General features: G+C 41.9%; 3 protein-coding genes across 6 annotated transcripts; 2 read left to right on the forward strand and 1 right to left on the reverse strand.

Annotated features, from left to right (window-relative positions):
- The first annotated feature begins 24,534 nt into the window (after nt 1–24,534).
- Nucleotides 24,535–98,415, forward strand: si:dkey-237h12.3 (teneurin-3). Its single transcript, XM_064955851.1, has 26 exons — nt 24,535–24,658; nt 26,156–26,370; nt 29,338–29,548; nt 32,403–32,504; nt 34,089–34,283; nt 37,674–37,874; nt 39,950–40,135; nt 42,136–42,156; nt 43,877–43,900; nt 44,735–44,881; nt 45,047–45,266; nt 48,624–48,743; nt 50,220–50,481; nt 52,268–52,535; nt 53,175–53,318; nt 65,184–65,433; nt 73,640–73,660; nt 74,874–75,106; nt 76,814–76,968; nt 80,167–81,041; nt 82,991–83,166; nt 83,551–83,786; nt 84,906–85,202; nt 90,688–92,299; nt 92,557–92,687; nt 96,776–98,415. Exons 1-26 carry the CDS (start codon nt 24,535–24,537, stop codon nt 97,526–97,528), a joined length of 7,179 nt encoding a protein of 2,392 aa, XP_064811923.1. The 3' UTR covers nt 97,529–98,415.
- A 19,490-nt stretch (nt 98,416–117,905) lies between these two features.
- tdo2a (tryptophan 2,3-dioxygenase a) lies at nt 117,906–121,548 on the forward strand. 2 transcript variants are annotated; one of them, XM_064954909.1, is made up of 12 exons: nt 117,906–118,051; nt 118,213–118,318; nt 118,507–118,597; nt 118,837–118,907; nt 119,246–119,373; nt 119,494–119,680; nt 119,788–119,895; nt 120,013–120,124; nt 120,242–120,299; nt 120,392–120,471; nt 120,630–120,720; nt 120,844–121,548. In XM_064954909.1, exons 1-12 carry the CDS (start codon nt 118,014–118,016, stop codon nt 120,995–120,997), a joined length of 1,224 nt encoding a protein of 407 aa, XP_064810981.1. In that variant the 5' UTR covers nt 117,906–118,013; the 3' UTR covers nt 120,998–121,548. The 2 variants fall into 2 exon arrangements, with proteins under 2 accessions (XP_064810981.1, XP_064810982.1); XM_064954910.1 differs by having other exon boundaries at nt 117,959–118,091.
- Nucleotides 121,472–128,577, reverse strand: ctso (cathepsin O). 3 transcript variants are annotated; one of them, XM_064954913.1, is made up of 8 exons: nt 128,246–128,575; nt 127,870–127,975; nt 127,553–127,677; nt 126,874–127,041; nt 126,564–126,685; nt 125,026–125,189; nt 124,670–124,762; nt 121,472–121,707 (listed from the first exon to the last, which is right to left on the reverse strand). In XM_064954913.1, exons 1-8 carry the CDS (start codon nt 128,456–128,458, stop codon nt 121,673–121,675), a joined length of 1,026 nt encoding a protein of 341 aa, XP_064810985.1. In that variant the 5' UTR covers nt 128,459–128,575; the 3' UTR covers nt 121,472–121,672. The 3 variants fall into 3 exon arrangements, with proteins under 3 accessions (XP_064810985.1, XP_064810984.1, XP_064810983.1); XM_064954912.1 differs by lacking the exon at nt 121,472–121,707 and adding an exon at nt 122,206–123,367 and having other exon boundaries at nt 127,553–127,632; nt 128,246–128,577; XM_064954911.1 differs by lacking the exon at nt 121,472–121,707 and adding an exon at nt 122,206–123,367 and having other exon boundaries at nt 128,246–128,576.
- Nucleotides 128,578–144,179: the final 15,602 nt, after the last annotated feature.

A 144,179-nucleotide genomic window follows, 5' to 3' on the forward strand; every position in this document is an offset into this window, starting at 1 on the left:
GCATATGGGACGGCCTTAGCTACACGTATAACTATGCTTGTCCAGTAAACTACTAGGTTGTTCAATGCAAACAAGAGCACCAGATAACATATATTAGGCATTCAGCATGCTGGTTTTGGTTCTGTTAACTGGCGAAGAGATGCCTACAGAAATCATATCACGTATTTTCTCTGTTCAACTCATGGTGATAACTAATGCAATGGGACAAACAAGGGTCAGGGGTTTTATCATTTGCATGCATTTAGAACCTGCCTCCTTCTACCCATTGTGTACTATAACTTTAGTATGGCTTCAAGTATAGAACAACCACAATGACTGACCACATTAGCTAATGTTATGATTCATTAGAATCAATGAATCATACTACAGCCCTCATTAAAGCGGCAATCAGTGGTTGAAACAATAACTAAGTGTTTCCCTGCCCCGTTTCGGTAAAAAGCTGAGGGATGGTGCTGGAGAAATGTAACCGCTCTCAAATTCATAGACAGAGCTGTGGATGCATGGACTGACCATCATGATATCACAATTATAGTTTTTAACCATGTTTTGAGGCTTTACAGTGTTAGCGTACATTTACTTTTTTTTACAAACATTGGCGTAAACACGCTAATATTTGGGGTTCGGATGGGGTACGACAGTTGAACTACGCTCATGAGGAGATTAATGGTCATTCCAGGGTTTTTCTTTATTTTTGATATTTTCTACATTATAGAAAAAAAGACATCAAAACTATGAAATAACACATATAGAATCATGTAGTAACCAAAAGAGTGTTAAACAAATCAAAATAAATGTAATATTCTTTAAAGTAAACCCTTTGCCTTGATGACAGCTTTGCACAGATTTGGCATTCTCTCAACCAGCTTCACTTGGAATGCTTTTCCAACATTCTTGAAGGGGTTCCCACATATGCTGAGCACTTGTTGGTTTCTTTTCCTTCACTCTGCAGACCAACTCATTCCAAACCATTTCAATTGGGTTGAGGGCAGGTGATTGTGGAGGCCAGGTCATCCGATGCAGCACTACATCACACTCCTTCTTGGTCAAATAGCCCTTACACATCCTGAAGATCTGTTGGGTCATTGTCCTGTTGAAAAACACAATGATATTCCCAATAAGCGCAAACCAGATGGGATGGTGTATACTGTGGTAACCATGCTGGTTAAGTGTACCTTGAATTCTAAATAAATCACCAACAGTGTCACCAGCAAAGCACCCCCACACCGTCACACCTCTTCCTACACGCTTCATGGTGGGAACCACACATTAGGTGATCATCTGTTCACCTACTGTGCTTCTCACGAAGACACTGTGGTTGGAACCAAAAATCTCAAATTCTGACTAATCAAACCAAAGGACAGATTTCCACCGGTCTAATGTCCATTGCTCATGTTGCTCATGGCCCAAGCAATTCTCTTCTTCTTATTGGTGTCCTTTAGTAGTGGTTTCTTTGCAGAAATTCGATGATAATAAAGGTGAAATTTAAAAAAATAAAAATGAAGGCCTGATTCACGCAGTCTCCTCTGAACAGTTGATGTTGAGATGTGTCTGTTACTTGAACTCTGTGAAGCATTTATTTGGGCTGCAATCTGAGGTGCAGTTAACTCTAATGAACTTATCCTCTGCAGCAGAGGTAACTCTGTGTGTTCCTTTCCTGTGGTGGACCTCATGAGAGCCAGTTTCCCGTAGCTCTTGGTGGTTTTTGCGACTGCACTTGAAGATAATTTCAAAGTTTCATACTTTCAATGTTCCGCATTGACTGACCTTCATGTCTCAAAGTAATGATGGACTGTCATTTCTCTTTGCTTATTTGAGCTGTTCTTGCCATAATATGGACTTGGTCTTTTACCAAATAGGGCTATCTTGTCTATACCGCCCCTGCCTTGTCACAACACAACTGGTTGTCCGAAACGCATTAAGAGGGAATACAATTACACAATTTAACTTTGAACAAGGCACACCTGTTCATTGAAATGCATTCCAGTTGACCACCCCATGAAGCTGGTTGAGAGAATGCCAAATCTGTGCAAAGATGTCATCAAGGCAAAGGGTGGCTACTTTGAAAAATCTCTAATATATTTTTATTTATGTATTTACACAGTGTTTTTTTTACTACATGATTCCATATGTGTTATTTCATAGTTTGATGTCTTCACTATTATTCTACAATGTAGAAAATAGTTTTAAAAAATAAAGAAAAACCCTGGAATGAGTAGATGTTTCCAAACTTTTGACTGGTACTGTAAGTCCAAGAATGGATGTAGCAACTGCAGATTGCCCCTTTACAAATGTGGTCTTCAAAGCATTTGCATTCTAATTTGGCCGCTGTCAGGATTTGGCCAGGGTTGTTCCGGGTTTTTGTCAGTAGATGTCCCCATTGTGCTTTTTGTCCCTGTGTTTTTCCCTTGATCCCCATTATTGTTTGCACCTGTGTCTCGTTTCCCCTGATTGTATTTAAACCCTTTGTTTCCCTCAGTTCTGTGCTCTGTGTTTGTATGTTAGCACCCTGCCCTAGTGTTCTGTGTGCTCTTGTCGATTCCGGGTGAAGTTCTTGTGGTATTCTTTTTTTTGTTTTTGTTTATTTTTTGGTGAGTTTCTTTTGAGGTCTTTTTGTGTTTTTCCTACCACCTTTTGGATTTGCCATTTTTTGGATTTTTTGGATTTTTTCTTTATTAAATACACCGTCTTAAGTACTGCTGTGTCTGCCTCATCTTCTGGGTTCTGCTGACTATTCGTGGCTCAGTTGGTTAAGTGACTGTTTCTCACTCCGGAGACCCAGGTTCGAAACCGGGTCCTGACAGAAACACAGAGCCAAAAATGAACCCAGAGGCAGCCAGTTCCCAGGACCTTTTTGCCACTCTGTCCCACCACCAGGAGACTGTCCAACGCCACGAAGCCGCCCTGGTTCAGCAAGAGGCCTTAATGGCTAGACATTCTCATCTTCTGTCGGAGATGCTGACTTCCATAAAGCAGATATCTGATCGACTTACCCCGGCAACGGTTCCCGTCCCAGTACCTCAGGTTCACGTACCCATGGCAGTTAACCCCCTGGCTGAACCTCGTCTTCCACCTCCCCAACGGTTCTCAGGTGATCCAAGTGCTTGTAAAGGCTTTCTCACTCAATGTTCTCTCTCCTTTGAGCTGCAACCTTCGTCGTTTCCCACCGACCGGTCTAAGATCGCATATATCATTACCCTGCTGTCGGAAAAAGCCCTGGCCTGGGCTACTGCTGTGTGGGATGCCCATAGTTCCTGCTGTGCCAGCTACTCTGCCTTTGCTGAGGAATTCAAACGAGTGTTTCAAGGCCCAAGCAGTGGTTCTGACTCAGCCAAACAGCTCCTGACTCTCCATCAAGGTTGGCGCAGCGTGACGGACTATGCCATCCAGTTCCGCACGGTGGCAGCAGCGAGTGGCTGGAACAACGAGGCGCTCACGGTGTGCTTTCTGAAAGGCCTTTCCGACACTATCCAAGATGAACTGGCCACTCGGGAACCACCGGACAATCTCGAGTCCCTGATCAAGTTGGCCTCACGCATTGACCAGCGTCTGAGAGAGAGAGAACTCAACCGTAGACCTCTAGCCCCTATCAGTCCCAGCTCCGAGTCCCCACCTTTATCATCGCTGGCTCCACCGGAACCCATGCAGATTGGACGCATCTCCCAGGCTGAGAGAGACCGCCGGATGAGGGAGCGACGCTGTCTATATTGCGGCAAACCGGGCCATTTCCGTTCCACGTGTCCCGGGCTCCAGGGAAACGCTCTGTCCCGTACAGACCGGGGGAACTGTAACGGGAAACATAACCTCCTCCCATCCGTCCAACTCCCGTCTGCTCATTCCAGTCACCCTCTCCTGGGACAACCACAAGCTTCACCTTCAAGCCTTGGTAGACTCTGGAGCCGCAGGTAACTTCATGGATGGTGTCTGGGCGAAGGAGAATGGCGTTCCCTCTGAACCTCTAAGTGACCCCATGAGGGTTACTACATTGGATGGAAGCCCTTTGGGATCTGGACTTGTCACTCATGTCACTACCTCCTTGAGACTTTCAGTTTCACAACACCAGGAATTGATGAACTTTCATTTGATCTCCTGTTCCGAGTTCCCTCTCGTCCTTGGATACCCCTGGCTTCACAGCCATAACCCTCACATCGACTGGTCTGTGGGCACTATCAAGCAGTGGGGTCCTACGTGCCAAGCTACTTGTATTTTCCAGAATTCCCGAGTTCTACTCCCGAGTCTTTAGAATCCATCGACCTGACCCGAGTTCCCGAGTGTTACCATGACCTCAAACTGGTGTTTAGCAAACAGAGGGCCACCATGCTACCACCCCATAGATCTTACGATTGCCCCATCGACCTGTTTCCGGGCACTTGCCCCCCAGGGGTCGGATCTTTTCCCTATCTCCACCCGAACGAGCTGCTATGGATACCTACATCAAGGACTCTCTGGAAGCAGGCCTCATGCGTCCATCAACCTCCCCGGCGGGAGCAGGGTTTTTCTTTGTGGCCAAGAAAGATGGTGGATTACGTCCTTGCATCGACTACCGGGGACTCAATGACATAACCGTCCGTAACCGTTACCCGCTACCCCTTATGGCCACAGCCTTCGAGCTGCTCCAGGAAGCAGTTGTTTTCACTAAGCTTGACCTGCGGAACGCATACCATCTTGTGCGGATCAGACCTGGTGACGAGTGGAAGACCGCTTTCAACACGCCTACTGGTCACTATGAATACTTGGTGATGCCCTTCGGCCTGACCAACGCCCCAGCGGTGTTCCAAGCGCTCATAAACGATGTGCTTAGGGATATGCTTAACATATTTGTGTTCGTTTACTTGGATGACATCCTCATCTTTTCGAGCTCCCTTCAAGAACACACTAAGCATGTCAGACAAGTACTCAAACGCCTCCTGGACAGCCATCTGTACGTTAAGCCGGAAAAATGTGAATTCCATTCATCCCGAGTACAATTCCTGGGATTTGTAGTGGAACCCGGTCGAGTCCAAATGGACCCTAGGAAGGTAGGGGCGGTAGCGGATTGGCCCACCCCCAAATCCGTTAAGGATGTTCAGCGTTTCCTGGGCTTCACAAACTTTTACCGCAAGTTCATCAAGAACTTCAGTTTGGTGGCAGCTCCTCTCTCAGCTTTAACCAAAGGTGGCAATGCAAGGTTTGTGTGGGGAAGAGAAGCTGAGACGGCCTTCCAAGGACTCAAGCAGCGCGTCCTCTCTGCTCCCATCCTGATACTACCGACTACGGATGAACCATTTGTGGTGGAGGTAGACGCATCAGAGGTTGGTGTTGGAGCTGTCCTGTCTCAGAGGGGTGAAGACAAGAAGCTTCATCCGTGCGCTTTCTTCTCACACTGGCTTACCCCGACTGAGAGGAACTACGATGTGGGGGATCGTGAACTCCTAGCGGTTAAGATGGCATTGAAGGAATGGAGACACTGGCTCGAGGGGGCTTCTCACCCGTTTCAAGTGCTTACGGACCACAAAAATCTGGAGTATATCCAGCAGGCGAAGCGATTGAACTCTAGACAAGCTAGATGGTCTCTTTTCTTCAATCGATTCCAGTTTATCCTCACCTATCGGCCCGGGTCGAAGAATCTCAAACCGGATGCCCTGTCCCGAGTCTACGCTCCTGCCATTCGAGATGACACGGACATGCCTGTCCTTCCTGCTGCTAAGATTGTGGCTCCGATCTCGTGGCAAGTTGAGGATACCGTGAGACGTGCTCAAGCTAGCGAACCGGACCCTAAAGGAGGCCCTGCCAATCGGTTGTTTGTTCCCAAGGCAGTGAGGACTCAGGTCCTTCTGTGGGGGCACTCCTCTCGCCTCACCTGTCATCCGGGCGTAGGTCGCACCTTGGAGTTCATCCAGCGTAAGTTCTGGTGGCCTACCATAAGAGAAGACGTTGCCACTTTCGTCAATGCCTGCCCCGTGTGCTGCCAGGGCAAATCTTCTCACCTCCGCCCTCAAGGACTCCTTCACCCTTTACCTGTTCCCCACAGACCCTGGTCCCATATCTCATTGGACTTTATTACTGGACTTCCTCCATCCCATGGCAATACTACTATCCTAGTCATAATCGACAGGTTTTCAAAGGCGGCCAGGTTCGTCCCTCTGACTAAGTTACCTTCTGCCAAGGAAACGGCTGAGTTGGTAATTAATCATGTGTTCCGAGTCTTCGGCATTCCTCAAGATGTGGTTTCTGACAGAGGTCCCCAGTTCGCCTCAAGGTTTTGGAAGGCCTTCTGCCAACTCATGGGGGCTTCTGCCAGTCTATCTTCAGGGTACCATCCGGAGTCCAACGGCCAAACAGAGAGGATGAATCAAGAGCTGGAAACCACCCTCCGATGTATGACTCGTGACAACCCGTCCACATGGTCATCCTTTATTGTTTGGGCCGAATACGCGCACAACACCTTGCGCTCCTCCTCCACTGGTATGTCCCCACACGAGTGTCAGTTTGGCTATGCTCCTCCATTGTTCCCGGACCAGGAGGCAGAAGTCAGAGTGCCTTCAGCCTTGAGGTTCGTCAGACGCTGTCGGCTTATGTGGAGGAAGACCCGTCTTAATCTGATGCGTTCCTCACAGAGGTATCAACAACAAGCCAACAGACGTCGCCGTCCCGGGCCTACCCTGCGCCCCGGCCAGAGAGTCTGGCTCTCCACAAGAGACTTACCTCTACGGGTGGAGTCTCGCAAGCTGTCCCAAAAATACATCGGTCCCTTCAAGGTTGCCAGGAGAGTTAACCCAGTTTCTTATCGCCTACACTTACCCAGATCCCTTAAGATTAATCCCACATTTCATGTGTCATTGTTAAAACCTGTTGTTTTTCTCCCCTTGTCCCGGCAGACAGACCTCCCCCTCCGCCTCGTGTCATTGGAGGCCAGCCGGCTTATACCGTCCACCGGATACTGGATTCCCGCCGGGTGCAGCGGTCCTGGCAGTATCTGGTGGACTGGGAAGGCTACGGTCCTGAGGAGCGCTCCTGGGTTCCTGCCAAAGACATCCTGGACCCTGACCTCATTCGTCAGTTCAGGGTCCTCCACCCTGAGAGAGCTGGTAGGAACGTCAGGAGCCGTTCCTAGGGGGGATTCTGTCAGGATTTGGCCAGGGTTGTTCCGGGTTTTTGTCAGTAGATGTCCCCATTGTGCTTTTTGTCCCTGTGTTTTTCCCTTGATCCCCATTATTGTTTGCACCTGTGTCTCGTTTCCCCTGATTGTATTTAAACCCTTTGTTTCCCTCAGTTCTGTGCTCTGTGTTTGTATGTTAGCACCCTGCCCTAGTGTTCTGTGTGCTCTTGTCGATTCCGGGTGAAGTTCTTGTGGTATTCTTTTTTTTGTTTTTGTTTATTTTTTGGTGAGTTTCTTTTTAGGTCTTTTTGTGTTTTTCCTACCACCTTTTGGATTTGCCATTTTTTGTATTTTTTGGATTTTTTCTTTATTAAATACACCGTCTTAAGTACTGCTGTGTCTGCCTCATCTTCTGGGTTCTGCTGACTATTCGTGGCTCAGTTGGTTAAGTGACTGTTTCTCACTCCGGAGACCCAGGTTCGAAACCGGGTCCTGACAGCCGCGTTCCTTCTTACATTCAAAACGAAGAGTTATTTTAACTTATTGAAAAGCTGCATCCAATTACTAATGTGTTTATCCAAGAGGAAATGTATGGGCCCCATTATGTATTTTAATTAGACTCCCATTTCACAAGTCTCTCTCTATATAGATATTCTCAATGCAGTGTACAATGGAGTGTACAGTCATTAGGGTTCATTTAGAGCTGTTTGTCTGTGTTGTCAAAAGGTAATAGACTGACTATCATTTCCTGAAATGCCTAATGTACTGGTCACTTCTGTGCATTTATTTTTGTCATGTTCAAATATTGAGTGCACAAAGCAGACATGCATAACTATTCAAAACAGCTGATGTTATATGATATCAGCTGTCACCTGCTTCCTTATTTTTTTTACACCTCCATGTTATATTCAGTATCCCTGCTTTGTATTCAATTTGTTGATCTTTTAAGGGATTCAACAACCTCAGTCCATAACAGGGAGTGAAATATTCTGACTCTCAAGCAAAAATACCCAACTTAAAACAATTTCCAAATTAATTGACTTGACATAAAACTAGCAAAATCTGGAAGGGTTTTATGCTTTTAGCCGCCCTTTGAATGAAATCTAATTACTACTTTCAAAGTGAGAAATGAAGGTTTCCTAACCGAATAGATATTCTTCAGAAATGATTACACTCAAGCTTTTGTTCCAATCCATGCTGAGAACACTCCAGCTCTTCGATATAAAGTGCTCAATTAGTTGCCAATATAACCCTGTTATTACCTCTGTTCTGTTCCGGACTGTTCTCTACCACTATGGGTACATTCACTTCTCATAAGTGTGTGGAGGGCTTTCAATCAACCACTCAGGTTCCACTTTTTAACACTCGCCTCTATAGAAATACAGATATTTTCAATTAGTGTTATACAAAGGTGCCACTGAATCCCATTTATGTGTGAATTGCTATTGGCCTCGAGAGGAAAGTCGCCCAGGTCATTATCCTTTAAATGTGGTGCACTCCCAGATTAGTTTTAAAAATGAACCAAATGTGTAAAATTGGTTTATAATACATTTATACCAGATATACTATAAGTACTGTTCTCAATACGGTGCAGTTAGGCTGTCTCGTGCGTCCTGTGGAATCCAGTTAAACTCTCTGTCACACATATTCAATAAAGATCATTTGAAACGGCTATTATGACACAGCTTCAACGTTTGTGGTTCCACACGCTGCTGTTATAAATGGTCTGTCGGCCCTCATCAGATTCACCTGTCAGGGGAGTCTGCTCGTAAAATGAAATTATGTCTGGAGTCTAAAATCATGCAACGATAGAATGTCAGGATGGGTGCCTTACTCCTGAAAGAATAGAGAGTAGGTCTCTGTCTTCTATGGGAAATTCTTCCAGATATTTTTTTTTAAACCTATGAAAATAATTTGTGTACTGTACATGGACTGCATTAGTAAATACTTAATTAGATTGTGGTGTTTTTAAATGATTATCATTAAAAATCAACAACAGATCATCCATCTCTCATGTTGTGACCGTGATGCACACATCCCCCAAGTACTCAAAATGTCTTAAAGCGAATCAAACAACATTACTTGGTTATGTGCAGCAGCCCGGGCGCAGTGGGGAAGCATCTCAAAATGGCGCCACTCTGATCTCTGCACCATGGCCCAGAAACACCAGGGGGCTGCCCCCTGAAATACTGTCACACAGATGTGTGCTGCTACACTAGGTTAGCACCTGCTACCAGTTCCCCTGCTGAGAGGGCAGGTGGTTCCATAGGATAGCGGGAGGTGTGTGTGTGTGTGTGGGGGGGGGTGAAACAGAGATAGGGAGAGCTAAAAAAGAAGAAGGGAGCAAGAGTCCGAAAGAGGGAGAAAAAATAGAGAGAGAGGAAGGGAGAGATACTGGTAGGACGAGAGAGAAAAATAGTGGGAGGGACAGTGAGAGAGAAAGGGAGAGAGAGATGGACTTAGGTGCCTGCCACATCGGTAGGCTGTCTTGGTCATGGATTAAAGAGCCGCATTATTCCATCATTTTACCTTGAAATGCTAATGCTAACAATACGATGGCTAATAGGCAGATTACATAGTCAAAGGGTGTTTGTGCTCATTGTTTCTGATGTGCAGAAGGGTTTAGCCCAGGTCCAAATCTACCCACTGTATGTTTTGTCTTTTGTCCTCCTCAAGTGTTTCAAATGTCAAACTGATGACGAGGAAGTGAGTTGAGCAATGGAACCCGGCTCTTGCTATTACTTTTGTGCGATGGCCATTTCAAAGAGACGTACACGCTCATGCACACATGCACACACACACATCAATAGAGCTGCCAGGATTAGCATAGTAATGTGCTTCATTTCGTCACACTCCTTCTAATTGATTACAGACGATCATCCTGTGTGTATAGCCGCAGACGTTTATCACGCCACTGTGTTTGGTAATCATTTCCAAAAGCATTTCATTTTACCCACCACTGTTAGCAGGCAGTCTGTTAGCCAAGTTAATATTCAGAACACAATACTGCAATACTGCTTTTCAACATTTTGCCATTTTATTCAACAGAAAATGTGTGCCAAAAGGCAGCTTTGTGTTACAGTGGATTTTAGTGATCTAACGCATAATTTTCACAGTAAAGTTCCCCTTTAAAAAAATTCAGGATTAAGGGCAGAGAAAACCATTGGTTTACTAAGAAACTTACTAAAATCATAAGGGATCAAAATGCTATGTGGGCTAAAGCAAGACGGACTGGTTCGGTAGATGATTTGATGGCTTTTAAACGTCTTCGAAATATGGGGTGGCTATGATCCGTAAATTGAAAGCAGACCACTACCTGAAATCTACTTCGGATAATTTAAAAAATCCATCCAAATTTTGGCAAGTAGTCATAAGTTTGGAGTGCAACAAATACACCGCTTCCCAAACAATTGTTGGTAGACACACTGATTGTAACTGAGAGAACCTCCATTCTGAAAGCCTTGAATCAACATTTTTTAGATGGAGGCAGTTTATTTGAAAAGGTATAATTAAGCCCCCTATGAAATTACCTGACACCCCTGTGCACTCCTTCACCAGAATCTCCTTTTCATCCTTCCCTGTTTCAGAAGTGTGTAAAGCCTTGAAAGAAATTGATGGACAAAAATCCCCTGGCCCTGATGAACTACACCCCTGCTTCTTACACCTAGCTGCAGACATCATTGCTCCACCTTAACATGTATTTTTAACCTCACGCTTGATGTTAAGGAAATCCCCAAGTTATGGAAATCTGTTTTTGTACTGCCTCTCCTGAAACGTGGAGATCCTTCGCTACTTGACAACTATCGACACATATCAAAATTGTCTGTACTGTCAAAGGTACTGGAGTCCTTAGTGGGCAGCTAAAGGCCTTCTTCCAAGAAAACAACATCTTAAATGGAATGCAATCAGTTGTAGGTCTAGCCACAGCACTGTTTCAGCAACATTGAAGGTTTTAAATGACATCCACTGTGCTCTTGACAAGAAGTTACATTGTGTGTCTGTCTTTATTGATTTGTCGAAGGCATTTGACACCGTGGACCATGCTGTGTTGATGCAACGGTTAAAATGTTGTGGAATTACTGGTCATGCTCTAGATTGTTTTATAAATTACCTATCAAATCGTACACAATGTGTAGTGGAGTCCATAGAGGTGTGCTCAGGTGTTCCACAAGGTTCTATTTCGGGCCCACTATTGTTCATTTGGATATCAACAACATTGGGAATCTTATTGAAACAGCAGATGTTAATTTTTATGTATATGATACTGTTCTATATTCAAGTGGTAGTAGTTTATCTTTAGCTTTTGAAAATGCCCAAAGAGCAGTTAACATCATACAAAACAAGTCAGTATGATTTAAAGCTGGTTCTAAATTCGGGTAAAACAAAATGCATGGTATTTTCAAATGCCAGGCACGTTACTTATCATGTCATTGCTACGTTGGCTGGACATACTATAGAGCAAGTTAAAGTGTACAAATATTTGGGTGTGTGGGTTGATGATAAGCTGAGCTTCACTGTGCATGTAGAGAACTTGATAGGAAGCTCGTGCTGAGAATAGGTTTTTATTACCGACATAAGGCCTGTTTTTCTTAGGAGGCCAGGAAGGAGCTGGTATGATGTACATTACTGGCGGTTTTAGATTTTAGTTATGTTATATATCTGCAGGCCTCAACCACTGCCCTGAGAGCATTGTGATCTCCACAGCACTGTTGGCTGGTTGTCATTGACCTTGCGTAGGCTTAAATACTGGTATACACTGATTTATAAGGCCATATTGTGCCATTTTATCTATGTTCTTTTTTAATCAGGTCCATAAATAAATATCAAGTCCTACTCTAAATTTGCTTCTAACAGTACCAAAAATTAGAACAAGTCATGGTAGAAATAGTTTTAGTTACTCCGTGATCTAGTTTCATTGGTTGAGTTTAAACACTTGATCGACGTATATATCATAGAAGAGTGTAATTGTCTTTTGGACAGCTGTTTTTTAGTCAAGACTTTTGTGTTTTTTTAACGTAATATGTAATTGTTGTATTGTATGTGTGTTTAAAGTTTTGTTTAATGTTGTGTTAGTCTATGTAAGTTGTTTTATCTGAAACATTGTCCCCCCTGCAGCTATTGGACCAGGTCTCTCTTGGAAAAGAGATGTAATCTCAATGAGAAAAACCTGTATAAATAAAGGGTAAATTAATAAAAAAAATATATATAAAATGCTTAATCTTCTGTAGATGAGTAGTGGGACTTGATATTCAATAATTCAGATTGTGAACTAACATTTTGGCCATTTTATTCAATATCAACTATGTGTGAAATGAAATCATTTGGTGCATCCTCTCTCGTAAATAGACCCCTATAACCACCGTATGCTCATTCTCATAGACAAGCAGCTCATAAATAGGCCCATATAACCACCGTATGCTCATTCTCATAGACAAGCAGCTCATAAATAGGCCCATATAACCACCGTATGCTCATTCTCATAGACAAGCAGCTCATAAATAGGCCCATATAACCACCGTATGCTCATTCTCATAGACAAGCAGCTCATAAATAGGCCCATATAACCACCGTATGCTCATTCTCATAGACAAGCAGCTCGTAAATAGACCCCTATAACCACCGTATGCTCATTCTCATAGACAAGCAGCTCATAAATAGGCCCCTATAACCACCGTATGCTCATTCTCATAGACAAGCAGCTCGTAAATAGACCCCTATAACCACCGTATGATCATTCTCATAGACAAGCAGCTCATAAATAGACCCCTATAACCACCGTATGCTCATTCTTATAGACAAGCAGCTCGTAAATAGACCCCTATAACCACCGTATGCTCATTCTCATAGACAAGCAGCTCGTAAATAGGCCCCAGTTATTCACTGTATGCTCAAATCAATATCACTGCACAAATCCTTACTGAACTACCTCAGAAATAGGTGTACCGCCAACCCCTTTCTCTGACCAAACAGTGAGATGAATCCGTCAATCATCAACCTCGGAGAAAAGAAAAACAGACATATTACAGATCACTAAGCTCATAACACACTTGACCTCCAACTTTTCACACAAGCTGCTGAATACACCATACATCCTGCCAGATCCGTGAACACCCCTGTTCAGATACCACACTCTTCATTCTCAGTGACATGCTGTACTCTTTCACAGAGAGAGACGTATACTATCCATGACTATGCTTGTCAATTGGGGCTTAGAAATGCCATACAACCCATATTAGATATTTGTGCTATTAGAAAACCATTGATCAGATCCATTAACAAAACAACATGGCTGTTGCAAGGCTGTGGCAATTTAAGTGTTGGCATGGAAAGTGACAGTTAACTAGCTTAATAAATAATTTAGCACATGCTTTCATCAAAAGGAACTTACAATGTGACAGTGACACGTTGTAATGTGGAGGTAAGGAGGGAGAAGTAGAATGATGGCTTTATAAACTCATGGTTATATTTATGTATCAAACCCCAAATGGCACCAATAGGCTTGTGAGACAGCAGAAAGATTCTTACCAACAGTTAGTGGAGGGCTAATCCCATAGCCTGGCACACACTTCATGCCCACAGGTGCCGGATCAACCCCCCCCAACCTCACAGGTACAACGGTTAGTGAAATAATGCAACATAAAGAACAGAAATTGCAATTACTCACAGTTCCCTAGCACACTTGCTACAATATTGAGAGAATTGAACCCTCAACGCTGGTGTTGTCAGCATCATGCTCTAACCCACTGAGACAGTTGAACCCTTGTTATTTCTACTGTTAGCAGTATTGACAAGAAGGGGCTGTAAAAGTTTAATTACACAGAGAACACTTCAAATGGTAAGTCTGTCACATTTTACTAGGTCCAACCTGCACACATTTAGCCATTCATCCGTAAGTGATAGCAAAAGAGGCATCAAGGCTTAATTTATCTACTTCAGAGGTTTCCAGGCGGGTTTAAAAAGTTAAGTGGCAAAGCCAGAGTAGTGCTTGTGATTAAATCTCCTTAATTACCCCAGGTATAATGGCCTATTAGTCGGTCCCTGTAGTTAAAGAGCAAGTGGGAGATGATTGTTTTTATGAGGTACTTTTAGCTTCACCTTTTACAATGTCAGGGTTAGTACTGAGGCCTATCGTATTGAATATACAATTCACATTGGAGAATAATATGTCCATGGTTTCCCTTGCAAAAATATGTTGTTTCAATGATTATCCTGAATAAAAAAAGGTTTAATAGGAATATACAGTACACCCAAATAAATGTGTATTTGTTTCTGTATTCATTATCTAATATGAATTTGTATTTTTCTGGTTTGTTTCCCAAGACACTTCCTCTTTAAGACTGGCACAGGAACAACCCCTTTCTTCGGCACGGCAACCCCAGGTTACACCATGGCAACTGGGGCGGTGTACTCCACCCCAGCTCGTCCACTACCCAGAAACACCCTCTCCAGAGGGGCTTTCAAGTTCAAGAAGTCGCCCAAGCACTGCTCTTGGAGATGCACCGCCCTGAGCGCAGTGGGCATGGCTGTCCTGCTTTCAATCATGCTCTGCTACTGTATAGGTAACTATGGCCCCGCTTTGTGACTATCGCCCCTTTTGTGACAATGGTCCCTCCTTGTTGCTACGGCATCTCTTTGTAACTATTGTCCCTCCTTGTAACTACTATGGCTCCTCCTTGTGACTATGGCCCTTCCTTGTGAATATGGCCTCTCCTTGTGACTACGGGCCCTCCTTGTAACTATGGCCCCTCCTTGTAATTATGGCCCCTCCTTTTAACTATGCCCCCTCCTTTTAACTATGCCCCCCCTTGTGACTATGGCCCCTCCTTGTAACTATGGCCCCTCCTTTTAACAATGCCCCCTCCTTTAAACTATGCCCCCCCTTGTGACTATGGCCCCTCTTTGTAACTACTATGGCTCTTCCCTGTGACTATGGCCCATCCTTGTGACTATGGCCCTTCCTTGTGACTATGCCCCCCCTTGTGACTATGGCTCCTCCTTGTGATTATGGCTCCTCCTTGTGACTATGGCCCATCCTTGTGACTATGGCCCCTCCTTGTGACTATGGCCCCTCCTTGTAAGTATGGCCCCTCCTTTTAACTATGCTCTCCCCCTTGAGACTATGGCCCCCCCTTGTGACTATGGCCCCTCTTTGTAACTACTATGGCTCCTCCCTGTGACTATGGCCCATCCTTGTGACTATGGCCCTTCCTTGTGACTATGCCCCTCCCTTGTGACTATGGTTCCTCCTTGTGACTATGGCCCCTCCTTGTGACTATGGCCCTTCCTTGTGACTATGCCCCCCCTTGTAACTATGGCCCCTCCTTTTAACAATGCCCCCTCCTTTACACTATGCCCACCCTTGTGACTATGGCCCCTCTTTGTAACTACTATGGCTCCTCCCTGTGACTATGGCCCATCCTTGGGACTATGGCCCTTCCTTGTAACTATGCCCCCCCCTTGTGACTATGGATCCTCCTTGTGACTATGGCCCCTCCTTGTGACTATGGCCCTTCCTTGTGACTATGCCCCCTTGTAACTATGGCCCCTCCTTTTAACAATGCCCCCTCCTTTACACTATGCCCCCCCTTGTGACTATGGCCCCTCTTTGTAACTACTATGGCTCCTCCCTGTGACTATGGCCCATCCTTGGGACTATGGCCCTTCCTTGTAACTATGCCCCCCCTTGTGACTATGGATCCTACTTGTGACTATGGACCCTCCTTGTGACTATGGCCCTTCCTTGTGACTATGCCCCCCCTTGTGACTATGGCCCCTCTTTGTAACTACTATGGCTCCTCCCTGTGACTATGACCCATCCTTGTGACTATGGCCCTTCCTTGTGACTATGCCCCCCCTTGTGACTATGGCTCCTCCTTGTGACTATGGCCCATCCTTGTGACTATGGCCCTTCCTTGTGACTATGCCCCCGCTTGTGACTATGGCTCCTCCTTGTGACTATGGCCCATCCTTGTGACTATGGCCCCTCCTTGTGACTATGGCCCCTCCTTGTAACTATGGCCCCTCCTTGTAAGTATGGCCCCTCCTTTTAACTATGCTCCCCCCCTTGAGACTATGGCCCCTCCGGGTCCTGTGTGGCTCAGTCGGTAGAGCATGGCACTTGCAACGCCAAGCGTCGTGGGTTCGATTCCCGCTGGGGCCACCCATATGTAAAAGTAGTGGCCCCAGCCGACTTGTAAGTCGCTTTGGATAAAAGCGTCTGCTAAATGGGATATATATTATATTATTCCTTGTGACTATTGCCCCTCTTTGTGACTATGGCCCTTAATTGTAACTATGGCCCCTTCTTGTGACTATAGCTCCCCCTTTTAACTATGGTCCCTCCTTGTGACTATGGCCCTTCCTTGTGATTATGGCAATTCCTTCTAACTATGGCCCCTCATTGTAACTATGGCCCCTCCTTGTGACTATGGCCCCTTCTTGTGACTCGGTGCCCCCTTGTGACTATGCCCCCTCCTTGTGACTATGGCCACCTCTTTGTAACTATGGCCCCTCCTTGTGACTATGGCCCCTCCTTGTGACTATGGCCCCTCCTTGTAACTATGGCCCCTCCTTGTAACTATGGCCCCTCCTTGTAAGTATGGCCCCTCCTTTTAACTATGCTCTCCCCCTTGAGACTATGGCCCCCCCTTGTGACTATGGCCCCTCTTTGTAACTACTATGGCTCCTCCCTGTGACTATGGCCCATCCTTGTGACTATGGCCCTTCCTTGTGACTATGCCCCTCCCTTGTGACTATGGCCCCTCCTTGTGACTATGGCCCTTCCTTGTGACTATGCCCCCCTTGTAACTATGGCCCCTCCTTTTAACAATGCCCCCTCCTTTACACTATGCCCCCCCTTGTGACTATGGCCCCTCTTTGTAACTACTATGGCTCCTCCCTGTGACTATGGCCCATCCTTGGGACTATGGCCCTTCCTTGTAACTATGCCCCCCCTTGTGACTATGGATCCTACTTGTGACTATGGACCCTCCTTGTGACTATGGCCCTTCCTTGTGACTATGCCCCCCCTTGTGACTATGGCCCCTCTTTGTAACTACTATGGCTCCTCCCTGTGACTATGACCCATCCTTGTGACTATGGCCCTTCCTTGTGACTATGCCCCCCCTTGTGACTATGGCTCCTCCTTGTGACTATGGCCCCTCCTTGTGACTATGGCCCTTCCTTGTGACTATGCCCCCGCTTGTGACTATGGCTCCTCCTTGTGACTATGGCCCATCCTTGTGACTATGGCCCCTCCTTGTGACTATGGCCCCTCCTTGTAACTATGGCCCCTCCTTGTAAGTATGGCCCCTCCTTTTAACTATGCTCCCCCCCTTGAGACTATGGCCCCTCCGGGTCCTGTGTGGCTCAGTCGGTAGAGCATGGCGCTTGCAACGCCAAGCGTCGTGGGTTCGATTCCCGCTGGGGCCACCCATATGTAAAAGTAGTGGCCCCAGCCGACTTGTAAGTCGCTTTGGATAAAAGCGTCTGCTAAATGGGATATATATTATATTATTCCTTGTGACTATTGCCCCTCTTTGTGACTATGGCCCTTAATTGTAACTATGGCCCCTTCTTGTGACTATAGCTCCCCCTTTTAACTATGGTCCCTCCTTGTGACTATGGCCCTTCCTTGTGATTATGGCAATTCCTTCTAACTATGGCCCCTCATTGTAACTATGGCCCCTCCTTGTGACTATGGCCCCTTCTTGTGACTCGGTGCCCCCTTGTGACTATGCCCCCTCCTTGTGACTATGGCCACCTCTTTGTAACTATGGCCCTTCATTGTGACTATAACCCCCCCCCCCCATTTAACTCTGCCCGCCTTTGTGACTATGGCCTTTCCTTGTGGCTATGGCTCCTCCTTGTAACTATGGCCCCTCCTTGTGACTATGGCCACACCTTGTGACTGTGGCCCCTCCTTGTCACTATTGCCCCTCCTTGTAACTACGGCCCTCCTTGTGACTATGACCCCTCCATGTGACTATGCCCCCCCAATGTGACTATGGCCCCCCTTGTGACTATGGCCTTTCCTTGTGACTATGGCCCCTCGATGTGACTATGACCCCTCCTTGTAACTATGGCCCCTCCTTGTTACTATGGCCCCTCCTTGTGATTATGGCCTCTCTATCTAACTATGGCCCCTCGTTGTGACTATGACATCCCCTTGTGAGTATGGCCCGTCTATGTGACTGTGGCCCATCCTTGTGACTATGGCAGCCCTTTGTGACTATGGCCCGTCATTTTAACTATGCCCTCCCTTGTGACTATGGCCCCTCCTGTGACTATGGCCACTCCTTGTGACTATGGCAGCCTTTTGTGACTATGGCCCCTCTTTGTAACTACTATGGCTCCTCCCTGTGACTATGACCCATCCTTGTGACTATGGCCCTTCCTTGTGACTATGCCCCCCCTTGTGACTATGGCCCCTCCTTGTGACTATGGCCCTTCCTTGTGACTATGCCCCCCCTTGTGACTATGGCCCCTCTTTGTAACTACTATGGCTCCTCCCTGTGACTATGACCCATCCTTGTGACTATGGCCCTTCCTTGTGACTATGCCCCCCTTGTGACTATGGCTCCTCCTTGTGATTATGGCTCCTCCTTGTGACTATGGCCCATCCTTGTGACTATGGCCCCTCCTTGTGACTATGGCCCCTCCTTGTAACTATGGCCCCTCCTTGTAAGTATGGCCCCTCCTTTTAAGTATGCTCTCCCCCTTGAGACTATGGCCCCTCCTTGTGACTATTGCCCCTCTTTGTGACTATGGCCCTTCCTTGTAACTATGGCCCCTTCTTGTGACTATGGCTCCTCCTTGTGATTATGGCTCCTCCTTGTGACTATGGCCCATCCTTGTGACTATGGCCCCTCCTTGTGACTATGGCCCCTCCTTGTAACTATGGCCCCTCCTTGTAAGTATGGCCCCTCCTTTTAAGTATGCTCTCCCCCTTGAGACTATGGCCCCTCCCTGTGACTATGACCCATCCTTGTGACTATGGCCCTTCCTTGTGACTATGCCCCCCCTTGTGACTATGGCTCCTCCTTGTGATTATGGCTCCTCCTTGTGACTATGGCCCATCCTTGTGACTATGGCCCATCCTTGTGACTATGGCCCCTCCTTGTAACTATGGCCCCGCCTTGTAAGTATGGCCCCTCCTTTTAAGTATGCTCTCCCCCTTGAGACTATGGCCCCTCCTTGTGACTATTGCCCCTCTTTGTGACTATGGCCCTTCCTTGTAACTATGGCCCCTTCTTGTGACTATAGCTCCCCCTTTTAACTATGGTCCCTCCTTGTGACTATGGCCCTTCCTTGTGATTATGGCCCTTCCTTCTAACTATGGCCCCTCATTGTAACTATGGCCCCTCCTTGTGACTATGGCCCCTTCTTGTGACTCGTTGCCCCCTTGTGACTATGCCCCCTCCTTGTGACTATGGCCACCTCTTTGTAACTATGGCCCTTCATTGTGACTATAGCCCCCCCCCCATTTAACTCTGCCCGCCCTTGTGACTATGGCCTTTCCTTGTGGCTATGGCTCCTCCTTGTAACTATGGCCCCTCCTTGTGACTATGGCCACACCTTGTGAGTGTGGACCCTCCTTGTCACTATTGCCCCTCCTTGTAACTATGGCCCTCCTTGTGACTATGACCCCTCCATGTGACTATGCCCCCCCAATGTGACCATGGCCCCTCGTTGTGACTATGACATCCCCTTGTGAGTATGGCCCGTCTATGTGACTGTGGCCCATCCTTGTGACTATGGCAGCCCTTTGTGACTATGGCCCGTCATTTTAACTATGCCCTCCCTTGTGACTATGGCCCCTCCTGTGACTATGGCCACTCCTTGTGACTATGGCAGCCTTTTGTGACTATGGCCCATCCTTGTGATTATGGCCCCTCCTACTAACTATGCCCCCTCCTTTTAGTATGGCCCCTTTTTGTGACTATGGCCGCTCCTTGTGACTATGGCCCCTCCTTGTGATTATGGCCCCTCCTAACTATGGCCCCTCCTTGTGACTATGGCCCCTCCATGTGACTATGGCCACCCTTTGTAACTATGTCCCCTCCTTGTAACTATGGCCCCTCCTTCTGACTATGCCCCCCCATTTTACCTATGCCCCCCTTGTGACTATGGCCCCTCCTTGTGATTATTGCCCCTCTTTGTGACTATGGCTTCTTCTTGTGACTATGGCTCCCCTTTGTGACTATGGCCCCCCTTGTGACTATGGCCCCTCCTTGTGACTATGGCCCATCCATGTGATTATGGTCCCTCCTTCTAACTATGGCCGCTCCTTATAGTATGGCCCCTCCTTGTGACTATGGCCCCTCCTTGTGACTATGGCTCTTCCTTGTGACAATGGCCCCTCCTTGTAACTATGGCCCCCCCTTGTGACTATGGCCCCTCCTTGTGACTATGGCCCATCCATGTGATTATGGTCCCTCCTTCTAACTATGGCCGCTCCTTGTAGTATGGCCCCTCCTTGTGACTATGGCCCCTCCTTGTGACTATGGCTCCTCCTTGTGACAATGGCCCCTCCTTGTAACTATGGCCCCTCCTTGTGACTATGGCCCCTCCTTGTGACTATGGCCCATCCATGTGATTATGGTCCCTCCTTCTAACTATGGCCGCTCCTTGTAGTATGGCCCCTCCTTGTGACTATGGCCCATCCATGTGATTATGGTCCCTCCTTCTAACTATGGCCGCTCCTTGTATTATGGCTCCTCCTTGTGACTATGGCCCCTCCTTGTGACTATGGCTCCTCCTTGTGACAATGGCCCCTCCTTGTAACTACGGCCCCTCCTTGTGACTATGACCCCTCCATGTGACTATGGCCCCACTTTGTAACTAAGGCCCCTCCTTGTAACTATAGCCCCTCCTTCTGACTATGGCCCCCCATTTTTCTTATGCCCCCCTTGTGACTATGGCCCCTCTTTGGGACCATGCGCTTCTTCTTGTGACTATGGCAGCCTTGTAGTATGTTCCCTCCTTGTGACTATGGCCCATCCTTGTGATTATGGCCCTCCTTCTAACTTTGGCCCCTCCTTGTGACTATGTTCCCTCCTTGTGACTATGGCCAATCCTTGTGATTATGGCCCTCCTTCTAACTTTGGCCCCTCCTTGTGACTATGGGCCCTCCTTGTTTATATTGTTGTATTAGTGCGTAGTTCACCATGACCCTCCCTCATTGCTCTGCTTATGCTCTATATACTGTGGTATAAACAGACGACTAAGCAAGCCTCGAGCATTGCTCAGGTGTTGTAGAGGAGGCTCAACACTCTTAACACCCACTCTCCAAAGATGAAGCTGTGGATAGAAAAAGCATAAGAACTAGCTGGACAACTTCTGTACTACAACTTGGCCTTTCATATATACTATCCTTGGAAATATAAATGGCTTTCCATTCAATGTAAGTGAGCCTTCAGTTCTCAGGAGAGACTTCATGACAGCACCCAACACACTAAAGTTACAACACTGGACATCTGTTGCACTTCCCAGTCAATTAAACTAAACTATCTAATAGACAAGTTGACTGGACTTTATGGCTTTGAGTCAGCTGAATCAGTGTTGACTGACCTGATGGCTTTATAAACTGTGCTAAAAGTGTATTGCTCTTTCAGCATGATCTTGCTGAGCAGATAGCAGACCATAGAATATCATTCCGTCTGCCGTGATCATATGTCAGTCAGATACAGAGACAATTCATCCTACGGATCCCCTATGATACAGTTTGAATCTGTGTCAGATTATCGCAGTTCCAATGGCAAGGGCTCTGCATCATCCTGCTAACCTGATAGGAGGCCCACTGTGCAGCATAATTGACATGAGCCAGCCCCACAGAGCAGAATCACTGACATGAGCCAGCCCCACAGAGCAGAATCACTGACATGAGCCAGCCCCACAGAGCAGAATCACTGGCATGACCCAGCCCCATAGAGCAGTATGATTGACATGACATATCCCCACAGAGTGACATCACTGACATGATCCAGCCCCACAGAGTGACATCACTGACATGACCCAGCCCCACAGAGTGACATCACTGACCTGACCTAGCCCCACAGAGCAGCATCACTGACATGACCCAGCTCCACAGGGCAGCATCATTGACATGACCCAGCTCCACAGAGCAGCATCATTGACTAGACCCAGCCCCATAGATTGACATCACTGACATGACCCACCCCACAGAGTGACATCACTGACATATCCCAGCTCCACATGAGACCTGAAAGACAGACACAGTTGAAATCCCCCTCGACACCCTACAATGACACTGTCAGAAGGAACAAAATGCCAGCACCCCAGTCACATTAGGTTATCACAAGGTTATCACTTGTCATGACTGACCTGTCATGTGTTGATGGGGCATAACCCCCCCAAAAAGGGAACTATCCTAAGAAGTTGAAAGTCTTCTTCACCAAAAGCATTTTGAGAAGGGGCGATGAGAGAGGATGTGAGGAATCGAGAGCTATAAAGATTTTCTGGTGCAACAAAATCTCTTCCAGGAAGTGCTTTCATCTCGACCAGGAAGCTAGGAACACAGGCTTTAGTTTAACGCATCAACCTCACCCATAGGACAAAATTCCCCTTCAGAAGGGGCTTTGTCTGGTTTTTACACCAACCTTTAGCAGCTTGACCACAGCGATAAAATGTGTGGAGATTTATCTGTCCTTTCTGTCCTCCTGAGTCATACACTCTCTTAATCTTGGGCTGTGTGACTTTCCCCTGAACTGCCGTAGCATTCTCATGGTGCTGAAGGGAGGACAGGATAACATGCTCGTATCGAGAGAAATATGTCTGGAGAAATGAGGCAATGGAGAAAAAGTATGGAGAGTGCTCTCCATAGCAGAGGGCCATTACAGTGCTATATTAATATCCATGAATGTTATCTCTATCATCTGGACCCGCCATGTTTTTTTGTTTCATGATATCGTGCTCTGTCATTGGTTGCATTGGTTGCATGTGATTTTGCTGTGCATGTTTGGTGGGTTGGCTTGTTTCTGGATTCCGCGTGGGGCGGCAGGGTAGCCTAGTGGTTTGAGTGTTGGACTAGTAACCGGAAGGTTGCAAGTTCAAACCCCCAAGCTGACAAGGTACAAATCTGTCGTTCTGCCCCTGAACAGGCAGTTAACCCACTGTTCCCAGGCCGTCATTGAAAATAAGAATTTGTTCTTAACTGACTTGCCTGGTTAAATAAAGTTAAAATAAAAAAATAAAAAATAATTGCGCCAATGGCTTTAAGGTGTGTGTGTGTGGTCTCGTGAGTGCATGAGTGTGTTTCCTGTGTGGGAGTTCTTTTGATTGTGAGTGTGTGAGTTAAACAGATACAGGCCTTCTTTGCCAGTTGCCTCAGGTTGAGTTTTTCACCTTCCTCTCTTTCATCTGCAGCCAAAACACCTGCCAGGTGCGATGTCTTAAATAGCTTATGTATGCACTAGCACACTCCGCCTCTGCCAGCCCACAGATAAGAACACAGTCCGATACATAGGTACAAGCACACATCATTCTGCCTTGGTCTCTCTCTCTGTCTCTCTCCCTCTCCAATTCCGTATTCTCTATGATTCTGCTTCATTCCTTGTGAGTTAGCTATGTTTTTTAAGCAGTCAATACCCCATACCCTCCCCTGCCCGTTTGAAAAAAGTTCCACCTCAGATCAAAACACTGGGAACTCAGAGTTTTGCCTCCTCAGCACGACTCCCCGGCTGGCGATCTTTGAAGGAGCCTCGCCCTCTCACTGTGTTCATAGAAGACCCAGTTTCCCCAAACAACAAGACATGCAGCTTAATAGCAATCTATTCAGAGACAGAGGTTGGAGGAAGAACATGGCGGTTTGGTTGGTTACGCAAGCCTCTTTGACCTTCTTTCTGACGCACACAAATACATACACTTGGGGTTTCCAGATGCTTTGATTTGGGCTGTCATTATGTTGCTGCACGTTGTCCACCTCCTCCTGTCTGTTTGGTGACAATATTCTAGTTTTTAAATAGAACGTCCCGCTGCGCTCTTTGATGCAGTGCTGTTTGTGTTAATGAACAGCGCTCTCCAAAGAGACACAACAGTGTTCCTCGTCTCCTCAGTATTGATTGAGCTTGCTGTGTTTGGCCCCTGTTGGGTTTTACAGTAGAGCACTTAGCCTACATGTGGCGCACCCATAGTAAGGTAACCTAGTACAAAATAATTCCTACTCTTTAGTATTTTTCAGGCATGTTTCTTGAAGATACAGGGAAGTATAGGAAGGAAATAGTGAAGGAAGGAAGGAGAGAGGGAGGGAACTGAGTCATGACCACTTTCATGTGCTGAGTGCAGGGGTGCTAACTGCCAGGCCACCACAGGGCACAAAATGATGTATTGTCTGATCTATTTTTCCTAGAAATGCTGTCCAGCACGTATTTAGTTTTGTAATGATTTGATTGATTGCCCTAACCCTAGCATATTCTACTGTTTTTGTTCACTTTACAGCAATGCACTTTTTCGGCCTCAACTGGCAACTTCAAGAAACGGAAAACAAACCAGTGGTTGAGAACGGAGGGGGGAAGGCTTTGCCAACTCAACCAAGCATAGTGACAGTACTCTCAGTTGACTATGGTAAGGACCTGAGCCCTTTACCTACTTCTTTACCTACTTGTTATATCTGTAGATTACATTTGGGGAAGGAACACATATTTTTGATTATGTTTCTAGCCTTTAATTGCACTGGATGCGTGTTTGTTTGTCCATTTTGCTTTGTGAATGTTATGTGTATGGCTCAGCACAAAAACGGTCCCAGACTGGAGCTTATCCTATACTGTAGGTACCTTCTGAATTGTAATCGACAGAGTCCAAACAGCTTTAACACATTCAGCCTTTACCAGTAGGTGTCTGTCATTTTGTATGCAATGTCTGCCACATGCATGCCACCTTTCTTCACCTTTACAAAAAGAGGCCACTGATTTCATTTAAATCTCTTAAGGATTGGACCATTAAAAAAAAAGTTTGGCCTAAAATGACATACCCAAATCAAACTGCCTGTAGCTCAGGATATGAATATTCTTGATACCATTTGAAAGGAAACACTTTGAAGTTTGTGGAAATGTGTAACACATAATATAACACATTAGATCTGGTAAAAGATAATACAAACAAAATGCATGCGTTTTCAAATATTATTTTTTTAATTATCTTTGAAATGCAAGAGAAAGGCCATAATATAATATTGCAGTTTTGGAACAATTTAGATTTTGGCCACAAGATGGCAGCAGTGTGTGTGCAAAGTCCCAAATTGATCCAGTGATGCATTGCAATACTGCACAGTATTTTGTAATAATGTGTCTTTATTTCAACCAAACAAAAACTCTGGAGGTCCATTGTAAGAAAGATATTTATCCGAAGTGGTTTTTGAAATAAATATCAGGCAAAAATGCTTTAAATGCGTTTCATGTGAGAATGACTCATGCTCAAGTGTTTTTTTGTTTTGCTCGCTAACCTTTTAAAAGCATCACTTCCTTGTCCTGTTGTTTTGTTACTGTACCAGGTAATGAATCAGCTAGTACATTTAGATCCTAGACATTTAGCAGTGAATCACAAGTACCATACAAAAGATAGGGAAATCAATGTCGAAGAACAAGAAGGCCCGCACACTCATTAAGCTCCCAATTCACCGCTTTATTGACTACGGTTCGATCTGAAACTGATCTTCGTCAGGTCAAAACAATATATAGTAATCAATGGTGAAACAATCTGTTCCAGTCTCATAATGGAGCAATCAGCTGAGGTCTATTTGAGTGGGAATAAAGAAGTTTCTATCATCAACTGTGCCAGGAAATAGAAATACCTGGAACTACTGAAGCTGTCTGGTATTTCCATGTTTGACTGACCTAATGAGCAAGACTCATATCTATGAGGGCCCGGGATACACACTGGGCCAGGGATATAGACTGGGAGTCGTGTCTGCATAATTTTATTTAAATTAAGGTAACACTGAGAAATATTATTTTGTTGAAAATGGAATCAATGCAGATAAAAACTGTATACAACTGTGGTGAGCTTGACCTCACAAAATGTCCATCTAGCTTTATCTCAGTGTTCTCTCTTTCTCCCCTCCAGGCAGGACTGGTGCGGTCCATCAGGAGAACAACTCCATTGACACCGGGCAAGTGGAAGTGGGCCGAAGGGTAGGTCAGGGAATACCGCCTGGGGTGTTCTGGCGCTCTCGGCTGGCTATGGAGCAGCCACGCTTCCTGAAGTTCAACATCTCTGTTCAGAAGAATGCACTGGTTGGGGCCTACGGGAGGAAGGGTCTCCCACCATCTCACACACAGGTAAATGGTACATTAGTTGGGTAGGGTGTATGGCAACTGCTCGGCTTCCAGCCTCGGACCGCAAGGCACTACAGAGTGTAGTGCATACGGCCCAGTAAATCATTGGGGCCAAGCTTCCTGCCATCCGGGACCTCTATACCAGGCGGTGTCAGAGGATGGCCCCAAAAATGGTCAAAGACTCCAGCCACCCTAGTCATACACTGTTCTCTCTGTTACAGCAGCGCAAGCGGTACCAGAGAGCCAAGTCTAAGTCTAAAAGGCTCAACAGCTTCTACCCCCAAGCCCTAACACTCCTGAACAGCTAATCAAAGGGCTAATCCAGACCCCTCTTTTATGCTATGCATAGTCACTTTAACTCTACCTACATGTACATATTACCTCAATTACTTTGACTAACCTGTGCCCCCGCACATTGACTCTTTACCGGTATCCCCTGTATATAGGCTCACTACTGTTATTTTACTGCTACTGTTTCATTTTTCAACTTATTTTTCTTAAAACTTATTTTTCTTAAAACTTCTTAAATCATTGTTGGTTAAGGGCTTGTAAGTAAGCATTTCACTGTAAAATCTACAACTGTTGTTTTCGGCCCAAGTGACAAATACATTTTGATTTGATTTGTAAAAATCTGACTGGATGGTTTTTGCCATGCTCATAATATTCCTCTTGTCAGTCTGTCAGTCTTATTTTTACAAAGTTTTTACAATGGAACGACTGGATTCTGGTACGTGGTTAGAGCATTGGGCCATTAACCAAAAGGTTGCTGGATCAAATCCCCGAGCTCAGAAGGTAAACATATTTTGCTCTGAACAAGGCAGTTAACCTGACATTCCCTGGTAGGCTGTCATTGTAAATAAGAATTTGTTCTTAACTGACTTAAATTAAAAAAAGAATAAAGGGGTCGTGGCTGGGTAGCAGACTGGTGCCTTTTGAGAAGAAAAAACCCCATTGATTTAACTTAATTGTAACATTATGTCATATAGAGCACATGTTCAACTTAATAAACAACATAAGTCCCTAATTAAGTGCCAAATAAAGTAACAGGGTTGACCGTAACAGGTTTGACAATTTCATCTTAAATCAGCCATAAATTGAGACAGGTGGAATGGAAGCTTGTTGTGTGCAACACAGTGTCAATTGAATGCAAGCTTCACCAAACAAATGTCACTGTTAAAACATTTCTAGCCATGTTATGCATGACCCGCTCAGTTTTCCACCACAAAACGCCATAAAATGGCCAAAAAGAGTAGAACCACCTGCTTTTACACCATGATTTGACTATTAGATAGATGTTAAATCTGTCTTTTGAATAAACAAAATGTTTAAGGGAATAGTTTTACCAGATTAATATGAGAGTTCAGTTCACGTAACTGGGTTGACCTTAAAATGAGACAGATGTAAATCAATCACTAATCACGCACAAAAAAAAAAGAATCTTCAGAAATTACTTTTAAATAATAACTAGGTCAATGATGGTGAAAACTTTGGTGGTAGGTGGGTTAACATCTTCCTAGAAGTGACAGGGGGACATGTCAAAATGCTGAATTTTGGCACTTCAGCAAGCCTTAAAAAATATTGATTGAATTTTCCATGTGGTCTATATTGAAGGGCACTTCATTTAATATTACAGGCTTTTAAAATTCAATATTGGTGCACATTTTATATCTAAAATATCAAAGGGACACAAAAGGCACTATTTTTGTGGAATGACCTGGCTATTTTCCACTTCACCCAAGAGAAAAATCTTTCAACTTCACCTACTTGACATTCTCTGACTTGAGTTGAAGAAGAGCCTCTTTCGCGTGCCGGAAATTGGGCCACTATCGAATGAAAAAAAAGTTAAATACAAATGACAACAGGAAAGAAGGGATTACTCTTCCCATGGTAAAAGAAAAAATGAACCAAACTAAATCAAATCCAACAAACAGAGAAGCCTCCTTTTATGTCCAAGGCAATTGCTGCGCAGGCCGCTCAAGACTGTCAATGCCTAGACACGAAGTCAACCGCCACTGCCTTAGAAACGGTCCGTTAATTTGCAAGGGCGATAAATCGATGCGTTTACTTAACTTAGCATGAAAGACCCCAATGAGAGATATTGACCGTTGGTTATATTCACAGCTTGAGGAGAGGAACAACTTTAAAGTGCGCCACCAATCGCTCAAAAGAAAATAATACAACTAAATTTGTTCGTAAGTGTCTTACTGCATGATTCATCAATTGTCTTAAACTAGGTTTTGTGAAGAAATGATCAACACTCGTTTGAATTCCCAGGTATAGCTAATAATTATTTGTGGTTCACCGGCTGGCCTGGCTCGGCTTGGTCTCTTGTTCATTATTATTTGCTCCTATTGTTAGATTGAGATAAGCCCTTGCCAAGCAATCAAGATGTACACACTGGCCTGGGAGTAAAGGAATGGTTGGGTTCTGGACTTTTATTACTTGGCCCCCTGGCCACCAACACATAAAAAACTGCCTACATCCACAGGTCAATATCTCTTCTCTGCTCCTCTCAAAAGGGTTTAAACCACTGAGTGTTGACTTCTCTCACCCTAACTTTAATGCTTTATTTCCTATCCATACTGAGTCAGTTGGAGGGATGCTTGGTGTCGTGTCCCCTGTAGGTCCTATTTCCGATACTAATTCCTTTTTTAATGTGCCCTTTTCTACTTTCAACTCCCTGTGTTGTGTTCGTTTGTGTGAATTAAACACCGTTAGCATGCAGAATGAAAAGGATCAGTCTCCTGGAAAACTCAAATTTACTTTGACTCAATTAAATTGTGGCTAGCTCCTTTAATGTCAAATTAGGACATTTTTTAAACAGAGATTTTCCCTCTATTCACCTGGAACTACAGAATGTCACCGTTATTGTAAATGTTTATACATTTACATAAATGTATATGTCGCACATCATGTCATGAAGTGACCCATTACTTAGTCCTAACTGACCTCTGCTTGACCTTTCTTTAGTATGACTTTGTGGAGCTGCTGGATGGCAGCAGGCTCATCGCCAAAGAGAGGTGGGCTCCCACGGCACAGGAGACCAGGGGGCGGATGGAGCGCCAGGTCAGCCTCCACCAAGCTGGCTTCATCCAGTATCTGGACTCTGGGGTGTGGCATCTGGCTTTCTACAATGATGGGAAAAGCCTGGAGACAGTATCATACAACACCATCATCCTGGGTAAGCATAACATGGAAATAATGTAGAAAATTGATGTAGAAATGGATGAGGTGAATATTTTCAATTATATTGAATTGCTGGAAAAGGCACTTGGAGAACGTTTTCCACAACTAAGAGAATAACTGGGTAGTTGACAGGCCAGATCAACATATACATTAATCAATAGTTTAAACTGGATCTACAGACTATATAATGCAAGCAAAATGTGTTGTTGGGCTTTTGGCTTAATGAATTGTGTTATGCACATTTTATGTCTCTACATTGCAGGAATATCGCTATCCCTTAGGCTTTTCATTGTTGTGCGTGCTCAGGAATTGTACTGTGGGAAAACTGAAAACATGCTAAGTTAATGTTTTGCATTAGGGAATTCCATCGATACATTTCTAAAGATATGAAGTTATCGAAATCCAAGGTCAAAGTTGCCCGGATGTGTTGAAACTGACAGCCCAGTAGTGTACATCCAATGCAAGTCTTCAAAAGCAATAAAAACGAAAAAGTTTGCCCACTTAACACAACCGAAAGGAGCTCCCAGCCTTGGGGGAGTGCCCATTATGAGCGCTGGTCTGTTGAACGAACACAAGACGTGTCAGTGGGATATGTCAGATTAACTTCAACTCAGAGAGAGGATTTACAAAGATTGATCCCGTTGCTTGTGTGGGCATGATCAGTCATGAGATTTTCATGCGGAGAAAGAAATGTCAAAGAACTAGAAATGCACTGTGAAATGTAAAATGTTCGTGATGGGTTGCATTCGTGATGGGCAAGACGGCATGGGAGTTGTCAGGCTACAGCAGATGAGAGGTACACACATACCAACATAGAGTACACTGTACATTCATGCAATAAGCCAGTGTTTCCCAACCGTGGTCCTCCAGTACCCCCAACAGTACACATTTTATTGTAACCCTGGACAAGCACACCTGATTCAACTTCTCTACTAATCATCAAGCCTCAATGAGGTGTGTTTGTCCAGGGCAACAACAAAAATGTTTACTGTTGGGGGTACTCGAGGACCAGGGTTGGGAAACACTGCAATAAGAGAATGTGGCTGTGTGGAAATGTAAGATGGAATAGTATGTGACATCATAGTAGTGATATGAAATCCAATCAAATGTGTTGGATATTGTGTTGATATTTATCATGTGTTGATATTGATAATGTGTTGATATTGCTATTGTGTTAATATTGATAATGTGTTGATATTGATAACGTGTTGATATTGATAATGGGTTGATATTGATAATGTGTTGATATTGATAATGTGTTGATATTGCTATTGTGTTAATATTGATAATGTGTTGATATTGATAATGGGTTGATATTGCTATTGTGTTGATATTGATAATGTGTTGATATTGATATTGTGGGGATATTGATATTGATAATGTGTTCATATGGATAATGTATTGATATTGATACTGATCATGTGTTGAAATTAATCTCTGTGTCGATATTGATCATGTGTTGACATTGATATTGTGTTGATATCAATATTTTGTTGATGTTGATATTGATATTGGTAATGTGTTGATATTGGATGATGTAATGAAATGATATATGCAGCGATGAAAATATTTTTTTATTTACATTTTTTTATTTGTATTTTCAATATTGAACAGAACTGGAATTGGTCAAACTCTCAGTTTAAAAACATTAAAAACAAAATGATCCTCTTTCCCTAAAAGCTTGATGGTCATGACTTTTTTTTTACATGAAATGGGAGGTGAACTTGGCCCCAGACAATCAATCTGAGATTGATTTAAGTTTCAGTCATGGGATTTTTGCTTGAACCCTGTATGTGTGGTTGGCCCATTTTAGAGGTGTGATATCTCAATCTTGTGCAAGAACATCTGACTGAAAAAATGATGAACTCGTATGCCATGCCAGTTACCAGGTTTCTATCCAACCATTTCATACGGATGAATTACCTGACGCTGCTAAAAACAGGAAATGTCAGTACAATTTCTTAAATGTCCACAGACAATTTGTTCGCTAGAAATGGTGGGATCTTTTTGTGTCTGTAAAATTAATTATGTGAAAGAACTGGTGGTGGAAACGCATTTATGTGCAAATAGAGGTATGATTGGAAAGGGAAATGAAGGGGGGGATACCTAGTATGAATGCATTCAACTGCAATGTGTATTTCGCATTTAACACAACCCCTCTGAATCAGAGAGGTGCGAGGGGTTGTCGTCATCAGTGCCCGGTTAACCATCATATCGCAGTATATTTGGAGTTACGCAATTATATGTTGGGTGGTCCTCCCACTACGACTCGGGAGACCATGCTGTATATTAGGCTACAAATTAAATCAGTTCTGATGAACTTCACAGGGTAGAGAAAGTGCACAGTGATGAGCGTGATGCTACTTTCCAATAAATATCGAGAGTCTTATTCTGGTGACATGATGATCGATGCCATTTGACAAATAAAATAATCCATAATAATCTCACCATGTAGACTAGACTACCCGCACTGTATCTGCAAGCTGTAGGCTCGAGAGCACATGCCAAGACCAGAGTGGGTGCAATTGCTACAACATGCAAAAAAATGTGTGACGAAACCATCAGTAGAGTTGAAAATGCGATGGAAACCCATTTAACTTGTATTTTTTATCTGGTACATGGGAATTTAGCTGCAAAAGTCATTTTTATGTGCACTACGTTATCACGTATAGACTTTTATCCGCAACAAGTCAGTTTGATAGGAACATATCTCTGGTGGGAAAATGTGCGTATTTTTATGTGGGTTTTAGAATATTCGCATGAAAATCTGTCACCAATTGGATGGAAACCTAGCTTGTGTCACCATAGCTGGTGTAATCCTAGAAAACATTTTTTTTTTGTCCCAACAGAGTCGGTTATGGAGTGCTCACACAACTGTTATGGGAATGGAGAGTGTGTGTCCAGCTCCTGCCATTGTTTCCCAGGGTTCATTGGGCCGTACTGTTCAAGAGGTATCTTTTTCCCAACTCCTGATCTATCTATTGATATCGCAATCTATACATGAGCAAGCTTCAATGGACAAATTTTGGCTATATTTTCAGAATTAATTACCATGTGCATGTGATATTTGTTCTTAGTTTAGGGTTAGGTTTAAGCTAAATGTCAGGGTTAGGTTTAGGCTAAGGGTTAGGTTTAGACTAATGGTCAGGGTTAGCACTAATCGTTCAAATCAAATATTTGGAGAGGAAGTGTTGTACTCCAGTCCTTTGTACTGTAGCATGGAAAGATAGTGATTGGTTGATTTAAGGTTGTATCAACACTGCAGCTATACAATGGACTATCACTCAAATGTATTTATGGAGCCCTTCTTACATCAGCTGATGTCACAAAGTGCTGTACAGAAACCCAGCCTAAAACCCCAAACAGCAAGCAATGCATGTGTAGAAGCACAGTGGCAAGGAAAAACTCCCTAGAAAGGCCAGAACCTAGGAAGAAACCTAGAGAGGAACCAGGCTATGAGGGGTGGCCAGTCCTCTTCTGGCTGTGCAGGGTGTAGATTATAACATGGCCAAGATGTTCAAATGTTCATAGATGACCAGCAGGGTCAAATAATAATAATCACAGTAGTTGTCGAGGGTGCAACAGGTCAGCACCTCAGGAGTAAATGTCAGTTGGCTTTTCATAGCCGGTCATTCAGAGTATCTCTACTGCTCCTGCTGTCTCTAAAGACCCGGACAGGAAGACCACGTCAGTGACTCAACCCACTCAAGTGACGCACCCCTCCTAGGGACGGCATGGAAGAGCACCAGTAAGCCAGTGACTCAGCCGCTGTAATAGGGTTAGAGGCAGAGAATCCCAGTGGAGAGAGGGGAACCGGCCAGGCAGAGACAGCAAGGGCGGTTTGTTGCTCCAGTGCCTTTCCGTTCACCTTCACACTCCTAGGCCAGACTACACTCAATCATAGGACCTTCTGAAGAGATGAGCCTTCAATAAAGACTTAAAGGTTGAGACTGAGTCTGCGTCTCTCACATGGGTAGGCAGATCATTTCATAAAAATTGAGCTCTATAGGAGAAAGTCCTGCCTCCAGCTGTTTGCTTAGAAATTCTAGGGACAGTAAGGAGGCCTGCATCTTGTGATCGTAGCGTATGTGTAGGTATGTACGGCAGGACCAAATCGGAAAGATAGGTAGGAGCAAGCCCATGTAATGCTTTGTAGGTTAGCAGTAAAACCTTGAAATCAGCCCTTGCCTTAACAGGAAGCCAGTGTAGAGAGTCTTAGTAATATGATCAAATTTTTTGGTTATAGTCAAGATTCTAGCAGCAGTGTTTAGCACTAACTGAAGTTTATTTAGTGCTTTATCTGGGTAGCCGGAAAGTAAAGCTTTGTAGTAGTCTAACCTAGAAGTGTCAAAAGCATGGATTAATTTTTCTGCAACATTTTTGGAGAGAAAGTTTCTGATTTTTGCAATGTTACGTAGATGGAAAAAAGCTGTCCTTGAAACAGTCTTGATATGTTCGTCAAAAGAGAGATCAGGGTTCAGAGTAACTAATATGCTTTATATGCTATTGAGTAACATTGTCTCTTCCCACAACAGCTGCCTGTCCTGTCCTATGCAGTGGCAATGGCCAGTACACCAGGGGGCGCTGTCAGTGCTACAGTGGATGGAAGGGCACAGAGTGTGACGTGCCTACTACCCAGTGTGTAGACCCCCAATGCGGAGGCCATGGGATTTGTGTGACGGGCAACTGTGTGTGTAATGCCGGCCACAAGGGAAGCAACTGTCACCAAGGTACACCACAACAATATGTAGTGTCAACGTTCGATTTCCCAGCCTGTCGGTGATGTATACAGTACTTATACAATTTAAACAATAGCTCTTTTCAAGCAAATAATTCCTTTTGTTCCTCTATCGATACTCTGCATGCATTAACTCCCTCCAACCATTTAGCCACCACAGGTATGGATTGGAATTGATTCTGAATTGTCCATCCAATGTGATTGCTTCAGTGCGCTCCCGAACAAGAACCCTGTGAGATTCAATATCTCTCAGTCTGGGTCTATTTCTCATTGTATCGATAAATACTTCTCGCTATCCCCTCTACGTCTTCTCTCCCTGTTCAGTCAGTTTAACTTCATTGATACCAATTCAGACAGAGGCAATTCACTTGTCAGATTTACATCTGCAGATCAGTGACCCAATGTGTAAAATCTTATTGAGTCGAGGGAGTAATTAAATAAAAATGTTGCGCTCATTGTGAAGTGAATTAAGAGAGAAAGTACATAAGTGCTATTGTGGAATTATGCAGGAACGGTTGGACAATGTTGTCAGTGGACTCAAACTGGACATTTGGTTCTGGTTTGATGATAGTACAAGGTATTGCCTTATACAGTCCCTTCAGAAAATATTCACACCCCTTGTGTTGTGATACAGCCTGAATTTAAAAGTTATTACATTTAGATGTCCTTTGTCACTGGCTTACACACAATACCCCATATTGTCAAAGTGGAATTATAATTTTTAGAAATATTTACAAATTAATAAAAAATGTAAGGCTGAAATGTCTTGAGTCAATAAGTATTCAACCCCTTTGTTATGGCAAGCCTAAATAAGTTCAAGAGTAAACAACAACCTAATCTCTATACCCCACATATACAATTATATGTAAGGTCCCTCAGTCAAGCAAGTGAATTTCAAACACAGATTCAACCACAAAGACAAGGGATGTTTTCCAGTACCTCACAAAGAAGAGGACCTATTAGTAGATTGCTAAAAATAAAATACAAAGCAGACATTGAATATCCCTTTGAGCATGGTGAAGTTATTAATTACACTTTGGATGGTATATCAATACACCCAGTCACCAAAAGGATAGAGGTGTCCCTCCTAACTCAGTTGCCGGAGAGGAAGGAAACCGCTCAGGGATGGTAACTTTAAAACAGTTACAGTTTAATGGCTGTGATAGGAGAAAACTGAGGATGGATCAACAACATTGTACAGTAGTTACTCCACAATACAAACCTAAATAACAGAGTGAAAAGAAAGAAGCCTGTACAGAACACAAACATTTCAAAACATGCATCCGGTTTGAAATATGGCACTAAAGTAAAACTTCAAACAAATTGGAAAATAAATTAACTTTATGTTCTGAGTAGAACGCGTTATGTTTGGGGCAAATTGAACCCATTACTGAGTTCTATTCTTCATATTTTCAAGCATAGTGGTGGCTGTATCATGTTATGGGTATGCTTGTCATCAACAACAACTAGGGAGTTTTTTTGGGATAAAAAAACAGTATACAGCTAAGCACAGGCAAAATCCTCGAGGGAAACCTGGTTCAGTCTGCTTTCAAATAAAAGAGAGCCGCACACTCTAGGAGCTCAGATGCAAAAATGTAATACCAACGTTTTGACAGCCAAGCTGTCTTCATCAGGGTATAAGCTTGGCTGTCGAAACGTTGGTATTACATTTTTGCATCTGAGCTCCTAGAGTGTGCGGCTCTCTTTTATTTTCAAGTTTCTATTCCGCTAGCCAGCACCTCGTCTTAATAGGTGTGCGTTTCTTTTTCTTCTAGATCAGTCTGCTTTCAAACAGACACTGAGAGACAAATTCACCTTTCAGCATATAATACCCTAAAACACAAGGCTATATCTACCCTTGAGTTGCTTGTCAAGATGACACTGTGAATGTTCCTGAGTGGCCGAGTTACAGTTTTGACTGAGAGCGGCTTGAAAATCTATGGCAAGACTTGAATGTGGCTGTCTAGCAATGATCAACAACCAACTTGACAGACCATGAATAATTAAAAAAATAATAATGTGAAAATACGTTTCAATCCAGGTGTGCAAAACTTGTACATGCTGACCAAACGTGCCATTGTGCGTATGTTGATTTTGTTCCCCACACCAGAAGTGATCAGGACAGGCAGGTTGAAATATCAAAACAAACTCTGAACCAATTATATTAATTTGGGGACAGGTCAAAAAGCATTAAACATTTATGGCAATTTAGTTAGCTAGCTTGCTTTTGCTAGCTAATTTGTCCTGGTATATAAACATTGGGTTGTTGTTTTACCTGAAATGCACAAGGTCCTCAACTCTGACAATTAATCCACAGATAAAACGGTAAACTGAATTCGTTTCTCATCATCTCTCCTCCTTCTTTCTCTTCTTTGGACTTTAAATGACGGTTGGCAACCAACTTTACAGTGCATTGCTACAACCGACTGGAGTGTGGATGTCAGTTCATCTTTCCCACATGGGTATATGCTCCTAAAAACAAATGAGGAGATTTGAGAGGCAGGATTTGCAGCGTGTTGAGTGTCACAAATTGAACCAACTTCTATTTTAGCGCCTGGCCACGCAGACCCTTACCGTGGCGCGCGAGCAGTGTGGGTGCAATGATTGAATAACATGTATTTTTTTAATTTTTTAATTTTACCTTTATTTAACCAGGCAAGTCAGTTAAGAACACATTCTTATTTTCAATGATGGCCTGGGAACAATGGGTTAACTGCCTGTTCAGTGGCAGAACGACAGATTTGTACCTTGTCAGCTCGGGGGTTTTGAACTAGTCCAACGCTCTAACCACTAGGCTACCCTGCCGTATGTGGACATTTATTTTGCGACACGAGAGGTGTGGTCAGCATGGGGCGGCAGGGTAGCCTAGCGTTGGACTAGTAACTGGAAGGTTGCCCCTGAACAGGCAGTTAACCCACTGTTCCTAGGCCTTCATTGAAAATAAGAATTTGTTCTTAACTGACTTGCCTAGTTAAATAAAGGTAAAATAAAAATAAAAATGTTAGAGACTCACAGCTGTCATCGCTGCCAAAGGTGCTTCTACAAAGTATTGACTCAGAGGTGTGAATACTAATGTAAATTAGATATTTCTGCATTTAAGTTTCAATAAATGTGCTTACATTTAAAAAAAAATGTTTTTTCACTTTGTCATTATGGGGTATTGTGTGTAGATAGGTGGACATTATTTTGGGGCTGTAACACAACTACAGGTGGAATAAGCCAATGGGTATGAATACTTTCTGAAGGCACTATGATTAGAACCAAATTATTCTCAATGAGTCGCTGAGATCAATATACTTGTATGTGTTTGCTAAAAGGCTGTACTAGTAATAAGCTGGCTATGGAGCATGTTCATATGTTTAGTTGTTTATTTCATGATTAGCGGACTGTCTGGATCCAACCTGCTCGGGCCACGGAGCCTGCCACCACAGTGAATGCCACTGTAACCCGGGCTGGGGCGGAATCGGCTGTGAGATCCTGAAGAGCACGTGTCCTGAACAGTGCTCCAGCCACGGAACCTTCCACACCGAGAAAGGCACCTGTGTCTGTGAGGCTAACTGGACAGGCTCCGACTGCTCTTTAGGTCAGACAACACTCTCTAACTTTTTATTTCGGGTTTAGCTGTCTGGCTTTGTGTTGTGTGTGAGGAGACTCCTCCAGTGAGGAAAAGGATGATGGTCCTCATTAATATGAGGAACATTTTAGACAATTAGTTTGTTTTCTTGTAGGTACTTTGCCAGTTTGAGGGCTGTGCTTTGGTTTTAGTAATCGGTTCATTTGTTTAAAAGACCAGGTGATTCATACTCAATGTCCTTCTCTAGAATGGGTTTTATTTAGTTTAGTCTATTCGCAGTGCCAAATTAGTACCTGTATCTGCAGTTCACAGTTGGAGACCCAAATTGAGTAGCGTCACATTGGAACCTACTGGGTTTTTAACTATCTGGAGCTAAGATTGATTAAGCCACACATTTACTTGATTGTGCGATTGAAATCTGAGGGGTTTTGTGTAAGAGGGTGTACTGTAAGTCTGAAATGATGGATGAGATGAAAACCTAAACTGCTGGCAGGAAAGAATAATGGGAATTTAGGGGACCAGGGAGTTTGTCTCAATTTATTCACTTTCAGACAAAATCCAAAGTAAGGCCATTTGTTATTCTATAAAATACTTTTGAAATTCAGGACAGAGTCCCTCTTTCCTGCCATGAAACAACCATTGCCGGTCGATGTTAAAAATTCTACATTGAAGGGAGTGAGGTTAGTTTACTTAAGCAGCCATCCAAACTTGTATTTGCCCACCCGGGTAGTAAAGGTTTCTCTCTTAATTATCTCAGCAGTTCCACTTCAATTAAATAAACTTTAATTAACAAGCGGCGTGGCATAGATCGACCACCCACTCTGCCATCGTGCCGGAGTCAGGGGCTTGCTAAAAGCAGATAAACACCTTTGCGCTAATGAAAAATTGATTTCATGGATTCTTTGGGAGGGGAGGGGGCCCTTGGAATCGAACGATCCCCCTCCAGAGGCATGGTTAAAATTCTGGAGTGTCGTCTAAGCTTAATCAGAGACCCACCAAGGTCTGTCAATCGAAGAAAAACTCCATTCAGAGGGCGATGAAAGCAACCTATTAAAAAAGTGCAAATTGAGGTAGGTGAGGTGGTTTCGCTTGTAAGCGGAAAACAGAAAAATTAGTGAATTTTGAAACCTTGACGTGTTATCCTCAAGGATATTCACAAGGGTGCTAGGTGGACTAGTTTTGTGTCGATATTTTCTCAAACTTACTCAACTACTTTTAATGGGTGGGTGGCGGACTGCTTTTTCCTGTAGCCTACTTGAAGTAAGGTTTTTTCAAATCTTAAAGTCTGTTCTTGCTGTCTGAACGGCTGCTGTGGTGACATTTCAAAGTGTTCTGGAGGCTCTGAAGGCAATACTGGGTCAGTTCCTGTGAATAAACCATTCCCTTCATGGTTTCATATGGTTTTCCCTCAATAATAGAATGGAGCATTCAGTATGGTTTGTAGCATGCCAGTGACTGAAGCACTCTCCTTGGTCTCCTACTACCTGTGGATTCAGTAATGAGAGTTTCTCACCCACACCGCCTGCTGTCTGACTACATAGAGACATCTGCTTAAGTAGTTGGTCTTATGCTTTTGTGGTCCTTGGTGACTAAAATAAGTGAGTTGACCTGCTTATTCGAAAGCCTGTAGGTCTAAAGATATCTCAAGCTAGCCTTTTTACTTCAGTCTCTTGTAAATGTTGTGGGATTTAACATTCCAGGATCAAGCTGAAATCATTGGGGATAACTGACGGCAAATGTAAAAACCTTGTTTAGTCTGCTCTGCCAGTTAAATAAAATGAAAACGAAGCAACAAAAGACAAAACAAATTTGTTTTCGTTTTTTTTTTGTGTCAGGAAAATGTGTCCTTGTCTCCCATCACATCTGAATTTGGAGAGAAAAATATCAGGCTTTGTGCCTCTTTATTCAATCAATATGTAAATATTATGATTCAGCTGTGGCAGTGGAACTAATGTACTGACAGCAGAAAAAATGTATTATTAACTATGTCCATACAAGTACTTACAGATGTAGTTACTGTACACTACTATGGCACACGTCTGTCCAGTGTATGACGGATTACTCTGTTTGTGGTTGTGTGTCAGAGGTGTGCACTGTGGCCTGCGGCCCCCATGGAGTGTGTGTCAGTGGGACCTGTCACTGCGAGGAGGGATGGGCAGGCTCAGAGTGCGACCAGAGGGACTGTCACCCACGCTGTACAGATCACGGTGTCTGCCGAGAGGGCAAATGTGACTGTCACCAGGGCTGGACCGGAGAGCACTGCACCATTGGTGAGTTGGCAGAGAACCAGTACAAAGAGGCAGGAATGTACCAATTTATTCTCCATCAATGCTCCTGAATATGCCCAAGAGTTGCTTTCAACAGTATCTTGAATGCAGTCTAAGTTGAAGAGCTTGGAAGAAATGTGCCTCCTTCAATCAATGTTTGCATCATATAACCCTATGAAACATAAAGAAAGAATTTTCTAAATTACCCATTCCATTTCACTTTCACTGTCCTTGACATCACCATTTTCCCTTTCCCAATCCACCTGAAAATGGATTTCAGAAGTGACTAATCCAACTAATCAAATAAATAAACATGTGTCACATGCTCTGAATACAACAGGTGTAGACTTTACCGTGAAATGCTTTGTTACGAGCCCTTTCCTAACAATACACAGTTAAAAAGTAAGAAACATTTGCATTAAATAAAAAGGAAATAGTAACACAATCAAATAACAAAAACGAGAATATATACAAGGAGTACTGGTACCGAATCATTGTGCAGGGGTACGAGGTAGTTGAGGTAATATGCTGAGGTGAAGCCAGTCAAGATGCTCTCAATGGTGCAGCTGTAGACCTTTTTCAGATTCCGAGGACCCATGCCAAATATTTTCTTTATACAGTTGAATATAAATATGCTCTTTATAGAGTCCTACCGCCTATTCTACGACTCAACTAAGGGAAAGTATTAAGGGAAAAGAGGGACAGCTAGTACTAAGGTCTTATTCAGCTTTGTCTCAATGGTATAGCCATATCCGAGATGACAGCTTCACTGTGCCTTAATAGAGACCAAAGCCCCTCGGTGACATCAACCTCTTGTTGAAACAGACCCCGGCTTTCCAAACCCTAATTACATATTTACAAAACGTTCTCCTCATCAGCAGTTATCCCATCCAGAGAGTGAAGCTGACTGGTTAGAAACCAGGAGAGAGAGATGAGATTGCACTGGGGTGATTGGAGGGGTTACATTCCTGATGTTATTAATCTCTGCCTCAATGAGAACTAAAATCCTGTCCCTTTCAGCTTCTTCCTGTTTAACCCTCATCAGGAAACAAATTCCTCGCCGTAGATGCGCCTGGGATGAATAGGCAGCCATTTACCTATTCTTAACAGGAACTAGGAGCTTATTCCTTTCTTATAGGGCTCTCTGAATAACTTCAATTCGCATAAAGCACCTTTAATCACATTACATGGCGAGACCTTGACGAAGGGGCTTGAATAGACCGCTTCCCTGGACCAACTATTGTCAGACACGTTGCGATTCTGTTTTTTGCATGGGAGTCTGAAGCAACGCTGTTATTTCTTTGCTCTCCGCTGCTGTTTTTTTCTTCTAGTACACATCCAGGAGCATTTCAGCGTATTGTCGTCCCAGTACACATCCAGGAGTCCTATACATTACAACTATCAGTCATGTAGCTGATTGTCCTCAGAGTACACAGGAGCTTTTCAACCACTTCATCATTGGAAAAAAGCATGGAAGTAAACTCCCAGGAGCACTTGAATGCATAGAAACACCTTTGTAGTAAACGGAAGGATAATAAGCTACACGACTCTTGAATGGAAAATGCGCTTATAGTTGTAGCTGCTGTACAGCTGGTGTAACAGAGCTAAGTGCAAAAGTTGACACTAGAATGCTATTCAGACAGCACTAAAACACAGCATATTAATGTTCGAGCGTGTTTGTTAGCAGCTGCCACCTATTCAGTTATAAACTAGGTTCTTTAGATGTTCTATGTGAATGTACTGTACATTGTTATTTACTTTATGTGGAGGGTTTAATAGGTGGATGTGTGCTGTTAGGAATGAAAGCATGCCACTACTGCTATGGCAACGTATCTTACCAGGCAAGCCTGATAATTTGCTCAAGCAGATCCTTAACACACACAACTGTGAAACATTCATAGTTCAAATGTATTTACATTTTCCTCTTCATGCTCTCTGTGTATGTTTTCTCTGTAGTAACACTTCTATAATACCTGTTTTCTCTCTCTCTCTCATCTGACAAGCTCTGGATTCAAGAGTATCAGGTAATGTACTTTCCTGTCTTTCGCTCTCCTTCCTGTTTCGTATTAATAGCCCCCAACAAATGTCATACTGAACATGTAAACCCCCTTTAAATGGGGTAAGCAGATCATTTTACTTCCCTCAACAGAATCAGAATGTGACAACCATGCTGTTTTTTTGTGCTCCATCATCCACCATGAAAGATCATATTTACAAAATGGTAAAAAAATCCTAATCACTGTCAGGGCTAATGACATACAAACAATATGGCCTGTACCTTAAAGGCCTAATGCAGATGTTTTTATCTAAATATCAAATAATTTCTAGGTAGCAATTAAGTACCTTCCTGTGATTGTTTTCAATTAAAGTGGTAATTAATTAACAAAAATAGCTTCTTAGCAAATACTATTTTCTCAAGTAACAATTTTGCTAGGACTGTTTGGGAGTGGTCTGAGTGGGGAGGGGAAAACTGAAAACTAGCTGTTATTGGCAGAAAGGTTTGGAACTCTCTGTCTCATTGGTCTATCAACTAATTACTGCCTGGTGATGTCAACTTTCAGGCGGTCTTTTCAAACAGCTCTTACACAAAGGTCATTATCATAATTTTCACAATTTCACAGTATTATTCCAACCTCATAGTGTGGAATATAGACTCACATGCCAGTTTATTAGGTACACCACTCCGTTCATGAAAATGGATTGCTTCTAAAGACAGTGAGTCACTTGGCCGTGGCTTTCTATATAAAGCAGGCAGACAGGCATCGGGGCATTCAGTGACTGTTCGATTGACTGTTAGAATGGGCAAAACAAGTGACTTAAGTGACTTTGAGCGTGGTATGGCACACTGGATGGCAGGCACACTGGATCCAATATCTCAGAAACGACCGCTCTCCTGGGCTTTTCACGCACAACAGTGTCTAGGGTGTGCCCTGAGAATGGTGTGACAAACAAAAAACATCTGTGGGCAAAAACAGCTCGTTGATGAGAGAGGTTGAAGGAGAATGGCAAGATTTGTACAAGCTAACAGGCGGGCCACAAACAGACAAATAACGAGGCAGTACAGCAGTGGGGTGCAGAACGATATCTCGGGAACGCACAACTCGTCGATCCTCGTCACGACTGGGCTATTGCAGCAGACGACCACACCGGATTCCAGAAGCGGCTCCAGCGAGCATGCGATCACCAACAATGGACAATTGAGGAGTGGAAAGACATTGCATGGTCCGACGAATCCCGGTTCCTGTTGCGTCATGGTGATGGCAGTCAGGATTTAGCGTAAGCAGTATGAGTCTATGAACCATCCTGCCTGGTGTCAACGGTACAGGCTGGTGGCGGTGGTGTACCGCTGTCCAATCTGCAGCAACTGCCTGAGGCCATCGCGTCAGCATGGACCAACATCCCTGTGGAACGTTTCCGACTTTTAGAATCCATGCCTCGAAGCATTCAGGCTGTTCTGGAGGCAAAGGGGATATGACCCGGTATTAGAGGTAACTAATAAACTGGCCGGTGAGTGTATATGAAACAGAAAATCACATTTTTGACTGCACTGGGCTTTTAACCCTACAAAGCTTAACTGAAAAGTATTGCATACCAAGTTGTCAGGTATATCTGGACTGAGCTCTACCTCTTTCTTTCTTCTTGTATCCTATACTCAGATAATTGTGTTTGTCAGTCTAGATATTCCTGCAATAGAGATAAGTAATTTTCTTTTCCAAATGTTTCCCCTCTCCTCAATGGTAATAGGAGCAGTCAAGATAGGATATAAAGGTAACGGAATGACTACCCCAGAGAGATTGTCATCAACAATCACTCGCCTGCTCTGTTTTCTTCCCCAAGCACACGTCTTATGTCCCAGTCTATCACTGTTTCTATTGTGATCCCAGTACCTTCATACGTGTCCGTCCTAACTAGTCAAGCACACTCTCGGTCCCACTTTTCCTTTCTGAATCCTTGTGTGTCAGAAGAAATGCCAAGCAGATGTAGCCAGTCAGTTACAGTATGCTCTGTTCTTGTTCAAACCTGTGAAGAAAGAAATGCAATATCCTGGCATCAAGTAGAGATGCTGAGACAACATCAACAAACCCTTTCGTCTTTACCTCTATCTACCCTTGTCTTTACTTTGATAGTACCTTCACATGGGTGTTGTGCCGGTTTTAGGCCAAGATAAATGTGTTGTTTTTTTGTGCTGAATTTGGTAAATAATACAGATAGGAATAGAGTAACTTTGACTAATCAGCATGTCATAAAAATCAGAGCAAGGATATTCGCAGTACTAACCCCTATTATCCAACTGTGTGTTGACCTCTATGCATTGTTCATATCCTACATTTGCCAAAACCATTTCCATTTCAAAGTGCCCTAAAATGGTATGGAAATCAGTTAAAGGAAAAAACCCATGTGAAATTACAGTATCATTAGACCCCCCCCCACCCCCACCCCTCCCCCCGTCAGAATTATATGTCCTGTTTGTCCACTTTATACTTTTGTTTTCATTTTGTCCCTCTGTGCTGCCCCTGAATGACTAAGTCTTGTCTCCTTCCCTCAACCTGTCTCCCTCTCTCTGATTGGTTAGCATGGTGATTGACATGATTGTTTTGGCAGATGGGTGCCCTGGGTTGTGCAACAGCAATGGGAGGTGCATTCTAGACCAAGCCGGGTGGCGCTGCATCTGCCAATCAGGATGGAGAGGGCTAGGATGTGACGTTTCCACGGAGACCCTCTGCTCAGATGGAAAGGACAATGAGGGGGGTAAGAACAAAGTCCATTATTCTTCACTCTTTGCAAATTATATAACTTTGTGTCAGTATGATGGACTGTTGAACTAAGGAGTTTTTATTTGATCAGCTGTATTCACAGAAAGAGCAGAGTTAGGGTATTGTCCAATATCAACACGGTTGCATCTTGGTCTTATAGATGGACTGGTGGACTGTATGGACCCAGACTGCTGTTCACAGACCTCCTGCCAGGGCCAGGCCTACTGCCGTGGATCCCCAGACCCCACAAGCATTGTGGGCCAAGGTCAAGGGTCATCCTCCTCTTCGTTGGACCCCAGGGGCTTTTACGCGCACGTCAGCTTCCTGGTTAGGCCTGGTGGTTGTCACGTGATACCTGGTGACAACCCTTTCAACAGCAGGTGATCCCCATCAAGTCAATCTGTCTTGTTGGATGTCAAAAGCGCAGCAATTTGTAATCAAAATCAGTTGTCAGTAGTGTATCATTGAAATAATCTCAGTTGATTGAATCTTGTCGTATTTTCCTAGAGTTGCTCCTGTAGGACAAACTGTGGCATAGCTCTCTTAGGGACCTTGACTTGATGAGTATGGGTAAAAAATGTGTTATTGAGTACCAGATTGAGCAAACTGATTTGATGTATCAAGCCTTAGTGGGATGTGAAACCTTGTAGTGGAAATAATGAAATTTCATAATTCGTCGACATGAAGGAGTAAGAATCAATTTGCAAGTAAGTTTCTCAGCAGACAGAAATGTATTTCATTGGGAACCTCAATGCACTCTCCCAGTCTGTTCTGGATCATAAGTAGAGTTTGTTTTGCGGCTGATGGAGAGGAAATGATTGCTAACTTTGTGCCGAAAGCTTTGGGAATATAATCCCCGCAACTCTCAGAATAGTTTGGGAGTAATCCTTATGTAAATAGCATGCTTTACCACAAATATAGAATGAGGCAATCCCTGAGCCAGTCTGGCAGAGGCATATTAGTTCACCCGCTGAAAATGTCAATTTTATTCTCTTCATCTCCGTTAAGAAGTTGGTTACATATTCACAGACATTCAGGCAAATTTCAGTATTTAAGCACAGAGACATTCTACAAAGTTTGACTAAATGAATTACAGTTCTGAAATTACAAAAATCTATATAACTTTATTTGATAATTATTTTGGGCAAAATAGGGTGAATGGGATTCATAATAAGTTAAATTACATATCTTTACTTTATTTGGCTGATTAGACCGTGATGGGTACTACCAGTAGAATGGGGGACAATTCCAGTTTAATATATTTAGTCTAACAGGCACACTGTGATAGAGAAAACAGAAACACTACAGGCAAGACAGAACTGTCCAATCTGAGCAGCCATTCAGTAGTCCTGGTAGTCTGGGTAGAATAAGAGCATGAGAGAACATGACATTTAAAAAAAAAACAGGCAATAGTATATGTGAAATACTTAACATAATAAAAAATAAGATGATGATGTGATTGGTAACTATATAATATACTTATACCAACCTAATCTGTATATTTCTCAGAAGAATGTATCTTTTCAGGATTACTCTGTCTTTGGCCAGCTTCTCCATGAACTCCTGGCAAGGGAGGTTGAAGTTTGTCTTCACAATAAGCATAGGAACAGTGAACCTATTTCTTGCTGCTGTCCATATATCATTCATTCCGTTTCTTGTAAAGAGCCATTGTACCTCCTCTGTCTGCTCTTCTTACTCTCTTAACTTTTTCTTCTGCTCAAATCTTTGTCCTCTTCTTTTCTTCACTCGTCTTCCTTCCTTTCCTTCTCTTTACCTTTCCACCTCACTCTTCTACTCTCCTCGCTTCACTCTTTTTACTCCCTTCATTTTTCCTCCTCCTTCCTCTCCAATCTTTAATAATAAATAGTACACTAATAGATCAAATACTTTGGTTCACAGATTCTCATTGCTTGCCTCATTTTTGTATTTTACCTCAAAAACATTGTTTGGAATAATACATTGGCAGGCTCTGTAATCATAATCTTTACCTTTCCTACTCTCTCTCTCTCTCTTTCACTCTTCTTCCTCTTCTCCACTCTCTAACAGAAAACATTATGCTAATGTTATCCATGAAAATTTCAAAATATATTTTCACACTACTTATAATGCCAAACCATTAAAATTGCAATCTACAAATAAATATCATAATTAATTGTACATTCATTTAATATAATCATATTTTCAAAATAGCCCGTCCACTGCATGTTTACATGTGAACGTTTTTTAACCTAGCTACCATGACAGAGCTAACATTAGCTATCCTAGCTAGATACTGTAACTTAGTCAACATAGCTAATAATAGCTAGCATAACCTATCTATATCATAAATTGTGACATTATAACATCACTAGCTAGTATCTCAAACCTGACTTGAAAAGACGTTTGTGGGGATGATGTGGATTCACTTGATACTTGCTAGCTTCTGGCTGAGTTTTTCACAGCAGTTTTCTCTAAAACTATCACGAGCAAGTAGTTAGTAGAAGAAGAAGAGTGAGTGAAGCTGGACAAAACAAGCACAACGCGATTGAGACGTCAACCCGATAGGCTCTGCTGCCCGGTCTTTCTTGCCACTTAAAATATTATTTCACTTTGCAATGTTTTTAATGGAGCTCCAGCCGGGGACAGGCCACCAAAAACGGGGACGTCTGGTTACCCTATCTTAAGAGGTCTTTTCATTTTTACATAAACCCACAAAAGAACCCATCCAAAACAAGTGGGCTAGCCAAATGAAAGCGAACAGTTTTCATTGTGTGGCTGGGTTTCATGCCAATGCTCTCAAATCTCTCCTCTCTCGTATGGCATAAAGACTAATACCTTACATGGTTTGTGTTGAGACCCACAGCCATTTCGGATGTCGCCTTACAATTTTCCCAACTGACTTAAAATGGTGTCTTTGACCAAACCACCGCTAGACATTGACAAAGAGGGACTGTGGGAATTACTCATTTCTTAGGTTATGCGACTTAATGTTTATTTACGGGTCAGCTCTTGTAGGGTCAGCCAGCCTGTAGAAGATTAATGGCGAGACAAGGAGAGAATAGTGAACCTCCATAGCGACCTAAAATGGCCTTATTCCCTGAGACTGCAAAGTAAAAAATTAGACGTTGTTATGCTAGGCATGTTGTGGTGAGGAAACAGAGAAGAGAAAGCTGTTGATCATCCCTGACTCATATCCGTAATGACCTGAAGATAAAGACGGCATAACGGGACACGTCGCGCCTCATGGATCTGCCGCCAATGACAAATGCTAATTAAATACCTCAAGAAAATCCACGTTTGACATAGCCGCCCTTGATAAATTGTTGATGAAGAAACATCCCCCTATCGTCTTGCCCCCTTCAGACGGTTGCCCAACTTAACAAATTACCTCACAATTAGGAATGCGAGAATGCTCGTCGGGTCCAAGAAAGAGCTACGTGGAATATTTGGTATGGGAAATGGGTGCCCCTGTAGAATATCAATGCTGAAAACGTGTACCAGGGAAACTGCTGAAAGTAAGAGGACATTGATGGCTGTGAAGACTTTTTGGAATGAGTTATGGGCGGTTAAAAGGTCTAAAGAGAGAGCAAGCCATTTCATGAATAACAATCGCTGACACGTATGTTTTTAACACTCATTAAATCAGACTGCCGGTACCCTTGCTGAGGGAGGACAGATGTTAGTGGAGATGACTGGTTGTTGACTGCTGGCATTTTGCTTCTTTACTTGACCCTCTTTGTGTATGTTTACGGTTGCAGCCTGGCGTCAATCATCCGGGGTCAGGTGCTGACGGGAGACGGGACACCCCTGATTGGAGTCAATGTGTCCTTCCGGGATTACCCAGAGTACGGTTACACCGTCACGCGCCAGGACGGCATGTAAGAGAGCCACACACACAGAATGAACACGTACACACACCACCATTTTTCCCCTCCGAACATGGTTCAGTGAAGGTCTGGTGATATACTATTCCTGATTCACCAGTGGAGAGATGTCATGGCAGATATCCAAAACAAGCTAGCAAATGGAAACGACAGAGCATTGTGCCCCACAACAATAGCTCATGCAAATGTCACAGTGTTTGGGGCCATTTAGAACAAGGCAATTTAAAATGCATTGAATCAGCCAGGGAAGAATCAATCTGCCAGCAGTGTAGACTACCACAAGATTACTGTCTGACCTTCTTGGGCTATTACCATAGAGTTGTGGTGCATGGTCTCACTCTTAACCAAACAAAGTCATACTGGGTACATAAATATCACAGAAAACATTCAGCTCCACAGGAAGTTTATCTTCATACTATCGGTTGTCTGGGTTTACTGGCATGTGTAGATCTTTTTATTCAAATCATCACCAACATATCTGGGTTATGTTTGTCTGGAATAAAAGGCTTATAATATTTAGTGATTCCTGGGACTAGCGTAGTCACTCTTATGGAGCAGGAACCGCGGAGGTAAGGGCCCTTGATAGCCAAGGATTAGCTGATGTCTCCAGATATTCCACCCTGTAACACCTCTGACATAGCGCATGATAAATGGCAGGGGATAATCGCACTTGGTTAGCCACCGTATCCGCTCAGGGTGTTAAGAGGGCAGAAACGACATCAAAGCTTGGCCCCTTGCAGCTGTGAGCTCCCCACTGCCCAAAGTGGATGGATAGAGGGGGAGAGAAGGGTGGGGGGTCAGTGTAGGAGGAAACGGTTTCAGGTCAGATGCACAGCTGAGGTGCGTGTGTGTGTATATATGTGTGTATATGTGTGTCTGTATTTCTCTCTTTCACTGTGTGCTTGTGTTTTTGTGTGAGCGTTTGCATGTGTGTGTGTGTGTGTGTGTGTGTGTGTGTGTGTGTGTGTGTGTGTGTGTGTGTGTGTGTGTGTGTGTGTGTAGTGTCATCATGCAGATGCTTGACCCCCTGGGTAGTAAAGCTGGCTGAATATATAGAGCAGCACTTCAAAGACTCGCCCTTCATTTCCAATCCAGTAGCTGTTGTCTGCACTATGTGTAGTAATTAAAACTGGTCCACCAGAGAAACTTCTCAACAAGTTCACACTTTAAGTGTCTCACTTTATCATGGTTGACTAAACAAACGTAATAAAATAGATTCAGTGAATAATAATAATATGTGAGCCACAAAGGAATAAGACAACGGATAAGAAAAGGTCTTTGTTCCATTGAAAAAATATAATCTGGTTTGTAGCCCAACATTTATGAATATATATTTGAGTTTCCACTGAAATGCTTTGTCTTCCGGAGAGAAGTAAATGTAATATGGCCGGCCTTCAAGGAAATCACACTGGGTAAAAATGTAAATCTATTTTTTTCATCACTTCTCCACATTCATGGGGATGTCTCCAGGTTTGACCTGTTGGCCAATGGCGGTGCCTCGCTGACGCTGAGTTTGGAGCGTGCCCCTTTTACCACACTGCACCGCACTGTGTGGTTACCCTGGAAGGTGTTCCACGTAATGGACACTGTGGTGATGAAGAGGGAGAACAACGATATCCCCAGCTGTTACCTCAGCGGCCTGCTTAGGCCCAGCCCCCTCATCTTGGCCTCGCCCCTGTCCACTTTCTACAGGAGTTCCCCCGAGGACAGCCCCATCATCCCTGAGACCCAGGTAAGATTAGCCCTGGTTCCAGTACCTACTGCCAGGTACCTATGTGCCACAGCATATGGCAGACACGGCAGTGTACAGCTGGGTGCATTAACATGTTTCCCTGCACTGCAGTACAGGTGACAACAATATATATAATTTTACAAACTAGCATTTCACAGTATACTGAAACTTCTGTAGGTTTTCAATACTAGAACATGAAAAACTGTCCGGTACTAGAATTGTTGTTACTTTCAATACTTCTGTCAAATATGTTTCACATCATATACGGATTGAGAGGATCGAGGCTATCTAGTAATTTGTCTGAACCTTCTCAAGGGGGCAGTAGCGAGCCAGCTGACACAGAGCAAGCCACTTTTGAGAAGCAAATGAGAAGAGAGAGAAAATGCCAAAAGCATGGCTTCTTCTACCACCACACCCGCAGCTTGTTGACAAAACTCCCTGCAGAAGCAAACTATGGGAATGTTTTTCTTACAGAGCAGATGATGAGGTTATATGAGTTGGTTATTTAAATCAACTGTGTAGTGCTAGGGGCAAAAACAAAAACGTGCACCCGAGGGAGGCCCCAGGACTGATTTAGGAAACACTGATTTAGACTACTTTGGATTTGCCTGGGCTTGCTAGCAGTAGCCAGTCAGCAGCCCTGGGCAGAGCATTGCACCATGGAAAGTAAAATGCACTCTGGGAGTAGTTGTATGCTGTGTAAAATCCATTGTATTTCTATGGTGTGTAGACTATAGAGAGATGGTAATGTTTTTTTTGTAGGCACTAACTATGCCAAGATTCATTGGACAAGGCATATGAGGAAAATGAATGGTGTTTTTGGATGGGTTTGGGATAAACTCTGAAAATAAGGTCTGTGGTAAACACAGGATAAGGAGGTGTTAACCTCAGACCTTATTTTCTGCGTTTATTCCAAAACCCATTTTTTCCCCATTCATTTTTCCAATAGGGATGGCTGAAAGAAACCAGATGTAACTTGTTTCCAGGTTTTAGGACTACAAGCTGCCGAGGTCTATTGCAATATAGAAGTTTCAGAAATTAGCTTTAAAGGTTTTTTTATGTAGTTTTGGAACTAAACTATTCATTTAATGCATTAAATTATTTAGCTGTAATGAATCATAGTTCTAACGAATGTCATTTTACCCAATATTATAGCCATAGATTTGCAAATGAACGCTAATATGTATCAAATCACATTTTAAAACAGTTTCGATGTAATTGTAAAATAGAGAGAGTCTCAAATATGGTTTTGAATGAGGAAAATAGAAGATATTCTTCTGTTATTTAATATGGTGTTTTTTATTTTTCCCAAAAATATAATATAGGATAGAATATATTTTAGTTCTTCTACCAGTTATCAGTATATTGTTCAATGTTGAAAAAATAAAGCCCAGTGGTTTTTCTGTGACTCACATTTTCTTTTTTTTGCTGTGGTATCTTTTGGTATCGAGTATCGTCTTGGTATTGAGTATTGTTACGGTATCATGTATCGTAATACTAAACCTGGTATCGGTATTGATGTAAAAAATCTGGTATCGTGACAACACTACTACAAACTAGATATAACCGCAACAAAGGTTCCAGACATGCAGTTCATTACATGCGTTATTGTTAGACGTTTGCAAGCAAACTTGGCACTTGGTAAAGTTGAAATCATCATGTGAGAGAGTTTGTCACATTAACAATGTACCGTTGTTGCAGCACAGACATTTTGAAAAGTAACTTTTTAACGCACTCAGTTATATGTTCCATACCTTTTCATAACGAATTCTGCTCAAACTCATAGGTCCTACATGAGGAAGTGGCCATACCTGGAAGTGACCTCAATCTGGTTTACCTGAGCTCCCGCACGTCCGGCTACAAGCCCATCCTCAAGGTCCTTATGACCCAGGAACGACTCCCATTCGGACTCATGAAGGTCCATCTAATGATTGCTGTCATGGGCAGACTGTTCCAGAAATCATTCCCTGCTTTTCCCGACGTCTCGTACACCTTTGTCTGGGACAAGACAGACGCCTACAACCAGAAGGTCTACGGCTTGTCAGAGGCTGTAGGTGAGTTCCCAACGATGATCAAACACAGCTGTATGGAGATGTTATGTAAACATCGTCTGATCGTGGTGTCAGGTCCTAGTGTAGTCTAGCAGGTTGAACTTTGGATGAACTCCTGGCATTGATATCCTTTGAACTTCCTGATTGTTTTTGCAGTCAGAGGCATCATTGTTTTGTAATATGGTATAACAGCTGGTGTGAAAAATATCAAGGAGAAATCCCAGACGGCTGCATTTCTGAAGGGCACTACTCTGCTGACTTAGTTTTTTTGCATGTGTAATTACTCACCAGTTGAACCATGGGAAAATTATTTATTTTTAACGTCATGCCCACGCTGTTGTATTTTGGTCCATAAATTTATTCATTTTGATAAAAATCACCCACATATTATTTCAGGTAATATGGTAATTTGACATCCAGATGCACTGTGAGCTAGCATTATCTCAGACTTTATATGCTTGTAATGCCTATTGGCATACTAGTAAACACTCATCTGAGAGTATACCTCATCCCTAGAGAGAAGATTCTACAATCATTAAGAGATTTTACAAGTTTTCAGGCTTTTTTTAATGCAGTACAAGCCTCATCATTTGTTTTTTTACAGATATTGATAGATTCATTATATACCATTGTTGTTTCCAGTGTCTGTGGGATATGAGTATGAATCATGTCTAGATATGATCCTCTGGGAGAAGAGGACGGCCATTTTACAAGGTTATGAACTGGATGCCTCTAACATGGGGGGTTGGATGCTGGACAAGCACCATGTATTGGACATTCAAAATGGTAAGACTTTTTTTTACACTGATCAATGACGATGCTGTGTGTGTGTGTGTGTTTGTGAGTGCGTGCGTGCGGTTGTAAGCTTCAGGAGGTCTCTAATCTCAAATACAGCATTAAATACTCAGATGAAGATTAAATATGGTTCATCATAACATTTACAGATAATAGAGGAGAGTTTTGACAGGTCGATCATTCATATTAATGATGGAATAAATTAGATACAATGACCCGGGGTGCAGAGCTCCCATCCTACTCAGCGATTCCACCCTACTCGGCTGTTTTGCAACAAGATGGCATTTGCAGGCCAAAAGGGGATACATTTATCTGTAAAGAAGTTACTGAAACATATACTGTAGTTCTTAGCTTTTTATCATCCAAACTACTCTTTTGAATGAGCGTAAGAATAAAACTCCAAACAGACAAAAAAACATACTGCATGATCAGGGCCCTGTTGCATAAAACATCTTAAGTTGATTTTCCCCTTATCTTTTCCCTTAACTTGAAGTACCACTAAACATTTCAAGCGAATACCACCCTTAAATTAATTGAAAAGTTTAAGGGTACCCATGAGGTCCCTTAAGTGCTTTGTTAATATGGATATGAATGCAAAAAGCATTTGTAAAGGTGAATGTTACTTTCCTCTGCCCTAGTTTCAAAAGTGAAACATCCACCAGCTATCTAGCTCGGTAGCTAAACAGTGGAAGGTGCACAATCCACGTCTACAAAACTAGCTGGCTAACTAGCTACCTACTCTGCAAGATAGCTTGACGTACTAGAAAGTAATAGGAACAAGTTGAGAAAAAAGTAACTAAAATGTATGTTTTATTATCTCTGAATCAATTTGTTTCTCCTGTCTTGCATGTAGAAGTTATATTTTGGGATCTCCCAAAATAAATGGGATCTCTTTGAGGAGACCTTCTGTCAGTGAATCAGGTTGTCTCCATGGTAACCAGAGACTCTTTTGCCATAGGCTACATGACCATAAAACCCTTAAATTATGCCCTTACCTAAGGAAATGTTTGAGATGCTCTATGCAACACCCTTAAACAATTCCCTTATTTAAGGGAAAATTATTCATTGAGGTAAACACTTAAGATGTTTTATGCTACTGAGCCCAGGGCTTTAAAGTGTGACCACTTTGGTCGCTTATGCTCCAAAATATTTTGCTGTGCGAACCTGACATGCAACACCCTGAAACACCCTTTTGGGAGCACCTTGGACCTAGAAAAATTATAACTCCGATAATCATTGTTGTTTTATTTTTATATTTTACCTTTATTTAAAACCTGTTAAATCTATGGGGGCGCTATTTCATTTTTGGATAAAAAGACGTGCCCGTTTTAAGCGCAATATTTTGTCACAAAAAGATGCTCGACTATGCATATAATTGATAGTTTTGGAAAGAAAACACTCTGAGGTTTCCAGAACTGCAAAGATATTGTCTGTGAGTGCCCCAGAACAGGAGCTACAGGCAAAACCAAGATGAAACTGCAACCAGGAAATGAGCAGGATTTTTGAGGCTCTGTTTTTCATTGTCTCCTTATATGGCTGTGAATGCGAGAGGAATGAGCCTGCCCTTTCTGTCGTTTCCCCAAGGTGTCTGCAGCATTGTGACGTATTTGTAGGCATATCATTGGAAGATTGACCATAAGAGACTACATTTGCCAGGTGTCCGCCCGGTGTCCTCCGTCGAAATTGTTGCGTCATTTTCAGCTGCTGGTATTTTTCCATGGGATTCTGAGACGAAAGCAGACTTCCACGAACGGCATATCAATGAAGAGCTATGTGAAAAAACACCTTGAGGATTGATTCTAAACAACGTTTGCCATGTTTCGTCGATATTATGGAGTTAATTTGGAAAAAGTTTGATGTTTTTGTGACTGAATTTTCGGTTAGTTTCGGTAGCCAAATGTGATGTACAAAACGGAGCATTTCTCCTACACAAAGATTCTTTCAGGGAAAAATGAACATTTGCTATGTAACTGAGAGTCTCCTCATTGAAAACATCCGAAGTTCTTCAAAGGTAAATGATTTTATTTATTTGGTTTTCATGGTTTTTGTGAAAATGTGGCGTGCTAAATGCTACGCTAAATGCTAAGCTAGCTATCAATACTCTTATACAAATGCTTGATTTGCTATGGTTCAAAAGCATATTTTGAAAATCTGAGATGACAGTGTTGTTAAGAAAAGGCTAAGCTTGAGAGCAGGCATATTTATTTCATTTCATTTGCGATTTTCAGAAATCGTTAACGTTGCGTTATGGTAATGAGCCTGAGGCTGTATTCACGATCCCGGATCCGGGATGGGTAGTATCAAGAGGCTAGTCAGTTAAGAACATATTCTTATTTTCAATGACGGCCTAGGAACAGTGGATTAACTGACTGTTCAGTGGCAGAACGACAGATTTGTACCTTGACAGCTCGGGGGTTTGAACTTGAAACCTTCCGGTTACTAGTCCAACGCTCTAAACACTAGGCTACTCTGTAATGATTGAGCTTGAGCCATAGTTAACAAGTGAGTGCAGATTCTTTACTGTCATGGTTATACCATTACTACAGCGAAAACTGATTGTTTCTAGCCCAACAGGTAAAAAGATATGACCCATATTACCGGCGCAATTTTTTATTTATTCCTGTCTTGAATTGGCTATACATTCATAAACAATTTTGCGGGCTGATCCAAAACCACTCTCGGGCATTTTCTTTACACCTTGTTCAGTCATGTAATCTCATTAGCTAGCTACCACACTGTACTCAACCCTGCACTTTAGAAACTACTGTCCTATGTACATAGTCATTGAACACTGGTCACTTTAAACATTTTACATACTGTTTTAACCACTTCATATGTATATACTGTATTCTAGTCAAGGCTCATCCTATATAACTAGTGCTGTATGCACCGTTTCTATTCATATAATATCCATAATGTCTATACACCATTATATACATACAGTTCCTTCAGAAAGTATTCACACCCGTGTTGGTGGAATTATGTTTTTCTAACTTTTACAAATGAATTAAAAATGAAAAGCTGAAATGTCTTGAGTAAAAAAATATTCAATCCCTTTGTTATGAAAATCCTATATGTTCAGGATTAAAAATTTGCTTAACAAGTCGCATAATAAGTTGCATGGACTCACTCTGTGTGCAATAGTAGTGTTTACCATGATTTTTGAATGACTACCTCATATCTGTACCCCACACATGCATTTGTCTGTAAGGACCCTCAGTCAAGCAGTGAATTTCAAAATGTCTAATTCAACCACAAAGACCCGGGTGGTTTTCCAATGCCTCAAAGAAGGGCGTCTTTTGGTATATGTGTAAAAAAAAACAAAAAAACAGACAAGTTCTTCGGCTTGCAAGCTGCCCCCTTTTTCCTTCAAACATAACGATGGTCATTATGACAAAACAGTTATATTTTTGTTTCAGCAGACCAGAGGACATGTATCCAAAACGTACAATGTTTGTCCCCATGTGCAGCTGCAAACCGTAGTCTGGCTTTTTTATGGCGGTTATGGAGCAGTAGCTTCTTCCTTGCTGAGCGGCCTTTCAGGTTATGTTGATATTGGACTTGTTTTACTGCGGATATAGATAATGTTGTACCTGTTTCCTACAGCATCTTCACAGGGTCCTTTGGTGTTCTGGGATTGAATTGCACTTTTCGCACCAAAGTATGTTAATCTCTAGGAGACAGAATGTGTCTCCTTCCTCAGCGTTATGACGGCTGCGTGGTCCCATGGTGTTTGTACTTGCGTACTATTGTTTGTACAGACGAACATGGTACCTTCAGGCGTTTGAAGTGAATTATAAGTGAAATTTTCTGTCTGTAAACAATTGTTGGAAAAATTACTTGTGTCATGCACAATGTAGATGTCTTAACCGACATGCCAAAACTATAGTTTGTTAACAAGAAATTTGTGGAGTGGTTGAAAATGAGTTTTAAGTGTATGTAAACTTCCAACTACAACTGTATATATATTATTTTTTTCATTTTGCAGACACTCTTATCCAGAGAGACTTACAGTAGTCTGTGGGTACCCCTTGGGTATCAAACACACAACCGTGGTGTTGCAAGCACCATGCTCTACCAGCTGAGCTACATGGGTATCAATGTGCAAACATCTGCTCAATATGCAGTAGTTCTGGTAGCAAAAAACCCTCAGCTATTATACAAAACTGGGTTCCCTTAACAGATTATTGCTCACAGAATTCTCCAGGAAATGTTTTATAGAACTAGTGTACAGAAGTCAATCTGCATCTTTTGTGTTTACCCCAAGATGCTATGTGTTTTCCTGGATGTTCGTTAAACATAAAAAAAATAACTGGTATTAAGCTGAACCAAATCTGTCAAAAACATCTAGCACACAAAGTTTTGCAAAGAGCGTTGAAAAAGATCATTGAGAACTGTTCCAGCTTGACTGCTGCCAGAGCATTGTGTTTCATCCCACCTGTCTCAGGGTAAAGCTAGCTCGTCTCAAAGCCTTCACACAGCAGCGCCAGCGCACAGTGGGGGGGATCGCTGTCTCTAGATGTGAAGCTTCATGATCAACAGATGTGTAGATGCGATATGCATTTCATCTTCGGCATATAATATGCAAATACTTATTGTGTCCTGCATTAGCTTGGGTATCAATGTGCATTTGTCTGGATGTATTATGTTTATTAGGGATGAGGTAGCATTGTTTTGGCAGATTTGTGTAGTTTGATATTGATTACATGAATGACTGAAATGAAGGACAGATGGTGTCTTACTTGTCTTTACAATCAGGACTCCAAAGAGGGTTCAGTTTCCTTTTCTTTCTTTCTAACCCTTCAAATACGTTAAGAAATTTGCTTTATTGAGGAAAGGTGAAAAATATTTGACTTTTCATTTCACAATCCCGTTAGTTTCACCCACAGATAGTATGTCAAGTGGGTGAAATAATTGACGGTTTCCCAGTCAACAGACCCTTAAATGTCAGAGGCACAACATGCCATGTCATGATGGCATTACAGGGAAAAGTGTGTACCTTATGTAATTGTGTATGCCTTTTACAATGTATCAATATTTTAATATGTATCTTGTCGGCCTTGTTCGTAGGCATGAGATATTTCACATAGTCATGAGGATTAGTTTTGTATTTGCATTTGTATTTATTAAGAATCCACATTATCTGCTGCCAAGGCAGCATCTACTCTTCCTGGGGTCCAGCAACATTTTTATTTGATTTATTTCACCTGGTAGGCTAGTTGAGAACGAGTTCTCATTTACAACTGCGACCTGGAGGCAGTTATATACAGTTTAAAATATTACATGACATTACATAACAATTTACCCAATACATTTAGTGTGTTCCCTCAAGCCACTACTCCACTATCACATATTTACAATACAACATCCATGTGTACGCGTGTGTAGAATGCGTGTCTTATCATGTGTGTGTGTCTATGCCTATGTGTGTTTCTTCACAGTCCCCGCTGTTCCATAAGATGTATTTTTATCTATTTTTTAAAATCTGATTCTACTGCTTGTATCAGTTACCTGATGTAGCCATGGCTCTATGTAGTACTCTGCAGCTCCCATAGTCTGTTCTTGGGGCTTGGTGTGATGTCTTGTGGGGTATACATGGGTGTCTGAGCTGTGTGCTAGTAGTTTAAACAGACACCTCGGTACATTCAGCATGTCAACACATCTTACAAAAACAAGTAGTGATGAACTCAATCTCTCCTCCACTTTGAGCAATGAGATATTTACATGCATATTATTAATGTTAGCTCTCCATGTACATTGAAGGGCCAGCGGTGCTTCCCTGTTCTGAGCCAATTGTAATTTTCTGAGGTCCCTCTTTATGGCACCTGACCACACGACTGAACAGTCCAGTTGATACAAAACTATAGCCTGTACGTATGTAGTGTTGTTAAAAAGGCAGAGCAGCGCTTTATTATGGACAGACTTCTCCCCATATTAGCTGCTGTTGTATCACTATGTTTTGACCATGACAGTTTACAATCCAGGGTTACTTCAAGCAGTTTAGTCACCTCAACTCCTCAAGATTTAGTTGAGGTTTAGGGTTTAGTGAATGATTTGTCTCAACTATTTAGGACTACATTTTTCCTTGCCACCCATTCTGAAACTAACTGCAGCTCTTTGGTAATTGTTGCAGTGATTTCACTTGCTATAGTAGCTGACATGTATAGTGTTGAGTCATCCGCATACATTTAAAAAAAAAGTTTACTAAGGGTTGGTAACAGGCTGATTGGTCGGCTATTTGAGCCAGTAATGGAGGCTTTACTATCTGTTACTTGGGTAGCAGAATTAGTTTTGCTTCCCTCCAGGCCTGAGGGCACACACATTCTAGTAGGCTTAGATTAAAGGTATAACAAATAGGAGTGGCAATATCATCCGCTATTAGCCTCAGTAATTTTCCATCCAAGTTGTCAGACCCTGGTGGCTTGCCATTATTGGTTGTTCACTTCTTTCACACTCACTTCACAGATTTCAGAATTAGAATACTTGTCTGTCATAACTTGATAAGTTATACTTATGTGTGTATGTATGTATGTGTGGTGTCAGCGTTTGTTGCTGTCATGCCTAAGTTTGCTAATCTTCCCAATGAAAAAAATCATTAAAGTAGTTTGTGATGAATGAGCCATCTGATTCAATGACTGATGAAGCTTAGTTTGCCTTTTTGCCCAAAATGTAATTCTTTATGTAATTTATCTATGTTCGATTGTGTAGTTTCTTCTTGTTTTTATTCAGTTTAGTCACATGATTTGTCAATTTGCAGTACGTTTGCCAATCTGTTGTGCAGCCAGACTTATCTTCCATTCCTGTTGCCTCATCCCTCTCAACCATACACTTTTTCAAATCTTCATCAATTCACAAAGATTTAAAAGTTTTTACAGAAAGTTTCTTAATGAGTGCATGCTTATTAGTAACTGGAATAAGCAATTTCATAAATGTGTCATGTGCAGTGTCTGGTTGCAGGTTGAGGCCCTTAACAAATTCAGTCTGATAAATAAATGTCACAACTGTATTTTCACAACTAGCAATGTATTACCTCCCTAATGCTGTACATTTCATATTCTTTGATAAAATAAGCAAGTTGTGCTCCGCTATAGTCACACTCCTGACGAAGCTACATTGTATGGTATCAGTCATTCTCCTGGTGACTCCAGATGTAGCTATATAGTATCAGTCCTTCTCCTCCTGGTGACTCCAGACATAGCTATATAGTATCAGTCCTTCTCCTGGTGACTCCAGACATAGCTATATAGTATCAGTTATTCTCCTCCCGGTGACTCCAGACATAGCTATATAGTATCAGTTCTTCTCCTCCTGGTGACTCCAGACATAGCTATATAGTATCAGTCCTTCTCCTGGTGACTCCAGACATAGCTATATAGTATCAGTTATTCTCCTCCCGGTGACTCCAGACATAGCTATATAGTATCAGTTCTTCTCCTCCTGGTGACTCCAGACAAAGCTATATAGTATCAGTTATTCTCCTCCCGGTGACTCCAGACATAGCTATATAGTATCAGTCCTTCTCCTCCTGGTGACTCCAGAAATAGCTACAGCTGATGTCGGAAGTTTATATACACTTAGGTTGGAGTCATTAACTTGTTTTTCAACCACTCCACAAATGTATTGTTAACAAACTATAGTTTTGGCAAGTCGGTTAAGACATCTACTTTGTGCATGATGCAAGTAATTGTTCCAACAATTGTTTACAGACAGATTATATCACTTATAATTCACTGTATAACAATTCCAGTAGGTCAGAAGTTTACATACACTAAGTTGACTGTGCCTTTAAACAGCTTTAAAATTCAAAAAAATGATGTCATGGCTTTAGAAGCTTCTGCTAGGCAAATTGACATCATTTGAGTCAATCGGAGGTGTACATGTGGATGTATTTCAAGGCCTACCTTCAAACTCGGTGCCTCTTTGCTTGACATCATGGGAAAATCAAAAGAAATCAGCCAAGACCCCTGAAAAAAATTGTAGACCTCCAGAAGTCTGGGTCATCCTTGGGAGCAATTTCCAAACACCTGAAGGTACCACGTTCATCTGTACAAACAATAGTACGCAGCTGTCATACCGCTAATGAAGGAGACGCTTTCTGTCTCCTAGAGATGAACATACTTTGGTGCGAAAAGTGCAATTCAATCCCAGAACAACAGCAAAAGACCTTGTGGAGATGCTGGAGGAAACGGGTACAAATGTATATTTATCCACAGTAAAACGAGTCTGTAACGGCGTTGTTCGTTTGTTGCAAGAAAGTCGGACCGAAATGCAGCGTGTTGGTTACTCATGTCTTTAATGAAACAAATGACGATACATGAAATATCTTATAAATACAAAAACAACAAACGGAACGTGAAAAACCTATACAGCCTGTCTGGTGAACACTAACACAGAGACAGTAACAATCACCCACGAAATACAAAGTGAAACCCAGGCTACCTAAATACAGTTCCCAATCAGAGACAACGAGAATCACCTGACTATGATTGAGAACTGCCTCAGGCAGCCAAGCCTATACAACACCCCTACTCAGCCGCAATCCCAAATACTACAAACCCCAATACGAAAATACAATATATAAACCCATGTCACACCCTGGCCTGACCAAATATATAACGAAAACACAAAATACAATGACCAAGGCGTGACAGAGTCCTATATCGACATAACCAGCAAGGAAGAAGCCACTGCTCCAAAACTGCCATAAAAAAGCCAGACTATGGTTCACAGCTGCACATGGGGACAAAGATTGTACTTTTTGAAGAAATGCCCTCTGGTCTGCTGAAACAAAAATAGAACTGTTTGGCCATAATGACCATCCTTATGTTTGGAGGAAAAAAGGGGAGGCTTGCAAGCCGAAGAACTCCATCCCAACCGTGACGCAAGTGGGTGGCAGCATCATTTTGTGGGGGTGCTTTGCTGCAGGAGGGGCTGGTGCACTTCACAAAATCGTTGGCACCATGAGGCAGGAAAATTATGTGGATATATTGAAGCAACATCTCAAAACATCAGTCAGGAAGTTAAAGCTTGGTCGCAAATGGGTCTTCCAAATGGACAATGACCCCAAGCATACTTCCAAAGTTGTGGTAAAATGGCTTAAGGACAACAAAGTCAAGGTATTGGAGTGGCCATCACAAAGCCCTGACCTCAAACCTATAGAACATTTGTCGACAGAACTAAAATAGTGTGTGCGAGCAAGGAGGCCTAACTGGTGATCCTAACTGACCTAAGACAGGGAACTTTTACTCGGATTAAATGTCAGGAATTGTGACAGTTTAAATGTGTTTGGCTAAGGTGTATGTAAACTTCCGACTTAAATTGTATGTGGTATGAATCCTTCTCCTCCTGGTGAATCCAGACATAGCTATATAGTATCAGTTCTTCTCTTTCCTTGTGACTCCAGACATAGCTATATAGTATTTGTCCTTCTCCTCCTGGAGACTCTAGACATAGCTATATAGTATCAGTTCATCTCTTTCCTGGTGACTCCAAACATAGCTATATAGTATCAGTTATTCTCCTCCCGGTGACTCCAGACATAGCTATATAGTATCAGTTATTCTCTTTCCTGGTGACTCCAGACATAGCTATATAGTATCGGTTATTCTCCTCCTGGAGACTCCAGACATAGCTATATAGTATCAGTTATTCTCTTTCCTGGTGAATCCAGACATAGCTATATAGTATCGGTTATTCTCTTTCCTGGTGAATCCAGACATAGCTATATAGTATCAGTTCATCTCTTTCCTGGTGACTCCAAACATAGCTATATAGTATCAGTTATTCTCTTTCCTGGTGAATCCAGACATAGCTATATAGTATCAGTTATTCTCTTTCCTGGTGACTCCAGACATAGCTATATAGTATCAGTTATTCTCTTTCCTGGTGACTCCAGACATAGCTATATAGTATCAGTCCTTCTCCTCCTGGAGACTCTAGACATAGCTATATAGTATCAGTTCATCTCTTTCCTGGTGACTCCAAACATAGCTATATAGTATCAGTTATTCTCTTTCCTGGTGAATCCAGACATAGCTATATAGTATTAGTTATTCTATTTCCTGGTGACTCCAGACATAGCTATATAGTATCAGTCCTTCTCCTGGTGACTGCTTCCATTTTCCCCTTGCCTTCCCTGTCTGAGGAGTCTACTGTGATGTAGTTAAGAGTGTTCCTCTCCTCCTCTGGCGAGGACTCTTAAGTCTTTCTCTCGCTCTTCTCTGGGGCCTGTCTAACTAGATAAGGCCTGTGCTGTAGCTATGCTCCCTCTACACCTCTCCCCCCTTCTCCCTCCCTCCTTCCCTCCATCTCTGCTGCAAAGTGGCTATATGCCCTCTGTTAAAGCAAGGCTGTTGAGCCCTACAAACATGTTCAGATGTTCAGTGGCCTTAGCCTGGGTACAGTGACATATTGTAGCTCTGTCAGACAGACTCTGTCAGAGAGAGAGGGACTGGGTGGGACCGTTAATGTGTGTGCTAGATAGAAGGTGGGTAAAATGTATGTGCGTATTTTATTAATTACATTAGACTTTCTAATGGCTTATGGGAAGATATATCTGTGATTGAAGTGACTGTGATATGTGGTTGTCCTACCTAGCTATCTTTAGATTAATACAGTAAATGACTCAAATGTAAACATGTAAGTGTAAATGTAGGGTACTGGGGGCAGGCTGCCAAATTTACCTAATCATTAAATTAATATTTTTAGAAAATATTTAATCTTACGTTTTAGTAAGGTGTAATACTTCAAGCTTTTTATACTGAACTCTATATTGGATATGTAAAAAAGGTACTCTCATTGGGACTTGGTGTAATTAGGGAAAATTCAGCATTATGATAGTGAAGGTAATGTGTGACATCTTGTGCTGGTTATTCCATAATTACTTGGTTATTACATTGCAATATGGCTATCGGGAATACTTGCTTTCGAGTCAGCCCTTGTTCAACGTGAGATCACTCACATAGGATGTAGCTGAGCAGACAGATGGATCGCAGTGCAAGTAAATCCCCAAGGTCATCCGTTTGATGGCGTCACACACAATGCCGTCCCTCGTACCCATTAATCTTTGTTAGCCGCACATTTGTAATGCTCTCTGTTACAAAGAAACTGAGCAGTGGGATTGTCTTGCCAGCGGTCTCCCTAGAGAAAGTCTTCATTTCAGTTCCCCCCCTTTTAATTAATCAATGAAAGGGACTAATCGGAGAGGGACAAACATACATTGAGATGTGCGGGGGTAATGTCAAGGGAACCGGTGGTGCTACACCGGGCGTTCAGTGCTGCCATCGATCTGGTAATGAGGAAGAGAGAGTGTCGGAATTCAAACGCGTTGCCAGGGTGTGAATAATTAAGTGCTCCCAGTATGCAATTCACCACTTTGATGTTTTTCTTCTTTTTTTCTTTTGAAGTCTACTCCACCATATCCCTCCTCCCGGAAAAAAAGTTATATTTTCCCCTCGATCAAATATGTATCTGTAATGACTGATGAAGCTCTATTGAAGTTCCGTTACTTTTGCAAGGTATATTGTCTGCTGCGTTTGTCTAACCCTCCTCGCCATGACGTGGAGTACTGGGAGGAAATGGAAAAGGGTCTTGGCGAGATTGAAAGAACATCATGTTCTGTAAAGAGGTTACTATTAATTGATGAGTTTACGACTCCCACTAAACAGGTTCCTTACAAAAATTATATCACAATTCATGAGACATCGAAATATGCACATAGGTAGTCACTCTACCTATGTAAAGTTGTAAACAACATATAACAAATTATTATAACAATTATTATAATTAGCACAGCTCAAAGTCATCATTCTCATCAATTACATAGAAACTACTCTTTATATTTTTCCTGTTTTTCAGGCATCCTCTACAAAGGCAGTGGTGAGAACCAGTTCATCTCGCTGCAGCCTCCCGTCATCTCTACAGTGATGGGGAACGGTCGGCGCCGAAGCATCTCCTGCCCCAGCTGCAATGGGCAGGCCCTGGGCAACAAGTTGCTGGCGCCAGTGGCCCTGGCGTGGGGCATCGACGGCAGCCTCTACGTGGGCGATTTCAACTACATCAGACGCATCTACCCATCGGGCAACGTCACCAGCGTCATGGAGCTCAGGCTAGTTCAGGTTCTGCATGGAATCATAATGGTGGTGCACGGTTGTTTTGTGCTGGCCCTTTGTCCCTTTAGCTCAGATATTGAGGCTTTGCATGGCTCTGTAATAGTGGACAACCTCTGACCTATTGGTTCAGACGTTTTGACCCTCAAATTAGAGATTGATTCTTTATTTCTTCTGAGGTAATAGTGTAAGGAGGTGGTGTTTAAGACAAAGTGGGTTGCATGGATGTGAAACTCGCCCATAGCATGTTGGCTGGAGTACATACAAAGCAGCATGCTGCTCACAGAGTGACAGACTAGTCTTTGTTTGCAAAGATGGTTGAGCAGCATGTGTTGTTGTGTAGAAGGTTGAGTTCAAGCCCCACTGGAGGCAGATCAAAATGGTTAAATGTTACATGATCTTGAAAGGGTGGACATCTGATGTGTACAGTGGCTTGAAAGTATTCACCCCTCCCCCGTTGGCATTTTTCCTATTTTGTTGCCTTACATCCTGGAATTAAAATGGCTTTTTTGTGGGTTTGTATCATTTGATTAACACAACATGCCTACCACTTTGAAGATGCAAAATATTTTTATTGTAAACAAGCAAGAAATAAGACAAAAAACTCCAAACTTGAGCGTTCATAACTATTCAACCACCCAAAGTCAATACTTTGTAGACACCTTTTGCAGCTATTACAGTTGCAAGTCTCTTGGGGTATGTCTCTATAAGCTTGGCACATCTAGCCAGTGGGATTCTTCAAGGAAAAACTGCTCAAGCTCCTTCAAGTTGGATGGGTTCCGCTGGTGTACAGCAATCTTCAAATCATACCACAGATTCTCAATTGGATTGAGGTCTGGGCTTTGACAAGGCCATTCCAAGACATTTAAAGGTTTCCCCATAAACCACTCGAGTGTTGCTTTAGCAGTATGCTTCAGGATCATTGTCCTGCTGGAAGGTGAACCTCCGTCCCAATCTCAAATCTCTGGAAGACTGAAACAGGTTTTCCTCAAGAATTTCCCTGTATTTAGCACCATCCATCATTCCTTCAATTCTGACCAGCTTCCCAGTTCATGCTGCTGAAAAACATCTCCACTGCATGATGCTGCCACCACCATGCTTCACTGTGGGAAAGGGTGTTCTCAGGGTGATGAGATGTGTTGGTTTTGCGCCAGACATAGCATTTATCTTGATGGCCAATAAGCTCAATTTTTGTCTCACCTGCCAGAGTACCTTCTTCCATATGTTTGGGGAGTCTCCCACATGCCTTTTGGCGAACACTTTATGCAATGGCTTTTTTCTGTAAAGCCCAGCTCTGTGGCGTGTAATGCTTAAAGTGGCCCTATGGACAGATTCTCCAATCTCCGCTGTGGAGCTTGGCAGCTCCTACAGGGTTATCTTTCGTCTCTTTGTTGCCCCTCTGATTAATGCCCTCCTTGCCTGGTCCTTGAGTTTTGTTGGGCGGCCCTCTCTTGGCAGGTTTGTTGTGGTGCCATATTCTTTCAATTTTTTAATAATGGATTTAATGGTGCTCTGTGGGATGTTCAAAGTTAAGGATATTTATTTATAACTCAACCCTGATCAGTACTTCTCCACAACTTTGTCCCTGACCTGTTTGGAGAGCTCCTTGGTCTTCATGGGGCTGCTTGCGTGGTGTTGCAGACTATGGGGCCTTTCAGAACAGGTGTATATATTCTGAGATCATGTGACAGATCACGTGACACGTAGATGATTTTGATTTTGGATTTTTTTTCATTTCACTTCACCAACTTGGACTATTTTGTGTATGTCTATTACATGAAATCCAAATAAAAATATATTTAAATTACAAGTTGTAATGCAACAAAATAGGTAAAATGCCAAGGGGGGATGAATACTTTTGCAAGGCACTGTAGTGGTGTTCTTTGAACTGTGATTCAGTGGTTTTCAGAGACTATCTTCACAATGCACAGGGTGGTCAGACACCTTTTAGAGTACTTGCACAGTATCAAATGTGATGGAATGGGAAAACGGACAGATTTACTATTTACAGTGCATTCTGAAAGTATTCAGACCCCTTGACTTTTTCCACATTTTGTTAAGTTACAGTCTTATTTACATAAGTAGTCAGACCTTTGCTATGAGACTCAGGTGCATCCTTTTTCCATGATTTGGAAAGGCACACACCTGTCTATATATGATCCCACAGTTGACAGTGCATGTCAGAGCCAATACCAAGCCATCAGGTTGAAGGAATTGTCCATAGAGCTCTGAGACAGGATGGTGTCAAAGCTCAGATCTGGGGAAGGTTACCAAAACATTTCTGAAGCATTGAAGGTCCCCAAGAACACAGTGGCCACCTTCATTCTTAATTGGAAGAAGTTTGGAACTGCCAAGACTCTTCTTGGAGCTGGCCGCCTGGCAAAACTGAGCAATCGGGGTAGGAGGGCTTTGGTCAGGGAGGTGACCGAGAACCCAGTAGTCACTCTAACAGAACTCCAGAGTCCCACTGTGGAGATGGGAGAACCTTCAAGAAGGACAACCGTCTCTGCAGCACTTCACCAATCAGGCCTTTATGGTAGAGTGGCCAGACGAAAGTCACTCTTCCATCAAAGGCATATGACAGCCCACTTTGCCAAAAGGCACATAAAGGACTCTCAGACCATGAAACAAGATTCTCTGGTCTGATGAAAACAAGATTGAACTCTTTGGCCTGAATGCCAAGCATCACATCTGGTGGAAACCATGCACCGATCCTACGGTGAAGCATGGTGGTGGCAGCATCATGCTGTGGGGATGTTTTTCAAGAGCGGGGACTGGGAGATTAGTCAGGGCCAAGGGAAAGATGAACGGAGCAAAATACAGAGAGAACCTTGATGAAAACCTGCTCCAGAGCGTTCAGGACCTCAGACTGGGGTGACGATTCACCTTCCAATAGGACAACGACCCTAAGCACACAGCCAAGACAACGCAGGAGTGGCTTTGTGACAAGTCTCTGAATGTCCTTGAGTGGCCCAGCCAGAGCCCGGACTTGAACCCGATCGAACATCTCTGGACAGACCTGTAAATGGCTGTGCAGCGATGCTCCCCACCCAACCTGACAGAGCTTGAGAGGATCTGCAGAGAAGAATGGGAGAAACTCCCCCAAATACACGTGTGCCAAGCTTGTAGAGTCATACCCAGTAAGACTCAAGGTTATAATCAATGCCAAAGGTGCTTAAACAAAGTACTGAGTAAAGGGTCTGAATACATGATATTTAAGTTCATGATATTTAATCAAAAAACCCGTTTTTGCTTTGTCATTATGGGAAATTGTGTGTAGACGAGCGTGGAAACAATTGAATAATGCTGTAACGTAACACAATGTGAAAAAATTCAAGGGGTCTGAATACTTTCCGAATGCACCATAATATGGAATCTATACTATATCCTTTACAATTAGAGAAAGACTCCATGTCTATTGCCATGTAATTGAGGTGATTTAGGCTGATTTGCCAAGTTGGCCTCAATCACCAATAAGCTTCATTTTGCCAATTGGCAGACTCCGAAACAGCAGATGTTGATTAGAATGAAAGCTGTTTTACAGCCAGGGCTACTTACAAAAAAGCTTATGAAATCTGTCTACCAAGAGGCTACAGTTGATGTGTCTATCTCTTAAAATCAATTTGATGACCCTGGCCCACATATTGCAAACACCAGTGATTGCACTTCAGTCTTCAGTATAGAAGACATGCCCACAAATCACACAACATTCACAACCGCCTTGCCTGCTCATTATGTTTCAATACATTCTCTTATAGGTGCATGGAGAACGTTAAGCCAACATGATTGAATTGCTCGATATAAGAAATTGTTGTCTTTTCTATCATTAATGTGATGACAATTATTTTATGAAATCAATTAACTACATTTAATTATTACGCAATTCAATTAATCATATAACAATTAATTAAGTAGTAATCTTGGGGCACCATGGAAAAAGTGTATTTAACGAGTTACCGTTTTCCGAATGAACTCTTAAAGATATAAAGATCTCATACATTTCGGTCATCAGTCAGTCATTAAATTAATTGTTACCTTCTATCAGTCTCATTCTGAATGTCGCAAAACTCTTGGATATCTGCAGGAACCCTAGCATAAATGATGAATCAGCGATATACAAATTGGCTTAATTATTTATTTACTAACTAAATAATCACACAGAATTACATAAACACACAAACAGGATAACTTACACATTGATTACTACACAATGACACAACTACACAATGAAATGTCCTTAGTGGACTAACCCGATATGATGGCTTGGTAGACAATGGAAAGGGATGGGGACAGATAAAGTGCCGGAAAGACAGAATGGACCAACTACATACAGTTGATAACTATGCTCATGGAAATGCTAATAGTTTGCACACGAACGGCCGCACATTCGAAAATAATTGCAACGTACATATTTACACTTGTACACAGACCTGTAACTTCTTCTTTAAGAGGCTCCTCTGTCCTCCACTCGTTACCTGTATTAATGGCACCTGTTTGAACTTGTTATCAGTATAAGACACCTGTCCACAACCTCAAACAGTCACACTCCAAACTCCACTATGGCCAAGACCAAAGAGCTGTCCAAGGACACCAGCAGCAAGATCTCACCCCGTGGGTTTAAAATGATCACAAGAACGGTGAACAAAAAGCCCAGAACCACACGGGGGGACCTAGTGAATGACCTGCAGAGAGCTGGGACCAAAGTAACAAAGCCTACCATCAGTAACACACTACGCCGCAAAGGACTCAAATCCTGCAGTGCCAGACGTGTCCTCCTGCTTAAGCCAGTACATGATCCAGAAGAAGATTGAGAGAGTGTCATATGGTCAGATGAAACCAAAATATAACTTTTTGGTAAAAACTCAACTCGTCGTGTTTGGAGGACAAAGAATGCTGAGTTGCATCCAAAGAACACCATACCTACTGTGAAGCATGAAGGTGGAAACATCATGCTTTGGGGCTGTTTTCCTGCAAAGGGACCAGGACGACTGATCCGTGTAAGGGAAAGAATGAATGGGCCATGTATCATGAGATTTTGAGTGAAAACCTCCTTCCATCAGCAAGGGCATTGAAGATGAAACGTGGCTGGGTCTTTCAGCATGACAATGATCCCAAACACACTGCCCGGGCAACGAAGGAGTGGCTTAGTAAGAAGCATTTCAAGGTCCTGGAGTGGCCAAGCCAGTCTCCAGATCGCAGCCCATAGAAAATCTTTGGAGGGAGTTGAAAGTCCGTGTTGCCCAGCAACAGCCCCAAAACCTCACTGCTCTGGAGGAGATCTGCATGGAGGAATGGGACAAAATGCAAGCAACAGTGTGTGAAAACCTTGTGAAGACTTACAGATAACGTTTGACCTCTGTCATTGCCAACAAAGGGTATATAACAAAGTATTGAGATAAACTTTTGTTATTGACCAAATACTTATTTTCCACCATAATTTGCAAATAAATTAATAAAAAATCCTACAATGTGATTTTCTGGATTTTTTTTTCTCATTTTGTCTATCATAGTTGAAGTGTACCTATGATGAAAATTACAGGCCTCTCTTATCTTTTTAAGTGGGAGAACTTGCACAATTGGTGGCTGACTAAATACTTTTTTGCCCCACTGTACCTCTCCTTAATGCAACCACTGTGTCAGATTTAAAAAAACTTTACGAAAAAAGCAAACCATGCAATAATCTGAGACGCCGCTCAGAAAAAGAAAGAAAAACTATCCGCCATGTTGGAGTCAACAGAAATCAGAAATAATATTATAAATATTCCCTTACCTTTGATGATCTTCATCAGAATGCACTCCCAGGAATCCTAGTTCCACAATAAATGTTTGTTTTGTTCGATAATGTCCATTATTTGTGTCCAAGTAGCTACTTCTGTTAGCGCGTTTAGTACACAAATCCAAACGCTTGTGCAGGTCCATCCGAACGTCAGACGAAAACTTTAAAAAGTTATATTACAGGACGAAGAAACTTGTCAAACTAAGTATAGAATCAATCAATTAGGATGTTGTTATCATAAATGTTCAATAACGTTCCAACCGGAGAATTCCTATGTCTGTAGTAAAGTCATGGAACGCAGGTCGCTATCATGTGAAATGCTCTCTGCCAGACCACTGACTCAAACAGGCGAGAGGGTAGCCTAGTGGTTAGAGCGTTGGACTTGTAACCGGAAGGCTGCAAGTTCAAACCGAGCTGACAAGGTACAAATCTGTTGGTCTGCCCTTGAACAGGCAGTTTACCCACTGTTCCTAGGCTGTCATTGAAAATAATATTTTTTTCTTAACTGACTTGCCTGGTAAAATAAAAAATAATAAAACAGCTCCCATCTGGCTCCACATCACAGCAGAAGCCGCATTCAAGTTTCTAAAAACTGTTGACATCTAGTGGAAGCCTTAGGAAGTGCAAAATAACCAATATCCCACTGTGTATTCAATAGGGGCTGGGTTGAAAATTGACCAACTTCAGATTTCCCACTTCCTGTTTGGATTTTTTCTCAGGTTTTTGCCTGCCATATGAGTTCCGTTATACTCACAGACTTCATTCAAACAGTTTTTTAGAAACTTCAGAGTGTTTTATATCCAATAATAATACTAATATGCATATATTAGCAACTGGGACTGAGGAGCTGGCTGTTTACTCTGGGCACCTTTCATCCAAGCTACTCAATACTGCCCATGCAGTATTAATTTACTCAGAAACTCCACCAGAAACTCCACCTGTGTGTGAGCACCTGCTTTCAACATATTGTACTTTGTATCCCTCGTTTACTCAAGTGGTTTCTTTATTTGGGTCGATATCTGTAAGCAAGTCCCAACCTGGCTTCTCAACCTGGCATGCCCCAACGATTTGGATTTTGGATATAAAGTCTTTATTTAGACATGGAGCTGTATAACAAGTGGCAAGATCAATATTCCGATACTCAGTTGTTAGTGCTGAGGGATTAACATACATTTTGGTAAATTTGAATGAAATGTGTGATGTAGAAAGGAGTTGTAAGTTCCAACAGGCCAATATTCTACATAGTTTAAGCAAAGAAAACATGGTAATTAACTACAATTACCATAATCCATAGAGAAGATAATTTGGGATGAAATAAAAAAGTAATATACACAACAACTGAAAATATTTTATTTAAGTAAAGTAATGTGAGTAAATGGTGGGTAATAAGTGGAGTTTTATTAATTGTTTTTATTCTGTGTTACAGCATTCAACCCACGTAATGCAAAATAATCTAAACCGAAATCGAAAAAACGTGATGTACTAACGAGTTGTATTTTCCAACAGGCCAATATTCCACATAGTTCAGTGTATGAAACGTGGTAATTAACTACAATGACCATAATACCTTGCGCGCTTACATATGCCTGTGTTTCTTTTATGCCTGTTCAGTAAAAGAGACCGAGGAATGCGCGATCGATAGGGAAAGAGAGCAGTTGCTTTCACGACATATCTCTCCTTGAAAATACCTGATCTAAGTGATTGATAGTTGGTATTCAGCAGTCATAAAAGTATTCCTTATTTACTTTGAAGAACTTCTAAAATAGTGATTTTGTCAGGCAGCATAGGCAGCAGCTCTATAGAGATGATGACTTGGAATGAAATAATAGTCATCAAATAAAACAAATGTAATATACACATCAACTGAAATATTTTATGAAAGTAAAGCAATGTGAATAAATTATGCTTCATAAATGATAAGCGGTAATGTCAGAAACTACCATTATTGGATTTGAATTAATTGTGAGAATGCATTAAACACAACAGTGTTGCTACGGCATTTAATGTTTAAAAAATAATAATCTAAGTTGAAAACGGTTGACCTTGTTTAAATAATCGAACCGAAACTGATTTGACCTCAAAAAGAATGAATCGCTCAGCACTATTGGTGATTTGAATGGAGAAAAAAAGCAGTGGTATAATGGCCCAATGCATTCCCTTGTGGGGGAGTTTTTATATTGTCCCCTCTGTGAGTTATGGGTGTAGGGTTTAACTCCACAACATATATTCTCCCCTCGGTGAGTTATGGGTGCAGGGTTTAACTCCAAGACATCGTCACTCCTCCTTTTTCCCCTTCTCCTTTCTGCACAACAAATCTTCATTGTCTGCTCCTTTTTTATGGTGTTTTTCTTAGACCTTTAAGTCACACACTTTTACGGTCTCTCTTTGTCTTTCTCTTCTCTGCTTCCTTCCTTTCTTCCCGCCCTAAGAAATAAAGATTTTAGACACAGGTAGGTGTATGATGGTGCAATTCTGTCACTGTCTTTCTGTGTGTTAAGAATGAATGTATTTTTTATGAACATATGTTTATGGTAAATTGATAAGCCATTAAGGCATTATTTAATCATCTGGTTTGGCTCATAAAGGTGTCCAGTTTTATAACCACACTCTGTAATGTAACATTACTTTTTTTCACTGTGTTTAATGCATTCTCACATTTATTTTAACACACTCACATTATTCCATTCAGAAGTGTCAAAGGCTTACAGTATTGACTAATGTACCATTAAACATAAGAACACTTACTGGGGCTATCTTCATTGCCAGACAGTTAAACAAGTTCTAACCACATTCAACAGCTTATGTTTCAGGCTTATCATTGGCCTCCGTGCACACGGATGAGTTGTGTCTTCCTCAGTTGGAAAGAGTTGACCTTTTGATATGTCAATGTGCAATGTGTCATTTAGTCATGTAAGAGGATTATGGGTAACTGGCTTAGTACATTTTTAATGTAATTGCCTTTGACAAAAGATAAAAATTCAACAGTCAATACTACTATACTTGCTGTATGTTGATGGCATATAGCGCCCTACATAGAAAATTATTAATTCTGTTCTTACATTGGATGATTTTTTCATAATAGCAGCAAGCCTTGAAGACATCTCTTCTAACTCATTCTGAAGGAGCCCAACACATTTTGAGGCATTTAAAATGAATGCAAATAAGCACAACCCGACGAAATGCCATTCAGTTGTTGACTGTCATTAACATAAACACTTCATTCTATATTTACTACAGGCTTCCCCGCGCAGGGGAGTGATGCCGCTTAAAATAATCTGACACACTTGATGTTGTCGCTGCCGCTTTGTCATACTCAAACCCACTCCAGTCATATCCTGTTAAATTCTCTGACTCTTTTCCTTGACTGTCAAACCTATTCCCCACCCGTTTGTTATGCAAAAATACTCACAATTTTAATTGGGCATTCACAATGACAAAGTCACAAACAGATACAGAGGCTCCTTTTTCTGGGGTCATTATCATTCTCAATGTCAAATTATCTTTCTGTTATTTAGGAAAAACACCTTTAAATTCAACAAAGGAAAACATGTAAAGCGTTGATTATTTTTGGATTGTTCATAAAAACAACTTTTAAACAAGTGTATTTTGAGATTGTTCATATTGTGGCAATCACAGTAACCACCATTATTTCCTCAATCCTAGTAACAACCCTGCTCACCGGTATTACCTGGCCACCGACCCAGTGACTGGGCAGCTGTATGTGTCCGACACCAACTCGCGGAGGATCTACCAGCCCAAGGTCCTGACAGGGATCAAGGAACTGCAGAGTAACGTGGAGGTGGTGGCAGGGACCGGGGAGCACTGTCTGCCCTTTGACGAGACCCACTGTGGGGATGGGGGCAAGGCCACGGAGGCCCTGCTCACTGGGCCAAAAGGTAGGACCTGAGCCAACATTAGTCTGTTCCCTCCAGGGTTTGCCAATTCCGCTCCTGGAAAACTCCTGGGTGTAAAGGCTGCAGGCTTTTGTTCCAGCCCTGCAGTAAAACATTTGATTAGAACATAATTAGCTGAATTGGATGTGCTACCGCAGGGCTGAAATTGAATCCTGCAAAGCTTTCAAAAGATTGGTGATTCACAGCACAAAATATGTTTTAGAAGTAATGTGTGTTCCCTTTTCACCAGGTCAGAAAATGTTTACACAAGGGTAACTGGCAGTAAATGTAAAATGCACATAAAATCAGTAGTGGATTCAGACGTGTCAGGTGAACTATTGTGTCCTCACCTCTGGTCTAATAATTTCCTCATAATCCCCAGTGTTCTCTTTCAATTGCTACCATGGTCATGCATATGCTTTTTAAAGTTCTTCTGTTTCAATTTGGCCCTATCCATATAGGCCAATTTCCACGAGCATAAGGGGTTAAGAAGTCATGGATTATTAGTTTGTCTGGTGTGTGCCAGTCTTTATTAAAGTCCCACCTAATGGCCCAGCTTAGACTGCATTTAAAAGAGTGGGTTTGACTGAAGGGAGCCTGGGAGGGAGTGAAATGGGAGGAGGTAGAGGCTGGGGGAAAGATGGCAGATGGCTGAGGTTTTCTTTTCCAGACGTTTGCTGAAATATGCTCAAATGTGACACTTTTCATCTGTCTGAATTTCCCCTCCGACTTTCAAATAGCCAGCTCTCCCAGAATGCATTGGTGGTCCCTCAGCTCTTTAATGTTTCAGTAGCCAGGCAATCTTTGTGCAGACCTACATGTAGCCACAGGTCAAACCAAAGCACTCACCTATAAAAATAAATCATAAAAAAATAAACTGATTTAGAAGCTATTAAATCTGATAATGGCAGAATATATACCAATTCCTCACCTATTGTGATCTACTTTTCTCACCTTGTTGAGTTTAAAAACCAACCACAGTGTGTTGACACCAGCGTTTTATAGCGCTTATTGAAAAAATAAATGGAAATGTACGAGAGGTTTAATTGAAATCCTATAGGCACCGCTCTCTGTTAGGAGCCCACAATAACATGATGAGATGTGAAGTGTGCCATGGTTGCTAATGTATTTTCCCTGTGTGGGACAAATTACTACGGCAAGCACTCTCTCTTCGCACAAAAAGTTGGAACCCTCAGCCGACACACAATCAGTCGGGCAATTTTGCCCACCGTCGTAACCACGGCAACTGCCTGTCGTTCACCCGTTTCGTCTAAAATTGGCCCTAGCCGTCATTTCCCCCCGCCCACCCATTTATTTCACAGGTAGAGTGAAGAGGGTTGATGATTGTTGGGTGTTGGAGCTGCAATTTAAGGGAAAAAAGTCACGCTCATTGACACTGTACCTATGAGTTCTGTTTTTAGAGGTGGGATATGGCAGGATGCGCGGTGCCAGGCACACATACATTAGAGATACAGCCTTTCCCACTTCACCCTGAGAAATTATTCAATAGCAGGAAAGCAGGCGGTTGAATTATTGAAGCATGTGCTTTTTGCAGTGACCTGAATAATGGGAAGCCAAACTCGACACATGTATCCGTCGTGTTCTGTCCACAGAGTCATGGAGGCAGAAAGAACTTCACATTTCCCACATCTGACACATCTATCATCTGCGTTTCTTTTATCCCCCCCTTCCCCCCTTTTGCCTCGACAGGTATTGCTGTGGACAAGAATGGACTGATATATTTTGTGGACGGCACCACGATCCGGAGAGTTGACCAAAGCGGCATCATATCCACACTCCTGGGCTCCAATGACCTCACGTCGGCACGCCCCCTGACCTGTGACATCAGCATGGACATCAATCAGGTGACTGTCAGATTACCAGTCAGGTCTCCCTCAAGCCTGTTCTGTCCTCAAGTCAGTTCCCATAGGGCTCACATCACAGCGCCACCTTGTGGTTTTCTTCCTGCTCATCTATGAGTCACTCAGTCTGGAGTGTTACATAATGTCAGTCTCTTTAGGATTCTGAGATCGCAAATATATATTTTTTTATCAAGGGCATGCCAATTTGACCAATCATCGCACTATTACCGCATAAAACCATCAAATCTCTGCAATATTAGCGCATTAAACTGTCTGATTACCACACTACAAAAAGAAGGTTAGCATAAAATGGTTCAATCAAGCAATTTTTGTGACAATTTGGACAAAATCATTGCATATTGCCATGCAAAATGTAAAATCAAGCAATTATGACCGCAGCGAACCCCCAAAACTGCCATGAAATCATGATAATCAAAGTACTTACACAGTTAAATAATACACCTTTGGCCATGGTTATCTCAGGGGAAGAAAATACATTATTTTTTAAATATTTTTTTATTTCACCTTTATTTAACCAGGTCGGCAAGTCGAGAACAAGTTCTCATTTACAATTGCGACCTGGCCAAGATAAAGCAAAGCAGTTCGACACATACAACGACACAGAGTTACACATGGAGTAAAACAAACATACAGTCAATAATACAGTATAAACAAGTCTATATACGATGTGAGCAAATGACGTGAGATAAGGGAGGTAAAGGCAAAAAAAAGGCCATGGTGGCAAAGTAAATACAATATAGCAAGTAAAGCACTGGAATGGTAGATTTGCAATGGAAGAATGTGCAAAGTAGAAATAAAAATAATGGGGTGCAAAGGAGCAAAATTAATTAATTAATTAAATACAGTAGGGAAAGAGGTAGTTGTTTGGGCTAAATTATAGGTGGGCTATGTACAGGTGCAGTAATCTGCAATAAGCTGCTGACTGTTGGTGCTTAATAAAGCTAGTGAGGGAGATAAGTGTTTCCAGTTTCAGAGATTTTTGTAGTTCGTTCCAGTCATTGGCAGCAGAGAACTGGAAGGAGAGGCGGCCAAAAAAGAATTGGTTTTGGGGGTGACTAGAGAGATATACCTGCTGGAGCGTGTGCTACAGGTGGGAGATGCTATGGTGACCAGCGAGCTGAGATAAGGGGGGACTTTACCTAGCAGGGTCTTGTAGATGACATGGAGCCAGTGGGTTTGGCGACGAGTATGAAGCGAGGGCCAGCCAACGAGAGCGTACAGGTCGCAATGGTGGGTAGTATATGGGGCTTTGGTGACAAAACAGATTGCACTGTGATAGACTGCATCCAATTTATTGGGTAGGGTATTGGAGGCTATTTTGTAAATGACATCGCCAAAGTTGAGGATTGGTAGGATGGTCAGTTTTACAAGGGTATGTTTGGCAGCATGAGTGAAGGATGCTTTGTTGCGAAATAGGAAGCCAATTCTAGATTTAACTTTGGATTGGAGATGTTTGATATGGGTCTGGAAGGAGAGTTTACAGTCTAACCAGACACCTAAGTATTTGTAGTTGTCCACGTATTCTAAGTCAGAGCCGTCCAGAGTAGTGATGTTGGACAGGCGGGTGGGTGCAGGTAGCGATCGGTTGAAGAGCATGCATTTAGTTTTACTTGTATTTAAGAGCAATTGGAGGCCATGGAAGGAGAGTTGTATGGCATTGAAGCTTGCCTGGAGGGTTGTTAACACAGTGTCCAAAGAAGGGCCAGAAGTATACAGAATGGTGTCGTCTGCGTAGAGGTGGATCAGAGACTCACCAGTGGCAAGAGCGACCTAATTGATGTATACAGAGAAGAGAGTCGGTCCCAGAATTGAACCCTGTGGCACCCCCATAGAGACTGCCAGAGGTCCGGACAGCAGACCCTCCGATTTGACACACTGAACTCTATCAGAGAAGTAGTTGGTGAACCACGCGAGGCAATCATTTGAGAAACCAAGAAGGCATTGTATTGTGGTTTAAGGACCTCTATCTTTCAAGTTGCTGAGGCTTATTGTTGGGTATCTAGAAAAGTGTTTCCCAGGACTGCATATTGTTATTGCACTACACTAGCACATCTGACTCATATAAGTAAAATAACCACCAAGCCCTTGATTAGTTTAATCAGGTGTAATCAAAGTTCATGTAGTCAGCAACTGATTTTTCCTACCAAACAACATGACATTTCAGCATTTCAACAACTTTCCACAGATGTAAAAGAACGTGTCTCCAAAAATCTTCCCTTAACAATTGATAATGGTGCATGAAGAAGGCAATAAGTTACCTCCTTATGAACATAGCGCCCTGTCAGGAGGCAATAAGTTACATCCTCATAAACATAGTGCCCTGTCAGGAGGTAATAAGTTACCTCCTCATGAGCATAGTGCCCTGTCAGGAGGCAATAAATTACCTCCTCATGAACATAGTGCCCTGTCAGGAGGCAATAAGGTACCTCCTCATGAGGCTAAAACATTAACTCAATATAACGTTGTCTATCCTCTCAAACATCTCCACTCTATCCCCTTCCATTACATACAGTCTCTGACATGGTGCAAATGAATAATGAAGAAAATAAAACTAAGAAAGCTTTTATCATATTAAAATGGAATGGCGGGCCTCCATTACACACCATATATTTAGGGTCTCTGGAGGGGACGTTTCAGGAGTGGATTGGAGTCGAGAGTCAAACTCAACTTGGATTGGAGTCCCATACCTCTGCCCTTTACACCAAGGGGACATGCCAGAGAGCATTTCCATTTGTCTTATCGGAACCCTAATGGAGGCATGAAACCATCAGGCGGACTGGCCTGCATAGGACTAAACATGTCATCTTAAGTTAATTAAGGCACTTCAATGTTACAACCCAACACAGATATCCTTTTGGCTAGACTGTAGCATCCCAATGCATATTGTCCCCCATAAGAAGGCAGACTGGCAGGCTGGCATGCATGGCACAGCAGGCACAGAGACAGCCTTAAGGGCAAAATGCCTTATTATTAATCACTGTCTGGAAAGGACGATTAAGGATGTGTTTTCCCACAGTTTTTGACAATGCAGATGTCACACTGAAATATTTCAGAGATTGTAGACATTTCTAACGGGACAAGGTTGCCAATGTCACATTGGTGATGTGTAGATGGTTGACAGTCATGTTTTAATGCCATGTCTCTGTGAAGTGGTGCCTATAACAATTTCCCGATCTGCAGGTGCTCCTGGAGTGGCCTACCGACCTAGCGGTCAGCCCCATGGATAACTCCCTGTACGTCCTGGACAACAATGTGGTCCTACGAATCACTGAGAACGGGCAGGTCAGCATTGCAGCAGGCCGGCCCATTCACTGCCCTTTGGCCGGAATGGACCGTGGAGGTCAAAGGGCAGCACTGACGCCCCTGGAGTCTGCCATAGCCATCGCCGTGTCCTACCACGGCGCCATCTTCATCGCTGAAACTGACGAGCGGAAGCTGAGCCGAATCCGAACTGTATCCATCGATGGTGAAATAACCCATCTGGTGGGGTCGCCGTCCGACTGCGACTGTAAGAACGATGTTAACTGCGATTGTTACCAGACGGGTGATGGCTACGCCAAAGACGCCCGTCTCAACGCACCGTCCTCTCTTGTCGTGGCACCCGATGGCACCCTGTATATGGCAGACCTGGGCAACATCCGCATCCGGGCGGTCGGTAGGAACGGGCCTGCGTTGACCTCCAATGCCAACACCTTCGAGGTGGCGTCGCCGGACGCCCAGGAAGTGTACGTCTTTGACACCAATGGTACCCACCAACACACCGCCAGCCTCATGACGGGTGACTTGAAGTATACCTTCAGCTACAGCACGGAGAACGACGTAACCGCCATGACCGATAGCAACGGAAACACCCTGAGAATCCGCCGCGACCCTAACCGCATGCCTGTGCGCATAGTCGCCCCTGACAACCAGGTAATCTGGCTGACCATGGGGACAAACGGTGGGCTGAAGACCTTGATGGCTCAGGGCCAGGAACTGGTGCTGCTCACCTACCATGGTAACACTGGCCTGCTGGCTACCAAGACCTCTGAAATCGGCTGGACCACATTCTACGAGTGAGTATACAGAAGTAAGAGGGTCTGATTCCTGGAATGGCTGAATAGACCTTCACTTTTTGGGGTGATGAGAGTCTGACTAGATAATTATATTTGAGTAATATGAAGAAATAGTCATTGATCATAAGGTAAGCTAAATAAGTTACTGCTTTGCACTTAAAATGTACTTAAATTGATATTATACTCTGCTCAAAAAAATAAAGGGAACACTTAAACAACACAATGTAACTCCAAGTCAATCACACTTTTGTGAAATCAAACTGTCCACTTAGGAAGCAACACTGATTGACAATAAATTTCACATGCTGTTGTGCAAATGGAATAGACAACAGGTGGAAATTATAGGCAATTAGCAAGACACCCCCAATAAAGGAGTGGTTCTGCAGGTGGTGACCACAGACCACTTCTCAGTTCCTATGCTTCCTGTCTGATGTTTTGGTCACTTTTGAATGCTAGCGGTGCTTTCACTCTAGTGGTAGCATGAGACGGAGTCTACAACCCACACAAGGGGCTCAGGTAGTGCAGCTCATCCAGGATGGCACATCAATGCGAGCTGTGGCAAGAAGGTTTGCTGTGTCTGTTAGCGTAGTGTCCAGAGCATGGAGGCGCTACCAGGAGACAGGCCAGTACATCAGAAGACGTGGAAGAGGCCGTAGGAGGGCAACAACCCAGCAGCAGGACCGCTACCTCCGCCTTTGTGCAAGGAGGAGCAGGAGGAGCACTGCCAGAGCCCTGAAAAATGACCTCCAGCAGGCCACAAATGTGTCAGCTCAAACGGTCAGAAACAGACTCCATGAGGGCGGTATGAGGGCCCGACGTCCACAGGTGGGGGTTGGCCTTACAGCCCAACACCGTGCAGGACATTTGGCATTTGCCAGAGAACACCAAGATTGGCAAATTCACCACTGGCGCCCTGTGCTCTTCACAGATGAAGGCAGGTTCACACTAAGCACATGTGACAGACGTGACAGAGTCTGGAGACGCCGTGGAGAACGTTATGCTGCCTGCAACATCCTCCAGCATGACCGGTTTGGTGGTGGGTCAGTCATGGTGTGGGGTGGCATTTCTTTGGGGGGCCGCACAGCCCTCCATGTGATCGCCAGAGGTAGCCTGACTGCCATTAGGTACCGAGATGAGATCCTCAGACCCCTTGTGAGACCATATGCTGGTGCGGTTGGCCCTGGGTTCCTCCTAATGCAAGGCCTCATGTGGCTGGAGTGTGTCAGCAGTTCCTGCAAGAGGAAGGCATTGATGCTATGGACTGGCCCGCCCGTTCCCCAGACCTGAAGCCAATTGGGCACATTTGGGACATCATGTCTCGCTCCATCCACCAACGCCACGTTGCATCGCAGACTGTCCAGGAGTTGGCGGATGCTTTAGTCCAGGTCTGGGAGGAGATCCCTCAGGAGACGATCCCCCACCTCATCAGGAGCATGCCCAGGCATTGTAGGGAGGTCATACAGGCACGTGGAGGCCACACACACTACTGAGCCTCATTTTGACTTGTTTTAAGGACATTACATCAAAGTTGGATCAGCCTGTAGTGTGGTTTTCCACTTTAATTTTGAGTGTGACTCCAAATCCAGACCTCCATGGGTTGATACATTTGATTTCCATTGATCATTTTTGTGTGATGTTGTTGTCAGCACATTCAACTATGTAAAGAAAAAAGTATTTAATAAGAATATTTCATTCATTCAGATATAGGATGTGTTATTTTAGTGTTCCCTTTATTTTTTTGAGCAGTGTATTTTCATCTTGATGTGAAATTGGTGGCAGTCACAGTAACTTCCTTCACATTGACACATACTGGAAAATTTGCCCACAGTGTCATATTTTGACCCTTTGATGTTACTTCCATACTCTGAAAAAATGACACCATGCATCAATGGAAACATTCATGAATCATAATGATCACCTTTACATTAACTTCTCCATCTATCTTTCAGCTATGACAGCGAAGGCAGGCTAATGAACGTGACGTTCCCCACCGGAACAGTGAACAACCTGTACACCGACATCTACAGGGCCTTGACCGTGGACATTGAGAGCTCCTTGACTGAAGAGGAAATTAGCATTACCACCAATACCTCCACCATTCGTGCCTTCTATACATTGGCTCAGGGTAAGCCACACATCTCCTCCTCTCTGTCTTGCTAAAACAAGTACAAACAGTTCAGATGGCCATTTTGAAAGTAGTTATTTGTCATTGTTGCTTGGGTTGTCACGGCAATGTTGAGTAAGATTAAGTCATGTATCATTATGGGTGAGCGGTTTTGACAGAAGACAGTGTAAATGATTACTTCCTCAGTGTGTGGGGTGAGCAGAAACCTTGTATTGTAACTCTTTGTCCACTGTATTGAGCTATTTATTTAATTATTCCATTTGTTGTAGTTCTATTTTTTTGATATAGGTGGCAAGATTTCCCTGAGTATCCACAACAATGATTTAGAGTTACAATACTTAGTACAATGTTATCATTTATGACCCTGTCTTTTAAACATTTCAGATCAATGTAGAAGCAGTTATCAGGTTGGCTATGATAACTCTCTGAGGATCACCTATGCCAACGGAATGGACACCCACTACCAGACTGAGCCCCACATCCTGGCGGGCACTGCCAACCCCACCGTGGCACGGCGTAACATGAGTTTGCCAGGGGAGAGTGGGCAGAATCTGGTTGAGTGGCGCTTCCGCAAGGAGCAAACCAGGGGCAAAGTCATTGTTTTTGGGCGCAAGCTAAGGGTGAGTTTCACTTTATTATTCAGAGTTTCATTTATCTGTAAGACATGTTGTTCACTAATTTACTGTATATTAACTGTGACACTTACCTGAAGTGTAGATCTACAGCAAAATAATGTAAATGCCTCCCTGGATGCATCAATGATTAATCCTGGAGTTGCGTGTGAGATATGAGCATACCTGATTTCAATTAAATGCAGTAAAATAGTACCTGCTTCCAAATTCCCAATACCCTATACTGCCAGTGTTCTTCTCCAGAACCTGCCAATGAGATTTACAATTGACGTTATGAACTTAACTTGGGTAGTTACTTTCCTTAACAGCAATTTTGGGTTTAATCGTTTCTGAGCAAATGCCAGTGTCTCTCAGTTTAATGAAGCCCTTGAAGGAGCTGTTCATCTCCTCTCACTGACTGCCAAAGAGCGGCAATCACACTAAATGCTGTTTTTAGGGCACCAGACAAAATAATAAGTGCACTCTCCGTGACTCTGTGACTTATAAGTCTGTAGCATAGAATTAGGAATGAGACTACTAGAATTGACATGAACCTTCTTATGATGGTATACAAGGTCAGCCATTTTGGTAAGGGAGTTGGGAGCTACCTAGTCAATAATATGTCAAATTAACTGCCAATAAGCCAACATTTCATTCAAACAATGCAGTCAATGCATAGCCATACACAGGCTCAACAAGTTGTAAATGATATTGTACTGATATGGTATCATATTATAACACTTACAGCTTTCCAAGAAGACAACATTAAGACATTTATGGTATGCTTGCATATATTTTAGAGGCTATTTCTAAATCATATTGATATAAAACTTTTGTATACTGTATTTATAATTATATGACAATATTTTAGGTTGACAATAATTTTGCTATACAATTACTGATATATCATATGCCTTACATGTATTTTCCTACTTAAGAGAATGAAATGCATCACCTATGCCTCTACTGCAATTCGGACTGTTTGGATTTCTCCTAATGGCTGACATTTTCATACCATTCTGAAACTTTGAGGGTTTGTGACATAGCCCCTCTAGTAATCTAATATGATCTCTATGGTCTGTTGTTGTTTTGGCTTGGCTTTGATTCAATACACATACCAACTAATAGGTGAATGGACGGAACATTCTATCGGTTGATTACGACCGCACGCTGAGGATGGAGAAGATTTACGATGACCACAGGAAGTTCCTGCTGAAGATTATCTATGACGGCGCGGGCCACCCTGTGCTGTGGGTACCCAGCAGTAAGCTGCTTCCCGTGAACGTCAGCCGGAGCAGCAACGGTCAGATCAGTGCCCTCCAGAGGGGGCAGACCAGCGAGCGGTTGGAGTATGACGCTCAGGGACGCATTGTGTCCAGATTGTTTGCTGACGGGAAGACGTGGAGTTACACATACCTGGACAAGGTGAGGGTTGAAGTGATTCAATAAAAGGATTTGGTTTCTCCACTGGTCGCTCAGTGCACAACACAAATGGATGATGAAAGTAATTGTGTATTGGAATGCAGGCCCCATACACGCTTTGCTTAACTCTTCCCTGTTTTGGAGACTTGCGTGGATCTGGTACCGCTTCCGACTGATATTTTCGCTTAAAAATTGATATGTGGTCATCATAGATTGAAATGTATTGCATTAAAAAAAATATATATATTTAACTAGGCAAGCCAGTTAAGAACAAATTCTTATTTTCATTGATGGCCTAGGAACAGTGGGTTAACCGCCTTGTTCAGGGGCAGAACGACAGATTTTTACCTTGTCAGTTTGGGGATTTGATCTAGTAACCTTTCGGTTACTAGTCTAAACACTCTAACCACTAGGCTACCTGCTGTCCCTGCATTGGGCAGTAGCCCTGATTCTCACGGACACAGGAGTATGTGTCTTCTGCCTTTGTGAAGCAGGATGTGAAATCTGACACCACTTGAAGAGGAGCTGTCCCTCCTACCATTTCATTCGCTTTCCAACTGTCCATCAACTCCTGGCTGAAACCTACATCACAGCCACTTACATCGTAATGCAGCAGGAGAGAGTGATTTCGTTGCTGTAGTGCATTCAGAGATCGATTTATACCAGTAATCTAAAATAATTAATAGATTAAAAAATAAAAACGTTCTGTTTGTCATAGACGGACAATATTAATTTGAGATGAAAAGCGAGTTCCTATCTAGTTCAAAAAACCAAGATGGAGCTCTGTCAGACGTTCACAGTGATGGGGGCAGATGTTTTGATCAAGAGAGACCTTTAGAAAATATGTATCAATTTTACAGTTATAAGGAAGGTGAAATCTTATATTTAGTCATTTTTTAAATTGATTATACTATATATAGAACATACAGTGCCTTGCGAAAGTATTCGGCCCCCTTGAACTTTGCAACCTTTTGCCACATTTCAGGCTTCAAACATAAAGATATAAAACTGTATTTTTCTGTGAAGAATCAACAACAAGTGGGACAGATTCATGAAGTGGAACGACATTTATTGGATATTTCAAACTTTTTTAACAAATCAAAAACTGAAAAATTGGGCGTGCAAAATTATTCAGCCCCCTTAAGTTAATACTTTGTAGAGCCACCTTTTGATGCGATTACAGCTGTAAGTCGCTTGGGGTATGTCTCTATCAGTTTTGCACATTGAGAGACTGAATTTTTTTCCCATTCCTCCTTGCTAAACAGCTCGAGCTCAGTGAGGTTGGATGGAGAGCATTTGTGAACAGCAGTTTTCAGTTCTTTCCACAGATTCTCGATTGGATTCAGGTCTGGACTTTGACTTGGCCATTCTAACACCTGGATATGTTTATTTTTGAACCATTCCATTGTAGATTTTGCTTTATGTTTTGGATCATTGTCTTGTTGGAAGACAAATCTCCGTCCCAGTCTCAGGTCTTTTGCAGACTCCATCAGGTTTTCTTCCAGAATGGTCCTGTATTTGGCTCCATACATCTTCCCATCAATTTTAACCATCTTCCCTGTCCCTGCTGAAGAAAAGCAGGCCCAAACCATGATGCTGCCACCACCATATTTGACAGTGGTGTGTTCATGGTGATGAGCTGTGTTGCTTTTACGCCAAACATAACGTTTTGCATTGTTGCCAAAAAGTTCAATTTTGGTTTCATCTGACCAGAGCACCTTCTTCCACATGTTTGGTGTGTCTCCCAGGTGGCTTGTGGCAAACTTTAAACAACACTTTTTATGGATATCTTTAAGAAATGGCTTTCTTCTTGCCACTCTTCCATAAAGGCCAGATTTGTGCAATATACGACTGATTGTTGTCCTATGGACAGAGTCTCCCACCTCAGCTGTAGATCTCTGCAGTTAATCCAGAGTGATCATGGGCCTCTTGGCTGCATCTCTGATCAGTCTTCTCCTTGTATGAGCTGAAAGTTTAGAGGGACGGCCAGGTCTTGGTAGATTTGCAGTGGTCTGATACTCCTTCCATTTCAATATTATCGCTTGCACAGTGCTCCTTGGGATGTTTAAAGCTTGGGAAATATTTTTGTATCCAAATCCGGCTTTAAACTTCTTCACAACAGTATCTCGGACCTGCCTGGTGTGTTCCTTGTTCTTCATGATGCTCTCTGCGCTTTTAATGGACCTCTGAGACTATCACAGTGCAGGTGCATTTATACAGAGACTTGATTACACACAGGTGGATTGTATTTATCATCATTAGTCATTTAGGTCAACATTGGATCATTCAGAGATCCTCACTGAACTTCTGGAGAGAGTTTGCTGCACTGAAAGTAAAGGGGCTGAATAATTTTGCACGCCCAATTTTTTAGTTTTTGATTTGTTAAAAAAAGTTTGAAATATCCAATAAATGTCGTTCCACTTCATGATTGTGTCCCACTTGTTGTTGATTCTTCACAAACTTTACACACTTCACACACTTTATGTTTGAAGCCTGAAATGTGGCAAAAGGTCGCAAAGTTCAAGGGGTCCGAATACTTTCGCAAGGCACTGTATATAAGTCATGTCAAGTCTTATTCATACAGTTTTGTTGAATAGGAAATAGACCAAAAAAAATAGTTAATATTTAAATTTTTCTATCATATTTGTACTGTGTACTTATTAAGCTTGTGTCCTTGTGCCTATACCAGAAAGGTGAGATTTGACCCTTTCTTGGAGTATGCAGCATTACTATTATAGTTATTGTTTTTGGCCCTCTCATGATAAATAATTACTTTTGGGGATTACTTAGATTACATTTAGTTACTTTTCAGAGATTTTAAGCAGAACTTCTAAACCTCATACACACACCACACCACACCACACCACACACACACACACACACACACACACACACACACACACACACACACACACACACACACACACACACGGTACTTGCCTACATGTAGAGCTGCTCATTATGGTAACACCTCCACTTTAAGAACAGAACTCCTCGCAGAACTTCCCTAAGAACAGAACTCCTCACATAACAGCAGGGTAGCCTAGTGGTTAGAGCGTTGGTTTAGTAACCGGAAGGTTGCAAGTTCAAGGTACAAATCTGTCGTTCTGCCCCTGAACAGGCAGTTAACCCCCTGTTCCTAGGCTGTCATTGAAAATAAGAATTTGTTCTTAACTGACTAGCCTAGTTAAATAAATAACGAACATAACTCCTCACTGAATTTCCCAAAGAACATAACTCCTCACAGAACTTCCCTAAGAACATACAGTGAGGGAAAAAAGTATTTGATCCCCTGCTGATTTTGTATGTTTTCCCACTGACAAAGAAATGATCTATAATTTTAATGGTAGGTTAATTTGAACAGTGAGAGACAGAATAACAACAAAAAAATCCAGAAAAACGCATGTCAAAAATTTTATAAAATGATTTGCATTTTAATGAGGGAAATAAGTATTTGACCCCCTCTCAACAAAGATTTCTGGCTCCCAGGTGTCTTTTATACAGGTAGCGAGCTGAGATTAGGAGCACACTCTTAACTTCTTGCGTCGAGCAAGCTTAGACTCTCAAGCTTAGACTTTTGTTAACAACACTGTCATCTCAGATTTTCAAAATATGCTTTTCAACCATAGCTAAACAAGCATTTGTGTAAGAGTATTGATAGCTAGCGTAGCATTTAGTGTAGCATTTAGCTGGCAACATTTGCACAAAAACCAGAAAAGGATTCAAATAAAATCATTTACCTTTGAAGAACTTCGGATGTTTGCAATGAGGAGACTCTCAGTTACATAGCAAATGTTCAGTTTTTCCTGAAAGATTCTTTGTGTAGGAGAAATCGCTCCGTTTTGTACATCATGTTTGGGTACCAAAACAAAAACGAAAATTCAGTCATCAAAATGGCAAACTGTTTTCCAAATGAACTCCATAATATCGACTGAAACACGGCAAACGCTGTTTAGAATCAATCCTCAAGGTGTTTTTCACATATCTCTTCATTGATATATCATTCGTGGATGTCTACTTTCTCCTCTGAATCGCTTGGAAAAAGACGTGCAGTTGAAGATGACGCAACAATTTCGACGGAGGACACTGGGCGGACACCTGGCAAATGTCGTCTCTTATGGTCAATCTTCCAATGATATGCCTACAAATACGTCACAATGCTGCAGACACCTTGGGGAAACGATAGATAGGGCAGGCTCATTCCTTGCGCATTCACAGCCATATAAGGAGACAATGAAAAACAGAGCCTCAAAAATCCTGCTCATTTCCTGTTTGAAGTTTCATCTTGGTTTCGCCTGTAGCATCAGTTCTGGGGCACTCACAGACAATATCTTTGCAGTTTTGGGAACGTCAGAGTGTTCTCTTTCCAAAGCTGTCAATTATATGCATAGTCGAGCATCTTTTTGTGACAAAATATTGCTCTTAAAACGGGCACGTTTTTTTATCCAATAATGAAATAGCGCCCCCATAGATGTAAGCGGTTAAAGGGAGTGCTCCTATTCTCAGTTTGTTACCTGTATAAAATATACTGTATCTGTCCACAGAAGCAATCAAGCAATCAGATTCCAAACTCTTCACCATGGCCAAGACCAAAGAGCTCTCCAAGGATGTCAGGGACAAGATTGTAGACCTACACAAGGCTGGAATGGGCTACAAGACCATCGCCAAGCAGCTTGGTGAGAAGATGACAACAGTTGGTGTGATTATGCGCAAATGGAAGAAACATAAGAGAACTGTCAATCTCCCTCGGCCTGGGGCTCCATGCAAGATCTCACCTTGTGAAGTTGCAATGATCATGACAACGGTGAGGAATCAGCCCAGAACTACACGCGAGGATCTTGTCAACGATCTCAAGGCAGCTGGGACCATAGTCACCAAGAAAACAATTGGTGACACAACTACGCCGTGAAGGACTGAAATCCTGCAGTGCCCGCAAGGTCCCCCTGCTCAAGAAATTATAACATTTTTGACATGTTTTTCTAGATTTTTTTGTTTGTTATTCTGTCTCTCACTGTTCAAATAAACCTACCATTAAAATTATAGACGGATCATTTCTTTGTCAGTGGGCAAACGTACAAAATCAGCAGGGGATCAAATACTTCTTAAAATAAGTGAGATCACTTACTGGAAGGCTCAGCTGCAGAGACTTTTCCTCGTGCAAAACCATGCAGAGATTTCATTGCCCTCACTTGGCCCTCCTTGTGCTCATTACAAGACAGGGATAGGCCATGTCAACAAAGAAACACGAGGCACACTGAAAGCTTTAGGAGCTCAAGTAACCAATGACCCACTGAAAGCACTTCTAGCATCCAAAGTGCATTATGAATGAACTCTGAGTTGCCATGGATTTTAGGAGTCAGAAATAAACGTGTAGGTTTTATGCAATTGTTTAGGCTATTTTGTGAGCTGGTGGTGTGCATATATATTTATTTGTAGTCATAAAACAGCAATCATTAGTTTTTTCTCCCTTTTCTCATCTTTCCTCTAGTCGATGGTGCTCCTGCTCCACAGCCAACGTCAGTACATCTTCGACTTTGACTCTCAGGACCGGCTATCTGCCGTCACCATGCCCAGTGTGGCCCGCTACACCATGAACACAGTCCGCTCAGTGGGCTACTACCGCAACATCTTCCACCCGCCTGAGAGCAACGCTTCTGTAGCAGTGGACTACAGCGAGGATGGCCTCCTGCAGCGAGTGGTGCACTTGGGCACGGGCCGCCGGATCCTGTACAAGTACCGACGGCAGAACAAGCTAGCCGAAGTCCTGTATGACAGCACGCGGGTCAGCTTCACGTACGATGAGATGGCAGGCGTGCTGAAAACGGTCAACCTGCAGAGCGAGGGCTTCATCTGTTCAATCCGTTACCGCCAAGTGGGCCCCCTGGTGGACCGGCAGATCTTTCGCTTCAGCGAGGACGGCATGGTCAACGCCCGCTTTGACTACACCTACGACAGCAGCCTGCGCGTCACCAGCGTGCAAGGCGTCATCAACGAGACGCCGCTGCCCATCGACCTCTACCAGTTTGACGACATCTCCGGCAAGGTAGAGCAGTTCGGCAAGTTTGGCGTTATCTACTATGACATCAACCAGATCATCTCCACGGCCGTCATGACTTACACCAAGCACTTTGACGCCCACGGCCGGATCAAGGAGATTCAGTACGAGATCTTCCGATCCCTTATGTACTGGATCACCTTCCAGTACGATGACGTGGGACGATGCTCCAAGAGGGAAATCAAGATTGGGCCATTCGCCAACACCACCAAATACGGCTATGAGTACGACGTAGATGGCCAGCTCCAGACGGTCTACCTCAACGACAAGATCATGTGGCGCTACACCTACGACCTGAACGGCAACCTCCACCTACTGAACCCAGGCAACAGCGCCCGCCTGCTCCCCCTGCGCTACGACCTCCGCGACCGCATCACCCGCCTGGGAGACGTGCAATACCGCATGGACGAGGATGGCTTCCTCCGGCAGCGAGGTTCCGAGATCTTCGACTACAACTCAAAGGGCCTCCTGGTACGCGTATACAGCAAGGGCAACAGCTGGACCATCCAATACCGCTACGACGGCCTGGGCCGGAGGGTGTCTACCAAGAACAGCCTGGGGCAGCATCTGCAGTACTTCTATGCAGACCTGAGCTACCCCAGCAGGATCACCCACGTCTACAACCACTCCAGCTCTGAGATCACCTCCCTGTACTATGACCTGCAGGGACACCTGTTTGCCCAGGAGATCAGCAGCGGAGAGGAGTACTACATCGCCTGTGACAACACCGGAACCCCTCTGGCCGTATTCACCAGCAATGGCCTCCTGATCAAGCAGGTCCAGTATACGGCGTATGGGGAGATCTACTTTGACTCCAACCCGGACTTTCAACTGGTGCTGGGGTTCCACGGGGGGCTCTATGACCCACTGACCAAATTGTTGCATTTTGGTGAGAGGGACTATGACATTATGCCCGGGAGGTGGACTGTGCCTGACATCAACACCTGGAAACGAGTGGGGAAAGAGCCAGGTCCTTTTAATCTCTACATGTTCAGAAACAACAACCCCATCAGCAAAGTACATGAAGTGAGAGAGTATGTCGCAGGTAAGATATTTATTGTCACTTATATTCGACTTAGTAACATTTAATGTGCACGTCGTGTAAACATGTTATTTAAATGTGCTATTCAAATGTTGAAATCTTTGTACATACTTAAACTGGTAATGCATGCAATCATGCCAGGTAATTCATTACAACTAAGACATTCATTACTTATGATAAAACATTACCATATTTTCTATTTTGACATAACCACGTCATTAAATATTTAGTATGACCTTGATCTTATTTGTCCCATGTAGATGTGAATAGCTGGCTGGTGACCTTTGGGTTCCATCTACACAACACCATTCCTGGCTACCCAGTCCCAAAGTTTGATCTGACCCACCCATCTTATGAACTGAAGAAGAGCCGGCTCTGGGATGATTTACCGGTTGGTTTCATATTTTACATTATTTCAATCACTCCTTTATTGTCCTGCTATTTGTGATCCATATATTAGAGAACTGTAAAGTAAGCATGTTGAACTATTTAAAAAAATGATGTAACCTTTATTTTACCAGGGAAGACGTATTGAGACCAAGGTCTCTGTTTCAAATGTGCCCTGCACAATACAACATGCAATACACAAAATATACATATATACAGTATTCACATTAAAATACAAAAACACAGTCATGGGAAGCACAAGTAAAATGTCACAAATCACCAAGAAAACAGTTATATTCCTTCACAAATAATTCCCCAATCAGTACTCTAAACCTCCCAATTGGCACCAGAACATTAGCTGAAATGTATTTAGATTTTTTTTCCCCCAGCAATACAGTGCATTAAAACTAAAACTAAAAGCAGATTTACCTAGCTTGGTTGCCTAGAGTTAACCAGTCCTTTGAACGAGTTAGGCAACTCGGGTGTCTATACTTCAACAGCAAAGTTAGATATGCAGTGAACAAAAACATGGAAATGTCTGCTTATCCAAAATTACAACCAACTGATTGCAGCATTACTGCAAAAATGGAGGACGCAAGTGGAAACGGAAGAAGTTAAGGAACTTGTCTGTCAGCCTTGCATTAAAGACCAAATATTGGCTGAAGGAAATTGTGATAAATACAAACGTATACCAGTTTAATTTAAGGACTAAAACATTTACAGCTGCGCCATACAGGTTGAAAAAATAGTTTGGAGAAGATATTTGATGTACCGATTCTATGGCACATGGTTTATGAATATAATATGACACATGTTTTTTTGTATTATATCAATTATTATACAACATTCTTGCAACCAATAGAATGTTATATACAGTTGAAGTCAGTTTACAAACGCCTTGGCCAAATACATTTAAACTCAGTTTTACACATTTCCTAACATTTAATCCTAGTATAAATTCCCTGTTTTAGGTCAGTTAGGTTCAACACTTTATTTTAAGAATGTGAAATGTCAGAATAATAGTTGAGAGAATGATTTATTTCAGGTTTGATTTCATTCATCACATTCCCAGTGGGTCAGAAGTTCACATACACTCAATTAGTATTTGGTAGCATTGACTTTAAATGGTTTAATAACTTGGGTCAAACATTTCGGGTAGCCTTCCACAAGCTTCCCACAATAAGTTGGGGGGAATTTTGGCCCATTCCTCCTGACAGAGCTGGTGTAACTGAGTCAGGTTTGTAGGCCTCCCTGCGTGTACATGCTTTTTCAGTTCGGCCCACATATTTTCTTAGTAACAGGGTCAGGGTTTTGTGATGGCCACTCCAATACCGTGACTTTGTTGTCCTTAAGCCATTTTGCCAAAGTATGGAAGTATGCTTGGGGTCATTGTCCATTTGGAAGACCATTTACGACCAAGCTTTAACTCCCTGACTGATGTCTTGAGATGTTGCTTCAATATAGTCACATCATTTTGCTGCCTCATGATGCCACCTATTTTGTGAAGTGTACCAGTCCCTCCTGCAGCAAAGCACCCCTACAACATGATGCTGCCACCCCCGTGCTTCACGGTTGGGATGGTGTTCTTCGGCTTGCTAGCATCCCCCTTTTTCCATCAAGCATAACAATGGTCATTATGACCAAACAGTTCTATTTATGTTTCCAAAAAGTATGATCTTTGTCCCCATATGCAGTTACAAACCGTAGCCTGGCTTATTTCTGGCAGTTTTGGAGCAAGTGGCTTCTTTCTTGCTGAGAGACCTTTCAGGTTATTTCGATATAGGACTCGTTTTTACTGTGGATATAGATACTTTTGTACCTGTTTCCTCCAGCATCTTCACAAGGTCCTTTGCTGTTGTTCTAGGATTGATTTACACGTTTTGCACCAAGTACGTTCATCTATAGGAGACAGAACGCGTCTCCTTTCTGAACGGTATGTCGGCTGCTTAGTCCCATGGTGTTTATACTTGCGTACTATTGTTTGTACAGATGAATGTGGTACCTTCAGGTACCAGACTTGTGGAGTTTTTTTTCTGAGGTCTTGACTGATTTCTTTTGATTTTCCCATGATGTCAAGCAAAGAGGCACTGAGTTTGAAGGTAGGCCGTGAAACATCCACAGGTACACCTCCAATTGACTCAAATGATGTCAATTAGCCTATCAGAAGCTTCTAAAGCCATGACATCATTTTCGGGAATTTTACAAGTTTTTTAAAGGCACAGTCATCTTAGTGTATGTGAACTTCTGACCCACAGGAATTGTGATACAGTGAATTTTAAGTGAAATAATATGTCTGTAAACAATTATTGGAAAAATTACTTGTGTCACGCACAAAGTAAATGTCCTAACCGACTTGCCAAAACTGTTGTTTGTTAACAAGAAATTTGTGGAGTGGTTGAAAAATGAGTTTTAATGACTCCAACCTAAGTCATGTAAACTTCCTACTTCAACTGTTTGTGGGCGATACAACCATTCCAGCTCTGCAGATTTAGCTGCGAATAGACAGAATCATTAGATCACTTGTTTTGGTGCTGCCCATATGTAGCTGGTTTTTGGCCCCGGATTCGGGAATGGCAGAAAAAGTTGAACATTTACTTGAAGCTAACTCTACAAATCTGCAAATAGATCTTCTGGGTGATTTGAAAAGTTGTGGTCAATCAATCAATAATGTAATAATACTCTTAGCAAAAACTGTTATCTTTCATTTACAATCTGTAGAAACTATGAGAATAGAAAGATTCAGAACTTTTGTGAAGCATCACAGCGGAAAATATACTGTATGGCAGCTAGAAATCAAAACTGGATGGTCTTCAGAGAGGGATGGTAGGGGTAGAGAGTAGCTGAAAGGTGGGACTAAAAGCAAACAATAGATAACAAATGTAAAATATAGTGTTTCCACAAAATGTATATAGTATGTATAAGCAGGAAGTAGAAACCTAAGTATTTTTGTCCATTCGTTTACTCCAATTAAGGGTAGGTAGGGTTAGGGAAAATATATCTAAAAATGTTTTATTTATATATACAGTACCAGTCAAAAGATTGGACACACTTACTCATTCCAGTGTTTTTCTTTATTTGTTACTATGTTTTACATTGTAGAATTATCATGAATACATCAAAACTATGAAATAACACATATGGAATCATGTAGTAACCAAAAGAAGTGTTAAAAACAAAATATATTTTGTGTTTTAGATTCTTCAAGGTAGCCACCCTTTGCCTTGATGACAGCTTTGCACACTTCTGGCATTCACTCAACCAGCTTCATGAGGAATTATTTTCCAACAGTCTTGAAGGAGTTCCCACATATGCTGAGCAGTTGTATATGGGGGATTGGAAATGATGCAGACAATTTCTTTGATAGAAGCCACAATTTATCTGCAATATTAAAGATGATCTAGATAAGACATACGTTTATGAAGTAGGGCCTTGTAAGAACACAGGGAGTAATGTAGAGATCTAAAAGAGCATAGTTGTTTGCTGTATGAATATCAACCACTATGACAAACACGCAGTGGAAAAAGAAACATGTAAAAAAGAAACAAGAATCCATACATGTTAATTTTTGTTTTAGGTTGGTAATTGGTATCACATTTAATTGGACAGCGTTTTCATAGGAAGAAGTACAAATTGGTTTCCATTTATAATTTAATTCATTTGGCACAGTAGCAAATAACTTATCTAGAACTTTTCATTTATTGTATCCAGTTTATGTTTTCTGCTGTCCAAGACAATGTGTTATATTTGCCCTTGCAGTACACTTTCATAACACAGATATAATTATACTGTACTTGTAATAGAAATTCATAAGAAATACATAGACATTTATACACACTACATATGTGACATTACCACTTGTCATTGTTAACATAATCATTATTCAATGCTTACTAAGCTGTCAAGAATTGCCTAGTAATCATTATATGATAAAAATCCACAATGGCATTTGACCTTGTTGTAGCTTTATCTCACTTCCTGGTAATACAATTATCTTGCAGGCACTGTTTGACGCCTGATTCTGCTCATGAATGGACTGCAGTGTGAAGATCTGCCATGCTCAGACATTAACGTTTCACTGCATTCTCTTCACAGTCCATCTCTGGGGTCCAGCAGGAAGTTACCAGACAGGCGCATGCCCTCCTAACATTTGAGCGGCTGCCGGAGGTCAATGCGTGCCGAGGCCGCCGAGGCCAAAAATCTTGGTTATGGTTTTCAGCCGCCCAGTCCCCTATCGGTAGGGCCGTCATGTTTGCCATCTACAAGGGCACCGCCCACACTCACACGCTCAACGTAGCCAACGAGGACTGCATCAAGGTGGCCACCGTCCTCAACAATGCCTTCTACCTTGAAGACCTGCACTTCACTGTGGAAGGCTGCGACACTCACTACTTCGTCAAGCCCGGCTTGCCCGACGGCGACTTGGCGACACTGCGTCTCACCAGCGGCCACAAGACCCTGGAGAACGGTGTCAATGTCAGCGTGTCCCAGTCCACCACGGTCATGGACAGCCGGACTCGGCGCTTCGCAGATGTGGAGTTGCGGCGTGGGGCGCTTGCGCTGCATGTGCGCTATGGCTCCACGGTGGACGAGGAGAAGGCCCGCGTGCTTGAGTTGGCCCGCCAGAGGGCGTTAGTGAGTGTGTGGGCCAGGGAACAGCAGAGGGTGCGCGATGGCGAGGAGGGCGTCCGCCCATGGACAGAGGGAGAGAAGAGGCAGCTCCTGAGCAATGGGAAAGTGCTAGGGTACGACGGGTACTACGCACTTTCCATCGAGCAATATCCGGAGTTAGCGGACAGCGCTAATAACATTCAGTTCCTACGGCAAAGTGAAATAGGGAAAAGGTAACTAACTATTGTGCACTTGCTGCCAAAAAGACTTTGAATGGCCTGTTTCAATAGAGGCGTGGCGACAGTGGGAACGAAAGCATCAATAGTGGCATGGCCAAAGATTAAATATAGCTATGTCCGAGTGGGGTGTGTGTTTTTGTAAATCATATGTGATCGAAAGCAATGCTGTGCAATGCTGTTAAACAGGGGACTACTACAGAGTAAATGTATAACTACGCCAAACCTTAATATGGGCAGTGACAAGATGTACCTCTGTAGCACAAACTGATTGGACTGTTGACTCTCAACCAGGAGCCAGGAGATATAGTAGTGTTTTGGGAAATATTTAGTCTTTTTTTGTCTCTGTTTTTTACTTAGTGTTGTCTGCTTAAAATTAAAAGAAAGTATTTAAAGGTGAAATGAAATGTTTACATACGCATTATATCTGCACTTCTCTGGAAATATGATGTATGAATTTTTACTCCTCAATAGGCAATGTCCATTACCAGATGTTTGTCTTGAATCGATGACCTTTCAATTTGAGGTTTCGTCTCACTCAGTGACCATCACACCTAACATGTCGGAATTGAGAAGCACTCCCTTTGATAAACCCTAACTCATACCCCTTTGTGTTGCTTTTAAAAAGGACATCATAACAAGTTACATGTTATACAAAATATTTGTTTTGTGTATCTGCCTTGGTAGGAGATCAGGGCAAAATATGTATGAAGGAAGTCTGGCACAGATACTTGTCTTGTCCAAGCACAGGAACACCATGTTTTGTAAATTATGATTTTTTATTGTTTTGTTTTCTATGAAATTGATTAACAGACCATTGATGATTATACCAAGTAATTTATGTTGTGTTTATACCTTGTAAATAAAATCTAAAACCTTTTTTTTATATATTTTTTGTATTATGTTACAGAAGAAACGATATTGAATATTGCATCATAAAAATGCGTCTTTGAATTATGACATTTAATTTAGAAGTCTCTGCAAGATTTTGTTGCATAAGGTATGAAATATCCTGTCAAAAAACAGTAAAAACAAAATCTATTTAAGGTGGTACAGACGATCACTGTATACCACATTCAGTGAAATATTTGCTCCTTGCGTGTTGATCACGCATAATGCCTTGTGACTTGGCCCCTGTCCAATAAATATTTAATGAACACAAATAATTAATGAACGCATATCCCCCAAACAAGTTTGTCCAAATATAGAATCCATACATGTTAGCAGCTATCATAACTTGTGTTTTGTATAATTAATAAGATCATGGATTAAAACGCTTTTGTTCGAGTCAGCCATTTTCATTTGTCATCTGTTCTAATGAAATGGTAGTACCGTAAAATACCAAGTCTTTACTAAAGATGTTTACTAAAGGCGTTTAGAAAGTGTTCAATGAGACCTTAATTTCCTAAATGTGTGCGCTAAAAAGATTAAGACGGCCAAATCCTGCTCCTTTTTGAAGTCAGCTGTTTGTAACAGTTGAATTGAATTATTTAAATTGTGACAGAACCGATTTGTGAGTGTAACAAACCAGGATTTTTGACAGGACAAGACCCCTTAACACTGATGGCTTCTATCAACTTCATAATCCTAGGGGTTCGGGGTAAATCGTCTTCGCTCTATACAATTCTGAACGGAAACACCAATTAGATTTTGGATTGTAATAATTGCTTGCCCTTCCTAATGTTATCAAAGCCTTGAGAGTTGTATCAGATCACAGGGCACAAACTCGGTAGAACAAGTTTTAGGCTCAATTATAGCCTGCCCACATAATCATAGGCATAAGCCTTTGAAGAATTCTTAATGTGATACTAATTTGTTGAACATGAACATTTCTTCAAAATGTACAGGTGATGCAGTTCCCAGCCTAATTGTAAGGAATCACATGTCATTCTGATCCATGCTATTTTAATAATTGGTTTTAAAGGAAATGAAGGACCACATTTCATACAACACATATGAACCCTTAATTTCTATACAATCCTCTGTTGCTCTCTAGTGGTACAGTGTCTACAGCAGAGTAGTATTTACTATACTAGGCAAGTCAGTTAAGAACAAATTCTTATTTTCAACAATGGCCTAGGAACAGTGGGTTAACTGCCTTGTTCAAGAGCAGAACGACAGATTTTTACCTTGTCAGCTTGGTTACAAGGCCAATGCACTAACCACTAGGCTAACAGGCCACCCCAGATAAGCATTTGTGGATAAGATATTATGCCTGTATTCCTGGATTTTGATCTGGGATCAGTACTTTACCTACTACTATACAATACGCAACAAGTCACTGTACTGAGTTTATATTAAACAAAATATCTTTCATAGTTTGTTTTATATTGCAGAGAAGACTGCAGGACTCCATGACATGATTTCTTAGCAGAAGCATCAAACATCACCGTAGCATCAGATGACTGCATCCATTGGCTATTAGTACCCAGAGACAGCATCAAACAACTACAGCAACGGGCATGATCACCAAGTTTTAGCAACATTTACCTATGCTTCAAACAGAATAACTAAGGTGTCTCAGTACAAGTGTAAGCAAAATTATCAACGGCATAGCTCAACATAACCACTATCACTGTGTGACCACAACAGGCACATTCAAAGCAAACCAGCAGATCAAAACACACTGCTATGTGGCCTACTTCAAAGAACAGCATAAAAGCCATGGCACAACTTACCAAGTATATCAAAGACCAACAGCATTATGCAATAAGCACATCAGACGCATGTGAAAGACATCCATGTTCTAAAATTCAATTGATGTGACTCATATTCATTTCATATGACACAAAGGAATCAAAGTCCCAGTGTCTGAAATACCAGTGCAATCATACATGGCATGGGTGTACACACACATTTTTAACTTGAATGAGGGAAATTGGTTTACTGGTATGTGTTGCCTTGGACAATGCATGAACATTCCAGTGGCATAGCGCAGTTTCGCAGGGCCTCCTCAGTTTCTGAGCAAGGCCCCACTCACCCCTCAAAAATATATAGAGAAAAATGTGCAGTTTTATAACTATTCTCTTGTTATGTCACACATTTTGCCATGAGGCTGAGATTTTTGTTTGGCTGAGCTCAGGGATTCTTCAAAGACGGGACAATGTCAAATATATGTCTTCATGTTAACAATTTTGAAATATATGTTTTGATAACCCGAAATATTAGCTATCACACCATATAAAGCAGCAACCATTACACCATAAAAGGCAATTTGTACAATTATTGTCCAACAAATGTTTAATGGCCTTGATTGTTTAATTCTAACATTAGAATATTCAAATATGTAATACAAATCATCAAACTTCTTTTTGTTTTGTTTTATAGCACTATTAAATGCTTCAGGACTAATTCCATTTTGGCATGTTTTTCTAGATTTACAACATAAAACAAAATTTCTAAAGCAAACATGATCCCTTAGGTCTAGCACAGCAAATATTTCAATTGTTTAAGCAAATGTTGCAGAACAGTGATTATTCTTTCAGAATATTGACCAAAAAACATTTCTTAAGGGGTTAGCCATCAGTGACGGACTTGACAAACCCCTAACGGAGTTGACAAACAATAATTAAAACAGACTTATTTTTGAAAATGAATATCCTCAATAAAAACATGATTTCTATCAGATTTTTCAGCACTCTGACAGAATTGACGTTAGACAAAAATCTGACAGATTTGATATTTCATGGAGTTTATTGAAAAATTGTATTTTTCTTCATTCAAGTGGTATACACAGTAGCAATTTAGTTTTTCCTCAGTTGCTTTATGACTCTAAAACCTAATTAAATGTAACATATTTGAACAAAATTTCAATTTTTTATTTTCATCTATCAGGCAGATGGCGTTGACAGTTCATTGTTGGGACCATGATGATTCCAAAATTGCTTTTTTAAATATATCAAAAGTAGAGAACTTTGCAGACCACGGCTGCTGTCCAAACACTTAAAAGAGACACCCTACTGTATTGCCTCAGCCCTCAAATTAAGTGGACACTTCTGATGACGTGTCGTGACGTCTGACGATGAGTATACACTTGTGGTGCGAGGGGGGAAGGAATGATTTTTAAATGGATCACCCTTGGCCGGAAATTCATCACTCGTTCATCCCGCGATGATTGCTTTTTTCAACCACCGGTGGCTTGTGGGTGCTTTATATGTGCTACAGTCAATTATGAGTGCATGTCTACTTATATTAAATATATAATTATTAATATAGGTCTACTATATGCTAGCTAGCAAATGAATTAGCTAACTAACGTTTGCCTGCCTAGCTGCGAATTCTGAAGAAGGAAAATGTTTTATTTCTACAATTTCCAAAAGAAAACCAAACAAAAACATATTTACTTTTTACGAGACGTGTTTGTGCCATCATGTGTACTAACTTATTTGCATTCGTTTTTACTTACACTTGTATGTTGACTTCTCCATTGATATTGTTTTTATGTTTTCACTGACTTTTCTTAGCGGATGTACAATTGTCGTGAATTGAATTATGGAGAGTTTCAGGCCCTGGAGTGAATTTAATTGGACTCTCGCAAAGCTGACTAAAAACAAGGACTGAGGGGCTTACGTTGCAAACTCCCCTTGCTTGGCTAATCATTTGGAGCACCCTCCAAGATGACGACGGGGATTCCCCCAAGGGCATAAGGCGAGGGTAAGTTGACGAGGGTATCTCTTTTTAGTGTTTGGACCGCAACACACAAGTGGTCTTGTTGCACTGCATGAGGACATGAATAAGGGGTCCTTATGGTATAGCTAACCCTGCTCATTCCTGATTCATTTAGGATTTTAGACAAATATGATGGAGTTGACCAAATCTCCAGACACATCTCGGAATCAAAGTTTTAATATAAATATTATTTAAAGTCACAGAGGGCTTTTGCAAGAAACTACATGTGACCCGATTCAAGAAACTAGGTGTATGTTGCAAGTCACGATCTCACAGGAGAGCCTTTTGAACGTAATTTTTTTTATTTTTATCAAAATGCGTTTTTTTGGCAGAAATGCCTTCTCAAACATGTGAACATTCATGTGCCTTAATATTAAATTTGTATGTTATCTGTAAATACGAATAAAATTGTTAAATTACGAGCCGAGTTGGTTTAGCCACAGAGAAAGCGAGCAACCTTCTCGCCAGCCATGATTAGCTGAGATAATGCCTGGGCTGCACATGCCGAGGGATGAGTTTGGATTGGTCTGCGGTGTTGTTTTGTGTCTATAAAATGAGCTCCTCGTAATCCGTAGATAATCCTTTCTTCTGCAGTTTTTTCAAAAGATATAATGATAGCCATGGAGAATTGCAAATATGTTACGGAGAACATCTAATATGTTGTTACTGCTCTCAATAACATTTCTGCCCTGAATTGCGAGAAAATTTGTGTGGGCTACTTTCTGGAGGATGATGGTACCATGCTGACTCTCTCTGACTCTGAAAATGAATCAGACAATGAGGAAATCCCTGATTTAGGGAAAAACATTTTAACCTGTTGAAACTCCCCATCCCGGATCCGGGATCGTGACTAAAGCCTCAGGCTCATTAGCATAACGCAACGTTAACGATTTCTGAAAATCGCAAATAAAATGAAAATAATGCGTCTGCTCTCAAGCTTAGCCTTTTCTTAACAACACTGTCATCTCAGATTTTCAAAATATGCTTTTGAACCATAGAAATTGACTAATTTGTGTAAGAGTATGCAAAGCTAGCTTAGCATTTTGAGTAGCATTTAGCATGCAACATTTTCACAAAAACCAGATAACCAAATAAATAAAATCATTTACCTTTGAAGAGCTTCGGATGTTTTCAATGAGGAGACTCTCAGTTACATACCAAATGCGCAGTTTTTCCTGAAAGCGTCTGTGTGTAGGAGAAATCGTTCCGTTTTGTACATCGCATCTGGCTACCGAAACGAACCGAAAATTCAGTCACCTACAACGTCAAACTTTTTCCGAATTAACTCCATAATATCGACTGAAACATGGCAAACTCTGTTTGGAATCAATCCTCAAGGTGTTTTTTCACATATCTCTTCATTGATATATCGTTCGTGGAAGCTTGCTTTCCTCTCTGAATCCCATGGAAAAATACTTGCAGCTGACTTTTGCGCACCAATTTCGGCGCAGGACACCGGGCGGACACGTGGTAAATGTGGTCTCTTATGGTCAATCTTCCAATGATCTGCCTACAAATACGTCACAATGCTGCAGACACATTGGGGAAACGACAGAAAGGGCAGACTTACTCCTCTCGCATTCACAGCCATATAAGGAGACAATGGAAAACAGAGCCTCAAAAATCCTGCTCATTTCCTGGATGCCGTCTCATCTTGGTTTTGCCTGAAGCTCACGTTCTAGGGCACGCACAGAAAATATCTTGGTAGTTCTGGACACGTCAGAGTGTTTTCTTTCGAAAGCTATCAATTATATGCATAGTCGAGCATCTTTTTGTGACAAAATATCTTGTTTAAAACGGGAACGTTTTTCATCCAAAAATGAAATAGCGCCCCCAGAGCATCAAGAGGTTAATTGAAGAAGACATTGTAGAGTCTTCTGATGACAGTGCTGGAGATGAAACAGCAACAATCAACAGTGTTGTTGTCATGGAAGAAGTTGACCAAGTTTTGAAATCAGTGGAATGTCTGATAGAAGCAACAAGACACAGGACGTCTTATTTAATTAAAGGGGTTGCAGTCTGCCGTGAAGCTTTCATCCATGTATACGGGTAAGAATGTAATATTGAACCTACTATATTTGGTAGTATATTTAACTTCAGATAGCTATGACAATCGGTTTGTATTGCTAGTGTTGGATCCTGTATTTTACATTATAGCCATTAGATATATATGATTAAATATCATCTGATGTTGGTTGTGTGAGGTGTCTGCATTTGTGCACTGGAGCATCATTATGAGATTAAACAACTGCTTGCTACTTGCCTGTTTGTGTGTGACAAGAACTGAGTAACATGGTGTGAGCTGCATGTTGCAAAACTGTAGATAACAGCCCAGCAGATGCTTTGTCCTTGTGTTTGTATGTAACAATATTGAGCACATGGTGTGACTTTCTATATCTTAGTTAGAGTAGAGTTTGGGAAGGATCTCTCAATGGAGTTTTATGTAGACCAAAATGGAGTCTCTAACTGCATGGCAGTCTAGGACTTTGAGCCATTATGGCATCGGTGCAGGTTCCCATATTGATCGTGGACACAGGTCATAGCTCATTTGGAGAGAGAGGGCTATATGAATCCACTCACCCAGTATGGAAGAAGGTAGAGTATAGTGAAGGTGAGAGATTTTGATTGTAATCTGGAGAGAGGGATGTATTGCATAAAGATACGCCTAACCCTTTAAACAGTAATGAATGAGGAACTAGGGTTGTGGTATGGATATGACCAGGTCTTGGTCGACACCCTAGTACAGTTCTGGGTAGAGGAGTTTAGGCCAGTATGGTAAAGCTGTTCACGAAAGCAGGAATGCCAGATAATGACAGTTGCATTGACTTGCACGATTTATATCCACAGGTTCCTCCCTTTACAGTGACCTGAGGAGATTATTACCGTTTGGCCCGGTACAGTGCACTTGAGAAATGATGTCAGGGCGAGGTTTTACCGACAGATTGGACAGGATTATGCTCCCTTGTACATTTGGGAATGCCTTTCACACTCATTCAAAACCAAGACATGAAGTATAGCCAGATGGGAGAAAAGAGCTACTCCATCCGGGTCTCTTATTGACAAAGTATACATTGGGGTTCCACGGACGTGGACTGGATTAATTATATTTATTATAATCAACAGCGCTTTAACAATTATACCAGAGATGCTATTAAAGGTTTTGCTGAACAGACTGAAGCAACCAGCTGGATGGCTTGGCAGAATAGAATTGCATTAGATATGTTATTGGCTGAAAAGGGAGAAGTATGCGTGATTATCGGGACCATGTTTGTGCTTACATCCCAAATAACACAGCTCTGTACGAATCAGTGCCCGAAGCCTCAGCTGGTTTGACCACCCTGGCTCACGGGTTGGCAGAAAACTCTGCGGTGGATACTTCTCTGACTAATTGGTTTGATAAGTATGTTTGGAAAATGGGAAAAAATATTATGATCACTGTATTATGGGCTACATTCACCTGTGTGACTGTGTTAGTTTTATGGGTCTGTTGTCTAATTCCCTGTGTATGAGGCCTTATTTCCAGGACTCTGGAGAAATCGATGGGAATAGATGGTGAGGTACCAGCGGATTCCAGGTTCTGACCCGTGTAGTGCTGAATGCATGTCTACAGAACAAGTGGACGAAAATTATAAATTAAATTATATTAAATTGGGATGGTGTCCGTATGGGGATTACATGATAACCGACTTGGGACAGTTCTGGGATTGGAGAAGAGGGTATCCTTATAGCATAGGGGATCCCACAAAGGTGGATAGGTTTTCCATGATATGGGGAAAACCTGGGAGTACTGTTGAACTCTGTAAAGGTGATGAAATCCTACTAACCATCAAAACTATTAAGCTCTCTGATGCAGGCACTTACACCCTCGGACTACAAAGGACCGGGACAGACACGATGGGTGTGTTTTCTATTAAGGTGCTGCCAAAACCAGAGGTCCCAGACGAACCAGGGCCAGACACACTCCTCTACCACCCCTGGACCGAACCTGCCACCTACCACCACTGTGTTAAATCCCATTCAGGTAATTAATGTTAGAGACTATTCAGCTATTGATCAATTAGGCACTGAGACTGGTTTTGATGGTAGTGACAATTTGTGGCTGTCTTATATGAGGTATACAGCGAAGACCCTGAAAAGAAAGGACTGCATGAGTTACATGAAACATTGGTCGTGCTAGACCTGTTCTGGCTACACACCCATTTGCTATAGGAGAAGGAGAGGGGTGGTTGTGTATTCTGAGAGGTTTTTACCAGGTTCAGCCCAATTCAACTCTCTGTTCCTCTTTGAGCCTTGTGTTTCCTACAGTACCTCCTCATCGGGCCCCTTGGGGTGTTAAGGGATATGGGGGCAATTACAGTTGCATCACGGGTACAGGTAATGGCATTGATTATGGGAGATTGTCTGAAGCTGATTGCAGTAGTAACATAACCATTAATTCCACTTGGCCAGTTACAGGCCTAAACCAAACTAGTGGTCTGGCTGATGTGTGGTGGATCTGTGGACCCAAAAGAGTGCTGAGACCCATTCTTAGAGGAGACTGGCAAGGTACGGGGGCTCTTACCAGTTTGATAATTCCACTGACCATTGTTGATGTTACTGCTGAGCAGCTGTTGGGTTCTGTATCCAGGGGACCTGAAAACATTCCATCCCATGGTAGACATAGATTTAGTGCTCCATGGACAGAGGATGTAGTTGACATACACACTAACCTGTTGGGAGTGCCAGTGGGGGTTCCTCATGAGTTTCAGGCATTGGGTAGGAATGATGGACTCTGGCACTTACTACCTATTATGGGTCCAGCCATAGTGGATGCTAGACAGACTGCATGGATTAATTATATCTACTATAATCAACAGCGTTTTGTGAATTACTCCCGTGATGCACTCACTGGTATGTCTGAACAGCTTGAGGCCACATCTAGGGTTGCCAGACAGAATAGACTTGCTTTGGATATGCTTCTTGCCAGTCAGGGGGACGTCTGCAAGATGTTCGGTGAACAATGTTGCACGTATATTCCTAATAACACCAGTCCAGATGGTAGTATATCTAAGGCCCTTAATGGGCTTGATGCATCTGCTGAGATGAGGACCACGGCGGGGGTGGAGGAGTCTGGACTGTTCTCTTGGTTGGGAGCCTGGTTTAGTACACTGGTATGGTGGTTACTGGATTTCTGACCCTAATTCTTGTATTTTTGTTATTGCTTATGTGTTGTGCTGCTTGCATCATACCGTGTTTTAAGAAGTCTGTTACAGATGTGGTGAAGGCTTCAGGCATGATGCCTTTGCTTGATGCTCCAGTTGGAGATGCTGATACTGAAGCATGCTTTCAGGGGAGGATGAGACTGACTGAGGATCACCCATGGTATGCTGTGGGTGAGGTAGTAGAATAAATATTACACCACCACAGTTCCTTGTTTTACATTTTTGTTTTATGTTAAGTTCTTTCCATTATGCTTGTTCTCCCTGTTGTGAAGGTTTGGAGTCCCTGGGTGGCATGGTGCCCACCTGGTGCAGGATAGGAGTAGCTGAGAGGACCAGATGGTTTATAATAATGCTTTGCTCTGCTTTACTCTGTTTTCCATGACCAAAGTTTTATCCTACATCTTACATGTCAATAAACAATAGTCTTATCCTGGTTTTGTCAAAAGGGAGAGACAAAAGCATATATCACTTGATTTTTATTTTTTCTTGGTTGATTTTTCTTTCTGTTTTTCTGTAAAAAATGAATAAAAATAAAAATAATGTTATGAAAATAAATAAAAATTATGTTTTATTAATAATAAACTTTTTGTTATTTTCATGAAATGCTATTAACATATTACTATGTTGGGACTGCTGAAATAAAGGATAATGAGTGACAACCTAGCAGGTGTCAAAAGGGGGACTTAAATTTGACACCATTTTCTTTTATTCTGTTTTTAAATGAGCTGTTGTTCTTTTTTGACATGAGGGTTTTAAGTTCCTAGGTTCCCAGGACACAAACACTTTGGTGGAAAGCTGCTGCCATCCCATGTGACAAAAGCATCAGTGTGGCGTCTCTACAAGGAATCGACGACAACACTTGGAATGTAAAGCATAAACCCATTTTGATTATTTAATTGACCTCCAACATCATTGGCACTACTTTTATTGATCTCACATTTTTTGTGTATTTTCCAGAGGTATGTGTAGTCTTCCTTCAGGAATCTGTGGAGAAAATTGCTGCCCCACATTTCAAGCACTAAGCTGAGGACAGACCTGTGCTGGCAGTGCCAGATGAAAAACTATCAGGTCTTCAGATCTACCAGAAGCTGTTTAATCAGCCAAGCTGAAGAAGCAAGAGCAGCATCTCCTGCTTGTTCAGAGTGAGCGGTCTGTCTACCAGAAGATGGTTGCTGACTATATATATATATGGGAGGCAGGCAAATACATTTCACTGATTGGTGTAAAGACAGGTAATGTAATGTAAATGTTGACAGGAGTGAGACAATTAATTGTAATTTATCTTAATGTTCTTTTGTTGTTTGCAGGTGCACTATCCTTCTGTCATTATGCAGCCAGGTCCCATATACTTTTTAACTCCTCGCAAGTGTGGCTTCTTTGGTGTCTGCTGTGAAGGAATACCACAACAAGTCAACTACTTGATTGATGAAGGCATGTCAACCAGCAAAGGCAGCAGAGCAGTCATCAACTACATTCACCATTTCTTCACCAACTACGGAGTTGGGGAAACAAGTGTGGATCTGAATTGTGATAACTGCAGTGGCCAAAACGAGAACAAGTTTGTGCTCTGGTCTTGTGCCTGATGGACCATGCACAAGCTCCACCGCAGTCTGGACCTTAATTTCCTGATCACAGGCCACATCAAGTTTGCCCCCGACTTGTGCTTCGGCCTCATCAAGCAGCACTTCAGAAAGACCAGGGTGAACACATTGTCTGAGATTGCTGGTGTTGTGAAAGACAGCACTGTGACAGAGTTTGTGTGTATGCATTGATATGTAGGCTACGTGTGCTTATAAAAAAAATGTAAGTAGTTTTGTCTTTGAGCTGTTCCTGCCAATTGATGTTCTGTATTATGTCATTCTGTATTATGTTTCATGTTTTGTGTGGAACCGAGGAAGAGTAGCTGCTGCTTTTTCAACAGCTAATGCGGATCCAAATAAAATACCAAATACCAATACTCTGTACTTCAGGATGCTGCCACAGATCAAGCAGTACCAGCACTTCAGGTGAATGTCATTCCCATTGTATGAGGTTATTCTTCTTATTGAAACTTGGGAGGTGAATTGATGTTGTGCAAGGATGTAATGTCTTCTAAAAAAAAATCTTCAAGTTTAACAGCGTCGATGCTCTGGAGCCTGGTGTTGTTGTTGCCAAAGAGCGTTCGGACTCAGTCGGAACCAGGTTTCAGCTGCTGCGCAACGCTGACATCCTTCCTCCCATAGATGGTCTGCCTGTACAAGCACCACCTGGACTGGACACAGCTTGACAAACGTATGTTTTTGAGAAGATCAGGGAGTTTCGCGATGAAGAGGCTATGGATATCACATGCCCTGCACCATAGTCAAGGGAAGGATAGAAACACACTCTCAGGGGTACATGCTCAGTCCCATCCTGTACTCCCCGTTCACTCATGACGGCACGGCCATGCACGACTCCAACACCATCATTTGCCGATGACACAACAGTGGTAGGCCTGATCACCGACAACAAAGAGGCAGCCTATAGGGAGGAGGTCAGAGACCTGAACGTGTGGTGTCAGGACAAGAACCTCTCCCTCAACATGATCAAGACAAAAGAGAGGATTGTGGACAATAGGAAAAAGAGGACTGAGCATGCCCCCATTCTCATCAACTGGGCTGTAGAAGAGCAGGTTGAGAGCTTCAAGTTCCTTGGTGTCAACATCACCAACAAACTAACATGGTCCAAGCACACCAAGACAGTCGTGAACAGGGCACGACAAAACCTATTCCCCCTCAGGAGACTGAAAAGATTTGGCATGGGTTCTCAGATACTCTAAAGGTTCTACAGTTGCACCATCGAGAACATCCTGACCGGTTGCGTCACTGCGTGTTATGGAAACTGCTCAGCCTCCAACCGCAAGGCACTACAGAGGGTAGTGAGTACGGCCCAGTACACCACTGGGGCCAAGCTTCCTACCATCCAGGACCTCTATACAAGGCAGTGTCAGAGGAAGGCCCTAAAAATTGTCAAAGACTCCAGCCACCTTAGTCATAGACTGTTTTCTCTGCTACCGCACGGCAAGCTGTACCAGAGCGCCAAGTCTAGGTCCAAGAGGATTCTAAATAGCTTCTACCCCCAAGCCATAAGACTCCTGAACATCTAATAAAATGGCTACCCAGACTATTTGCTTTGCTTTGCTTTGTTCATGCGTGGTTCGGATCGACCAGTCATCAGCACTATTTGCAGTGCCTCTTTTCAAATGATTATCAAATGACTCGTTGCTGCTACTATTATTTTTTTATCCTGCTCCTCAGCCACTTTACCCTTGATTGTATGCATACACCCACCTCGTCTATCACTATCGTTGTTGATATTGTTCATGTACATAGTGTATATTTTATTTATATTGACAATATCTATTTCTGATATTGCTGTTATGCAAGTAACCATTGGCTGTACCGTTTACACCTTCTGTAGAGACCCATCCACTTAGCAAGACTTATCAAAATAGTGATATATCAAATGAATATTGATATGTATGGTCGTAACATGATTTTGTGACATACCACACAGACTCGCTAAACACAAATTCTTAGTTTGTTTGAGTGTTGGAGTGTGCCCCTGGCTATAGGTCAATAAAAAAAATCGGGTCAGCTGGTTTAAGGAATTTTGAATTATTTATACTTTTACTTTTGATATTTAAGTACATTTTAGCAATTCCATTTACTTTTGATACTTTAGTATGGAATTTGATACTTTAGACTTTTACTCAAGTTGCATTTTACTGGGTACTTAATTTTACTTCAGTCATTTTCAATTAAGGTATCTTTACATCTGGACACTTTCTGTTAACCTGGATTTTTTCCTTATGGTAGGCTACAACCACTTTAAGTCTTAATTTTCACTACACTACTCACTGTTTAGCATGACTTAAAATGTGAATCCTTAAAGAGATGGGCGGGGCTGGCTTAAGAGGGTGTGAACAATGCTGAATGGGTGTAGACCAAGGAGAACTCTCGAGTGGGTACCAAAACATTCAAAGGCCCTTTTCTCAAAAGTGAGTTCACAATTGTATCAACTTTCAAATCAGAATTACTTTCCCATTGTTCCTCAAAAATGCAGTGTATGATATACCATTTTGTAGCTCTGTCTCTACTTTTTACCTATGTAAAAAACACAATTTCAAATGTTGCTACATAGACCGAATCCAGCTGATGAGATTTCTTCATTCAAGTGGTATACACAGCAGCAATTGAGTTTTTCCTCAGTTGCTTTATGACTCCAAAACCTAATTACAGTTGAAGTCAGAAGTTTACATACAGTACACTTTGGTTGGAGTCATTAAAATTCGTTTTTCAACCACTCCACAAATAACTTGTTAACAAACTATGGTTTTGGTAAGTCAGTTAGGACATCTACTTGTGCATGACAGTACTTTTTCCAACAATTGTTTACAATTGATTATTTAACTTATTATTCACTGTATCACAATTCCAGTGGGTCAGAGGTTTACATACACTAAGTTGCCTTTAAACACTTTTTGGGGGAGTTTGAAGTTGGCATCTTTTGCTCCGGACAAGGGCATTTTCAGGCCCCGACATGGAAATAAATCATATTGAAAGTATTGAGACAACTTGAGAAAAGATGTTTTCCCTAAAATTCCCCTAAATGTACATTGCAGTCCTGTACAGGGATGTCTACTCAGATGTTATTTTAGTCTGTAGCCACTAACCTACAGAATTGCGATCAAGATGGTATATCTGAACAAGATGGCCTGTCTGCTACTTCAAGCTACTTTCAAAGATATAATGAGCTGTTGACAAATCCCTCACAGAGATGAGACTGTTTTAAACCAGAGTGGATTGATGTAAGGAGAATTTGATCTGTGGCATTTTTGGTGTCAGGCTCCTGATACATCCATCTGAAAGGCTTGATCGGAGCCAATCAGTTACCGGTCCATTGTCACAAAGTGCCTCCCCAACTTGGCTACCGTGGGCTCAAAACAGTCATCTATTCCCTTGAAAGGTTGGAAGATTGACAGCCTTGTTTCAAAAAGCCTTCCAACATCAGGCAATGATTGGAGCTTTAAAGGTTGACCACAAGTTTGGTCAGATGCTATATTGTTTTCTTTGTATTTAGGGCTCTATCCGATCTTTAAAGCTGAAGTGTTACAGATTCTGCAATCGAAATGTAACAGTAATTTCAGAGTGAGTCTAGAATGCAGGCAACTAAAGTTTCTTTAAATTTCAATCACGCTTCTGCCATGCGGATTGAATAAAGCCCTTAGTCTGGATGGAGCACATGTCAGAGCCCATCATCAAGGGTTGTACTGACTCAGACCATGGAGACCACATGTAGTTAATGGCCAGCATTGTCATGAACTAATCAATTAAGTATCTGGGAGAAAGCAAACCAACAACTGGCCTTGATGACTGTCTGGCCTTTGAAAAGGCTTGGCGATCCATCAAGTGTCTGGGTCACTGTTTCAAGCATCTAGCATGTCCTCCATATGGCTCATCTCTGTGCTGGGTGTATACCAGCTAAGACAATAACAAAAGCTGTGGCTGCTTTAGTGTGTACTCTAGCTCTCTGCAGCATGCAGCATCAGTGCAGGTTGGTACTGTGTCCCCAACCAGAAATAGTTGCTTGTTATCATGTATCTGATCTTCCGAGGAGAGGCACAAAAGGCTTTTGGGACTTGGCTCAAAGGAGTTCTACAAAGAGACTTGGTGAAAAACAGGACCAATATTGATCAATAGCTAATGATCTCTGGGAGATTTAAAGTGACTTGAGGCGTGCTGGAACTGGGATTTATTTATCCATTATTTTACCAGGTAAGTTGACTGAGAACACATTCTCATTTGCAGCAACGACCTGGGGAATAGTCACAGGGGAGAGGAGGAGGATTAATGAGCCAATTGTAAACTGGTGATTATTAGGTGACCGTTACAGTTTGAGAGCCAGATTGGGAATTTAGCCAGGACACCAGGGTTAACACCCCTACGATAAGTGCTATGGGCTCTTTAATGACCTCAAAGAGTCAGAACACCCATTTAACGTCCCATCCGAAAACAGCACCCTACACAGGGCATTGGCATATTTTCTTAGACCAGAGGAAAGAATGCCTCCTACTGGCCCTGCAACACCACTTCAAGCAGCATCTGGTCTCCCATCCAGGAACTGACCAGGACCAACCCTGCTTGGCTTCAGAAGCAAGCCAGCAGTGGTACGCAGGGTGGTATGCTGCTGGGATAACTGTTCTATGAAGAGCTATGTATGATTGTCACCAAGTTCTGTTGGGATGTGACAGAGATGGATTTGTAAATTAACTACCTTATTTTATATAAATGTTAATTATGTAGTATGATTACCTAATATTGTATCATGATCCATATTTGTTAGGAAGAGTGGAAAGAGGCCATGGTCACCTTAAAGACAAGGCTGTACTTTCATACTTTGTTTACTCCTAGAGCCTATAGCGAGTAGAACGCAGATGGAAGAAGATAATAAGTAGCCTTCCTGGCTGATACCAAACTCAAAGTCTTCCTGACTTCGGTGTCTGGTGAGGAGGTTTTGATGTTGTTGGCACAATGTCCCCTTAACATGGGACTCAGCTCATTTTACACCAGGGGGTCTGGACAGGCAAAGCAAATAGTAAGGCAAGCACATACAGGTCTTTACAATAAGAGTCTGTTTTTCCTATCATTATTTATTTGTATGGAGTCACATAGGCAGGTAGAGTGGAATTATAGTCTATGTACCCATGGCTACACTTGCAACTGGTATACAGACTTTGATTTGTGAGTTGTGTAACATGTGTAACATAATAGTTGTAACATAATTACAATAATAATATATTTGTAACATAATATTTGTAAACAAACTCAAAGAGATTGTGGCTAAACTTCCTCTGGTTTATTACTCAGTTTTCTGATTTTTATTTGCAAAATCCTTGAAATCGTGCATTCTGCAAACAGAAAAGTAAGTAAGTACACCTGTACCTACACTGTAATTCCACTTTTCCTATGTAACTACTATGTACATACTAATAGGTAATTACGGACACTTTTTCTAGTGTGACTGATGTGGTTTATCCATCTCTCATCTATAAAAAAACAAACAGCCGTGCTGAATGTTTAGGGACCACCAATAGCCTCTGTGCTTCAAAATACAATATGGACTGCCCAGAAGAGTAGATCAAAGGCATAGTTATGTCAAGGTTGTGTCAACAAGGTTCTTAGAAAACAAAATACATATAAATGACAAAATTACAGCAAGTCAGCATTTCTATGGCAACGATTACACATTAACTGAACTACAAATATTGAAAGACTGATTCCCTGGTAGCCTATGACCGCAGTTACAGGATCTTAATTTGATCACTCTTTTGTTGCTGAGAAACGCAGATGAGCTTTGTCATTTACATAATTTCACTGTAAAACCACACTAACACATGGTTATATTAACAGTATTGCACTTTTGATGTAGCCTAGGATAATAGCCTAACCACCGATCAAGCAAAATTATGTACTAAAGGTTCAGATCCTGTTGCTGCAGGATAATTTTTGCTGTGACAATATAGATCAAATTAAGATCCTAGATCTGTATGCTCAAATATGTTTATTTTATCAGGTCAATATCGGGGATGGGACAGGAGATAAACAACATTACAGAACAACATTGGACAGCATTACAAATACTTTTTTTTATAGTATGTCTAAACTGGAAGTAGAAGCCTATGCCTAGTTTTCTCAAATTAGGGGAGGGGTGGTAGGGTTAGGGCAAAATAATAAAGGAAAATATATATATTTTTTTAAATCTATATTTTATATATTTACAATAAAATATATGGAGGATTGGAAATTATACAGACAATTACATTGATGGAAGCCACAATCTGTCTGCAATATTAAAGCTGATCTATCAGGTCAATATCGAGGATGGGACAAGAGATAAACAACATTATATAACAACATTGGATGGCATTACAAATTCCATTTTTTTTTATCCAACTCATGTTTGCACCAGAAAGAAGATTTGAGAAATTATATAATTCACTTGTTGACAACTTGATAATTCAATAGAGTGAGGGTACTACAACTCAGATCCAGTTATTGTTGACCACTTGGCAGTTGAATAGAGTGAGGGTACTACATCTCGGGGTCAGTTTGGATATACAGTGCCTTGCGAAAGTATTCGGCCCCCTTGAACTTTGCGACCTTTTGCCACATTTCAGGCTTCAAACATAAAGATATAAAAGTGTATTTTTTTGTGAAGAATCAACAACAAGTGGGACACAATCATGAAGTGGAACGACATTTATTGGATATTTCAAACTTTTTTAACAAATCAAAAACTGAAAAATTGGGCGTGCAAAATTATTCAGCCCCCTTAAGTTAATACTTTGTAGAGCCACCTTTTGCTGCGATTACAGCTGTAAGTCGCTTGGGGTATGTCTCTATCAGTTTTGCACATCGAGAGACTAAATTTTTTTCCCATTCCTCCTTGCAAAACAGCTCGAGCTCAGTGAGGTTGGATGGAGAGCATTTGTGAACAGCAGTTTTCAGTTCTTTCCACAGATTCTCGATTGGATTCAGGTCTGGACTTTGACTTGGCCATTCTAACACCTGGATATGTTTGTTTTTGAACCATTCCATTGTAGATTTTGCTTTATGTTTTGGATCATTGTCTTGTTGGAAGACAAATCTCCGTCCCAGTCTCAGGTCTTTTGCAGACTCCATCAGGTTCTCTTCCAGAATGGTCCTGTATTTGGCTCCATCCATCTTCCCATCAATTTTAACCATCTTCCCTGTCCCTGCTGAAGAAAAGCAGGCCCAAACCATGATACTGCCACCACCATGTTTGACAGTGGGGATGGTGTGTTCATGGTGATGAGCTGTGTTGCTTTTATGCCAAACATAACGTTTTGCATTGTTGCCAAAAAGTTCAATTTTGGTTTCATCTGAGCAGAGCACCTTCTTCCACATGTTTGGTGTGTCTCCCAGGTGGCTTGTGGCAAACTTTAAACAACACTTTTTATGGATATCTTTAAGAAATGGCTTTCTTCTTGCCACTCTTCCATAAAGGCCAGATTTGTGCAATATACGACTGATTGTTGTCCTATGGACAGAGTCTCCCACCTCAGCTGTAGATCTCTGCAGTTCATCCAGAGTGATCATGGGCCTCTTGGCTGCGTCTCTGATCAGTCTTCTCTTTGTATGAGCTGAAAGTTTAGAGGGACGGCCAGGTCTTGGTAGATTTGCAGTGGTCTGATACTCCTTCCATTTCAATATTATCGCTTGCACAGTGCTCCTTGGGATGTTTAAAGCTTGGGACATCTTTTTGTATCCAAATCCGGCTTTAAACTTCTTCACAACAGTATCTCGGACCTGCCTGGTGTGTTCCTTGTTCTTCATGATGCTCTCTGCGCTTTTAACGGACCTCTGAGACTATCACAGTGCAGGTGCATTTATACGGAGACTTGATTACACACAGGTGAATTGTATTTATCATCATTAGTCATTTAGGTCAACATTGGATCATTCAGAGATCCTCACTGAACTTCTGGAGAGAGTTTGCTGCACTGAAAGTAAAGGGGCTGAATAATTTTGCACGCCCAATTTTTCAGTTTTTGATTTGTTAAAAAAGTTTGAAATATCCAATAAATGTCGTTCCACTTCATGATTGTGTCCCACTTGTTGTTGATTCTTCACAAAAAAATACAGTTTTATATCTTTATGTTTGAAGCCTGAAATGTGGCAATAGGTCGCAAAGTTCAAGGGGGCCGAATACTTTCGCAAGGCACTGTACTTGAGCTGTAATAAATAAGATGTAGTTTGCAGGAGACAATATTGACTGTACATGCATAAAAACATGAATAAATGCAATAAATACAATGTACAATATACAAAAAAACTATTGAGAAATACTGCGGAAAGAGATTTCACAAGTGAAAAAGATTTCAAATTGATATGATATGGCTACTGAAATTAGACCAATAGATAATTCTATAAGATACACTTTGGGATAATAACAAGGCCTCTGATGACCTACATGTTTTTTTTTTAACTTAAATGAATAAGCTAAGGAAGATACACATTTTCAAGTAACATGATGCTAAGATAAAACAGTGTGATGGTTGAATAACAGCTCATATTATGAACTGCACATTACACATCTGATGATAGAAGTATGTTTTGGTTGATTGCAAACATAGATTGCTAAGATGTTTTGACCTTTTTACATCCAGTGAGTTTACCCAAGAGAAGGTAAACAAGAACGGTTGGGACTAAAAATAACAAGATAACAGATGTAAAATATAATGTGTCTGTAAAAATGTAGATAGGTTCAGAACTCTTGTGACACAGCACAGTTGAAAAATAAATGGGAAATAGAAGTCTAAACTGGATGTTCTTCAGTGATAGATGGGAGGAGTTGCAGGTAGCTGAAGGTTGGGGCTATTATAAAATATATTATGCACCCCCCCAACACACACACACTTTGGATGTCGCAAAAGGAGGTGGGCCGGATGTTGAAATATGCCAATAACATGACGTGGTGTAGAGCCCTTAAATACCTGGGTTTTCAGAGATAGTTTTATTAAACCAACAGAAGAGGATCAAATCTTTACTTTAATTTTGAATCATTTGGAAAACAATGAGTGGTGGATGTCCATACTTTGAGAAGAAGCACCTGTATGCAATCATTGCATTTCAAAATCTGTTTTAGTCAAATGTTTGTGACATTTCAAAGACATCATATAATTGAGCTGAATGCTAAATAAATTATCTTTATCATTATTATGATTTGTATGACAGCTAATCAATGCCAATACATGTGTATTTTCATTCCGCAGGTTATTCAAGAGCAAGCTGCTTCTGAATGAGGAGGAGGCAGATGACTCTCAAAAAGGAATTAACAAGGCAAGCAAAGGTGGCATCATCTATGGTGACTACCTTCAGGTAAAGCGTTCTCTATCTTCATCTAACTTAATCTTCTACAAGGTTTTTAACATAGTATCATTGTCTTCTGCAGATGGAATATTTGATCCATCCCTTATAGGTTAATTAACATAAGGGGTGGAATGGAAGTACAATTTTAATTTGTGTTAGCTGTAGTACTAAATGTTATTAGTTTTGTTCCATTATAGCTCGACAAGGTTGTGACGGCTCAAGTTCTTCAGAGTGAACTGAAAGGGAACATGATCCACGATGAACATCTTTTCATTGTCACCCATCAAGGTGAAGTATGTTTGTGGTCAAATATCATCAAGATTTGAGAATCAATAGAGGAATTGTAATCAGTGTGCATGCATGCCCTTTGGTTCCATTTGAAATCCAGTCAATTCAATACATTAATCTAACCATTTCATTGTGGTTGCACCTAATCCTGGAAGACTTTCCATCAACAAATGATCAATTTAATTTAATTGCAAAGGTGGGACATTATGATTCATTTAATTTTTCTTATTTTATTTCAGCATATGAACTCTGGTTCAAGCAGATTCTTTGGGAACTGGATTCAGTGCGAGAGATTTTCATTAGTGGACATGTAAGTACCTCAGAAAGAAAGAGTACCATGACAAACATTTCAATCCGAGCAGTGTGTTTGTTTTTCTTTCTAAATTAAAAGGTACATTCTAGAAATTAAAGTTGCTATTGTGTACATCAAATTGTGGCTTGAATTGAACATATAGTTCATAAATTATGAAAATACAATACGAGTCAATGCTTTACCTCATTAAACCACAAAATATAAATAAGGTCAATGACCTAAAACTTTTTTCATGGGTGTTAAGCGGTGTGCTTCTTTCTGTACGGTGCAATTGCAGCACCCCTAGAAGCCAAAAAATTATAGAGCTCATCTTTAAAATGGTCATGCTTCACCAGGTTCGTGATGAACGCAACATGCTGAAGGTCAACACCCGCATACATAGGATCGTTATGATCTTCAGGCTGCTGGTCGACCAATTCTCCGTGCTCGAGACAATGACCGCCTTGGACTTCTATGACTTCAGGTAAGCCCCATAGTTAACCCATGGAGAACCTTTAGCTCATATAAATCTTCGTAAACCTTTAACCTCGTAAAATGATATTCTCTTTACAATTGTAACACTCTTTAATCGTGTGTGTTGTAGAGAGTATCTGTCCCCTGCCTCCGGGTTCCAAAGTCTCCAATTCCGTCTGTTGGAGAACAAGATTGGGGTCCTTGACAACCTGAGGGTCCCCTACAACAGGCGTCACTACAGGGACAACTTCAAAGGACATGAGAGTGAGATGCTGCTCAGTTCTGAGAAGGAGCCTTGTCTGCTGAAATTGGTAGAGGTGTGTGAGAAGCACTAAAGCAAAATTACTGAAACATATGAAAAGATACTGTTTGAATACTTGATATCATAGCAGTATTGAGAAATACTGTTTGTTGTTCTATTCAGAAATGGCTGGAAAGGACCCCAGGTCTTGAAGGCGATGGGTTCAACTTTTGGAAAAAACTAGAAGCCAACATCTTTGAAGGATTGTGTCTTGAGAAAAAGAAAATCGCGGTATGGGCTGTTTTAAAATAATCCAGTACCAAAAACTTGCCACAACATTACTTATAAGGTTACATAAATATAAAATAATATGACCAAAAGCTATGATCTTATTTGTCCTTTTGGCAGAAAATGCCAGACTCTGAGGAGAAGGAGGAGATGATGGAAGAGCTGACGAAGCAAAAAGAGCTCTTCACTTCTCTGTTTGACATCAAAAGACATGAGCATCTTTTGAGCAAAGGTGAGTACCTGCATCCAGGCTAAGCATCTAACACCAACTGCCTCAACAATTCACTACCCATAATTAGTTTAAAACTACAGATCCCAGGTCTAAGAAACCATTCTGTTGTTTGGCCAGGTGAGAGACGGATCTCCTACAAGGCTCTCCAAGGAGCTCTGATGATTTACTTCTACAGGTAAGGAGGGTTCCTTATAGTTTAGGCAGGCTTATGTTTGGTCACCATTTGAGATGTCATTATTACATTGTGGATTGTTCTGTTATTTTTAGGGAGGAGCCCAGGTTCCAGGTTCCCTTCCAACTCCTGTCCAACCTGATGGACATTGATACCCTCATGACAAAATGGAGATGTAAGTTACATCCAAAGACATATTGTATGTAAAAAACAGTTACAGGTGTCCCTTACACCATTTGTATTTCACACTAGATAACATGCTTTCAACTGTCTGGAGTATCATTGATCTGGAACAGTTGAAATAACAAGTGTAATATTCCTCCTGTGTCTCAGACAACCATGTGTGCATGGTGCACAGAATGATTGGTAGCAAAGCAGGCACTGGAGGCTCCTCTGGCTACCACTACCTGCGCTCTACTGTCAGGTATGTCATATATGATTAGCTATTGAAATAAACCAGATCCAAAGCAATCCAGAGTTACTGTCAAGCACATGCTCTTATATCCCTTCAAGGAGCTAAGTAGGTGTTCGTTCTTCTCTCGAACAGTGATCGCTACAAAGTCTTTGTGGATCTCTTCAACCTGGCCACATTTTTGGTACCTCGGCACTGGGTGCCCAAGCTGGACCCCAATGAGCACACATTCCTGTTCACTGCAGAGTACTGTGACAGCTCCTACTGCAGTAGTGAGGATTCAGACTAGAACCTGTTATTAACTGTCGAAAGTGGTCAGTTCAGATTGAGGAAAGGTGACGATGAAAGGGAACCTCTTTAAACTATAAAGACACACGTGACCCAGTGAGCATTATATAATATATATAAAATACATTTTATTTATAATGGGACAAGTAACATAGTATATAATCTTAACCACATAAGCTGACTGCATGTATATACTGTTAATATAATTATTTAGTGTTTATAAAGTATATTGTTTATATAATATTGTGCTGTATTTAAAGAAAGAAAGAATTTGATCTATGTACATGGCCTAATGAATGATAATCATGCACCGACCCATGCACTTTGGGTTATTCTGAATGTGTACCCTAAAGAAGCCTATTGTTCATCTTTTTTGGAGTAATATGTTTTTGTACAGTACTTCGATTTTACGTTTTTATGTGATGTCAGAGAAATTAACTGTATACTTTATTCACCATATAAATGATCATAGGACTGCAAAGAAATATATTTTATTGTATCAGAAGAATGTAAATTGTATCTGTCTCAATAAAAATACAGTACTGAAAATGACTTTGACCTCCATGGGAATTGTCTTGAAAATAATTCCTTCAAGAGTTGATCGAGAATTTGGCAGTACTGAACACACTAATGAATCCCTTTAGAAAAAACATCAACGTCACAATGGCTTACACAGTCACAGGAAGACAGCAGTCACAGAGTCTGCAATACCTACAGAAAGGACAGGAATGGGGAGATTTGACATAGAGCTATAACTGTAAAATGATTGACAAGGAATTTCCACAGCAAATATGCACAAACTCATTGATAGTCACTCACTGCTTATGAAAACGAACTCCTCCAATAAAGAAAGACTGTGATGGGCTCATCTTAATCAATGTCTACAGTGTGAAGGAGAATGTGGCTCAATACCTGCCGGTCATGCATGAGGTAACGTGTTAAAACATCACCTTGTGACCTGTCATCAAGGCAAAGGGTGGCTGCTTTGAATAATCTAAAATATATTTTGATTTGTTTAAAACTCTTTTTGGGTACTACATGATTCCATATGTGTTATTTCATAGTTTTGATGTCTTCACTATTATTCTACAATGTCAAATAAATAAAAACCCTTGAATGACTAGGTGTGTCCAAACTTTTTTGGTTATTATATATATATATATATATATATATATATATATATATATATATATATATATATATATATATATATATATATATATACTTGAGGTGTGTTGGGTCATTGTCCTGTTGAAAAACAAATGATCGTCCCACGAGCGCAAACAAGATAGGATGGCGTATCGCTGCAAAATTCTGTGGTAGCCATGCTGGTTAAGTGGGCCTTGAATTCTAAATAAATCACAGACAGTGTCACCAGCAAAGCATCCCCACAACTCCCCTCCATGCTTCACGGTGGGAACCACACATGCGGAGATCATCTGTTCACCTACTCGGAGTCTCACAAAGACAACGGTTGGAACCAAAAATCTCACATTTGGAATCAGACGAAAGGACAGATTTCCACCAGTCTAATGTCCATTGCTCATATTTCTTGGCCGAAGCAAGTCTCTTCTTATTATTGGTGTCCTTTAGTAGTGGTTTCTTTGCAGCAATTCGACCATGAAGGCCTGAGTCAGGCAGTCTCCTCTGAACAGTTGATGTTGAGATGTGTCTGTTACATCAAAGTCTTTGAAGCATTTATTTGGGCTGCAATTTGAGGCTGGTAACTCTAATAAACTCTGGGTCTTCCATTCCTGTGGCAGTCCTCATGAGAGACAGTTTCATTTGCCCTTGATGGTTTTTGCGACTGCACTTGAAAACTTTAAAAGTTCTTGAAATTGTCCAGATTGATTGACCTTCATGTCCTAAAGCAATGATGGACTGTCATTTCTCTTTGCTTATTTGAGCTGTTCTTGCCATAATATGGACTTGATCTTCTCTATACCACCACTACCTTGTCGTCACAATACAACTGATTGGCTCAAATGCATTAAACTCAGCTTCATTAAATAGTACCCACAAAACACCAGTCTCAACATCAGCAGTGAAAAGGCGACTCCGGGATGTTCCTCTGTCCAGTGTCTGTGTTCTTTTGCCCATTTTAATCTTTTCTTTTTATTGGTCAGTCTGAGATGTGGCTTTTTCCTTTGCAACTCTGCCTAGAAGGCCAGCATCCCAGAGTCGCCTCTTCACTGTTGACGTCGAGACTGGTGTTTTGTGGGTACTATTACTACTAATGAAGCTGCCAGTTGAGGACTTGTGAGGCATCTGTTTCTCAAATTAGACACTCTAATGTACTTGTCCTCTTGCTCAGTTGTCCACCGTGGCCTCCCACTCTTTTCTATTCTGGTTAGAGCCAGTTTGCGCTGTTCTGTGAAAGGAGTAGTACACAGCGTTGTAAGAGATCTTCAGTTTCTTGGAAATTTCTCACATGGAATCGCCTTCATTTCTCAGAACAAGAATAGCCTGACAAATTTCAGAAGAAAGTTCTTTGATTCTGGCCATTTTGAGCCTGTAATCAAACTCGCAAATGCTGATGCTCAAAAATGCTCAACTAGTCTAAAGGCCAGTTTTATTTCTTCATTAATCAGCATAACAGTTTGTTAGCTGTGCTAACATAATTGCAAAAGGGGTTTCTAATGATCGATTAGCCTAAAATAATAAACTTGGATTAACTAACACAATATGCCATTGGAACACAGGAGTGATGGTTGCTGATAATGGGCCTCTGTATACCTATGTAGACATTCCATAAAAAAATAAATCTGCCGTTTCCAGCAACAATAGTCATTTACAACATTAACAATGTCTACACCTTATTTCGGATTAATTTGATGTTATTTTAAACGGGACAAAAATGTGCTTTACTTTCAAAAACAAGGACATTTCTAAATGACCCCAAACTTTTGAACGGTAGTGTACATACATATCTGTATAACAATTCACACTATGAGATTGGAATAATAGTGGGAAATTGTGAAATTATGATAATGCCCTTTTAGTGTAAGAGCTGTTTGAAAAGACAGACTGATATTTCAGCCTGTTTTGGTGGGATGGAGTTTGCCCTGCCTGGTGACATAACTGGGCATTAAATGAGTTACAACAATAAGAAACAGAGTTCCAAACCGCTCCGCCCCACTAAGACCACAGGCCAATTTGTTATTAACTGACTTGCCTAGTTAAATAAAGGTAAAAAAAATAAATAAAAAAAAAAGACAAAATAATTTCAGAAATTGGTGAAAGTTTTTTCATGCCACTTCAATACCAAAGATAATTTTTCGTAGCAGTTTAGGAGAATTAACGTAGCCGGTTAGGAGACTGAAGTTAAGGTTAGGAAAAGGGTTAGCTTAAATGCTCCCCTAACCTGCTACAAAAATCATTTTTAAATTGAAGTGGTGTGAAACGAGTGTGTCCCTGAGAAATTGCTCATCGCTAAGCAGCTATTTTTTAAATTATTTTTGACAATTTTAATTGAAAACAATCACAGTAAGGTAGTTAATCGTTCAACAGAAAATATTTGATTCTGAAATAAAAAACAGCTGCATTGGACCTTGCTCAGAATATAAAACATTGAATTAACATTATGCTTAGGCAACAGGTATCACTAAACAAATTCCGGGACAATGTTGCATCAGGCAGTGTAGACACTAAGTGTAAACAAGTTCAAACTCACCACAAACATTGCCTCCCATTTTAATGTAAACATAACCTTCGTTACCCCATGACGTTCCCCATGAGTTTTGTACTATCCAGTATGGCACGTCACCTGAAACAGAGGGACAATGTTTAGAATGTTCAGTCACACACTATGAACACTACTGTAGACAGAGTATTCCATGCATATGAAATTGGCATCATGTCAAATTGTAGTAATAAAATGTAAAAATAATGGACAGAATTCACATCAACTACAAACTTTCTGATTGTGTGTCTTGTTTGTGTGCATCTTGTGTGTATTTTTCTTTGTTTATTTATTTGTGTGGGTGTGGGCGCCCAGATGAATGCATATTTAGTGAGTGAATGGAATACCTGTGGTGTCGTAACCAGTGACCAGCACAGCATGGTTGGCATGGTGGCAGGAGCAGTGGTGCTGCATGATGCCACCCAGATAGTCCTGCCAACTGATGGCATCCACAGTCACAGCCAAGGGTCCCCACTCCACCAACCTGCCCATCATAGCCTCCTCAAGCCCACTAGAGAAGACATCACAGGCACCCCACCGGGCAAAGATATCAGATCAGCATCCACTTTTGGTTGATGATAAATTTAATTAATTGTCCAAATGTAATTTCAAAACCATTTGTTGATTTGCGGTAGACATCTGGGTTAAAAAGAGACCAGTCGGGATTCAATCCGATGGTGGATTTGGACAATGCACCATGTAAAGGTAATTTCCTATTGAGCAGACGTGCAGTGTTTACTGTAAATGTGGTCTCTGCAAACAGAGCAATATTGCCTTTGAAATGTGCATTGTGGACTAAGTGCAATCGGGTTGAATCCCAGCCAAAATGAGACAAAACCTGTGAATGTTGAAACATTAAACCACTTAGCCTCGTTAATGCGTCATTACTATGCCCATACAGTAGAAGGTTGATACAACAATATATAATAATATATGATGTAAATCAGGGATCAAAACACTGAGCTTGGACCCTTTTTCTGACCACATAACCAGACTACTACAAACACCTTTAACCAGGGCTCAGAGTTCTTCCTGGTCGGGAAAGTATGAGGGAGAAAGGAGCAACGCTAAGATAGAAAACCATTATTAAGATAGCTGTAAAAACTAAAGAGGAGTAACAAAAAAAGCTAGTCCGAACCCAGGATAAAGAGGTTCACCAAGTTTAAAGATGCATAGAACAAACAGCACAGTGAAATACTTGTTTAAATAAGAACGTCCCTATTCAGTGACCATAACCATCACATTGTTTTGAGTCAGCAGTGATTTTTACCCACAATGCACCGTAGCCACAGGAATAACTTAGTACATGTCTAAATAAACAACAGGATATGAGCGTCGGGTACACGGCAGCGGGAACCTCGGTGTTAATGACCCGTCTCTGTCTACAGCATATTAGTCTGGTAAACAGTGATACTGCATCTGAATCACAACCACCTTTGAACATTTGGTGCAGTACTTAATGAAAACATTGCACTCACTACATTTTTTACATTTTAGTTATTTATGGGGACACTCTTCCAGAGCGAGTTACAGGAGCAATTAGGGTTAAGTGCCTTGCTCAAGAGCACAGACAGATTTTTCACCTAGTCAGCTCGGGGATTAGAACCAGCGACCTTTCGGTTACTGGCTCAACGCTCTTAACCGCTAGGCTAACTGCCTGCCTGAACTTGGGAAAATACTGTAAAAGTGTCCCTGCTGTATCCTGAAACATTTCCCGAAAGAACATTGGAGTATTTGTGCTTAACTTGTGCAGACGGTCTTGCAACTATACGCCTGTGCTATATGCCAAGTCACAGTCATATATGACTTCATAAAAAATTAAAATAAATGTGTTAAATATTACCCATTAGAACTCAACATAAAAAAGGTGTTGACACTCTTATACCTGAAATCATGGGCAGCAAAGTCCTTCACCAAAACACCATCATGTGACTGAGAAAATAAATGGCAAATTCCAGTCTCGGCCTTATATGGGTATTCTGACTGTTTCACCAACTTAACCCGAGTCTGAAAAAAAAGGTCAGGGAGAAGCAAATTCAATGCATGTGTATTCTACATGTAAAAATCATTGTTTTGTTGATTAAAAGGTATAAAGTAGTAGTCTAACAGTGGAAATCACCATCACTTCTAAATAATCAATGACAAACATTTGATATTACACGAGATGCTTAAAAGGCCTCAAAACATATCTGGACCTGTTTCAGCCAGCTCAAGGCCCTGGTAATGGAGCCTCCATTGCAGCCCTGGTTCTTGTAGGAACAGTCAATGACTTGTTGCACACTGAGCTGTTTCAATGGCTGGCCTGATTTGGCATAGACCGACTCTATGGCGCCCACAACACTGAACGCCCAGCAACCTCCACACTGCAATGAGAGACACTTGACATTCAAGCATCGGCATTTAACATTACAGCGAGACATTAACATGAACATCTACACTTTATAACAAATAGAGATAATGTCAGCAATATGTGATTTGATGTGGGATGTGTGGAATTTATGCAGTATAAAGATTTCTTATTATGAAAACAATGTCCATGTGTCAAAAGATGGATAGTGAGACTATAAAATGGTTATCCACTGCCATCTACTGACTGTAGTGGAAATGTTGAACAAAAATGCAAAGTCACTGTGATAAGTCTCTCGTACCAGACATTCGCAATAGCCTGGGGACTAGGTTACGGTGACACAGCATAACACCTACATACATGATTGTCAAGAGGTTTTTTCTTCATAGAAGTTAATACAAAGTGAGTGTTTTTTACTTCTATGGGGAGAAAACCTCTGGACAGAGTTCAAAGTCAACTTCAATAAGGAAGTGTGTCACCTTGAAAAGACAAGTATGTTGATATCTTAAGGAAAAGGAAGCTCTTACTGCTTGTTGATTCTGTACTGATCCGACTGCAGACTGGTCCCTCCAGTCAAACTTGGCAGGCAGTCCCTCTGTCTTCAGTCCTGAGTAGGGAGGGACTGTTTCAGCTGTGGCAGTCAAATACAGGTCTGTAGAGAAAGTCCAATTACATTTCAGTGTTCAAGTAGGCTATAACGATCTTCTTCCAGTTAATGTGGTGTTTGGTTAGCCTCCACGTTTATTTTGGTTTAAATATAAAATGTATAATCAATACCAACCCAGTCAATCAGTTTTGTTCACTGGGAAACAAATACAATCGTTTTTGTTTTGCATATTATTACCTCTGAATTCATTTATTGATAAATCCGAGAACTGGTTGATGCCATATTTTGCGGAGTCTTTGTCTGTTGACAATGAGTTCAGGTATGCATGCCTTTTGATGGAATTCTGCAACAGACCACAATGTCACTGTACATGTCACAGTAGGCTAACCCCCATGGCATATCCAGAAGGTATAACAAGTCTTACCCCCCACTTAATGTATTTGTTAAATTGACGAACATATTTCAAAACTTTGATAAACCTACAGTATATCCTTCCCTCTTCCTACGTAAATCACGTTAGTCTCTCTTCTGACATAGTGCCCGCACACAGCTGCAAATGCAGTTTAATTCAACTAATATAAATACGAAAAAGCCATAACACCGACAGGCCTACCTTAAAATACGATCTGCGCCGATGATAACAATCGCTGTGGAGTTTATAATTCCGATGAAATTGTTTCCTAAACGACTCAAAATCAACATCAGTGTCTGCAGAGCAGTTGGACTTCCTGATAGTTTGCCAAACGCCACTACAACGAGCTACATCGGGAAAAGTAAGTATGCCTAAGTTTAGGAGGAACATGAGAAACAATGTAACACCCGTCATTTGAAGTGTAGGACAAACGACATTGTAGCCTAAAATATATTCGTTTTAGCTCAATTTCCTCTTCGCCGTCTCCATTTTTCTTCTTCTCTGGGTTCAATTCAGGAGACTAGACCTACACATTTACACATGCAATACCGCCACCTATTGAGTTCATAGGTATAATGGATTTAGTGGGCAATTGGGCCATAATAAATGATGTAACGTTAAAATTAAGCATATAATCCCAAAAAGTATAATGAGCAAATGTATGTATTCCACCTGGACTGATATGGACATTATGAGATGAAGGTAGCCTATGGTTTTCTGGCAAGAGTCTTATCCACTTGAGGGCGCTTTAGTACCATTAATGCAAGCACTATTACCAGAAGTCTAAGAACATGTACTGTGTAGCCTATGTACAGTATATCCTATAGGGTGGTTGTGTAAGTGTAGATAAGTGAAAATGAAATCATCATGCACATTTTTATAGATTCCCTTTGTTTTTGTCCTAGCTGGTAATAAAGTCTATTTTATTTGGAGTCCCAAACTATGTTTTTTTTTTATGACACACAGTTTAGGGGTAGCCTATGTCACTGTTTTTGAATCATACTTAGGTAGCCTATATCTAGCATCTCGGATGCTCAGTATGTTTTGCACCAGTTCAATTAAATGTTAGGCCAAACTGTTCCATGAATAAAATATGTTATTTCCCACTGTAGCCCAGTCTACATCTTCTCCATCTTATTGTTAATTTATGGCCGTCCCATCTTTTCCATTTTTAAAATAGGAAATTGCATTAATGTCAAAAGGTTTTCTGCACGGCTTGCCTTCATAATTGCTGCAATTTGTTTGCTCTCCACTTTTACCATCCAGAGGAGTCTGTAAACCCAGATAACAAATAGACTAATATTCTTTGGCCAAGTGAACAACTGTGTCGTCCTCCATAAGTCAGGACTCAGCAAAAACTTGTATTAAAATGTTAACCTCCTCTCTGATAGGCTAGTGGTAAAGTAGAGCACTTGTTACCGTGACACCCATAGGCAATTTATCCCGAGTTGCAAAATAGTGAAGTACTGTATGCCCCCACGAGGGGCACAACTTTGGTTTTAGAAGTGGGGGGGACATAATTATTTTGATTATACGTATTTTTTAATTCAGTCAGATAAACAATCCAAACAGCCTACCTGACCTCTTGGATGCGTCTGCATGGTCCTAAAGCACAATTGCCTCGTTTTGTATCACATTCAAATGATAAAACTGGGGGGGGTCAAAAATGCTATTTCAGAATGTGGTGAATGTCCTCCTTGTCTCCAGAAAAGTTGCGCTCCTGGTCCCCACCAAACCACTCTCCATCATCAATAGCTTCAGATGAAGACTGTGGGTGCATGGCACAGTTTTATTTCTTCTCAGAAATGACCTACATGTTCTTGCCTCGTGAGTTGATCTTACTGAGAGGGAGCCATCAGGTCCCAGAATGGTGTAGACAGGGCAAGAAAGCATCACTGTCTTGAACATTCTGGTGCCACAAATAAATAACATTTCAATAGCTGTGTTCAATGAAGTGTTGTTGTCAGCTTGGGTTATTATTTCAACCTTCTAATGAAATTATTTTGTGTAGTGTAGACTAGATTCTGTTGTGTAGTGTAGACTAGATGCTGTTGTGGGTGTAGACTAGATTCTGTTGACGCTTGGAAACGTGTGTGCGGGCATACTTCCATGTGTATCTGTGCACACATGTAACTTTAATTGTATTGGGGCAGGTGAGAGATGAGACTGTAATGGAAAACAAGAAGAGGCTCCATGGTGCTCTGTGATCTTTACCCTGTCCCCACAACCTCCACACCAGGACCGCACATCAGTAGCACCTCATTGCTTACCTGAGAGGCTACCACTGTGCTGTGACACACAAGGAGAGAGAGGGGGATGAAGAAAGGGTGTGAGAGGGGTGAAAAGGTCAACAGGAGGTGTGGAGTTGGGAGCTGACAGACTGTGTTCACCTTTTCACCTTCACCCCTCAAACACAAACACAGGCATGCGCGCGTACATACAAACGCGCAGGCACACTTTTCTTTACTATACTCCCAATGGTGCGGCACATCCCATGCAAAAGTGGCAGTTATTTGTGTGGCATGTTTTTAACCATGCAAACACCCAAACAGTGCAAGAACTGTTTCATTCCAAACTAGTCTGAGACCTTCTGTCAAGTTGACTTCACATTGTATGCCCTCTTAAAAGACTCCAAACGCAATCACCTGCAACACCAGAGTCCTGACCCTTAGATGTTTTACAGCTCAGCACTTGAAAATAACAAACTCATTATGTTAGTCCCTGACACACACATACACTCTCCCTCCTTCTCACCCTTCACTCTGACAAATCTCTCCCGACCATCCCAACATAAATCAGACACACTCACCATCCAGCTACATGGCTGCATAATAAAGCTTCCCGCTTGGCTCAGCCCTTAATTCATTGTTTGTGTGTGCTTTCATGCGCTTGTATGTGCGTGTGTTTATGTCGCTGTGTACTCAGCATACTTAGCCGCAGTTACTTAATAGAAGCCCATTTTATCTCAGCAGACGGCAGCGTAATCAATTCTTTATGAAGTGAATGGTGAAATAAGATTATGTCTTGGGCAACTGAAAGAATCAAGAGGCTATGCTCTGTTTGAAAGGAACATTACACCAGAAGTTTGTAATTTACTCAGTATTTTATTAGCAGTAAATATCAATCCAGATATTTGCTGAAAATGAAAACTTTAGCTTATACATAGGAATACCATTGATATAGGGCTTCCATACATGTCTGGGGATGGGATGTACCAGTTCCCTGCAGATATTGCTGAGGTTATGACTGACAAAGTGAGAAACTGTTGAACATGAATATCACACCTCGCCAGAAATGGATTCTGAGTCAAATCAGCAATCACTTAACAGAAGAACACAGTTTATCATGTGAAAGTGAGTGTGGAAGGCTGTGAAACAAAAATGAAATCTACTCCGGGGGTGGTTGAGCTGGCCTGGTAGGTTGAACCATGTTAGAGTTGGAGATGGGTTGCTATGCAACTGTGATTGAAAAAGTCCATGCTGCAGTCAGGAGCCCTAAGGCACGGAGAGCACGTTTCGACAATTGCATCGGCTGGTGTGACTCAAAGTAACGACAGCTAAAGATTGGACTTACACTTCAAATGTCAACTTTTCACAAACTTTTTTTTATCCAGTGTTGTTACTGTTTTACTGTGAAAATCAAGAGGAGAATTCAAAGTTGATAATGGTTATTTGAAATGGCTGATATAAATACACTGACATATAGAAACAGTGTATGAAGAAAGCACCTTGAGTTTCACCTGTGAATCTATCGGTCCTTTAAATTGGTTGTTTTGATGTAGGAAGTATATATCCCTTTTCAAGTTTTCCTTCATAAGGATGTGGTGTAACAGTACTGTGATGTCAGATGCAGATGCCCCCTTTTAGATGTGTGGATGCTGTGCTAAGCCCCCTTTTATTTATTCACTTATTCATCCTTCTACACACACGCATGCAGGCAGACAGGAACACACACAAAACACATTTTAAGGTCCCAGGGAATTCCCAATCTCCATATAGCCCTACATACAGTATAATGTGTATATTTAATACCATCGAGGAATGCAAGTATACAGGGAGCGATTTGATTATTGTTCAGTGGTTCATTTAGGGGGCCGAGGGTCTGGCGAATGAATGGCGGCACACATGGCCAGCTGAGGGAGGAAAACGGGTAGCAGCACCACCACCAGCGGCCTTCCTTCCCCACCTCCTCTCTCGACACCTCCTTAAGAATGTGCCTCTTGTTCACCCTCTCGGCTGGAAACATCCTGGAGAACGACGTTTCATCTATGTAAATGTTCGAGGTCACGCAACTACCACCACCCCAGATAGCCCGGGGGAAATTGATCACATCAAACAGCTAGTCTCGCTCCTCACACACACACACACACACACACACACACACACACACACACACACACACACACACACACACACACACACACACACACACACAGACCTTTAATTGGAGACTGGTGACTGAAGCCTTTTGGGAAAAGGTCACCCTAATAGGGAGGGCAGGGGCTCTGGAGATAAGGTTTGAACCTACATTATGAAGTCGTGTTGCATGCAGCGATGTAATGACTAGTGAAGGCGGGAACACACCCTAAACCACCTCTGTGTTTGTTTAATATGATGCCCCTCTGTCACATGCTGGCTGAGGTGGGAATAGGCTGAAGTTGCCCTTAGACGGTGATCTTGGGTCAGTTTTGCATTTCTCCCACATGGTTAAAGGTTAAATGGTTAAATCAAAAACGTGATTGACCTGTGTTTATACATATACAGTACCAGTCAAAAGTTTGCCAATGAGTAGGACACACCTACTCATTGTCAACAGTGAGAGGCGACTTTGGGATGCTGGCCTTCGATGCAGAGTTACTCTGTCCAGTATCTGTGTTCTTTTGCCCATCTTAATATTTTATTTTTATTGGCCAGTCTGAGATATAGCTTTTTCTTTGCAACTGTGCCTAGAAGGCCTGCATCCCGGAGTCGGCTCTTCACTGTTGACGTTGAGACTGGTGTTTTGTGGGTACTATTTAATGAAGCTGCCAGTTGAGGAAACTAGACACTCACTTTAATGTACTTGTCCTCTTGCTCAGTTGTGCACCGGGGCCTTCCACTCCTCTTTCTATTCTGATTAGAGCCAGTTTGTGCTTTTCTGTGAAGGGAGTAGTACACAGTATTGTTTGAGATCTTCAGTTTCTTGACAATTTCTCGTATTGAATAGCCTTCATTTCTCAGAACAAGAATAGACTGATAAGTTTCCAGAAAAATTAATCAGCACAACAGTTTATGTTAGCTGTGCTAACATAGATTTTCTAATGATCAATTAGCCTTTTAAAATTATAAACTTGGATTAGCTAACACAACGTGCCATTGGAACACAGGAGTGATGGTTGCTGATAATGGGCCTCTGTACGCCTGTAGATAATCCATAAAAAATCTGCCGTTTCCAGCTACAATTATCATTTACAACATTAACAATGTCTACACTGTATTTCTGATCAATGTGATGTTATTTTAATGGACCGAAAAATATGCTTTCTTTAAAAAACAAGGACATTTCTAAGTGACCCCAAACTTTTGAACGGTAGTGTGTGTATATATATATATATATTATAATATCCATTCAGTATGAGGCAACACAGTCAATAACAGTCAAACCACCCATCCTGCAGGACTCATTACAGTATGTCATATTTATGGGCTTCTGGTCTCACCTTAAAACTATTTGAGACAATGCCAAATGCAATCATCCTCCACTGATATCATGGCATCATTGTGAAACACAGCTACCAGTGCATTTCCCATAATATAGAGCCAAGTCTTGGTTTTGTCATCGTCTTCCCCCCTTTCTGAACATGTCTGAAACAATAAGATAGGTTGCCGAGCAACTACCCATTGAGTACATATATTTAAAAAAAATGTACACTATGAGGTTGGAATTGTACTGTGAAAATGGTGATAATGCCCTGTTAGTGTACAAGTTACTTGAAAAGCCGCTGGAAATGTCTGCTTGTTTTGTCGGGATGGAGTTTTGGCCTGCCTGGTGACATCAGGGGCAGCTGAGTGTGAGAAGGTGCTTTCCTGAACCTGTAGAGACAATTAAAGGGGCAGTGTTAACAAAAATAAGAAAGTAGCAAGTACTAGAACTACATGGAAATTAGTTTGGAATAGCATTGTGGCAGGCACTAGACAGATAGGGTATGGAGCTCATCTTCACGGTGAAGGATGTTCAACATTGTATTGATTAACAAAATGGCTTCAAAAATGTGAATCATGGATTCTTTTTAATCTGTCCTCTGGATGGCAGTATTTCCTGTTTCATCGATAACTGTCACAAAGTGCTGTTTTCCATCCCACATAGTTCCCAGCCAGACTTGCATGATTCTCGGAGGAGTGCTCACGGAACATCATGCATCATAAATCTCGGAAAAACATCAAGACATCTACAAGCTGAGATCTCCTGTCAGAGAAAAGCCATTATCAGTCAAGGGACATGCGTGTTGTGACATCTTCCATATCCACACACTTCATCTTGTCATACTAATCTGATTCTGTCTATTTTAATTGGATGTAAATGATTACACAATTACCATGCTTCATTCTATATCTAGAGGACTCCTAATATCTCCAGGAGTATAAGTATTATTTTTGTCTTTATCTGTTGTTTAGTACTGTCTTGCAAGCTAGAACCATCTACTTCAAGTGCTGCCTGTCTCCCCAGTAGCCTACTTGGTGTGTAAACTGCTGACTGCTATTAACTTGTAGATGATTGTTGACATATCAACCAGGATTATGGGGCAGGGCAATTTGTGACTGTTGATGTTTTGGTAATCAGTGGCTGTATTGGAGTGGGAGTGTTTTTTCCTCTCCTAGGCAATCAGCAATTAGTACCGGGAGGTGTGCTCTTCCCCTCTGCAAGGCAATTAGCAATTAGCGTTAGTACTTCAGTCTCCCCTGTTTTTTTAGCGGCGGTTGTATCAGCAGCAGTCTCGGAGCCAAAACTGAAACGGTTCTGCAGAGTTATGAGAGGAAGGCTCCACGCCAGTCTCTCACTTTTGTATCTCGCCTAGTTCTTTTCAGATGATCTCATTTTGGTCTTTTGTAGCTTTGTCAACTATGTGTGTGTTTTCTATAAGCGTTTGCTCTTCTCCCTGTAGGCTGTACAGACACTCCCCAGCCTTGGCTGCAACCTTTCTAATTTAGTGTAGCCTGCATGCACAACCTAAATCCTTCTCCCTCCGGTCTCCTGATTCTGCCTCTTTGAACCTACTCTCCTCCCTTTGCGCATCCTACAGTGGTTCCTCATTTAAAAGTTGCAAGGTTACACCGCGGAACTTAGAGGTACGGCTCCATTGCTCCAGACCACCACAAGTGGGAGTTAGAGCACTCATTATGCATTTGGGTCCCAAAGGAAAAACTAATAATACTTTTTCACAAGCGTAGCAGGATGGGCTATTAGCTGAAAAATAGACTATTCAACCTTAACTAAAGAATTGTTTAATAGCCGAGCTAGGTGTGAAACCCCCCAACTTGCAACAAATCATTTGTATCTATCTTTCCAAGCATCTACCTACACACACGGTTAATGTTCTGATTTAAAAATATATATCAGCAAAAAAAGAAACGTCCTCTCACTGTCAACTGCGTTTATTTTCAAAACTTAACATGTGTAAATATTTGTATGAACATAAGATTCAACAACTGACAAACTGAACAAGTTCCACAGACGTGACGAACAGAAATTAAATAATGTGGCTCTGAACAAAGGGGGGTCAAAAGTAACACAGTATCTGGTGTGGCCAGCGGCTGCATTATGTACTGTAGTGCATCTCCTCATGGACTGCACCAGATTTGCCAGTTCTTGCTGTGAGATGTTACCCCACTCTTCCACCAAGGCACCTGCAAGTTCCTGGACATTTCTGGGGGGAATGGCCCTAGCCCTCACCCTTCGATCCAACAGGTGCCAAACGTGCTCAATAGGTTTGACATCTGCACTCTTTGCTTGCCATGGCAGAACACTGACATTCCTGTCTTGCAGGAAATCATGCACAGAAGAAGCATTATGGCTGGTGGCATTGTCATGTCAGGATGAGCCTGCAGGAAGGGTACCACATGAGGGAGGAGGATGTCTTCCCTGTAACTCACAGCGTTGAGATTGCCTGCAATGACAACAAGCTCAGTCTGATGATGCTGTGACACACTGTCCCAGACCATGACAGACCCTTCACCTCCAAATGGATCCCGCTCCAGAGCTGAGGCCTCGGTGTAACGCTCAGTCCTTCGAAGATAAACGTGAATTCGACCATCACCCCTGGTGAGACAAAACCTCAAATCGACAGTGAAGAGCACTTTTTGCCAGTCCTGTCTGGTCCAGCGACGGTAGGTTTGTGCCCATAGGCGACGTTGTTGCCAGTGATGTCTGGTGAGGACCTGCCTTACAACAGGTCTACAAGCCCTCAGTCCAGCCTCTCTCAGCCTATTGCTGACAGTCTGAGCACTGATGGAGGGAATGTGCGTTCCTGGTGTAACTCGTGCAGTTGTTGTTGCTATCCCGTACCTGTCCCGCAGGTGTGATGTTCGGATGTATCGATCCTGTTCAAGTGTTGTTACACGTGGTCTGCCACTGCGAGGACGATGAAGCTCTCCACCCTGTATCTCTGTAGCACTGTCTTAGGCATCTCACAGTACAGACATTGCAATTTATTGCCCTGGCAACATCTGCAGTCCTCATGCCTCCTTGCAGCATGCCTAAGGCACGTTCACACAGATGAGCAGGGACCCCGGGCATCTTTCTTTTGGTGTTTTTCAGAGTCCGAGTTTTCATAACTGTGACCTTTATTGCCTACCGTTTGTAAGCTGTTAGTGTCTTAACGACCGTTCCACAGGTGCATGTTTATGGTTCATTAAACAAGCATGGAAAACAGTGTTTAAACCTTTTACAATGAAGATCTGTGAAGTTATTTAGATTTTTACTAATTATCTGTGAAAGACAGGGTCCTGAAAAAGGGACGTTTCTTTTTTTGCTGACTTTATATTGGTCATGGCTCCTGAGTGGCGCAGCGGTCTAAGGCACTGCATCTTGGTGCAAGAGGCTTTACTACAGTCCCTGGTTCGAATTGTATCACATCCAACGGTGATTGGGAGTGCCACAGGGTGGCTCACAATTGGCCCAGCGTCATCCAGGGTTGGCTGTCATTGTAAATAAGAATTTGTTCTTACCTGACTTGCCTAGTTTAAATAAAGTTTCAAATTAAAAAACAACTGCTGGCAACTGCAGCGGAATCAATAGGAGGTGAACAGTGGCTGGTGCTGAAAATATAGCTAACTTGTTATGCAGGTTTTGCACACCAACAGATGGAGAACCTACAACAGTCGGGCAATTCATTTAAATAATAATCTTAATTTGAATTTCACTTTACAAACAATAAGAGGGCTTAATGGAAGTATTTCTTCAGAGCCTAGACATTTAAAATGACTTAACTGGTTGAGGTAGGCTGAGGCTTAACAGCCTAATAGAAGTAGGATTTATTTTATTAGGCCTACTTACAATTGTAACTGGTCGAAAATGTAGCATCCTACATAAAACAATCATTTAAAGAAAAAAAGTCTGCACGATCAAACTAAAACAGTGTAACTAATAATGCGCACATTTGTAAATCCCAAACTCTAAAAGTAATTGGAAAGGTAGATACAAATTGTGTGACATTGTGGTTACAATAAAGAATGTTAACAAGATGCTGTGTCTTTGCAGGTGTAGCCCATCATGCAAATGTTTCCTATTAGCAGAACAATATACTTTTTATAGCCGGCTACTGTTGTGAAAATCCCTCAACTTGCAATGTATTTGATGCATAAGTACTCTAAAGTGTTACATTTCTAACTCAAAACAGCAGTACAGTATTTATTCATCTTTATGCTTTTGTTAATCTCTTGAATCTATAGGGGCGCTATTTCATTATTGGATAAAAAAAACGTGCCCGTTTTAAGCGCAATATTTTGTCACAAAAATATGCTCGACTATGCATATAATTGACAGCTTTGGAAAGAAAACACTCTGACGTTTCCAAAACTGCAAAGATATTATCTGTGAGTGCCCCAGAACTGATGCTACCGGCAAAACCAAGATGAAACTTCAAACAGGAAATGAGCAACATTTTTGAAGCTCTGTTTTCCAATGTCTCCTTATATGGCTGTGAATGCGACAGGAATGAGCCCACAATTTCTGCCGTTTCCCCAAGGTGTCTGCAGCATTGTGATGTATTTGTAGGCATATCATTGGAAGATTGACCATAAGAGACTACATTTGCCAGGTGTCCGCCCGGTGTCCTCCATCAAAATTGGTGCGTCATCTTCAACTGCAAGTATTTTTCCATGGGATTCAGAGGAGAATGTAGACTTCCACGAACGATATATCAATGAAGAGATATGTGAAAAACACCTTGAGGATTGATTCTAAACAGCGTTTGCCGTGTTTCAGTCGATATTATGGAGTTAATTTGGAAAAAAGTTCGCCGTTTTGATGACTGAATTTTCGGGGATTTTTGGTACCAAACGTGATGTACAAAACGGAGCGATTTCTCCTACACAAATAATCTTTCAGGAAAAACTGAACATTTTCTATGTAACTGAGAGTCTCCTCATTGAAAACATCCGAAGTTCAAAGGTAAATGATTTTATTTGAATGGTTTTCTGTTTTTTGTGAAAATGTTGCCCGCTAAATGCTATGCTAAATGCTACGCTAGCTATCAATACTCTTACACAAATGCTTGTTTTGCTATGGTTGAAAAGCATATTTTGAAAATCTGAGATGACAGTGTTGTTAAGAAAAGGCTAAGCTTGAGAGATAGCATATTTATTTCATTTCATTTGCGATTTTCATAAATAGTTAATGTTACGTTATGCTAATGAGCTTGAGGCTATAACTGGATACAGGTTTTTTTCATAGCCAAACGTGAACAAAACGGAGCGATTTGTCCTACACAAATAATATTTTTTGAAAAACTGAACATTTGCTATCTGAGAGTCTCCTCATTGATAACATCTGAAGTTCTTCAAAGGTAAATTATTTTATTTGAATGATTTTCTTGTTTTTGTGAAAATGTTGCTTATAGCTATGCTAGCTATCAATACTCTTACACAAATGCTTGTTTAGCTATGGTTGAAAAGCATATTTTGAAAATCTGAGATGACAGTGTTGTTAACAAAAGTCTAAGCTTGAGAGCAAATATATTTATTTCATTTAATTTGCGATTTTCATGAATAGTTAATGTTGCGTTATGCTAATGAGCTTGAGGCTATAAATAGGATCCCGGATCCGGGATTGCTCGACACAAGAAGTTCATAAATTAAAGAGAAAAAGAGACATTGTAACGGCGTTCTTCTTTAGTTGAAGGAGAGTCGGACCGAAATGCAGCGTGTAGGTTACTCATGTTTATTAGAAAGACAAACGAACGAACTATACACGAATAACTAATAAATACAAAAAAAACAACAAACAGAACGTGAAACCAATTACAGCCTGACTGGTGCACACTACACAGAGACCAATCACCCACGAAATACAAAGCGAAAAACAGGCTACCTAAATACGGTTCCCAATCAGCAACAACGAGAATCACCTGACTGATTGAGAACCGCCTCAGGCAGCCAACCTATTTAACACACACACACCCCTAATCAGCTACAATCCCAAACACTACAAACCCCAATACGAAAATACAATACATAATAACCCCATGTCACACCCTGGTCTGACTAACTAATAAACTAAAACACAAAATACTAAGACCAAGGCGTGACAGACATTCAAATGCAGATGTTTATATGAACTACATTTTAGTCGCACTTCCACCCAGCTCCACAACCACAGGTAAAACCTTGCTGAGATGATCAATGTATTTGTTGTATCACCAATTTCTCTATCCAAAACATCTTGATGGCCTCGACCAGTTCACCTGTGCTTGTCGGCTTGGCACAGTTACGGATGAATGTTTTCAGTTGATGCCAAACAAGTTCAAATGGGTTTAAATCAGGAGACCTACATGTAGAGATTATTTTAAAAGTTTTTTTTACGATTTACTGTAGTCCTACCGAAGGTATTGTAGGTCTTTTATAAAGAAATGTATTTAACCTTTATTTTACTACATAAAGGTCTACTTACTCTGCTGGTATCTTAACCCAGGTTATGCCCTCGTTTGCAATGCAAACCCGGGCTGCAGTGTGTTTTGTGTCATTGTCTGCATTTGGAGAAGAAAAAAATACATTTAGCCAATATTAGATATATACAAATATACATGTAAGTAGGCCTAAATGTAACAAAATATTGCGATAATCCTACCTTGAAAGAAACTATGTGTACCCAGAAACACCTCTCTGACATAGGGTCCAGCATTTCTCTTGATGATTTCTTCCTCAAAGAAATCTTCAGCCATGATACCTTAAAAGGAGGCAAGAGTGAATTATTGTGGAACACATAACCATCCGTGAGGTGTAGACTACAATATTTTATGTACCTTTTGCTTTGTAAATAGCCTAACTTACCATCAAAAATCAAATATAGGCCTGATCCCTGGCACGAAATTGTCCCCCACACATGGAGTTTGAGCGAATGCTTGGGACTCCGCCTGCTTGATCTTCTTCCTTTGTTTTCTGTAGCAATTTTGAACAAATTGCTCAAGGGCCACGGTTGATTAGTCTGTGAAGATGACGTTATTGAATGTCTCGCCAGCTTTGATCCATGCCTGGGCCGTCAGGATGCAAAGTTCTTAGTTTGTCAGATGAATCATTGGGTCGCAACTACAGAAAAGTACAAAACAAGCGCACACACATGGTTAATGTTCTGAGAATTAAAAAAATATATATAAAACATTTCTTACCGAGCCTTTCCATAAGTCCATACAAGTTTCTTCAACTGTCTTCTGGATGTGATTAGAGCGATATTGTGATGCCCACAGATTGCCTTTGCCGATCGCTCATCTTCATTCATCAGTGAGTCAATGGCTTGAATAGTCTCGCTGGAAATTAAATAAAAATATGCAGCATACAGTAAAGAACAGCAGTCGATTAATTAGTTTAGCTAGATTCTTGTGGTGGAGCATTTGTGTGTGGTGGAGTCACTTTTAATTCTTAATTCATCTTAATTCATCTACCGTTTCTATCATAGGCCACTATAATTCTGCTCATCTGATGATGGGAGCTCAGGGAGGTACCATTCTGCTCATCTGATGAAGGTGCTCATGGATTTACATTCAAACTTTGAAGAGCGAGATCGAGTCATTGAAGGCAGACCATCAGAAAGAGAAACATTCTCTGAGGGCAGAGATATGGCTGATGCATTGGTTCAGAACCAGGCGGTATTGGCGGAGAGTCACTCCTCATTAACGGAGAGGCAGGCGGCATTGGCGGAGAGGCAGGCGGCATTGGCGGAGAGTCAGGTGGAGAATGACGCATTGAAAAGGGCGAGGAACGAGAAGGAGTCACAATCCATGCCAGGCACATCTGTGAGCTCTGGCACTTCACCTCCGACAGGCAGTCAACATACGAAGCGGGTTCGTCGGGTTGTCAGTTCACCCTGACATTTCCATTCCACTTCTCAAAACAGAACTGCTCACCAGGCACAGCAAGGGCTGCCCAGACCGTTATGCTGTTCTGCTATTCCAAGGATGTGTAACCGAAGAGCGATACCATGAGTGGGCACAGAATACATAGCCTTCCCGCTGTGGATGTCTATTTCAGGACCGTTTAGCGCTGCTCTGAGACAAGCATTGGAGAAACGAAAATGTTCAAATATTCCATGATATTCTTAAAACCTGTCAAGGACTGAGGTTCCGCTAGCGGGGCGCCAAATACAAATTAACAGAAATCTCATTAATCCAATTTCTCAAACATACAAGTATTAGGCCCCATTTTAAAGATAAAATCCTCGTTAATACAGCCACAGTGTCTGATTTCAAAAATGCTTTACAGCGAAAGCTCCACAACCGATTATGTTAGGTCACCACCAAGTCACAGAAAAACCCTGCCATTTTTCACAAAAAGCACAAATAGAGATAAAATTAATCACTAACCTTTGATGATCTTCATCAGATGACACTCATAGGACTTCATGATACATAATACATATAGGTTTTGTTTGATAAAGTGCATATTTATATAAAAAAAAATCTCATTATACATTGGCGCGTTACGTTCACTAGTTCCAAAAACATCCGGTGATATTGTAGAGAGCCACAACATTTTATAGAAATACTCATTATAAATGTTGATGAAAATACAATTGTTAGATATGGAAATATAGATACAATTCTCCTTCACAGAAAAATTGGCTGACAAATAGATAACGTGCCACAGAATGCTGCAACAGCCCGCAAGGTGTGCCGCAGTAGGACACAACTTTTAAAGGAGGAACCACTGTATGATTCGTACTGTCCCCGTACTGTCCCCCAGGGTTGCGTGCAGCTGGGTGAAAATGGAGGAAAACTAAACTTCTGGAGGACCTATCATTCCCTCATCTCTATCTTCTCTTCCTTTGTATCTGCTTCTAAAGCCACTTTGTATCACTAAATATCTAGCTTCTGCCTCTAACCATAGGAAACTCTTTTCCACCTTAGTCCTCCACCTCCTCCCCTCTCCCTCTATGTGGACGACTTTAGCAACCATTTTGAAAATAAGGTTGACAACATTCACTACTCATTCACTCAGCCTATTGAGTCCACTGGTCCCAATCACATATAATTACCCTATGCCTTCACCTCTTTCTCCCCTCTCTCCAGATGCAACTAGTGAGGTCCGGCCACCCGACATCTCACCCGCCCGCTCGACCCCATCCCTTCCTCCCTTCTCCAGACCACCTACCATTACTCACTTCCCTGACCATTGGCTACGTTCCCTCTGACTTCAAAATGTCCCAAGTCGCTCACCTCAATAAACTAACACTTGACCCCTCTAAACTACAGACCGGTATTCCTTATTTTCTTTCTTTCCAAAACACGCGTGCGGTCTCTGACCAGCTCTCTATCTCAGAATGATCTTCTTGACCCTAACCAGTCAGGCTTCAAGACGGGTCATTCAACCGAGACTGCTCATCTGTGTCACGGCTCTCCGTACTGCCAAAACGAACTCTTTCTCCCCTGTTCTCATCCTCCTAGATCTATTCGCTGCCTATGACACCATGAACCATCAGATCCTCTTCTCCATCCTCTCGGGGCTGGGCGTCTCAGGCTCTGCACACTCCTGGATTGCATCCTACCTGTCAGGCCGCTCCTACCAGATGATGTGTAGAGGATGTGTCTGCACCATATACTCTCACTACTTGTGTACCCCAGTGCTCGGTTCTAGGCCCTCTCCTCTTCTCTCTATACACCAAATTACTCGGCTCAGGCATGTTCTCACATGGTCTCTCCTATCATTGCTATGTGGATGACACTCAACTACCTTTCTCCCCCCGCCCCCTTCTGGCACCCAGGTGGTGACACGCATCTCTGCATGCCTGGCATATATCTCTACTTGGATGTCGGCCCACCACCTCATACTCAGCCTCGACAAGACACAGCTGCTCTTCCTCCCGAGGAAGGCCTGCCCGCTGCAAGACCTCTCCATCATGGTTGACAACTCCACGGGGTCTCCCTACCAGAGTGCGAAGAAACTTGCCGTGACCCTGGACAACACCCTTTCATTCTCTACAACATCCATAGAGTTTGACCCTACCTCACACAGGAAGTGGCACAGGTCCTAATCCAGGCAATTGTCATCTCCTATATGGACTACTGCAACTCGCTGTTGGCTGGGCTCCCCGCTTGTGCCATCAAACCGCTGCAACTTATCCAGAATGCTGCAATCTGCCTTAAGTTCAACCTTCCCAAGTTATCCTATGTCACCCCGGTCCTCCTCACACTTGAAGCTCGCATCCACTACAAAACCATGGTACTAGCCTACGGAGCAGCAAGAGGAACTGCCCCTCCCTATCTTCAGGCTATGCTCAAACCCTACACCACAATCCGAGTACAGGAGGGCAGCTCCCACTCAGCCCTGGCCAAGCTCTTCCCTGTCCTGCCACACTAATTATGGAACCAGCTTTCCCCTGAAACTAGGACAGCAGAGTCCCTGCCTATCTTCAGAAAACATACTTTACTTTTTTCCACCTTACTAGCTCT

The sequence above is a fragment of the Oncorhynchus masou genome, chromosome 32 (assembly GCF_036934945.1).
Source record: "Oncorhynchus masou masou isolate Uvic2021 chromosome 32, UVic_Omas_1.1, whole genome shotgun sequence".
Classification (NCBI taxonomy): Eukaryota; Metazoa; Chordata; class Actinopteri; order Salmoniformes; family Salmonidae; genus Oncorhynchus; species Oncorhynchus masou.

Bases quoted from the DNA above. Each gene is read 5' to 3' on its own strand.
- si:dkey-237h12.3 (XM_064955851.1), top strand. From the start codon at position 24,535: ATGCACTTTTTCGGCCTCAACTGGCAACTTCAAGAAACGGAAAACAAA. The intron at 24,659-26,155 runs GTAAGGACCTGA...TCTCCCCTCCAG, and splicing joins AGTACTCTCAGTTGACTATG to GCAGGACTGGTGCGGTCCAT. The intron at 81,042-82,990 runs GTGAGTATACAG...TCTATCTTTCAG, and splicing joins GGCTGGACCACATTCTACGA to CTATGACAGCGAAGGCAGGC.
- ctso (XM_064954911.1), bottom strand. From the start codon at position 128,458: ATGACGGGTGTTACATTGTTTCTCATGTTCCTCCTAAACTTAGGCATA. The intron at 127,678-127,869 runs GTAATAATATGC...CTTTCTCTACAG, and splicing joins ATCAATAAATGAATTCAGAG to ACCTGTATTTGACTGCCACA. The intron at 125,190-126,563 runs GTATAAGAGTGT...TGTCTTCTCTAG, and splicing joins TTTGCTGCCCATGATTTCAG to TGGGCTTGAGGAGGCTATGA.
- tdo2a (XM_064954909.1), top strand. From the start codon at position 118,014: ATGAGTGGTGGATGTCCATACTTTGAGAAGAAGCACCT. The intron at 118,908-119,245 runs GTAAGTACCTCA...ATGCTTCACCAG, and splicing joins AGATTTTCATTAGTGGACAT to GTTCGTGATGAACGCAACAT. The intron at 120,300-120,391 runs GTAAGGAGGGTT...TGTTATTTTTAG, and splicing joins CTGATGATTTACTTCTACAG to GGAGGAGCCCAGGTTCCAGG.